The sequence below is a fragment of the Anolis sagrei genome, chromosome 2 (assembly GCF_037176765.1).
Source record: "Anolis sagrei isolate rAnoSag1 chromosome 2, rAnoSag1.mat, whole genome shotgun sequence".
Lineage (NCBI taxonomy): Eukaryota > Metazoa > Chordata > Lepidosauria > Squamata > Dactyloidae > Anolis > Anolis sagrei.
The window spans coordinates 11,933,870-12,078,048 of NC_090022.1; the positions used below are offsets into that span (position 1 = coordinate 11,933,870).

Sequence of the window (144,179 nt, forward strand, 5' to 3'; positions counted from 1 at the left end):
GTGTCGTCCTGAGGAGAGTGAGTAGGCCGAAGCCTGTTAGAGTCAGTGGGCCAAAGCTAGTGTCGTCCTGATGAGAGTGAGTAGGCCGAAGCCTGTTAGAGTCAGTGGGCCAAAGCTAGTGTCGTCCTGAGGAGAGTGAGTAGGCCAAAGCCTGTTAGAGTCAGTGGGCCAAAGCTAGTGTCGTCCTGATGAGAGTGAGTAGGCCAAAGCCTGTTAGAGTCAGTGGGCCAAAGCTAGTGTCGTCCTGAGGAGAGTGAGTAGGCCGAAGCCTGTTAGAGTCAGTGGGCCAAAGCTAGTGTCGTCCTGATGAGAGTGAGTAGGCCAAAGCCTGTTAGAGTCAGTGGGCCAAAGCTAGTGTCGTCCTGATGAGAGTGAGTAGGCCAAAGCCTGTTAGAGTCAGTGGGCCAAAGCTAGTGTCGTCCTGATGAGGGTGAGTAGGCCAAAGCCTGTTAAGAGTCACTGGGCCAAAGCTAGTGTCATCCTGAGGAGTGCAATTAGGCCGAAGCCTGTTAGAGTTAGTGGACCAAAGCTGTGGGGATTTGTAAAGTGACGCCATGATGTAATGGGTTGACTAGAAAGATATGTGTCAACAGCTGATTGGCTGGGCATGCCAGGAACCAGAGTTCTGATTAGCTGATGTCTTTGGCTTGCTGCTGAGACAAACTGTTTTAACTGCCATTTTCACTTTGGAAAGTGACGGGAGCGCTGACTGGAAACAGCCAGGAAGAAAATGGTTGCCAGCTCTCTGAAGCCTGATCATTTCTAAGGCATGAAACATATTTTAAAGACTTTTTAAAAGGACTGCTTATTCCCTCTGTTCTCTGTGTGAATTCAGAGAGACTGATGTATATATTGTTGCCCTGTTTGACCTTTTGAACTGAAGTAAAGTTACTATTAATTGTTACAAAAGCACGAGTGATACTTTATTATACTGGTATATCCTGATACAGAAACTGTGGTAATGCTTCTGTTTATTTACATTTACTAGCCCTCACAAAAACTAGTGTCGTCCTGAGAAGATTGAATAGGCCAAAGCCTGTTGGAGTTAGTGGGCCAAAGCTAGTCCTGAGGAGAGTGAGTAGACCGAAGCCTGTTAGTCAGTGGGCCAAAGCTAGTGTCATCCTGAAGAGAGTGAGTAGGCCGAAGCCTGTGAGAGTCAGTGGGCCAAAGTTAGTGTTGTCCTGAGGAGAGTGAGTAGGCTGAAGCCTGTTAGAGTTAGTGGGCCAACACTAGTGTCATCCTGAGGAGTATGAGTAGGCCGAAGCCTGTTAGAGTCAGTGGGCCAAAGCTAGTGCCGTCCTGAGGAGAGTGAGTAGGCTGAAGCCCGTTAGAATTAGTGGACCAAAGATGGTGTTGTCCTGAGAAGTGTGAGCAGGCCGAAGCCTGTTAGAATTAGTGAGCCAAAGCTAATGTCCTGAGGAATGTGAGTAGGCCGAAGCCTGTTAGAGTTAGTGGGCCAACACTAGCGTCATCAGGAGGAGTATGAGTAGGCCCAAGCCCAAGTCAGTGGGCCAAAGATGGTGTTGTCCTGAGGAATGTGAGTAGGCCGAAGCCTGTTAGAGTTAGTGGGCCAAAACTAGTGTCGTCCTGAGGAGAATGAGTAAGCCAAAGCCTGTTAGCCTCAGTGGGCCAAAGTTAGTGTAGTCCTGAGGAGAGTGAGTAGGCCGAAGCTTATTAGAGTCAGTGGGCCAAAGCTAGTGTTGTCCTGAAGAGTGTGAATAGGCCAAAGCCTGTTAGTGGGACAAAGCTAGTGTTCTCCTGAGGAGTGTGAGGTAAACCTCTGTCTATGAGAAAGCCGAGTATGAGAAAGCCCTGGTGTGAGAAAATTCGGTGAGAGAAGCTCCAGGTTGAAGGCCTTGTGTGTAAATCCTCAAGTGTGAAGCTCGTGTATAAAGGCTGCTGTGTATAAAAAGCTACTGTTTGAAGCTGCTGTGTAAGTTCAGTCTGAGAGAAACCTCTGTGAGAACGAAGCTAGATGCTCTTTATCTGCATGAGGAAGAAGCACAGCATGGAAGTAAAGAAGGAAGTATAAAGGATTTTGTTTGTGTTGTGGAAATTTTATTATTGTAAATAGTGCTACAAAAAAAAGCCTCCTATGGAAGAGATAATGTTGGTCTGTGTATTTTTGTGTTTTGTTTTGTTTTTTTTGTCACTCTGGGCTACTGGTGCTGGGTCACACTGCCACTAATAAGTTACTCTGCTGTACATTTATGGGGAGGGTCTTTTGTTATTAAGCCCACTCACCCAACACTTGCTACAAATATCTCGGCTCTATGGTTTGCCAATCCTAGAGGGAAATGGACAAGCTGGAACATGTCCTGAAGAGGAGGACGACTAAAATGATCAAGGACCTGGAAATAATTGACCCTATGAGAAACAGCTTAAAGAGCTTGGGATGTTTAGCCTGCAAAAGAGAAGGCTGAGAAGGGACACAATCGCCACATTTAAATATTTGAAGATCTATCATAGGGAAGAAGGAGTAGACTTGTTTTTTGTTTTTTTTGTTTTTTTTTTTGGAGCAATGGGTTGAAATGAGAGGAAAGGAGATTCCACTTGAACATTAGGAAGAATTTTCTGACTGAAAGAGCTGTTCAACAGTGGAACTCTCTGCTTCAGAGTGCGATGGAGGCTCCTTCTTTGGAAGCTTTTAAACAGAGCCTGGATGGCCATCTGACAGAAGTGCTTTGATGGTCCTTAGTTGGCCCACTACGTTGAAAGCCAAGAGAATTGGAAGGTGGGTTACTGGAGCCCTGTCTAAAGAAACTACAGGGAGAAATGCCAACAATTTCCTTACACAGAGAAAGTGCATGCCTTACTATACACACCTGGCTTCTACAATGAGAAAAGTGTTGATCAGGTAGCCTTGGGACTGTTGTTCAATTTAAAAGAATTTTTTTTTTGCAGACTTCACAAAAGAAAGAGAAGAATTTGCAACTTACTTTGTCTCCTCGATATCTGCTTGCAGCCTTGAATGTCAGGAATTCAGGAGTGGGGATCTGGCAGATCTTTCCCTTCCGCTCCAAAGATCAGAGGTTCCGGATTAGTCCTTTGATGTCATAGCAGAGTCTGGAGATTGGGTAAACATATCCCAAATGTTTTATTTATATACCTAAAATTCAAATAACAAATTTTGTTATTTTTGAGTTGTTTTATAAGTAAACCTCATTGTTTTTTATTTTATAGTCTACTAGCCTTCCCCTGCCACGCGTTGCTGTGGCCCAGTCTGTGTATATGTATTTTATGTGTGTACGTGTGTGTGTGTGTGTATGTGTGTGTGTGTGTGTGTGTGTGTGTGTGTGTGTATATATATATATATATATATATATATATATACGCTTGTATGTGTGTGGTTTTGCACATGCATTGTAATGTATTTCTTTTGTTTTTGGGCTTTTTAAGTCCCTTCCGCTGTGTTTTTCAGTGTTTTTATGTGTGATGGTCACTTGTTGGTCTATTATTGGTGTAGTGTCCAAATTTGGTGTCAGTTCGTCCAGTGGTTTTTGAGTTCTGTTAATCCCACAAACAAACATTACATTTTTATTTATATAGATCAGGGTTCCTCAAACTAAGGCCTGGGGGCCAGATACGGCCCTCCGAGGTGATTTACCCGGCCCTTGCTCAGGGTCAACCTAAGTCTGAAACGACTTGAAAGCACACAACAACCACAACAATCCCATCTCATCAGCCAAAAGCAAGTCCACCCTTCCCATTGAAATACTAATAAGTTTATATTTGTTAAAATTGTTCTTCATTTTAATTATTGTATTGCATTTAAGTGTTTTTTGCACTACAAGATATGATATGTGCAGTGTGGATAGGAATTCATTCATTTTTTTTTTCAAATTATAATCCGGCCCTCCAGAAGTTTGGGGGACAGTGACCTGGCCCTCGGTTTAAAAAGTTTGTGGACCCCTGATATAGATTATTTCATTGGATCCCCCGGAAGTGCAGCAGGTTCAACCACTGAGCTTCTGAACTTGCTGACCAAAGGGTCGGCAGTTCAAATCTGGAAAGTGGGATGAGTTCCCGCTGTTAGCCCCAGGTTCTGCCAACCTAGCAGTTTGAAAACATTCAAATGTGAGTAGATCATAGGTACCACTTCTGTGGGAAGATAATGGTGCTCCATGCAGTCATGCTGGCCACATGACCTTGGAGGCATCTATGGACAACGCTGGCTCTTTGGCTTAGAAATAAAGATGAGCACCACCCCACAGAGTCGGACACGATTAGACTTAACGTCAAGGGGAAACCTTTACCTTTTAGGGGGCTCCGACTGCCCTTTCCTGCAAAGGGAGGGGACTTTGGCCTTTCTCCTCATTTGGGTTTCATTTTTATCTATATAAGTATGTAGAGCACCACCCCGCAGAGTCGGACACGACTAGACTTAATGTCAAGGGGAAACCTTTACTTTTTAAGGGACTCTGCCCTTTACTGCAAAGGAAGGGGACTTTGGCCTTTCTCCTAATTTGAGTTTCATCTTTATCTATATAAGTATGTAGACCAGTTTGCCCGTTGGTACCACCAAGGCTCCTACAAGATTAATGGATCTGGACCAAGCTTGGCACACATACCCTTCATTATCTAGAGCTGGGGTCCTCAAACTAAGGGCCGAGGGGGCCCTCCAAGGTCATTTACCTGGCCTTTGCTCAGGGACAACCTAAGTCTGAAACGACTTGAAAGCACACAACAACAATCCTATGTCATCAGCCAAAAGCAGGTCCACACTTCCCATCGAAACACTAATAAATTTATATTTGTTAAAATTGTTCTCCATTTTAATTATTGTATTGTTTTCAAGTGTTTTTTGCACTACAAATAAGATATGCGCAGTGTACATAGGAATTCATTCTTCTTTTTTTTCAAATTATAATCCAGCCCTCCAACAGTTTCAGGGACTGTGACCTGGCCTTCTGTTTAAAACGTTTGAGGACCCCTGATCTATAGTTTGATGATAAGCTACAGATATCAGATTTTTAGAACCCTGACATTATTATTATTATTATTATTATTATTATTATTATTATTATTATCTTTATTTATACCCCGCAAAATCTCCCAAAAGGACTCAATGCGGCTTGCAAAGGCCATGGCCGCCATCAACAACATACAAATATAACAGTAAAACGCATAAGCAAATAATAATACATCAAGCAAAAACAATAAAACACCAAAAACAATGACACCATGACACATTTAAAACCTAAAGGACAAAATTTTTAAAAAGCTTCCTCTTTATAGACATCCAGAATGGAATCCTACAGGACAAATCTAGGAGATGTTGTAGGTTTTTTGGGCTATATGGCCATGTTCTAGAAGCAATCTCTCCTGGCGTTTTGCCTGCATCTATGGCAGGCATCCTCAGAGGTTGGGAAGTCAGACCTCACAACCTCTGAGGATGCCTACCATAGATGCAGGCGAAACATCAGGAGAGAATGCTTCCAGAACATGGCCATATAGCCCAAAAAACCTACAACAACCCAGTGATTCCAGCCATGGAAGCCTTCGACAATACAAATCTAGGAGACTCACTTATTTCTTCACAGTGGCATTTCTGCCTTTTTGAAGGGTCATAATATTAGTCCAGACATGGGCAAACTTGAGCCTTCCCTATAGTTCCCTACAAACTTCAGCCCTCGCTCCCTGTTTTGGAATCCAACTCCCAAAATTCCTTACAGCCAGTAAGCTGATAGGAATTGTGGGAGTTGAAGACCAAAAAACCTGGAGGGCTCAAGTTTGCCCATGCCTGGATGAGCCTGTCGTGACCTTGGGCCAGTTGGTCTCCCTCTTGTGCTTACCTGAGAAGAGGGTTGTTGTGAAGGGATCAGGGGCATCTGTGCCGATCAGAACTTCTTCCTAGAATTGAAAAAAAATGCATTAAAATTAGTTAGATTGCTTTTTCTTGTGTGTTTAGTTCCAACAAACTAGTTTTGAAATCTTTGTCACTCTAGCTATGGTTGAGATAGGCTTTCTGTCCTACTGGCTTGTTTAGGACCATCCCATTGATTTCCAGGAGTCTTTTAAAAAATATGAAACCCAAATATAACAAAGCTCTTCTTATGCTGCTCTAGAGACCAAGATACAGAGCAATGGATTCAAATTGCTGGGAAACAGATTCCTGGCAATGGAAAATTGTTTGCCAGTTTTCTGTTGTAAACTGCCCTGAGTCGTCTAAGGGAGATAGGGCGGTATAGAAATTAAGTTTATTGAGCCGTCCAGCAGTGGAACTCTCTGCCCTGGAGTGTGGTGGAGGCTCCTTCTTTGGAAGGTTTTAAACAGAGGCTGGATGGCCATCTGTCAGGGATGATTTGAATGCAATATTCCTGCTTCTTGGCAGGGGGTTGGACTGGATGGCCCATGAGGTCTCTTCCAACTCTTTGATTCTATGATTCTATAATGATGATGATGATTATTATTATTCCACTTAAACATTAGGAAGAACCTCTTGATAGAAAGAGCTGTTCAGCAGTGGCAGACCTCGAGTAAGTGATTTTAATTACTGTTTTATATTATGTTTTAATTAGATGGTTTTAATGTTTTTGTTTTTTCACTGATGTATGTATGTATACATGCGAGAGCCCCCAGTGGCACAGTGGGTTAAACCGCTGAGCTGCTGAACTTGTTGACCAAAAGGTCGCAGGTTCGAATTTGGGGAGCAGGGTGAGCTCCTGCTGTTAGCCCCAGCGTCTGCCAACCTAGCAGTTCAAAAACATGCAAATGTGAATAAATCAATAAGTACCGGCAGGAAGGTAAAGGCGCTCCATGCAGTCATGCCGGCCACATTACCTTGGAGGTGTCTACGGACAATGCTGGCTCTTCGGTTTAGAAATGGAGATGAGCACCAACCCCAGAAATGGAGAATAGCACCCCCCCCCCCCTGAGCTGGACACGAGTGGACATAATGTCAGGGGAAAACGTTTACCCTATGTATGCATGTGACATTGAATTGTTGCCTTTGTAAGGCTGCCTTGAGTCCCCTTTGGGGTTGAGAAATGTAGGATGCAAGTATGGTAAATAAATAAGTAAGTAAGTAAGTAAGTAAGTAAACAAGATGCTTCTGCCTGGGAGTATGGCAGAGTCTCCTTTGCTGGAGGTTTTCTAAACAGTTTCTATGAAAGCTGAAACAGAAAAAGGTATATGAGGAGAATGTGGTGGTGGGGGGACAGGGGTGATGATGGTGGTGTTGATGATGATATCATTTATTTATTTACGACATTTATATGCCACCCTTCTCACCTCAAAGGGGACTCAGAGCAGCTTATATTATATTATATTACAATATATATATATATATATATATATATATATATATACACACATACACACACACACACACACAAAATATTATATTATAACAACAACAATAACAATACTGTTCCGTTATCCCCACAGAGGCCAAAAGGAGGCACAACAAAGGATATTCCATTTTACAAAGGGGGGAGGGTAGAAGGAGGAAAACCAATTTCCCCCATTTTCGCTGGTTATTCTCCTTCTCCACTTCTTCATTTCATAGGCAAGAGTTGTTTCCATGATGGAGACATGGGTGGGAGGACTATTGGGAACACAAGCTCTGAAGCTGCAAGGCCATTAGATGCTAATCAAGGTTACCAATGAAAATGAACAATCAGTAATCAATATTTAAAAACTCTAAAATCGGGACAGTAAATAAAGAACAACACCCAGAAAACAGGGGAATTCCAGACAGGAAACCACCAGGGCCAGCTAATACCTCCCAACAAATGATTCTCCCCAGGCAGGAAGCAGCAAGGCTTTGAAGCTGCAAGGCTATTTTAGAGTTTAAAAACTCTAAAATCAGGACAGTAAATAAAGAACAACACCCAGAAAACAGGGGAATTCCAGACAGGAAACCATCAGGGCAAGCTAACACCTCCCAACAAAGGATTCTCCCAGGCAGGAAGCAGCAAGGCTTTGAAGCTGCAAGGCCATTCAATGCTAATCAAGCTGGCCAATGAAAATGAACAAAATCTGGCTACTAGTATTTAAAAACTCTAAAATCATCCAATAAAGAACAGGAGAATTCCAGACAGGAAACCATCAGGGCAAGTTAACACCTCCAAACAAAGGATTCCCCCAGGCAGGAAGTAGTCAGGCTTTGAAGCTGCAAGGCTATTCAATGCTAATCAAGCTGCCCAATGAAAATGAACAAAATCTGGCTGCCAGTATTTAAAAACTCTAAAATCAGGACAGCAAATAAAGAACAACACCCAGAAAACAGGAGAATTCCAGACAGGAAACCATCAGGGCCAGCTAACACTTCCCAACAAAGGGGTGTCAGGGTTTATTTGAATGCAATATTCCTGCTTCTTGGCAGGGGGTTGGACTGGATGGCCCATGAGGTCTCTTCCAACTCTGATAATATGAATCTATGATTCTCTCCAGACAGGAAGCAGCCAGGCTTTGAAGCTGCAAGGCCATTCAATGCTAATCAAGCTGGCCAATGGCAACATTCACACTTGCCTCAAACAGACAAAGATTTCTTTCTCCCACGCTGGACATCATCCCACAGTTACATAAACCCTACTTGCCTGGTTTCCAACAGACCTCACAACCTCTGAGGATGCCTGCCGTAGATGTGGGCGAAACGTCAGGAGAGAATGCTTCTGGAGCATGGCCAGACAGCCTGGAAAACTCACAGTGATAATACAATAGACCAGGCGTGGTTAAATTTGGGTCCTCTGGGTAGTTTGGACTTCCACAATTCCTAACAGCCTACCGGCTGTTAGGAATTGTGGGAGTTGGAGTCCAAAACACCCGGAGGGCCCAAGTTTAACCATGCCAAAAATAGACAATTTTGAATTTAGATCTCTGAACACACCCCCAAAGGAGACAACATATTTTTCATAGAATCCTAGAGTTGGAAGAAATCCCAATGGCCCCATCCTGCCAACAGAGGGCCGCCCAGCCTCACCTTTGCCCAGGTGTTGTTGTTTACAGTCTGGGAGTTCTTCCTAATGATTGGCAGCCTCTCTCTTCCTGCAGTTTGAATCCCCTTCTCCATTGAGAATGTGGGCAAACGGGGGGGGGGGGTGTCTTTCATTGCCCTCTATGCAAAGCCTGGGAGAAAGGGGGCTGCCTTTACCCCCCCCTCCCAAGACACCCCCTCCTCATCCCTTTGGGGCACCTTTCACCTCTTTCAGGAGCAAATCAGGGAAGGGTCTGTCGGAAGAAAGAAGGAGAGAAGAAAGGAGAGCCTCCTCTTGTCCTCCCAGAAGCAGCGAGCCTTGCTTCCTAGATAGGCAGAGGAGAAGGAGACAGCCTCATCTGCATTGTTAAGACAAAGGAGGGGGAATCCTCCTGGTTAATTATTTTGAAGGGAGTGGGAGAAGGAAGGGGGGGGGGTTGGAAGGATAACAAAATTGCTTCCAAAGAGAGGATTTGGGGGGAGGAGTCTTCTGGAGGTAGAAGCAAAAAAGCCCCCTTCTTCTCTCCCCCCCCCAGCTGCATTGAGTAGAGTTTGAGGGTACCCCAAAGGCCATCTAGTCCCACCCCCATTTCTGCCCTGCAGGAATCCAGAGCCCAAAGACTTGCCTGTTCAGAGTGCAGAAATGGAGAGTACGACACTCTCTGATCAGCTCTTTCTTACAGCCAAGACATTTTCCCCATGTTTAATAATAATAATAATAATAATAATGTATTGTCGAAGGCTTTCATGGCTGGAATCACTCAGTTCTTGTGGGTTTTTTCGGGCTATATGGCCATGAGAAATGCCTCTAGAACATGGCCATAGGAGAAATGCCCCTAGAACATGGCCATATAGCCCGAAAAAACCCACAAGAACTGAATAATAATAATAATTTATTTATTTATTTATTACTTCGCTTATATACCGCAATTCTCAGCCTAATGGCGACTCATTGCGGTGTACAACATGGAAAAACAGGTGCAAAAATACAACATACAAAAAATAATACCCAGTACATCATTATCAAAACATCTCATCAAAAACATCAATATAACTACAAGCCATTCCGAGTCGTCTCATCGTCAAGTTCACAATCCAATATCATTTCCGTTGTTCCATTCCTATGGTCGAGTTACCCGTCATTGCACTACTATTCAAATGCCTTCTCAAACAACCAGGTTTTTAACTTCCTGTGGAATATCAACAGGGAGGGGGCTAGCCTGATGTCTACGGGAAGGGTGTTCCACAGCCGAGGAGCCACCACCGATAATAATAATAATCTGCCTTGGTCCTTTCACTATTGGCTGCTACTTCCCGGCAGACGTCAGGTGGTGCAATACCGGCCAAGCACTGGAGAAATTACACTGCTTAGCCGGTATTGCACCACCTGACATCCGCTGGGAAGTAGCAGCCAATAGTGAAAGGACCAAGGCAGAGACATCTCCAGCTCATCCCCTGTTTGGGTATCAGCCAGCACGTCAACGACTTAAATCTAGAAATAGTTTTCTAAGATCTACAGAGACACTGGCTGGAACACCTCAGCAAGCGAGAGTCCAAAAGTGGCAGGCCCAAACCCAGCACCTCAACCAATGGCTGATACCAAATGAGAGACTCCCTCCTGGGCACACAGAGGACTGGGTAACCTGGAAGGCGCTGAACAGACTGCGCTCTGGCACCACGAGATGCAGAGCCAACCTTCAGAAATGGGGCTACAATGTGGAATCCTCGACATGCGAGTGTGGAGAGGAGCAAACCACTGACCAACTGCTGCAATGCAACCTGAGCCCTGCCATATGCACAAGGGAGGACCTTCTTGCAGCGACACCAGAAGCACTCCAAGTGGCCAGATACTGGTCAAAGGACATTTAACCAACTACCAAACTCACACGTTTTGTATTTTGTCTGTTTGTTTGCTTTGTTCTGTCAAAAATGTAATATAATGGACTGGTTGCTCTGACACGACAAATAAATAAATCATAATAATATTATTAATCTTTATTTATACCCCACCACCATCTCCCCAGTGGGGACTCGGAGCGGCTTACATGGGGCCGAGCCTGAACAACATATTACAGCAAAATAAAATCAAAAACATAAAAACAAACATCATGTATTGTCGAAGGCCGGAATCACTGGGTTTTTTCGGGCTATATGGCCATGGTCTAGAGGCATTCTCTCCTGACGTTTCGCCTGCATCTGTGGCAAGCATCCTCAGAGGTAGTGAGGTCTGTTGGAATTAGGAAAAAGGGATAATATATCTTATTTGAGAACACAGAAATGCTGGACCACTCTCACAACCACCATGTCAGACTACACAGAGAAGCCATTGAAATACACAAGAAGCATGTGGACAATTTCAACAGAAAGGAGGAAACCATGAAAATGAACAAAATCTGGCTACCAGTATTAAAAAAACTCTAAAATTACAACAGCACAACAACAGAGAGGAAACAAACAAGGACATCTAATCACCTTTCAATAAAAGTTTGCTCCAGGCACCGCCAGGCAATCAAATGCTAATCAAGGTGGTCAGTTGAAACATTCACACTTAGCTCCAGCAGACAAGAGTCCTTTGTCTCACCCTGGTCATTCCACAGATATATAAACCCTTTTTCCTAGTTCCAACAGACCTCACTACTTCTGAGGATGCTTGCCATAGATGCAGGCGAAATGTCAGGAGAGAATGCCTCTAGACCATGGCCATATAGCCCGAAAAAAACTACAACAACCCAACAAACATAATCAAAATTACATAGGAAAAAAAAATCTTCCGAACACAATAAACATGTTTATGACTTTCACAGGCCACTGCGACCTGCACGGATGACTTGGACCAAGCCTGGCACACATAACCCCCATGATCCCCTTTATGTCCTGGTGCAGTTTGGAGGAGGGTGGACCACGGATGATGGGATTTGCAGTACTTTCAACCGCTCTACCTCCCAAAGAGCACAGCTATGGCCACCAATGATAGAACTGGGCCAAATTTGGCACACAGAACCCTCATGACCCACTTGACATCGTGGTGTGTTTTGGGGGAGGACACGCTATGGATGATGTGACTTGCAATACCTCCACACACTTCGTGAGACCATTAGGACTAGGATGAATGATGGACCTGAACAAAACTTAACACACATAACCCCCATGAACCTCCTCACGCCCTGGTGAAGTTTGGGGGAGGATGGACCATGGATGATGGGATTTGCAGTACCTTCACCCAACTCACTTCCCACGGATTACTGCAGCCCCCACAAATCACAGACCAGGACCAAACTTGGCACGCAGAGCCCCCATGACCCATTCTACATCCTTGTGCAGTTTGGAGGAGGATGAACCATGGATGATGGGACTTGCAGTACATTCCCCCAACTCCTGAGACCACTGCGACCCTCATCCAATGACTGATCAGGACCAAACTTGGCACGCAGAGCCCCCATGACCCACTGGTGTGCTTTGGAGGAGGGTGGACCATGGAGGATGGGATATGCAGTACCGCCACTCACTTCCAGAGACCACGGCAACACTCACCAATGACTGATCACGACCAAACTTAGCACACAGAGCCCCCATGACCCACTCTACATCCTGCATCACCCTTATCAACTTCCCACTGAAACAGTACCTATTGATCTACTCACATTTCCACAGAAGTGGTACCTATGATTTACTCACATGTCCATGTTTTCGAACTGCTAGGTTGGCAGGAGCTAGGGCTAACAGCAGGAGCTCACCCCGACCCGCAGCTTCGAACTGCCGACGTGGGGATGTCTGACTATGCAGAGAAGCCACTGAAATCCACAAACATGTGCACAAGTTCAACAGATAGGAAACAATAAAATATTTAAATTTGCATATTTAACAAAAAGAACATAAATGTGTGTGAGTTCTTTTTATTAAATGTGCAAATTTAAAATTTTAAAAACAACAGAACCATAGAGTTGGAAGAGACCTCATGGGCCATCCAGTCCAACCCCATTCTACCAAGAAGCAGGGCAATCGCGTTCAAAGCACCCCCGACAGATGGCCATCCACCCTCTGCTTAAAAGTCTCCAAAGAAGGAGCCTCCAACACACTTCGGGGCAGAGAGTTCCACTGCTGAACAGCTCTCATAGTCAGGAAGTTCTTCCTGATGTTCAGGTGGAATCTCCTTTCCTGTAGTTTGAAGCCATTGTTCCATTGCGTCCTAGTCTCCAGGGCAGCAGAAAACAAGCTTCCTCTCACATACTTATAAATGGCTATCATGCCTCCTCTCAGCCTTCTCTTCTTCAGGCTAAACATGCCAGCTCTTTAAGCCGCTCCTCATAGGGCTTGTTCTCCAGACCCTTGATCATTTTACTCGCCCTCCTCTGGACACATTCCAGCTTGTCAATTATCTTCAGCTCCCAGAAGCCTGGGCAGGGATTCTGACACCTGGAGTCCAAAGAAGCCGGATGACCAGAGCTCGGGAAACAGCGTGGACGCTGATCTGAAGCGCTCTCTCTATCTAACTAACATGTTGGATTGCTGCGCTCCATTTCCTAGCTCTACGTGCCACTCATTCCCACACTCTGGTGTCATTTCAAGCGTTGAGGACTTCAGCTCCCAGGATTCCCGATCACGGGCCCAAATGGAGGAGGCTTCTGGGAGTTGAAGTCCAGCGTATGGGGAATCCCTTCTGTGCGTTGAGCCAGGCGGTGGCCGCCATGTTTGAGGCGGGAGGAAGTCGAGCGTCAGGTTGACGTCACGGCGGAGTTGGCCCCGCCCCCTTACCCACTTTCTGCGCGCTCTCATCTCCGCCTCCTCCTTTATGGAACGCTCGGTTACCGTGGCAACGGACCGTTGCCGGTCTCGCGCTCGGTTACCGTGGCAACGGAGTCCACTGGCGGAAGTGGAGCCTTCTTCAGGCCCAGAGAGAGAGAGCCTGTGTGAGTGGAGGGGCGCTTTCTCGTCAAATTGAGTGTGTTATTCCCATATTGATTAACAGGCTTAGGTACCCAGCGATACCCTGGTTAGGAATTTAGTAAAGATTCGGGTTAAAATTCAGGTAAAATTGCTGGAAGAAACATTAACAACTTCAGATATGCAGATGACACCACTTTGATGGCCGAAAGCGAGGAGGAGCCGAGGAGCCTTCTAATCAAGGTGAAAGAAGAAAGCGCAAAAGCTGGGTTGCAGCTAAACATCAAAAAAACCAAGATTATGGCAACAAGAATGATTGACAACTGGGAAATAGAGGGAGAAATCGTGGAGGCCGTGACAGACTTTGTATTTCTAGGTGCAAAGATTACTGCAGATGCAGACTGTGGCCAGGAAATCAGAAGACGCTTACTTCTTGGGAGGAGAACAATGACCCATCTCGATAAAGCAGGTGGTGCAATGCAACCTGAGCCCTGCCACATGCACAATGGAGGACCTTCTTGCGGCAACACCAGAAGCACTCGAAGTGGCCAGATACTGGTCAAAGGACATGATAGTGCTCTGGCACCACGAGATGCAGAGCCAACCTCAAGAAATGGGGCTACAAAGTGGAATCCTCAACATGCGAGTGTGGAGAAGAGCAAACCACTGACCACCTGCTGCAATGCACCCTGAGCCCTGCCACATGCACAATGGAGGACCTTCTTGCAGCAACACCAGAAGCACTCCAAGTGGCCAGCTACTAGTCAAAGGACATTTAGTCAACTACCAAACTCACAAATTTTGTATTTTGTCTGTTTGTTTGCTTTGTTCTGTTAGAAATGTAATATAATTCACTGGTTGCCCTGACACGACAAATAAATCTCGATAAAAAAGTGAAGTGTAGAGACATCACACTGGCAACAAAGATCCACATAGTCAAAGCAATGGTATTCCCCGTAGTCACCTGTGGATGTGAGAGCTGAACCATAGGGACGGCTGAGCGAAGGAAAAGGGGCACTTTTGAACTGTAATGTTGGAGGAAAGTTCTGAGAGTGCCTTGGACTGCGAGAAGATCCAACTAGTCCATACTTTAGGAAATAAAGCCCGGCTGCTCATTGGAGGGAAGGATAGTAGAGGCCAAGATGAAGTACTTTGGCCACATCATGAGAAGACAGGAAAGTTTAGAGAAGGCAATTATGCTGGGGAAAATGGAAGAAAAAAGGAAGAGGGGCCGACCAAGGGCAAGATGGATGGATGGCATCCTTGAAGTGACTGGCTTGACTCTGAAGGAGCTGGGGATGGTGACGGCCGACAGGGAGCTCTGGCGTGGGCTGGTCCATGAGGTCACGAAGAGTCAGAAACGACTGAATGAATAAACAACAACAAAAAACTGCAATTCCCATAATGGTCTGCCATTCTTCCAGCTCCACCAATATTCAGTGCATGCCAAGTCTGGTCCAGATTAACCATTCCTCCAAAGCCCATTGGTATTTAAAGCTGGCCATGTTGGGTATGCATGCCAAGTGTGGTCCAGAATAACCATGGGTTGTGTTCCCAGTGCTTTCTGGGTGCAGGTGAACTATAACTCCTAAAGTGCAAAGTCAATTCCTCCAAAGCCCACCAGTATTCAAAGCTGGCCATGTTGGGTATGCATGCCAAGTGTGGCCCAGATTAACCATTGGTTGGGTTCCCAGTGGTCTCTGGGTATAAGTGAACTATAACTCCCAAAGTGCAATGTCAATTCCTCCAAAGCCCACCAGTATTCAGAGCTGGCCATGTTCGGTATGCATGCCAAGTGTGTTCCAAATTAACCATTGGTAGTTGCAGATGAACTGTAACTCCCAAAGTGCAAAGTCAATTCCTCCAAAGCCCACCAGTATTCAGAGCTGGCCATGTTCGGTATGCATGCCAAGTGTGTTCCAAATTAACCATTGGTAGTTGCAGATGAACTGTAACTCCCAAAGTGCAAAGTCAATTCCTCCAAAGCCCACCAGTATTCAAAGCTGACCATGTTTGGTATGCATTTCAAAGTGTGGTCCAGATTAACCATTGGTAGGTGCAGGTGAACTATAACTCCCAAAGTGCAAAGTCAATACCTCCAAAACCCATCAGTATTCAGAGCCAGCCATGTTGGGTATGCATGCCAAGTGTGACCCAAATTAACCATTGGTTGGGTTCCCAGTGCTCTCTGGGTGCAAGTGAACTGTAACTCCCAAAGTAAAAAGTCAATTCCTCCAAAGCCCACTAGTATTTAAAGCTAGCCATATTGGGTATGTATGCCAAGTGTGGCCCAAATTAACCATTGGTTTGGTTCCAGTAGTCTCTGGGTGCAAGTGAACTATAACTCCCAAAGTGCAAAGTTGATTCCTCCAAAGTCCACCAGTATTTAAAGCTGGCAATGTGGGGTATGCATGCCAAGTGTGGCCCAGATTAACCATTGGTTGGGTTTCCAGTGCTCTCTGGGTGCAACTGAACTATAACTCCCAAAGTGCAAAGTCAATTCCTCCAAAGCCCATCAGTATTTAAATCTGACCATGTTGGGTATGCATGCCAAGTGTGGTCCAGATCAACCATTAGTAGGTGCAGGTGAACTATAACTCCCAAAGTGCAAAGTCATTTCCTCCAAAAAAGTTATTTTGATGATGTATGGAGAAAGTTTATTGAAAAAAGATTCAAAAAGAAAGATGGAAAGTTACCTCCACAAGAGGAAATGAAATTTTGGACAGTGGCTTGCAGGGAGGGGAACACGGTAGTGCAGGGTAGAAAATATGTATAAATGTGGAAATAACGGTAGATGTGAAAAATTAATGTGTGGTAGATTGTATTCAGTCTTATGTGTCTGCTGTAAAACAAACAATATATAACAAATGTATCAATATTATATATATATATATATATATATATATATATATATATATGATAGGTTACAGGTTGAGCATTTTTTATTTATTCAGAAATCCAAAGTAATATATTCAAAACTCAACATTTTGCTACCATGTTTCCCCGAAAAAAAGATGCTGTCTTATATTTATTTTTTCTCAAGAAGACACACTATGGCTTATTTTCAGGGGATGTCTTATTTTAGTATAGTATAACAATCTGCATTTATGGGATGTTCTCTGGGCTCAGTAGCAGACTACTTACTGAATTTTTCTCCTTTTATTACTTTATTATATAGATCTTTTAATTTAGGTATCAATAATGTGAGAGGAAGCCACAGGGAGGAGGGAGCAAGCTTGTTTTCTGCTTCCTTGGAGACTAGGACGCGGAACAATGGCTTCAAACTACAAGAGAGGAGATTCCATCTGAACATTAGGAAGAACTTCCTGACTGTGAGAGCCGTTCAGCAGTGGAACTCTCTGCCCCGGAGTGTGGTGGAGGCTCCTTCTTTGGAAGCTTTTAAGCAGAGGCTGGATGGCCATTTGTCAGGGGTGATTTGAATGCAATATTCCTGCTTCTTGGCAGGGGGTTGGACTGGATGGCCCTTGAGGTCTCTTCCAACTCTTTGATTCTATGATTCTATGAATGTTGAAGTGACTGGATTGACCTTGAAGGAGCTGGGGGTGGTGATGGCCAACAGGGAGCTCTGGCGTGGGCTGGTCCATGAATCATAGAATCTCTTCCAACTCTTTGGTTGGAAGAGACCTCATGGGCCATCCAGTCCAACCCCCTGCCAAGAAGCAGGAATATTGCATTCAAATCACCCCTGACAGATGGCCATCCAGCCTCTGTTTAAAAGCTTCCAAAGAAGGAGCCTCCACCACACTCCGGGGCAGAGAGTTCCACTGCTGAACGGCTCTCACAGTCAGGAAGTTCTTCCTCGTATTCAGATGGAATCTCCTCTCTTGTAGTTTGAAGCCATTGTTCCGCGTCCTAGTCTCCAAGGAAGCAGAAAACAAGCTTGCTCCCTCCTCCCTGTGGCTTCCTCTCACATATTTATACATGGCTATCATATCTCCTCTCAGCCTTCTCTTTTTCAGGCTAAACATGCCCAGCTCCTTAAGCCGCTCCTCATAGGGCTTGTTCTCCAGACCTTTTATCATTTTAGTCGCTCTCCTCTGGACACATTCCAGCTTGTCAATATCTCTCTTGAATTGTGGTGCCCAGAATTGGACACAATATTCCAGATGTGGTCTAACTAAAGTGGAATAGAGCATGGGTAGCATGACTGCCCTAGATCTAGACACTATGCTCCTATTGATGCAGGCCAAAATCCCATTGGCTTTTTGTGCCACCACATCACATTGTTGGCTCATGTTTAACTTGTTGTCCACAAGGACTCCAATATCTTTTTCACATGTACTGCTCTCGAGCCAGACATCCACCATTCTGTATCTTTGCATTGCGTTTTTCCTGCCAAAGTGGAGTATCTTGCATTTGTCACTGTTGAACTTCATTTTGTTAGTTTTGGCCAATCTCTCTAATCTGTCAAGATCGTTTTGAATTCTGCTCCTGTCCTCTGGACTATTGGCTATCCCTCCCAATTTGGTGTCGTCTGCAAACTTGATGATCATGCCTTCTAACCCTTCATCTAAGTCATTAATAAAGATGTTGAACAGGACCAGGCCCAGGACAGAACCCTGCGGCACTCCACTCGTCACTTCTTTCCAAGATGAAGAGGAAGCATTAGTGAGCACTCTCTGTGTTCGTCCACTTAACCAATTACAGATCCACCTCACCGTAGTTTTGCCTAGCCCACATTGGACTAGTTTCCTTGCCAGAAGGTCATGGGGGACCTTGTCGAAGGCCTTCCTGAAATCCAGGTACGCTACATCCACGGCATTCCCCGCATCTACCCAGCTTGTAACTCTATCGAAGAAAGAGATCAGATTAGTCTGGCATGACTTGTTTTTGATAAATCCATGTTGACTATTAGCAATGACCGCATTTGTTTCTAAGTGTTTACAGACCACTTCCTTAACAATCTTTTCCAGAATCTTGCCCGGTATCGACGTGAGGCTGACCGGACGGTAGTTGTTTGGGTCGTCCTTTTTTCCCTTCTTGAAGATTGGGACCACATTGGCCCTCCTCCAATCTGCTGGAACTTCTCCCGTTCTCCAAGAACTCTCAAAGATGGTTGCCAATGGTTCCGAAATGACTTCCGCTAGTTCCTTCAATACTCTGGGGTGTAGTTGATCTGGCCCTGGGGACTTGAACTCGTTAAGAGCGGCCAGGTATTCCTGGACGACTTCTTTCCCAATTTGGAGTTGGATGTCCTCCAATCCCTCATCCACTCCATCTTGCTGAGGTTGAAGATGTCTTTCTTTTTGTGAGAAGACCAAGGCAAAGAAGGTATTAAGTAGTTCTGCCTTTTCCCTATCCCGTCAGCATTGCCCCATCTTCTCCTCGAAGAGGCCCTATCACCTCCTGGTTTTTCCTTTTTCTACTGACATAAGAAAGACTGCCAGAGTTGGGGCATGTCTGATGTCCTTGGAAAGTGAGTTCCAGAGTCGAGGGGCCACCACCAAGAAGGCCCTCTCGTCCCCACCAATCGCACCTGCGAAGGAGGTGGGAGCGTGAGCAGGGCCTCTCCAGATGATCAAAGAGATCGTGTGAGTTCGTACACAGAAATGTGGTCACACAGATAGGTGGGTCCCAAACCATTGTAGGTAAGAACCTGCACCTTGAATTGGGACTGGAAAATGAACGGCAGCCAGTGGAGCTCCTTAAACAGGAGGGCTGATAACACACCCTTCCTTTCTCTGAAACCATTTCTCTTTAGCAGCCTCACTAAAGCAGGGTGTGTAGGATGGATGGAATCGTCCATTGGGTTGCTGTGGGTTTTCCGGGCTGTCTAGCCATGTTATAGAAGCACTCTCTCCTGACCTTTCACCCACATCTATGGCAAGCATCCTCAGAAGTTGTGAGGTCTGTTTGAAACTAGGCAGGTGGGGTTTATATATCTGTGGAATGATGTCCAGGGTGGGAGAAAGAACTCTTTGTCTGTTGGAGGCAAGCGTGAATGTTGCAATTGGCCACCTTGATTAGCACTAAATAGCCTTGCAGCTTCGAAGCTTGGCTGCTTCCTGCCTGCGGGAATCCCACCTCTATGGCAGAGGTTGTGAAGTCTGTTGAAAACTAGGCAAGTGGGGTTTATATATCTGTGGAAGGATGTCCAGGGTGGGAGAAAGAACTCTTTTGTCTGCTTGAGGCAAGTGGGAATGTTGCAACTGGCCACTCTGATTAGCATTTAATAGCCTTGCAACTTCAAAGCCTGGCTGCTTCCTGCCTAGTTTCCAACAGTCTTCAAAACACCTGGGGAAGCCTGCCATAGATGTGGGCAAAATGTCAGTTGAGAATGCTTCTGGAACATGGCCAGACAGCCTGGAATACTCACAGCAACGCAGTGATTCAAGCCATGAAAGTCTTCGACAACATTGTGTGTGATTAGTACTTCGTAAAACTACAACCCCAATCATTCAATGGCATTGGCCTGTGAATATTATTTCTGTCAGAAGATTGACTCGAGAGCAGTCTTTCCCCAACACTGGCCCTCCAGGGTTTTGGACTTCAGTTCCCAGAATCTATGACCATTTCCCAATGTGGCTGAGACTGCTGGGAATTGCGGTCCATAATTCCTGGAGGAAAAGTTGAAGATGTGGCTATGGGACCAGGCATTTGGATAGCAGTCTGACAATAAAAATGACAATGCTATAGAAAATGGACTACGGACAGGCTTCGGATTAAGTTGTTGACCGTAGAACTTGGACTTGACATGCCAACTAATTTAATTTGCACTATTTTAAATGGTTTTTAATCTAATTTTTAATGTTTTACTTATTATGTAATTGTTGTTTTATCGGCTGTATATGTGGGGTATCACATTGTTGCCGGCTGTAAGCCGCCTGAGTCCCCCTTCGGGGGTAGAGAAGGGCGAGGCACAAAATTTTTTAAAAAATAAATAAATGGCGAGTATATCCCTAACGCTGTATTTTATCTTTAAAAGTTGGGGGTTGTCTTATACCCCCATCACCTTGTATGCTGGAAAATACGGTATATAGATTTTTTTAAAAAACAAATCCCGTTATATGCATCAGCACACATCAGGACTCTGATTTATTCTGTACTAGCCGTCCACTGCCATGCATTGCTGTGGCCCAGTCCGGTGATCTGGAAAATAAAGTAATTAGAAAGTGTTGGTTTATAATATATGCAATGCCTTTATGCTTGTGGGCAAACACTATGTCTTGCTATTTCTTTGTGAGTGTTAATGTGGTGATTGTCTGGTTTGCACACTCTGGAACATGCAACATATCATGGTCCTTCTCTAGGGGTCTCTTTCAAATCTATTATACTATATACCTCTCTCTGTGAGTGAATCATATATATCTATATCTATGTCTGGATGGCTCTTTGTCAGGAGGGCTTTGATTACATTTTCTTGCTCTTGTGAAAGGAGTTGGACTGGATGGCCTTAAGTATTTTCTATTGGTCATTGGGGTTCTGTGTGGGAAGTTTGCCCCAATTCTGTTGTTGGTGGGGTTCAGAATGCTCTTTGATTGTAAGTGAACTATAAATCCCAGTAACTACAACTCCCAAATGTCAATGTCTATTTCCCCCAAGCTCCACCAGTGTTCACATTTGGACATATTGAGTATTCGTGTAGAGTTTGGTTCAAATCCATCATTGTTTGAGTCCACAGTGATCACTGGATGTAGGTGAACTACAACTCCAAAATCAAAGGACACTGCCCACCAAAACGTTCCAGTATTTTCTGTTGGTTGTGGGAGAATTGTGTGCCAAGTTTGGTTCAATTCCATCATTGGGGGAGTTCAGAATGCTCTTTGATTGTAGGTGAACTATAAATCCCAGCAACTACAACTCCCAAATGACAAATTCAGTTTCTTTGAGTGAAGGACATACATTGTATTGTTAGGTGTCTTGTGTCCAAATTTGGTGTCAATTCATCCCGTGGTTTTTGAGTTATGTTAATCCCACAAACTAACATTACATTTTTATTTATATAGACTAGCTGTCCCCTAGCAGTTCTGATTGATCTATCTACCTATCTATCTCTATCTATCTGGAGGATTGCTGGAAGTTGCAGTCCAGGATATATTCGCTGAGGCATTCTGGGAGTCATTGTTCCCTGACTCCTACTGCTCCCAGAATGCCTCAGCAAGCACATCCAAGGTATGCCACCATCCAGGGCTGCTGGGAGTCGTCACCTGGAGGTGCAAGTGCTTCTGGATGACACCCAGCAGCCCCGGGTGACGGCCTGCCTTGGATGTGCTTGCTAAGGCATTCTGGGAGCAGTAGGAGTCAAGGAACTACGGATCCCAGAATGCCTCAGCGAACATATCCAAGGCATACCACCGCCCGGGGCTGCTGGAAGTCATCTCCTGGAGGCAATTCCCAAATGACAAAATCAATTTTTTGAGTGAAGGACATACATTGGGTTGTTAGGTGTCTTGTGTCCAAATTTGGTGTCAATTCCCCCAGTGGTTTTCGAGTTCTGTTAATCCCACAAACAAACACTACATTTTTATTTATATAGATAGATGTATTCTTACATAGGAGGCATTCTGTGAGAGTCATTAGTAAAACACTTTTCAGACTCTAAACCTATCAATGGTTTTTCATTGCTATGGATTTTGAATGTCATGTAAGACCGTCATCTGCTTCTGCTTTGAGTGAGTTGCGTAGTGACGAACAAGACATGTCTTCCGATTGAAGCCTTTCCCACACTCCAGGCATTTAAACGGCTTCTCCACGCTGTGGGTGGCTTGGTGACAGGTGAGTGATGCCTTCCGAAGGAAACTCTGTCCGCACTCCAGGCATTGGAAGGGTTTCTCCCCAGTGTGAACTGCTTGATGATGAGTGAGGTGTCTCCTCTGAGGGAAACTTTTCCCACACTCCAGGCATTGGAAGGGTTTCTCCCCAGTGTGAACTGCTTCATGGTGAGTCAGGTCTATCTTCCGAATAAAGCTTTTCCCACACTCCAGACACTGAAATGGCTTCTCCCCACTGTGAGCGGCTTGATGATAGGTGAGGGATGTCTTCCGAGTGAAACTTTGCCCACACTCCAGACACTGAAATGGCTTCTCCAAACTGTGGGTTCTTTGATGCTGAGTGAGGTCGTGCTTCCGGAAAAATCCTTTCCCACACTCCAAGCATGTGAACAGTCTCTCTGCTGTGTGTATTGTTTGATGACGGGCAAGGTATACCTGGTGACTGAAACTTTTCCCACACTCTGGACATTGGAAGGGTTTCTCTCCAGAGTGAGATGCTTGATGCCGAAATAGGTGCGCCTTCTGAGTGAAACCTTTCCCGCACTCCAGGCACTGAAATGGCTTCTCCCCATTGTGAATTGTTTCATGGCGAGTCAGATCTATCCTCCGAGTGAAGCTTTTCCCACATTCGAGACACTGAAATGGCTTCTCCCCGCTGTGAATTGTTTCATGACGAGTCAAATCTATCTTCTGGATAAAACCTTTCCCGCACACCAGGCACTGAAATGGTTTCTTCCCACTGTGAGTCGTTTCATGAAGAGTCAGATCTGCCTTCCGAATAAAGCTTTTCCCACACTCCAGGCATTTAAAGAGCTTCTCCCCATTGTGAGTGGCTTGATGATAGGTGAGGGAGGTCTTCTGAGTGAAACTTTTTCCACACTCCAGGCATTTGAATGGTTTCTCCCCAGTGTGAGATGCTGGATACCGAGTGAGGTCTGCCTTCGGAATAAAGCCTTTTCCAACCTCCAGGCATTGAAACGGCATCTCCCTTGTGTGAGCTACATGATGATGACTGAAGTATAACTCCCAGCTGAAACTTTCCCCACAGATGGCACATATAAACGATTTCTCTCCAGTGTGAGTGGCTTGGTGACAAAGGAGGTCATTTTTCAAAAGGAAACCCTCTCTGCACACCCAACAATGAAATAGTTCCTCCTCTGTGTGATCTGATTGGTAACAGGAGAGGAAGGCCTCTTGGTCCTTCAAATGCTCTGAGGTTTCTTCAGCTGTTTTGGGACTTTGTTCTGTCAGAAGTTGTAATTTTGACAAGGAACTGTCTCCACAAGTGCTTCCTGGAAAGAGACACCAGAAGTCAACAGGATCAGAAGAATTACGCCTGCTTTAATATCTCAAGAGTGACAAAGAATTTTTATATTCTCGAAAGCTTTCATGGCCTGAATCACTGGGTTGTTGTTCTAGGAGCATTTCCTCCTGACGTTTCACCTGCATCTATGACAAGCATCCTTAGAGGTTGTGAGGTCCCACAACCTCTGAGGATGCCTGCCATAGATGCAGATGAAACGTCAGGAGAGAATCCTTCTGGAACATGACCATACAGCCCGAAAAACTTACAACAACCCTATTATTATTATTATTATTATTATTATTATTGGGTTGTTATAGGTTTTTCGAACTGTATGGCCATGTTCTAGGAGCGTTCTTTCCTGATGTTTCTCTTGCATCTATGGCAAGCATCCTCAGAGGTTGTGGGACCTCACAACCTCTAAGGATGCTTGTCATAGATGCAGGAGAAATGCCATGAGAGAATGCTCCTAGAACATGGCCATACAGTTCGAAAAACCTATAACAACCCAATAATAATAATAATAATAATAATAATAATAATAATAATAATAATAATGTATTGTCAAAGGCTTTCATGGCTGGAATCACTGGGTTGTTGTTCTTGGAGCATTCTCTCCTGACATTTCACCTGCATCTATGGCAGGAATCCTCAGAGGTTGTGGGACCTTACAACCTCTAGGATGCTTGCCATAGACGCAGGAGAAACGTCAGGAGATAATGCTTCTAGAACATGGTCATATAGCCCAAAAAACCCTACAACAACCCAATTCTGTTTTTATGTGAGCTACTAAGCACAAGACAGGGGGAGCCTTACCCAGAGAGGACAGGATTTCCAAATTCTCCTCCATCACCTTCTGATGAAGGGCCCTTTGGCCTGCGTCCAACAGAACCCACTCTTCTTCTGTGAAATCCACAGCCACCTCCTCAAAAGTCACCTGGAGAACAACAAAAATGATCATTAATAACTTTTCAATAACTTTAAAGCAGCGGTTCTTTTTATTGAAATTTCCAGGGGGAGAAGGTAGATTAGAACTTTGAGAGAACTTTTACACAAAGAATGACACTGGACATACAGATTCTATGCAACTAGCTTGAATTTACAATTACATGAACCAGGAGTCAGCTGCATTAGATCACTACTGACTGAAAGGTCATGAGTTCAAAGCTAGCCCGGGTCGGAGTCAGCTTCCGACCAATGTGTAGCTCGCTGTCGAACTTTGCAGCCCGAAAGGCAGTTGCATCGGTCAAGTAGGAAATTTAGGTACCGCTTATGCGGGGAGGCTAATTTAACTAATTTACGACACCATAAAATCTCCAGCAAGCAAGCAAAAGAATGAGGAAGTACTCCATCAGTGTCACAAATGGGCGATGAAGTGACAGAACTCCTGGTGGCCAGAAGACCCTCATGAAGCTGGAATGTTAAATGGCTTCTGTGTGTCTGTCTATATATGTTGCGTGTCTATGGCATTGAATGTTTGCCATGTACATTGTAATCTGCCCTGAGTTACCTGCGGGGTAAGAAGGGCAGAATATAAATACTGCAAATAAATAAATTGCTAACAAACAAAGGAGAATTACATTTTCAATCACCATTCACACACAAGTACATGCAATTCATCCTCATGCATCCAAATATTACCATATCCTATTCTCCCCCTCCCCCCCCCTTCTTGGAAAAGCACCTGTTAGGCCAGGCCCTGCTTTCCTGCAGCCTGCCAATGCATAGTTTCAAAACTTCCATAATGCCAAAACTTAAAAAGGCCAAAAGGCATCCTTTCCCTAAGCACAATGCCAAGGACCAGATATCTGTTTCCCATACAGCAGAACCTGACTCCCTGCATAAGATCTAAGACTCCAAGAGCGCACTTCTTCCTCTTCCCTTGAGAAAGAAGCCCCAAAGTGACCAGACTGCTCCCTTGCAAATCTGCCACTTTCCATAGGTACACTATCTCTCTCCTTCCCACGGAGCAGAGCAGAGCAGATGAACCAGACTCCTCAGGTCTGCCACAATTTGAGAATTATTAGATTGAGACTTTTATAGGAGTATTCTGCTGATTTAAAGACTTTCTTTATATATTTCAGATTTCAATATTAATGTCAAAAATATGTAGTATGATTTTACATAGGATTTGTGCTACATTAGAACAGTTAAGACAAATATCACTTAAGTAAAATAAGCATTAAATATTAAATAACCAGAAAAATAAAATAAGGTGTAAATTAATGATAGACGTCTTCCGTCCTAGAATATATTTGGAGTCAATATATTCTAGGACGGAAGACGTCTATCATTAATTTACACCTTATTTTATTTTTCTGGTTATTTAATATTTAATGCTTATTTTACTCAGTTGCCTGGCCAGAAATTGATTTTTCTTGATTGGTGTTAGCCGTGTGTTGACTTCCTTCTTAACACTGTAAGACATTTCTCTTATCACTGTCCCAGTTCTTATCAGAATTTACTTTTCAGTACTTATTAGCAACTTTTAATTACAGTCCAGCAAGCAGGTAATTAGTCATTGCAGGCCTTAATATTATACTGGTGTTTCCAAAATTATTAACTCCATTCATTCATCCTTCAATTCATATCCACATATATCATATCAAATCCACAGCAGTACACAGCCTGACCCTTTCTTTGCTTCCCGGAGGGCCTGCCCCCTACCTGATGTACTCCTGTAGATTCTGTTCTGAGTTCATCTTGAGGAAGAGATGCACTTATGCTTATAGACCCAGTCCTTGTTCCCTCTCCTGGAAGGAACAGAAAAGAGAAGGGAAAGAGAACATTATTACCCATTCTTTCATTTCTCCCTCCAATTCCTTCTACACGTTCAAATACCACAAACATCATAACGTATACACAGAAAAAATGGGAGGTCTTGGAAGAATGCAATCCTGCAGTTGTGAGGTGCACATCATCTTTCTCCTTTATAATCATGCACACGTTAATCAAGCAAATCTGCTCCTGAGCATGGCTTCTTGAAAGGAAAAAGGGTACCTGAGGCAGGAATAACATGAAGAAAAGAAGGATAGGCTCCTCCTCCACCAAAAAGAAGCGCACTTCAGCCACTTTTTTATTAAAAATCAGCAAAATGCCCACATCAAATGCAAGAATGGCGTCAAGGTCAGCCTTGCGTTAGTTAAAAAAAAACCCAAACCCAACATTTAAAACCTACAGGCAACGTAAAGCCTTCTTTCAAGACGACGCTGTGGCAACCTTCTTCCACTACTCTCCATTTTCTTATGATTTCAATTTTTGGTGGTCAAAAATGTAAACCCCTCCATTTTTCACATCTGCAATGGGAGCTGATGAGATTAGCCTTTCTGTTTCCTGACTTTCTCTTAGTTTTTTGCTGGTCATACATGCTCAGAAGTGGGCGCTAGTGGCAGCTGAATTTATATTGCCTTGTTGTAAGCAAGCACACATCATGGCAATAGGATGGACTAGGAAAGAATCCTCCTCATTCCCACATGAATCTTTATTGAATTGCTTTCTGCCAGTATACTATTATACCCTGATACTAAGAGTTGTATTCCTCCCATCCTTTTTTTATCAGTGAAAATGTTACAAGGGAAGAATCCAGCTACACAGAAGCTAAGAAAGAAAAAGCAGATTTTCTGTTAGGAGACTTTCTTAGCTGAAGTATGCCTACACCATCCCAGTACTGTTTAGGCAGCATGATCTTGTTAACGTGCCATGAGTCATACAACCCAGATATATTCAGGCAGACTTGAATGGAGAAGGCCAAGGGGAAAACTTAGGACGGCACTTACTCATTGAGGGAGACTTTCCTTCGCTGTCCTCCATCATCCACCTTGGCTGCTGCTCTTGACGGGATTCAGAAAAACACTGACCTGCCTCAGGGATCCGTTCCAGACACAAATCCTGCAGCAGAAGCAGAAACAAGGGAAGGAAATGAAAGGAAGACAAGAAGGCTTCAGTAGTGGTTGGGGAGTAGGAAGTGGGATATGTTGAACATTTACATCTTCTGAATGAAGAGGATTGTATTCATTTGCTTCTCATGTTTTTAATAGCTTTCTACAGACTTAAAACAATTACAACACAGAGATAACAGTACAGAATAAGATGACAGGTAAGCAGATCACTGCCCATGCTTAACTGGAAGCTGTTTAGAAAACACTTTTTGGAAAAGCTGGGACCCAAGCCGTATGAAGTTGTACAGGAAATGACCAGTGCTATTAATTGTGCCTAGGACTGTATCAATAATTACCCAATCTCTTTAAAATGTACCGTGTTCTCTGTAACAGAACCCCCATTAGCAACCTAGCTGCAAACTCTGTCTTTTGGGAAGCAGGATCCCATTATATAGGTCCAGGCTATCCTTGACCTGCCTTTTGACATTTATTTTGCATCAAAAGCATTGCATAAATTAGGATAAAACTGATAAAAATTAGAAGGACCTAAATATCTTTTGACCAAAAATGGGCAACAGCAACGGCATTGTCTGTAGCCTCCAACATTCTTCCTCTGTACATGAGGCAGGGCACAGTGGACAAGCATACAGATGCAGAGTTGTCTGTTCTGCTCCACAGTCGCACAAGGAATGGGATTCTTTTAGGTAGTGCCATTTTGCCAGGTTGCCTTTTGATCTGCCCACTCCACTTCTGAGTCTGTTTAGTTGCCCACTCTTGGTTTGGTTTCCCCTGGAGGAAGACGCTCGGGGGGGGGGGGGGGCATCCAATTAGGATTTCCTGATCTAGCTGCCCAGAGGGATACCCTTGCTGTTGCTGGGAGGATGCCAAGAGGAGGAATAGTTCTCATAAAGCTTTTCCTTGATTTGAGTCTGCTGGAAGGAGGCTGGCAGCCATGCAGTGGGTGGCTTTCAAAGTGTTCAACCTTATTTCCCTCACATTTAGCAGCAACTTCCCATCTCACATCGGGGGGCGGGGGGGGGGGCAATGCCAGCTAGCTTGCAGAGTTTATCAACAGGTGTAGGTTTAAGACATCCTGTGATTATTCTGTATGTTTAGTTCAATGCTACATACACCTGCTTTGCATGGGCAGACTTATTTATTTATTTATTTATTATTCCAACTTATATGCCGCCACTCCCCTGGGCTAAAATCTAACACAATTTAAAACAATTTAAAAACAGCAATATCAAAAATCAATCAATCAAAAATCAAAGGCCAGACAGGGCAGGCATACTCAGCAGTTGAGTAAGACAAGGCCAGGGCTTTTAAACATTTTGACTGATGAGACGTAATTATCTCTGGCCTCAGATTGTTCCAGAATTTCCATAAAATGTGCCAAGACATATGGATGGCCCGCAAAATGACCAGAATGAATTGAGCTCACCGTCTCCTCTTCCTGCTTCTTCTCTGCCTGACTCAGGAGGAAGCCTTCTGCCAGGGCCACCGCCTGGGAACTGGTCTCTGCCCCACATTCTCTCACCCAGGACGACATCTCAGAGGGAAGGAGTGCCAGGAACTGCTCAAAGACCACCAAGTCCAACATCTCCGCCTTGGTGTGTCTTTCTGGCTGGAGCCACTGGAGGCAGAGAAGATGCAGCTGGCTGCAAACCTCCCGAGGTCCCAGTCCAGACATCTCCCTGTAGCCAAAGTCCCTGAATTGCTGGCGGTGTAAATCTGAAGTGAGTACTTCCTCCGGCAGGCTCTTCTGGGTGGCTCTCTCCTCGAATGCTCCTCTAGGCTTGGCCTGAATGAGGGAAGGGCCATTTCCCAGGCTGGGCTCAGAAGAGTCTTCCCCTCCCATCTTTTCAGTTAAACCTTTCACTGTTGCCAGGTTCTCCTGCAAGGCAAAAACATTGGGAAAATTACTGAGAGTAGAAAGAAAGGGACATGAAAAGCAAGCAAGATGTTTGATGGGGATCGAAAGAAAATGGGGAAAACAACCCCAGTCCCATTTCAGCATATCTCTGTGGGCACAGATGCTGCTGCTTTTCAGTCCTTATATACCGCCTACAAGATATTTTGGTGTCCAGAGCAAACCTACTTATGCTTGGGTTAAACTGTAATTTACACCAGCAGTTCCCAAACGTTTTTGGTCCAGGAAACCGTCAGAAGATTTTCCCTCTCCCCCACAGAACCCTAACTCTGTCCCTAAGCACTATGAACCCACAAAGTTATTCCTTTTTTAAACAAGTTCCTGGACCACCTGAACAACATCCAATTCACGATGGAAAATGAAGGAAAATTGCCTTTTCTAGATATCCTAGTCATCTGCAAATCAGATCAACAATTGGGTCACATAGTTTACAGGAAACCCACACACAGAGATAGATATCTACATAAGAACTCCAACAATCACCCAAGTCTAAAAAAGAAGCACCATTAAAGCCTTGGCAGACCGTGCAAAAAGAATCTGCGAACCCCACCTCCTCCAAGGTGAACTGAACCACCTCAACTGGGCTCTCCAGGCCAATGAAGACTCCACCTCAGACATCAGAAGAGCTGCAAGACCAAGAACAAGCCACAAGAGTAAAGATAAAGACCCACCCAGAGGAAAAGTGTTCTTGCCATACATCAAGGGAACCTTTGACTGCATAGGGAAGCTGATAAGAAAACCCAACCTACAAACTATCTACAGACTCACTAAGAAAACCCAACAAATGCTACATTCAGCAAAGGACAAGAAGGATCCTCTCAACTCTGCCTGCCATAAATGTGGGCGAAACGTTAGGAAGGAATGCTTCAATCTAGAACATGACTATATAGTCCAAAAATCCTACAACAACCCAGTAATTCTGGCCATGAAAGCCTTTGACAATACACTGAAATTTATTTATTTATTATTTATTTGCTTCACTTGTATACCGCTCTTCTCAGCCATCAGGCGACTCAGAGCGGTTAACAACCAGTATCAACAATGCAATACAAAATCATTAATCATTTAAAAACAGTAATATCCATTAATTAACATCAAAACATCAATACAACAATACAGAAAAACAACAATCCATCACGTCTCATCAATAGAATCAGCATCCAATCTCGTCCATTAGTCCATATTCTAATAATCAATCAATTGTACTGCTTAGTTGAACGCCTGATCAAAGAGCCAGGTCTTCACTCTCTTCCTGAATGCCAATAAGGAGGGGGCCGATCTAATTTCTGTAGAAATGGATACACTTCTTAAGTTCTTCCTAATGTTCAGATGCAATCTCCTTTCTTGTAGTTTGAAGCTATTGTTCCATTGCATCCTACTCTCCGGGGCAGCAGAAAACAAACTCCTCCCTATGATTTCCTCTCACATCTTTATACATGGCTATGTCTCCTCTCAGCCTTCTCTTCTTCAGGCTACACATGCCCAGCTCTTTAAGCCACTCCTCATAGGGCTTGTTCCAGCTTGTCAATATCTCCCTTCAATTGCGGTACCCAGAAGTAGACACAGTGTTATTCCAGGTGTGGTCTAACCAAGGCGGAATAGAGGAGTAGCATTACTTCTCCAGATCTAGACAGTAGACTCCTACTGATGCAGCCCAAAACCCCGTTGGCTTTTTTTCTGCCGCATCATATTGTTGGCTCATGTTTAACTTATTATTCACGAGGATTCCAAGATCTTTTTCACACATCCTGTTGTCAAGCTAGGCATCGTCCCCCTTTCTGTATCTTTGGATTTCATTTTTTTTCTGCCAAAGTGGAGTATCTTGCATTTGTCCCTGTTGAACTTCATTTTGTTAGTTTTGGCCCATCTCTGTAATCTCTTAAGATCATTTTGAATTCTGTTCCTGTCCTCTGGAGTATTGGCTCTCCCTCCCAATTTGGTCTCATCTGCAAACTTGATGATCCTGCCTTCTAACACTTCAATGGGCCAGAGTGAAGGGGGGGGGGGCAGGGGACAGTTCCACCTTGTCTCCTGTGCTATGCTAATAATATAATATATTTTATATACATATAATATTTATACTATTATAATGTAAGGCAATATAATACTAATAATAACATATTATAATTTTATATTTATATTACATATAACATGACAAATAATATTACAACATAACATTATAGTACAATATAGTAATATTTAATACTGATATTGTACTATGCTAATAACATAATATACTGTATGTATATATATCTTGTAAGCTGCTCTGTGCCCCATTCAGGGTGAGAAGGGTGGCATATAAATATTGCAAATAAATAAATAAATAAACCCTTCATCTAAGTCAGTGTTTCTCACCCTTCCTAATGCCGCGACCCCTTAATACAGTTCCTCATGTTGTGGTGCCCACAATCATAAAATTATTTTTGTTGCTACTTCATAACTATAATTTTGATACTGTTATGAATTGCCATGTAAATATCTGATAGGAAGGATGTATTTTAATTTGCTGGGCCAAATTTGGCACAAATACCTGATACGCTCACATTTGAATACTGGTGGGGTTTTGGGGGGGTTGATTTTGTCATTTAGGAGTTGTAGTTGCTGGGATTTATAGTTCATCTACAATCAAAGAGCATTCTGAACTCCACCAACGATGGAATTGAACCAAACTTGGCACACAGAACTGGGGGCCCTCGCTCTGGGTCAACCTAAGTTTGACACTACTTGAAAGCACACAATAACAACAATCCTATCTCATCAGCCAAAAGCAGGTCCACAGTTTCCATTGAAATACTAAAAAGTTTATATTTGTTAAAATTGTTAATTTTAATTATTGTAGTGTTTTTAAATGTTTTTTGCACTACAAAGAAGGTATGTGCAGTGTGCATAGGAATTCATTCATGTTTTTTGCAAATTATAATCCGGCCCGCCAACAGTTTGAGGGTCTGTGACCCAGCCCTCTGTTTAAAATGTTTGTGGACCCCTGCTCTACAGAGACACTCGCTGGAACACCTTAGCAAGCGAGAGCCCAAAAGTGGCAGGCTCAAACCCAGAACCTCAATCAATGGCTGATACCAAATGAGAGACTCCCACAGAAAACTGGGCGACTTGGAAGGCGCTGAACAGACTGCGCTCTGGCCCCACGAGATGCAGAGCCAACCTTCAGAAATGGGACTACAAAGTGGAATCCTCGAGATGCGAGTGTGGAGAGGAGCAAACAACTGACCACCTGCTGCAATGCAACCTGAGCCCTGCTACATGCACAAGGGAGGACCTCTTTGCAGCAACACCAGAGGAACTCCAAGTGGCCAGATACTGGTCAAAGGACATTTAATCAACTACCAAACTCACAAATGTTGTATTTTGTCTGTTTGTTTGCTTTGTTCTGTTAGAAATGTAATATAATTGACTGGTTGCCCTGACACGACAAATAAATCCTTTTTGGGTGGAGGGGTCATAGGGAAGGGCGGAACTACGGGTCCTCCTCCTCCTTCCCTGCAAGGAACATGGAAGGGAGCCCCCAATGACGCCCTCTTGGCCTGAAAATGGCCCCCTCCCCTGCCTCCCTCCCCACCCCATAATATTTCCCCAGAAATACAAGTCCCTCCTTCCCCCATGAGCTGCAAAAGGGGAAACTCTTCCCCCTGAGAAAAAGGGGGTTTGGGGTCCCAACACTCCCCCCCCCCCTTTCACCTTCTTCCTCTTCCTCGTTGTCTCCCAAACGCTTTCTGCTTCCTGGTATGAAAGAACTTCGCCTCCGGAAATGACATCAGGGTAGTCCCAAACATCCTCCTCCCTTCCCCCAATAGCATCCGTCTTGCCTCTCTAGGAAGCAGCAGAGCTCGCTGGTCCTCCCTTCCCCCAATAGCATTCGTCTTGCCCCTCTAGGAAGCAGCAGAGCTCGCTGGTCCTTCCTTCTCCCAATAGCATTCGTCTTGCCTCTCTAGGAAGCAGCAGAGCTCGCTGGTCCTTCCTTCTCCCAATAGCATTCGTCTTGCCTCTCTAGGAAGCAGCAGAGCTCGCTGGTCCTTCCTTCCCCCAATAGCATTCGTCTTGCCCCTCTAGGAAGCAGCAGAGCTCGCTGGTCCTTCCTTCCCCCAATAGCATCCGTCTTGCCTCTCTAGGAAGCAGCAGAGCTCGCTGGTGCTTCCTTCCCCCAATAGCATTCGTCTTGCCTCTCTAGGAAGCAGCAGAGCTCGCTGGTCCTTCCTTCCCCCAATAGCATTCGTCTTGCCCCTCTAGGAAGCAGCAGAGCTCGCTGGTCCTTCCTTCCCCCAATAGCATTCGTCTTGCCCCTCTAGGAAGCAGCAGAGCTCGCTGGTCCTTCCTTCCCCCAATAGCATCCGTCTTGCCTATCTAGGAAGCAGCAGAGCTCGCTGGTCCTCCCTTCCCCCAATAGCATTCGTCTTGCCTCTCTAGGAAGCAGCAGAGCTCGCTGGTCCTTGGAGGACCCAGGGGCACAACAAAGTGGTCTCCCCCCCCCCTTCTTCCTGCAAAACCTTAAAAGACAAGCATCCCAGGGAAGAAAACCTCGTTTAGGAAGTTTAGCTAAAGGTTTCCCCCCGTTGACATGAAGTCCAGTCGTGTCCGACTCTGGGGGTTGGTGGTGCTCATCTCCGTTTCCAAGCCGAAGAGCCGGCGTTGTCCGTAGACGCCTCCAAAGGACATGTGGCCGGCATGATCTAGGGCAGTCATGCGACCCATGCTCTATTCCGCTTTGGTTAGACCACACCTGGAATATTGTGTCCAATTCTGGGCACCACAATTCAAGAGAGATATTGACAAGCTGGAATGTGTCCAGAGGAGGGCGATTCAAATGATCAAGGGTCTGGAGAACAAGCCCTATGAGGAGCGGCTTAAGGAGCTGGGCATGTTTAGTCTGAAGAAGAGAAGGCTGAGAGGAGACATGATAGCCATGTATAAATATGTGAGAGGAAGCCACAGGGAGGAGGGAGCAAGCTTGTTTTCTGCTTCCTTGGAGATTAGGATGCGGAACAATGGCTTCAAACGACAAGAGAGGAGATTCCATCTGAACACGAGGAAGAACTTCCTGACTGTGAGAGCCGTTCAGCAGTGGAACTCTCTGCCCCGGAGTGTGGTGGAGGCACCTTCTTTGGAAGCTTTTAAACAGAGGCTGGATGGCCATCTGTCAGGGGTGATTTGAATGCAATATTCCTGCTTCTTGGCAGAATGGGGTTGGACTGGATGGCCCATGAGGACTCTTCCAACTCTGATTCTATGATTCTATGACTTCATGGATCTCTATTACCTTCCTGCCGGAGCGGTACCTATTTGATCTACTCACATTTGCATGTTTTCAAACTGTTTGATTGGCAGAAGCTGGGGCTGACAGCGGGAGCTCACCCCCTGCTCCTGGGATTCGAACTGCCGACCTTTTGGTCAGCAAGATCAGCAGCTCAGCTGTTTAACCCACTGCGCTCTTAAGATACTTACTTACTTAGGCGATCCCTCGTTGGACAAGTAAGATGGTCTTCCATCATGCGTTTCCTTGTGGGTCCGCATGTGGCTGTGGAGCCCTATTCTTGCTCTGCATCTTCTTCCGCAGTGAGGACATCGGTTTCCAGGTGGAAGGCGGTCCCGGTCGGGGTTGGTTTGACGCGCCTTCCTCCTGGCACGTTTCTCTCTTTCATCCTCCACTCGTGCCTCCTCGAATTCTGCAGCACTGCTGGTCACAGCTGACCTCCAGCTGGAGCACTCAAGGGCCAGGGCTTCCCAGATCTCAGTGTCTATGCCAGAGTTTTTAAGGTTGGCTTTGAGCCCATCTTTAAATCTCTTTTGTTGTCCTCCAACATTCCGTTTTCCATTCTTGAGTTCGGAGTAGAGCCACTGTTTTGGGAGACGGTGGTCGGGCATCCGGACAACATGGCCGGTCCAGCGGAGTTGGTGGCGGAGGACCATCGCTTCAGTGCTGGTGGTCTTTGCTTCTTCCAGTATGCTGACGTTTGTCCGCTTATCTTCCCAAGAGATTTGCAGGATTTTCTGGAGGCAGCGCTGATGGAATCGTTCCAGGAGTTGCATGTGACGTCTGTAGACAGTCCACGTCTCACAGGCATATAGCAGGGTTGGGAGGACAATAGCTCTATAAACAAGCACCTTGGTATCCCTACGGATGTCCCAGTCCTCAAACACTCTCTGCTTCATTCGGAAAAATGTTGCGCTCGCAGAGCTCAGGCAGTGTTGTATTCCTCCATTATCCAGCATCCAGATATTGGCAATATGGTCTCTCATTCCTCTGCCTTTTCTAAACCCAGCTTGTCCATCTGGCAACTCTTTCTCCATGTCTTGCTGGAGTCTTCCTTGCACGATCTTGAGCATTCCCTTTACTGGCATGAGAAATAAGGGCCGCTGTTCAGAAGTTTGAGCAGTCTTTAGCATTTTTTGGTATGGGGATATAAGTTGATTATTTTCCAGTCTGATGGCCATTCTTGTGTTTTCCATATTTGCTGGCATATGGCATGCATCACCTTGACAGCATCCTCTTTCCAAGATTTTAAAGCATGTATAACATCTAAAAACAAGGATACTAATTTCATAGAACCATGGCATCTACAATAAAATAGTGGAGAGAGAGTGCTGTAGTTCCATGCGTCAGATCTCCTTTTCTTCCTTTTCTTCAGCCGCATGTATTTCAAGACGCAGCGGGTCCAGGAGGCAAAGAGCCAGGTGAGACCCTCGAGGCCATCTAAGCTGACCCTCGCCCTTGGAAACAAAAAAAGTGATTTGCATTGGGCCTTATTGTTATGATATTAGGATATAGTAATATATTATTTAATAATATTATTACATAATAATGGCAAGATCAAAATTATTATTATTGTTGTATTGCAAGTATTATATGTTAATGATGTTGATGGGATAGGATATCAATACAAATAAAAATGTAATGTTCGTTTGTGGAATTAACTCAAAAACCACTGGACAAATTGACACTAAATTTGGACACAAGACACCTAACAACCCAATGTATGTCATTCACTCAAAATAATTGATTTTGTCATTAGGGAGTTGTAGTTACTGGGATTTATAGTTCACCTACAATCAAAGAGCATTCTGAACTCCACCAATGATGGAATTGAACCAAACGTGGCATACAAGACTCCCAAGACCAACAGAAAACACTAGAAGGGTTTGGTGGGCATTGACATTGAGTTTGGGAATTGTAATTCACCTACATCCAGAGAGCACTGTGGACTCAAACAATGATGGATCTCGACCAAATTTGGCATGAATATTCCATATGCCCAAATATGAACACAGATGGAGTTTGGGGGAAATAGACCTTGACATTTGGGAGTTGTAATTACTGGGATTTATAGTTCACCTACAATCAAAGAGCATTCTGAACCCCACCAATGACAGAATCGGGGCAAACTTCCCACACAGAACCCCCATGACCAACAAAAAATACTTAAGGCCATCCAGTCCAACTCCCTTCAGCAGGGCAAGAAAATCTAATCAAAGCCCTCCTGACAAAGAGCCATCTAGTCATAAATATAGGTAGATAGATATGATTCACACAGACACACAGATATGGTATTATAGATTTGAAAGGGACCCCTAAAGAAGGACAATGATACGTCGCATATTCCAGAGCAGGCAAACCAGACAATCTCTACATTAACACTGACAAAGAAACAACAAGAAATACTGTTTACCCACAAGCATAAAGAAATTATATATATTAGAAACCAACACTTTCTCATTATTTATAATAACAACAACAACAACTTTATTCTTATACCCCGTCACCATTTCCCTGGGTGGCTTACATATTTATTTATTTATTTATTTATTTATTTAAAAGTTTTGTATACCGACCTTCTCACCTCTCTTGAGGGACTCAGACCGGTTTCCAACCATAATATCACATACAGTCAATAAAACATCATAATTCATATTATAGTAAAACACTAAAACATTAAAACAGCAGTTACATTCAATAAATACAATGATCAGTCGTCCCACTAAAATCGGTGTTCATCATCCTCCATCCATATCTCAGGGAGTTGGCTCACTCGTCGAATGCCTGTCTCCATAGCCACGTCTTCACCTGCTTCCTGAATGTCAGGATAGAAGGGTCGGTTCTGATCTCCAGTGGGAGAGAGTTCCAGAGTCGAGGGGCCACCACCGAGAAGGCCCTGTCCCTCGTCCCCACCAGACGCGCTTGCGAGGCCGGTGAGACCGAGAGCAGGGCCTCTCGAGACGATCTTAATAATCTTGATGGTTCATAGGGGAGAATACGTTCGGAGAGGTAAACAGGGCCGGAGTCGTTTAGGGCTTTATAGGTTAACACCAGCATGGGACAAAATGCCCACAAGACATAAAATACGAAACAATAAATTAAAACAACCAATTAAAATAAAAGCATAGTAAAATATAACAATAAAAGCAGATTTAAATAAAACATAACACAAAACAACAGCATAGAAACTCAATCAAAACAATACTCCACAAAACCAATAGCCAGTATATATACATTATATATCATAGAATCATAGAGTTGGAAGAGACCTCATGGGCCATCCAGTCCAACCCCCTGCCAAGAAGCAGGAATATTGCATTCAAAGCACCCCTGACAGATGACCACCCTGTCATATATCAACCTTTCTTGGGTCTCCACAATAAACTTTTGCTTCAAAAAGTGTTGTGTGGCTCTACAGTTTAAAAACAAATGGAACTGTTTGTTGAACGCTGGATCATCTCTCCTTCTCCGATTTCAACGGTAAGGAATTTATTTATTTATTTGGTATTTTTTTATTTATTTTTGATGAAAGAAAGGGGGGAAGTGTGATTATTTTGCAATGAAATATGCTGCATTCGTTTTATAATCCATGAACATTTTTGTAGTTTCTTGGTGTGGCTAGAGACAAGGTGCTTTTGTATCCTAATGGTCTTGTTGCTACAAGGAGCGATGAAACATGATCAATGGTTGCAAAGGGGGAAAAGTGGCTCAATCTCTCCCTCTGTCCTCCCCTTCTTTGTCTGCCTGGAAAGGGAGAGACACTTCTCTGAGGAAATGTACAGCTTCATTTTGGGACAATTTGGAGAGTCACAGGAAACACACCTCTGCTAGACTTGTGTGAGTTCGCTGATGCCCAACGCCTGCTCTGCCATACCTGAAGCTCTTTCCAAATTCCATGCCTTTATGTGTTTTCTCCTCTGTGTGGGGCACAGAATCGCAGACCCGGAACAGACCACAAGGACCATCCAGTCCAATACAGGAATACACAATGAAAACAATTCATTTGACAGCCATGCTCTCAGAGCAGCTCTTCTTACAATCCAAGCTATTCTATGGCTTCTCCCTAGTATGGGTCCTTTGATGGCGTTGCAGAGTTCCACTCTGATTGAAGTTCTTTCCACATTCAATGCATTTATATGGCTTCACCCCTGTGTGGGTCCTTTCATGGGTACGCAGGTTGTTGTATCTCAGGCTAAGATTCACCTTGCTATCTTTAACAAACCAGCCAAAGTTGTGAGGTAGAAAGTTTATTGTGAGGTTTTCAAACAAAGCAGTTCATAAGCAGTGAGGAGATCAGTAGTACAAGGTAAAAATCCAGTATAATCCCTCTTTGTCAAAGCAGGAGACTTGAAGCATAGAATCAGAGTAAAGTCCAGGAAATAGCATGAGGTAACATGGAGCAGCCTTTTTCCAAGCCCCAGAGCCGAAGCCAAAGCAAGCCATTAGCAATGTTGGAACTAACACAGAGCCAGCTCCAAGGCAGGTTACTTACACGTTAAACAAAAACATTGAACATCAAACAAGCAGCTAACGAGCAGTTTTCCCACCAACAGATGAGCTCAAGACTTGGACGCAATCTGTGAGCTCCGTCTCAACACCTGGGCAGCTTGACCTTGATTCCCACCGACTGCCTTATCAGCTACATTCCGTTCTTGTGAGAACAGCGGCTTGTCTCTAGCTACAGGCTGTGGCTGAGAAAACTGAAAGCCCACATCTGCACCCTCATCCCCATCATGCTGTCCTGCACTCTCATTCCCATCATGCTGTTGCTGTTGAACCACAACACAGGTCTCCACTCTGAGAGAAGCTCTTTCCACATTCCATGCATTTATATGGCTTCTCCCCTGTGGGTCCTTTCATGGCAATGCAGATGTACCCTCTGAGAGAAGCTCTTTCCACATTCCATGCATCCAAATGGCTTCTCCCCAGAGTGGGTCCTTTGATGGGAGCACAGAGCTGCACTCTGACTAAAGCTCTTTCCGCATTCCATGCATTTATATGGCTTCACCCCTGTGTGGGTCCTTTCATGGCAAAGCAGATGTACACTCTGAGAGAAGCTCTTTCCACATTCCATGCATTTATATGGCTTCTCCCCTGTGTGAGTCCTTTCATGGCGATGCAGATGTGCACTTCTACTGAAACTTTTCCCACATTCCATGCATTCATAAGGTTTCTCCCCTGTATGGGTCCTTTGATGGCAACGCAGATCTTTACTCCAACTGAAGCTCTTTCCACATTCCATGCATTTATATGGCTTCTCCTCATTGTGGATCCTTTCATGGGCGTGCAGCACTTCACTCTGAGAGAAGCTCTTTCCACATTCCATGCATTCATATGGTTTCTCCCCTGTGTGGATCTTTTGATGGGTACACAGACAGTGACTCCGACCAAACCTCTTTCCACATTCCATGCATTCATATGGTTTCTCTCCTGTGTGGGCCCTTTGATGGGTACGCAACGTTCCACTCTCAGAGAAGGTCTTTCCACATTCCATGCACTTATATGGCTTCTCCCCCGTATGGATCCTTTGATGGCAATGCAGATGTGCACTTCTACTGAAACTTTTCCCACATTCCATGCATTCATAAGGTTTCTCCCCTGTATGGGTCCTTTGATGGCAACGCAGATCTTTACTCCAACTGAAGCTCTTTCCACATTCCATGCATTCATAAGGTTTCTCCCCTGTATGGGTCCTTTGATGGCAATGCAGATCTTTACTCCAACTGAAGCTCTTTCCACATTCCATGCATTCATAAGGTTTCTCCCCTGTATGGGTCCTTTGATGGCAACGCAGATTTTTACTCCAACTGAAGCTCTTTCCACATTCCATGCATTCATAAGGTTTCTCCCCTGTATGGGTCCTTTGATGGCAATGTAGATTTTTACTCCAACTGAAGCTCTTTCCACATTCCATGCATTCATAAGGTTTCTCCCCTGTATGGGTCCTTTGATGGCAACGCAGATCTTTACTCCAACTGAAGCTCTTTCCACATTCCATGCATTCATAAGGTTTCTCCCCTGTATGGGTCCTTTGATGGGAACGCAGATTTTTACTCCAACTGAAGCTCTTTCCACATTCCATGCATTCATAAGGTTTCTCCCCTGTATGGGTCCTTTGATGGCAACGCAGATTTTTACTCCAACTGAAGCTCTTTCTACATTCCATACATTTATTTGGCTTCTCCCCTGTATGGGTCCTTTGATGGCAACGAAGATCTTTACTCCAACTGAAGCTCTTTCCACATTCCATGCATTTGTATGGCTTCTCCCCTGTATGGGTCCTTTGATGGCAACGCAGACCTTCACTCCGACTGAAGCTCTTTCCACATTGCACACATTCATATGGCTTCTTCCCTTTATGGGCGCTGGGATGGGAATGTAGAGGATATTCCATTGTTTGTAATTTATGATTCCCATGCAATGCCGGAATTTCACAAAATAAATTCTTTCAACAGAACAGGAATTCTTTTCAGTCTCAGGTTTTCTGTAGCCTCTCTAGTTCCTTTTCGAAACCTCTCTTTTTACGTCACAACCTTGCTTTTCCCATTCATGTTAGACTTTGGGCCTCCCTGCGACAAAGCTGTCACAAGATTGTCTTCACACGGTTTGTTCAGGATGTATCTGCGTGATGAAAAAGAGGAAAGTCTCATCAGGAGTTGAGCACACAAAGACCTCATTGTACATCAAGACTGGGAACCAAGAGAACAGGTGAGGGGTCTGGCCCAACGGGGAAGAACTTGCTGTGAAACTGACCACCATAAGCAACAGCTGCCAATTCGGGTGGTTCACTCCTGATACAATAAATAAATAAACCCACATCTATGGTAGGTATCCTCAGGACTAATTCAACCTGAGAAGTCAGCCATAGCAGAGCATCTGATGAACCTGGACACAACATATTATTTGAAAACACGGAATTGTTGAACCACTCTAATAACCACCACGTCAGACTACACAGAGAAGCCATTGAAATCCACAAGCATGTGGACAATTTCAACAGAAAGGAGGAAACCATGAAAATGAACAAAATCTGGCTACCAGTATTTCAAAATAGCTAAAATCAGGACAGTTAATAAAGAGCAACACTCAGAAGACACAGGAATTCCAGACAAGAATCAAACTGGGCCAGCTAACACCTCCCAACAAAACATTCCTCCAGGCAGCAACCAGCTAGGCCTTGAATTGCAAGGCTATTCAATGCTAATCAAGGTGGCAAATTGCAACATTCACATGTACCTCTAGCAGACAAGAGTGCTTTCTCCCACCCTGGACATGCCACAGATAAATAAACTCTAGACCAGTGTTTCTCAACCTGTGGGTCCCCAGATGTTTTGGCCTTCAACTCCCAGAAATCCTAACAGCTGGTAAATGGCTGGGATTTCTGGGAGTTGTAGGCCAAAACACCTGGGGACCCACAGGTTGAGAACCACTGCTCTAGACAAGAAACAATCAGAGACAGCTAATCACCTCTCAACAAAGAATTCCCCCATGCAGTAAGACGCCACACCTGAAACTGCCAGGCCATTAAATGGAAATCAAGGTGGCCAATGGAAACATTAACACCTACTTCAAACAGACAGGAGTTCTTTCTCCCACCTTGGACATCTTCCCATAGATATATGTAATCCCCATTTTCCTAGTTTCCAACAGCTCCTTCAACCTCTGAGGATGCCTGTCATAGATGTGGGTGAAACACCAGGAGAGAATGCTTCTGGAACATGGCCATACAGCCCAACAAACACAGGAATCAATTTATCTACTGTTGCTTTTAAAATTGTTTATTTTGATTTTATGCTTTATGTGTTGAAAGGGGGTGGTTGTTATACTTTTATGTGACTTGTTTTATACTTATGTGCCGTTTTGACCTGCCTTATGTTAAATGTGCACCCTGGAAATATCCCTCCCACCAAATTGGGAGGGATAGCCAATACTCCAGAGGACAGGAGCAGGATTCAAAACGATCTTGACAGATTAGAGAGATGGGCCAAAACTAACAAAATGAAGTTCAACAGTGACAAATGCAAGATACTCCACTTTGGCAGGAAAAACGAAATGCAAAGATACAGAATGGGGGACGATGCCTGGCTCGAGAGCAGTACGTGTGAAAAAGATCTTGGAGTCCTCGTGGACAGCAAGTTAAACATGAGCCAACAATGTGATGTGGCGGCAAAAAAAGCCAATGGGATTTTGGCCTGCATCAGTAGGAGCATAGTGTCTAGATCTAAGGAAGTAATGCTACCCCTCTATTCTGCTTTGGTTAGACCACACCTGGAATATTGTGTCCAATTCTGGGCACCACAATTCAAGAGAGATATTGACAAGCTGGAATGTGTCCAGAGGAGAGCGATTAAAATGATAAAAGGTCTGGAGAACAAGCCCTATGAGGAACAGCTTAAGGAGCTGAGCATGTTTAGCCTGAAGAAGAGAAGGCTGAGAGGGGATATGATAGCCATGTATAAATATGTGAAAGGAAGCCACAGGGAGGAGGGAGCAAGCTTGTTTTCTACTTCCCTGGAGACTAGGATGTGAAACAATGGCTTCAAACTACAAGAGAGGAGATTCCATCTGAACATGAGGAAGAACTTCCTGACTGTGAGAGCCGTTCAGCAGTGGAACTCTCTGCCCCGGAGTGTGGTGGAGGCTCCTTCTTTGGAAGCTTTTAAACAGAGGCTGGATGGCCATCTGTCGGGGGTTATTTGAATGCGATGTTCCTGCTTCTTGGCAGAATGGGGTTGGACTGGATGGCCCATGAGGTCTCTTCCAACTCTTTGATTCTATGATTCTGGAGTGCCTTTGTAAGCCACCCTGAATTCCTCCGGGGAGATGGTGGCAAGATATAAATAAAGTTAATTTATTATTCCACCTGAACATTCGGAAAAACTTTCTCCCATCTGTTGCACAGCAGCGAAGAGAAGGGTGAAGGGGAGCAGTAGCTAGGCCACCAACACACCATCCTGTGGGACCTGCCTTCCCTGGGAAAGGAAGGTCCACCCTTGTTGACATTCTGCGGGCCCTACCTTGCTACTCAGCTCCAGGGATTATGGGATGATACAGATTATCTGGACCCATCTCCGTCAGGCTTTAGGCCTGGTCACGGTACAGACACAGCTCTGGTTGCCTTGGTGGATGATCTCCGCCGAGAACTAGACAGGGGGAGTGTATCCTTGTTGATTCTCTTGGATATCTCAGCAGCTTTCAATACCATTGACCATTATATCCTTCTGGGTCGACTTTCGGGAAAGGGTCTCAGGGTCACTGCTTTGCAATGGCTCTAATCCAGTGGTTCTCAACCTTCCTAATGCCGTGACTCCTTAATAAAGTCCTTCATGTTGTGGTGACCCCCAACCATAACATTGTTTTTGTTGCTACTTCATAACAGCCATTTTACTACTGCTATAAATCATAATGTAAATATCAGATATGCAAGATGTATTTTCATTCACTGGACCAAACTGGGCACAAATACCCAATGCACCCACATGTAAATGCTAGTGGGGTTGGGGAGGACTGATTTTGTAATTTGGGAGTTGTAGTTGCTGGGATTTATAGTTCACCTACAATCAAAGAACATCCTGAGCTCCATCAATGATGGAATTGAACCAAATTTGGCACACAGAACTCCCATGACCAACAGAAAATACTGGAAGGGTTTGGTGGGCATTGCCCTTGAGTTTGGGAGTTGTAGTTAACCTACATCCAGAGATCACTGTGGACCCAAACAATGGAGGATCTGGACCAAACTTGTGGAGTTTGGGGAAAATAGACCTTGACCTTTGGGAGTTGTAGTTACTGGGATTTATAGTTCACCTACAATCAAAGAGTATTTTGAACTCCATCAATGATAGAATTGGGCCAAACTTCCCACACAGAGCTTCCATGTCCAACAGAAAATACTGTGTTTTCTGATGGTCTTTGGTGACCCCTCTGACACCCCCTTGCGACCCCCCCCCCCGGGGTCCCGACCCCCAGGTTGAGAAACACTGATCTACATGAAACCACTGGATGAGGTAATCCGGAGTTTTGGAGTTCAGTGCCATCTCTATGTAGATGACACACAACTCTACTACTCTTTTCCACCAGATTCCAACGAAGCCCCCCGGATCCTTGACCAGTGTCTGGCTGTCGTGATGGGCTGAATGAGGGCTAATAAACAGAAGCTTAATCCTGACAAAACAGAGGTCTTCTAGATCACTCATGTGGCCGATCGGATACTAGGGTGGCAACCTGTGCTCGATTGGGTTACACTCCCCCTAAGGACACAGATCCACAGTCTGGGTGTCCTTCTGGACTCCGCCTTGATGCTCAGGTGTTGGCAGTGGCAGGGAGGGTCTTTGTGCAATTAAAGCTTGTGTGCCAACTGTACCCTTACCTTGTGAAGTCTGACTTGGCCACAGTTGAACATGCCCTAGTTACCTCCAGATTGGATTACTGCAATGCACTCTATGTGGGGCTGCCTTTGAAGACGACCTGGAAACTGCAGTTGGTTCAAAGATCGGCAGCCAGATTACTAACAGGAGCTAGTTACAGGGAGCAGTCAACCCCCCTGTTCAAACAGCTCCACTGGCTGCCAATAAGTTTCCAGTCCCAACTCAAGGTGCAGGTGATTACCTAAGGTAAAGGTAAAGGTAGTCCCCTGACATTAAGTCCAGTCATGTCTGACTCTGGGGTGTGGTGCTCATCTCCATTTCTAAGCCGAAGAGCCAGCGTTGTCCGTAGACACCTCCAAGGTCATGTGGCAGGCATGACTGCATGGAGCTCCGTTACCTTCCCGCCGGAGCGGTACCTATTGATCTACTCACATTTTGCATGTTTTCAAACTGCTAGGTTGGCAGAAGCTAGGGCTGACAGCGGAAGCTCACGCCGCTCCCCGGTATCGAACCTGCGACCTTTCGATCAACAAGCTCAGCAGCTCAGTGCTTTAACCCACTGCACCATCGGGGGCTCCTACAAAGCCCTAAAATTACCTACAAAGCCCTAAATGGTTCAGGACCTGTCTATCTTTGCAATTGCATCTTCCCCTATGAACCAGCACATACTATAAGATCATCCAGGGAGGCTCTTCCCTTGCTTCCACCGCCACTTACAGCACCCCACCCAAGGGAGAGGGCCTTCTTGGTGGTGGCCCCTTAGCTCTGGGACTCTCTACTTAGGGAGATCAGACAGGCACCTACTCTATCCAATTCCCGTAAGGATTTAAAAACCTGGATGTTCTGTTGTGCATTTGACTAAGCACTTCACCAGAGAATTGGTTCAATCTCCTTCCTGTAATCCTGACATTTTAAATGGCTAAGGACATTACCCAACAAAACAACAATGTATGTGCGTGACTCGCAAAACTCTGCCTCAGAGTAGGTGACTTCATACTGTATTACTATGTCAATAAGACTTCAAAATCCACAGTAGAAAAAGTACAATTCTCATATTATAACTCAACTAAAACAAGGTTGTTCCCCTTGTTTTGTTCTACCTTCTTTGGGTGTTATGCCAGTCTTATCTATAATGCTTGAGTACACCAAATAAGACAACAGATATACTAAAAACCCCAAATTAGCATTGCTTTGAAAAAAGTTTTGGATACACACGCTTCTCTACTTATATTCCCGATAGTAGCTTTGGCTCTGTTGTGAATGCCTGTCTTTATCAATAATGCTTGGGTACACTAGATAAGAAATAAAGCAACATCTGTGAAGTGAATTTGAGCGACAATTATGTGTTAATGCGGACCACTTAATCGGTGAAATAAACGAGCCTTTATTGAAAACCACTGCCAGGGGTCATCCGGAGTTTTGGAGCACGTTGTCACCTTTATGGTGAAGGAAAGGGAGGAAGGAGGGAAGAATGGAAGGAGGAAAGGTAAGAGGGATGGAAAAATGGAAGGAAGAAAAGAAGGGAAGGAAAAATGGAAGGAGGGAAGGAAAATGGAAGTCAGAAAAGAAGGGAAGGAAGGAGGGAAGGAAAAGAAGGAAAAGTGGAAGGATGGAAGGAAGGAGGGAAGGAAAAATGGAAGAAGGGAAGGAAGGAAAAGTAGAAGGAGGAAAGGAAGGAGGGAAGGAAGAAAAGAAGGAAAATGGAAGGAGGAAAGGAAGAAGGGATGGAAAATGGAAGGAAGAAAAGAAGGGAAGGGAGGAAGGAACAATGGAAGGAGGAAAGGAAGGAAAAATAGAAGGAGGGATAGAAATATAGAAGGAAGAAATAAGGTTAGGAAGGAAGGAATGGAAAACGGAAGGAAGGAAAATGGAAGGAGGGAAGGAAGGAAAAATGGAAGAAGGGATGGAAAATTGAAGGAAGAAAAGAAGGTTAGGAAGGAAGGAAAAACAGGAGGAGGAAAGGAAAGAAGGAAAAATGGAAGGAGGAAAGGAAAGAAAAATGGAAGGAGGAAAAGGAGGGAAGGAAGAAAAGAAGGAAAAATGGAAGAAGAGAAGGAAGGAGGGATGGAAAAATGGAAGGAAGAAAAGGAGGTTAGGAAGGAAGGAAAAACAGGAGGAGGAAAGGAAGGAACAAAGAAAGAAAGAAAGAAAGAAAGAAAGAAAGAAAGAAAGAAAGGAAAAGTGGAAGGAGGAAAGGAAGGTAAAATGGAAGTAGGGAAGGAAGGAAGGAGGGGGTTGGGAAGGAAGAGAGGAAGGAAAGGAGGAAGAGAGAAGGAAGGAAGGCACAGGGACACCCAAGGGTCCTTTTCCCCAGAGAAAAGAGGGGCTGGGCCCCAACTCTTCCTCCTCACCTCATTCCTCCTCCTCGTCATCGTCAGAGTCTTGCAGGTGACTGTCCTTGGTATATGGAATTTGTAGTTCACCCTTATCCAGAGAACACTGAACCCAGCCAATGACAGAGCTGGACCAAACTTGGTACACACGCCCAATGAAATCACATTCTGACTTTTTCCTAATAGTGTTATGTGTTACTAATTGATTAAATTATATTACCTAAAACCACAAAACAAACAATGTTTTTTTTCAAATAATCTGGGCACCACCGGGTACCCAAGTTATTATTCAATGTAAAAAAGGGAACTTATGTATGTATGTATGCATTGAATGTTTGCCATATATGTGTACATTGTAATCCGTCCTGAGTCCCTTGCGGGGTGAGAAGGGTGGAATCTAAATACTATAAATAAATAATAAACAAAACATGGGCGATAATATTTGTGGCCCATTTCCTATTGGCTCCCACTTCCAGAGACCACTGTGACCCCCACAGATGATGGATCAGGAGCATTGGGTTGTTGTAGGTTTTCCGGGCTATATGGCCATGTTCTAGAGGCATTTTCTCCTGACGTTTCGCCTGCATCTATGGCAAGCATCCTCAGAGGTAGTGAGATCAGGAGCATGTTTGGCACACAGAAAACCCAGAGGGATTTGGGAGGGGGAAAACTGTCCTTGATTTTGCAGAGTTGTAGTTCCCTACATCTAGAGTGCATGGTGAACCCAGACAATGATGGATCTGGACCGAACATGGCACAATAACCCGATATGCCCAAATTTGAATACGGGCAGGGTTAGGGGAAATTGATCTTGTATTCTGAAGAGTTGTAGTTCACCCACATTCTGAGAGCACTGAACCCAGATTATTTGAATACTGGGGGGTTTGGAGGCAGTTCACCTTGAAATTTGGGGAAGTAGTGATGAAACATTAATGGTTGCAATAGGGAAAGGGCTCTATCCCTCCCTTTCTCCTCCCCTTCTTTTGTCTTCCTAGAAAAACAGAAGACACTTCTCTGGGAAAATATATAGTTTCATTTTGGGACAACTTGGAAAGTCACATTGAGCACTCCTCTGCTAGACTTGTGTAAATTCACTGATGCCTAATGCCTACTCTGCCATATCTGAAGCTCTTTCTGTGGTTTCTCCTCTGTGAGGGCAGAGAATTCTAGACCTGGAACAGACCACAAGGACCATCCAGTCAAAGCCCCTGCCATACAGGAACACATAATGAAAACAATTCATTTGACAGTGAAGTCCACTCTGAGTGTGGCTCTTCACACAATCCAAGCTATTCTATGGCTTCTCCCCAGTGTGAGTCCTCTGATGGGAATGCAGAGTTACATTCTGACGAAAGCTCTTTCCACATTCTATGCATTTACTTGGCTTCTCACCTGTGTGGGTCCTTTGATGGCAATGCAGATGTACATTTTTTATGGAAACTTTTCCCATTTTTCACATTTTTTATGGAAACATTCCGTACATTCATATGGCTTCTCTCCTGTGTGGGTCCTTTGATGGGATTTCAGATTTCCATTGTGACTGGAGCACTTTCCACATTCCACGCATGTATATGGCTTCTCCCTCATGTGGGTCCTTTCACGGGAATGCAGTATGCCATTGTGAGTGAAGCTCTGTCCATATCCCATGCATTTAGATTGCTTCTCCCCTGTGTGGATCTTTTGATGGATCTTCATATATCCTTTGGTAGAGAAGCTCTTTCCACATTTCATGCAGTTATATGTCTTCTCCCCTGTGTGGGTCTTTTGATGGGAATGCAGACAGTCATTCCAACTAAAGTTCATTCCACATAGAATCATAGAATCCTAGAGTTGGAAGAGACCTCCTGGGCCATCCAGTCCAACCCCCTGCCAAGAAGCAGGAATATTGCATTCAAATCACCCCTGACAGATGGCCATCCAGACTCTGTTTAAAAGCTTCCAAAGAAGGAGCCTCCACCACACTCCAGGGCAGAGAGTTCCACTGCTGAACAGATCTCACAGTCAGGAAGTTCTTCCTCGTGTTCAGATGGAATCTCCTCTCTTGTAGTTTGAAGCCATTGTTCCGCATCCTAGTCTCCAAGGAAGCAGAAAACAAGCTTGCTCCCTCCTCCCTGTGGCTTCCTCTCACATATTTATACATGGTTATCATATCTCCTCTCAGCCTTCTCTTCTTCAGGCTAAACATGCCCAGCTCCTTAAGCCACTCTTCATAGGGCTTGTTCTCCAGACCTTTGATCATTTTAGTCGCCCTCCTCTGGACACATTCCAGCTTGTCAATATCTCTCTTGAATTGTGGTGCCCAGGATTGGACACAATATTCCAGGTGTGGTCTAACCAAAGCGGAATAGAGGGGTAGCATTACTTCCCTAGATCTAGACACTATGCTCCTATTGATGCAGGCCAAAATCCCATTGGCTTTTTTTGCCGCCACATCACATTGTTGGCTCATGTTTAACTTGTTGTCCACGAGGACTCCAAGATCTTTTTCACACGTACTGCTCTCAAGCCAGGTGTCCCCCATTCCATGCATTTATATGGCTTCTCTCCTGCGTGGGTTCTTTGATGGGATTTCAGACTTCCACTGATATAGAAGCACTTCCCACATTCCATGCATTTATATGGTTTCTCCACTGAGTGGCTCTTTCGATGGTAACACAGCTGTCCACCATGACTAAAGCTCTCTCCACATTCAATGCACTTATATGGCTTCTCCCCTGTGTGGGTCCTTTGATGGGCATGCAAAAAGCCACTCTGGCTAAAGCTCTTTCCACATTCCATGCATTTATACAGCCTTTCCTCTTATGTGGGTCCTTTTGATGGCAATGCAGGTATTCATTTTGACAGAAACTTTTCCCACGTTCCATGCATTCGTATGGTTTCTCCCCTGTGTGGGTCCTTTGATGAGTTCACAGTGACTGTGACTAAACCTCTTTCCACATTCCATGCATTTATATGGTTTCTCTCCTGTGTGGACCCTTTCATGGGTATGCAGGTCTCCACTATTACCAGAGCTGTGAAGGAAACAAATAGGGAGGGAGGGAAGGAAGGAAGGAGAGAAGGGAAGGAGAGAAAGGGGGGGGGGGAGGAAGGAAGGATGGAAGGAAGGAAGGAGAGAAGGATGGAACCAAAGAGTGAAGGAAGCAATGAAAGAAAGAGGTAGAGAAGGTAGAAAGGAGAAAAAGGAGAAGGGAAAGAAAAAGGGGGCATGGAACAGGTAGGTACCTCTCTTTCATAATAGTCCAGACAGCTATGTCTACTTCAAAATAATTGCTATAGCTTACTTTAAGCCATAGCAATGCATGGCAGGGCACAGCTAGTAAATAAAATAATAAATTAATCAGTGGTGATATCTGCATTGAGGTATTTTATTTTTATTTATCATGTCAGGCAACTGAACAGTTATATTACATTTTTGACAGCACAAACAAACAAACATACAAAAGAGAGTTTGCAAGCTTGGTAGTTGATTAGATGCCCTTTGACCCGTATCTGGCCACTTGGAGTGCTTCTGTTGTTGCCGCAAGGAGGTCCTCCATTGTGCATGTGGCATGGCTCAGGGTGCATTGCAGCAGGTGGTCAGTGGTTTGCTCTTCACACTCGCATGTTGAGGATTCTATTTTGTAGCCCCATTTCTTAAGATTGGCTTCTGCATCTCGTGGTGCCAGAGCGCAGTCTGTTCAGCGCCTTCCAAGTCGTCCAGTCCTCTGTGTGCCCAGGGGGGGGGGGGTGTCTCTAATTTGGTATCAGCCATTGGTTGAGGTTCTGGGTTTGAGCCTGCCACTTTTGGACTCTCACTTGCTGAAATGTTCCGGCGAGTGTCTCTGTAGATCTTAGAAAACTATTTCTAGATTTAAGTCGTTGACGTGCTGGCTGATACCCAAACGGGATGAGCTGGAGATGTCTCTGCCTTGGTCCTTTCACTATTGGCTGCTATTTCCCGGCGGATGTCAGGTGGTGCAATACTGGCCAAGCAGTGTAATTTCTCCAGTGGTGTAGGGCGCAGACACCCCGTGATAATGCGCCATGTCTCATTAAGAGCCACACCCACTGTTTTAGTGTGGTGAGATGTGTTCCACACTGGGCATGCATACTCAGCAGCAGAGTAGGAAAGCGCAAGGGCAGATGTCTTCACTGTGTCTGATTGTGATCCCCAGGTTGTGCCAGTCAGCTTTTGTATGATGTTGTTTCGAGCGCCCACTTTTTGCTTGATGTTCAGGCAGTGCTTCTTGTAGGTAAGAGCACGGTCCAGAGTGACTCCCAGGTATTTGGGTGTGCTGCAATGCTCCAGTGTGATTCCTTCCCAGGTGATCCTCAGAGCTCGGGATGCTTCTCTGTTCTTGAGATGAAAGGTACATGTCTGTGTTTTAGATGGGTTGGGGATCAGCTGGTTTTCCCTGTAATAGGCAGTAAGAGCACCTAGAGCTTCGGAAAGCTTCTGTTCTACCATCTCATAACTCCCTGCTTGAGCGGTGATGGCACGATCATCAGCATAGATGAAGCTCCTGGAGGCATCCTTTGTTTACCTTTCCAAGCCACGGCCTCTGTGTGTATGTGTGTGTCTGGCCCCACAAAGGACCAGGAAGGGGAATCCTTTTTCCCCCCATCCCATAATATCCCCAAAGGACACACAAACAGACCCCCCCCCCCTCCAAAAGGAGGGATTGGACCCCAACACTCTCTTCCTCTGCCTTACCTCAGTTTTCATCCTCTTCTCAAATGGTTTCCTGTTCCTGTTCTAAAAAGTCCTTCTTTGCCCCGCCTCCGGAAATGACATATGATTGAAGTACCAATTCTCCAGTGGGCGTGGCCACTCATCAAGGGGGCGTGGCCTCCCATCCTCCCCTGATCCATTCGAGTCTATTTTATTGTGGCTTCCTTGTTTTGTTTTGTTTGTTTTCCTGCCGGCCTCTTTCGATTGGTCACGGTTCCCAAGAGCCCGGACACCGCCAGGACCGCGATTGGCTGGCTTGGCCCGAGGGGGCGTGGCTTGGGGGTTTATATACCCCGTCCCAGCGCGCGCCGCTTCACTCGCCCTCAGACCGGCCATGGCGCAGCTTTGGGGACAGAGCCTTGCTTTCCTCTCCTGGGCGCTGCTTCTGTTGGGAGCAGTGGCGGTTTCCCAGCCGGGCTTCGTCGGAGGATGGCGGGACCGCTCCGTCTCCGATCCCGATGTGCTGAAAGCGGCAGCCTTCGCCGCCCAAGCCTACAACAAGGCCAGCAACAGCCGCGTGTATTTCAAGGCGGAGCGCATCCTGGAGGCCAAGAGCCAGGTGGGGCCCTCGAGGGCATCTAGGCTGACCCCCCAAAAAGTGGTGGAATTGCTTTGGGTCTTATCATTGTTATGATCTTAGCATATAAAAATGCAATATTATTTAATAATGCCATGATTATAGCATAGTGACGAGATCTAAAGCATTTGTTATTGTTGTTGGGGTGGTCTCTCCTGCCCTTTTCTTCCTTTTTGGTGTTGGTGAACTACAACTCCCAAAACTCAAAAGCAGTCCCCCAACCCCACCAGTATTCAGTGTTGGCCATGTAGGTAGCGTGCCAAGTTTGGCCCAATTCCATCGTTGGTGGGGTTCAGAGTGCTCTTTGATTGTAGGTGAACTATAAATCCCAGCAACTACGACTCCCAAAGGTCAAGGTCTATTTTCCCCAAACGTCACCAATGTTCACATTTGGGGTTCAGAGTGCTCTTTGGTTGTAGGTGAACTATAAATCCCGGCAACTACGACTCCCAAAGGTCAAGGTCTATTTTCCCAAAACTCCACCAGTGTTCACATTTGGATATATTGAGTATCCGTGCCAAGATTGGTCCAGATCCATCATTGTTGGGGTCCACAGTGCTCTCTGGATATAGGTGGACTACAACTCCAAAATTCAAGGTCAGTGCTGACCAAACCCTTTCCATTATTTTCTGTTGGTCATGGGATTTTTTTGTGTCAAGATGGTTCAATTCCATCATCAGTGGAGTTCAAAGTGCTCTTTGATTGTAGGTGAACTATACATCCCAGCAATTACAACTCCCAAATATCAAGGTCTATTTTCCCCAAACACCACCAGTGTTCACATCTGGGCATATTGAGTATTTGTGCCAAGTTTGGTCTAGACCCATCATTGTTTGAGTCCACAGTGCTCTCTGGATATAGATGAACTACAACTCCAAAACTCAAGATCAGTGCCCACTAAACTCTTCCAGTATTTTTTGTTGGTTATGGGAGTTCTGTGGGTTGAATTTGGTTCAATTCCATGGTCAGAATGCTCTTTGAGTGTATTTGAACTATAAATCCCAGCAACTACAACTTCCAAATGACAAAATCAACCCCCCCCCCCCAATACCACCTCCCCAATACCACAAAAGTGTTCAAATTTGGTTGTATTTTGTTTATTTATTTACCGTCATTCTCAACCCAAGGGTGACTCAGGGCGGTTTGGGTATGTGTGCCAAATTTGGTCCAGTGAATGAAAATACACCCTGCATATCAGATATTTACATTACGATTCACAACAGTCGCAAAGTTACAGTTGTGAAGTAGCAATGAAAATAATTAGATGGTTGGGGGTCATCACAACAGGAGGAACTGTATTAAGGGGTCAAGGCGTTAGATTGAAAAACGCTGGTTTAGTGTCTAGATCCAGGGAAGCCATGCTCTATTGTGTCTTGGTCAGACCACACCTGGAATCACACTGTGTCCCATTCTGGGTACCACAATTGAAGGGAGATGTTGACAAGCTGGAATGTGTCCAGAGGAGAACAACACAAATCTGGAGAACAAGCCCTATGAGGAGTGGCTTAAAGATCTGGGCATGTTTAGCCTGAAGAAGAGAAGGCTGAGAGGAGACATGATAGCCATGTATGAGAGGAAGTCATAGGGAGGAGGGAGCAAGCTTGTTTTCTGCTGCCCTGGAGACTTGGATGTGGAACAATAGCTTCAAACTACAAGAAAGGCGATTCCACCTGAAGATGAGGAAGAACTTCCTGACTGTGAGAGCTGTTCAGCTGTGGAACTCTCTGCCCTGGGGAGTAGTGGAGGCTTTTCAACAGAGGCTGGGTAGTCATCTGTCGGGAGTGCTTTGAATGCAATTTTCCTCCTTATTGACAGAATGGGGTTGGACTAGATGGCCCACGAGGTCTCTTCCAAGTCTATGATTCTATGGAATCAGCCTCAGTGGAGACCCCTTTCTGCCCTGATAATAACTCTTCCAGGAGTGAATTTCCCTTCTAGGGCTAGGTTTCCTCTCCCTTCCTGTTGTCTCTCCCCCCCCCCCCCCCCTGTTCTTAACTATGAGTCATTTTGTAAATCAGATGTTTGTTGGGGACCGGATGTCACTCATCCATATCCTGTAGTCCTTCCTTCAATCTAGAGACATTGTATTCCCATTGATGCATAATCGCATTGGCCTTTTAAGCTGCTGCATCACACTGTTGACTCACGTTCCGCTTGTAATCCCTTTCATTATGTTGGCTCATATTCAGTTTGCGGACACGTTCCAACTAGTCAATCTTGAACTGGACACAGGATCATTCCAGGTGAGCCCTGACATATAAGAGTCCAACGATGACTTCTTTCCGTTGCATCACACTCTTGACACCTCTTGACCTCGTGGTCCATTTCATGCTTCTCTGTTGAAGTTTGGGGTTGTAGGCACCTTGAGGCAGGGAAGTAGTTCTGCCCTTCGTTTTGCAAAACGTTAAGCGAAGTAACGGCATTAATATCCTTTTGTCTCTCTTTTTTTCTTCTCCAAGGTTGTGGCAGGAACGAAATACTCCCTGACCGTGGAAATGGTGAGCACAGCGTGTGAAAAGAAAGGCGGGTCCGATCTGGAGAACGTTGACCTGGATCACTGCAAGATGGCTCCCGAGGGAGAGCAGCAGGTGAGAGAGAAGAGTCTCTGGACATTTCTAGTCCTTGCAAATCCGCTCTGGGTTTTAGCCCGAACTCTAGGGATCCCAGTAAACTCATATTTCAGAGGCAAGAACTAGAAAAAACACTTCTGAATATTCTATCCAAAGAGAACTCCAATCTAAAGACCCAAAGGGCATCAGATCCAATCTAATTGTAGATGCTAAGCAGGGTCAGCCCTGGTTAGGACTTGGATGGGAGACTGTATTCTGGAGGAAGTTACTGACCAGACCATTTAGGAGTATTCTTGGCCTAAGAAAAAACATGAAATTATTCTCTTTAGAACCAATCTAGTATTGGAAGCTAAGCAGGCTCAGCTTATGGTCGGCTTTTAGATGGGAGACTGGCAACAAATAATAATAATAATAATAATAATAATAATAATAATAATAATCTTATTATTTATATGCTGGTCGCTTCTGTATATAAATAAGCGACCAGCATATACATAATAAGATTATTATTATTATTATTATTATTATTTGTTGCCAGTCTCCCATCTAAAAGCCGACCATAGCTGAGCCTGCTTAGCTTCCAATACTAGATTGGTTCTAAAGAGAATAATTTCATAATAATTTAATAATAATAATAATTTAATAATAATAATAATAATAATAATAATAATAAGTTAATAATAATTTTATGGTTGCCCTGACATGACAAATAAAATCTTATTATTTATTATTATTAGGGGACTCGGGGCAGCAAACATGAGGCCAAGCTCAAAGATACAATACAGCAAATTAAAGTGCAAAATACAACAACAAAATTTACATCACAATAAAGTACATACAGTGGCAAAATAAAGTAAACAAAGCAAACTAGCATTATAGAAACAAATATACGGTAGGCTTTATTCTAAAAGAAGGACATGGCAAAACCACCTCTGAGTATTTCTAGCCTAAGTAAACACTGGGGCAGTGTGTTAAAACGCTGAGCTGTTAAACTTGCCAACCCGAAAGGTTGAAGGTTCGAATCCAGGGAGCGGTGTGAGCTCCCGCTGTCAGCCCCAGCTTCTGCCAACCTAGCAATTCGAAAACATACGAATGTGAGTAGATCAATTGCTCTGGTGGGAAGGTAACAGCGCTCCATGCAGTCATGCTGGCCACATGACCTTGGAGGTGTCTATGGACAACACCAGCTCTTCATCTTAGAAATGGAGATGAGAACCACAGCCCAGAGTCAGACACGACTAGACTTAATGTCAAGGGGAAAATCTTTACCTAAGTAAAATCCTGGTCAGTACCCTAAAGGCACCAACCAGATCTTACCTGATCTTGGAAGCTAAGCAGAATTGGCCTTGGATAGCACTTGCACGAGAGATTGTCAAGGGGATGTTTTGAAATAAGAAACTGGCAAAGTCATCTCTGAGTATCCTTTACCTAAAAAAAATCCTATACAATTGATGGGAGGGGGGAATCCATAGGCAACTTGCAAGGAAAATTAAGATTATTTTAAGGGGAATTTGGTTTAGCAACTTCTTCACAGTTTGCGATAAAATCCGTATTATGATCCAACATGGAACCCAGGAGGTTGCTATTGGATGTGGTGCAGCAGGCTAAACCGCTCAGCTGCTGAACTTGCTGACCGAAAGGTCGGCTGTTTGAATCCGGCGAGCAGGGTGAGCTTCTGCTGTTAGGCCCAGTTTCTGCCAACCTAGCAGTTCAGAAACATGCAAATGTGAGTAGATCAATAGGTATGGCTTCAGCGGGAAGGTAACGGCACTCCATGCAGTCATGCCGGCCACATGACCTTGGAGGTGTCTACAGACAACTCTGGCTCTTCGGCTTAGTAATGGAGATCAACACTACCCCCAGAGTCAGACACAACTGGACTTAATGTCAAGGGTAAACCTTTACCTTTACTTCAAAATATTATTTATTTATTTACGATATTTATATCCTGCCCTCTCTCACCCCGAAGGGGACTCAGAGCGGCTTACAATTATATGTACATACAATATATTGTATTATTAGCATAGCACAATATTCGTATTATATATCACTATATTGTACTGTACCACTATACTGCAATATTATTAGTAATATGGCATGTAATATAAAATATATAATTATTATATTGTATTATTATTAGTATTATATTGCATTACAGTATAATATTATGATCAATATTATATGTACATATACAATATATTATAATTTAATTTATTATTTATTTATTTACTTTATTTGTATACCGCTCTTCTCAGCCCTCAGGCAACTCAGAGCGGTTTACAACAATTTAGGTAATTATTAGAATAGCACAATATTAGTATTATATATTACTGTATTGTACTATACCACTATACTGCAATATTATTAGAAATATTACATGTAATATAAAATATGTAATAATTATTATATTGTATTATTATTAGTATTATATTGGATTACATTATATTATTATCAATATTATATGTGTATACAATATATTATATTATTAGCACAGCACAATATTCTTATTGTATCTTACTATATTGTACTATACCACTATATTGCAATATTATATAATAATTATATTATATTATTATATATTGTATTACAATATTATGACCAATATTATGTTGTTGCTCATTCGTTCAGTCGTCTCCGACTCTTTGTGACCTCATGGACCAGTCCATGCCAGAGCTCCCTGTCGGCTGTTACCACCCCCAGCTCCCTCAAGGTCAGTCCAGTCACTTCAAGGATGCCATCCATCCATCTTGCCCTTGGTCGGCCCCTCTTCCTTTTGCCTTCCACTTTCCCCAGCATAATTGTCTTCTCTAGGCTTTCCTGTCTCCTCATGATGTGGCCAAAGTACTTCAACTTTGTCTCTAGTATCTTTCCCTCCAGTGAGCAGCCGGGCTTTATTTCCTGGAGGATGGACTGGTTGGATCTTCTTGCAGTCCAAGGCACTCTCAGCACTTTCCTCCAACACCAGAGCTCAAAAGCATCTATCTTCCTTCGCTCAGCCTTCCCTAAGGTCCAGCTCTCACATCCGTAGGTTACTACAGGGAATACCATGGCTTTGACTAGGCGGATCTTTGTTGCCAGTCTGATGTCTCTACTCTTTATTATTTTATCGAGACTGGACATTGCTCTCCTCCCAAGAAGTAAGCGTCTTCTGATTTCCTGGCCACAGTCTGCATCTGCAGTAATCTTTGCACCTAGAAATACAAAGTCTGTCACAGCCTCCACGGTTTCTCCCTCTATTTTCCAGTTGTCAATCATTCTTGTTGCCATAATCTTGGTTTTTTTGACGTTTAGCTGCAACCCGGCTTTTGCGCTTTCTTCTTTCACCTTGATTAGAAGGCTCCTCAGCTCCTCCTCGCTTTTGGCCATCAGAGTGGTGTCATCTGCATATCTGAGGTTGTTAATGTTTCTTACAGCCATTTTCACCCCAGCTTTGCATTCATCAAGCCCCGCACATCCTCGCATGGTGTGTTCTGCATACAAGTTAAAAAGGTTGGGTGAGAGGATGCAGCCTTGCCGTACGCCTTTCCCAATCTTGAACCAGTCTGTTGTTCCGTGGTCAGTTCTGACTGTGGCTACTTGGTCCTTATACAGATTCCTCAGGAGAGAGACAAGGTGGCTTGGGATGCCCATCCCACTAAGAACTTGCCACAATTTATTATGATCCACACAGTCAAAGGCTTTAGAATAGTCAATGAAGCAGAAGTAGATGTTTTTCTGAAACTCCCTGCCTTTCTCCATTATCCAGCGGATATTGGCAATCTGGTCTCTCGTTCCTCTGCCTTTTCTAAACCCAGCTTGAACATCTGGCAACTCTCGCTCCATGTGTTGCTGGAGTCTTCCTTGCAGGATCTTGAGCATTACCTTACTGGCATGAGACAATATTATATGTGCATACAATATATTATAATTATCTGCATAGCATAATATAATAGCATAGTATAATAGCATAATATTAGTATTACAGATTACTGTATTCTACTGTACCATTATACTGAAATATTATTACACGTAATATATAATATACAATTATAAAATACATTTTATTCTCTGGCTGAGGCCATTTTCTGGGCTTTTGTGGCTAGGATCCAAAGGAGATCAGTCTTCGAACTCAACTCCCATAAAAAAGCCCTAAGTTTTGGCCACTCTATCTGTTTACAAGACGTGGCGTTCCCTTTTGCCCACTATATACATGGAGAAGGAAGTTGACCTTACTAAATTAAATGTATTCAGGATTTACCAATGAATCGGCCCACCCAGTTCGGTTCTGCCTTTGCACACAACTTGGAGTCTACCTGTGTTTGTTTTGGATTGCGAATCCCATCATCTTTGACCTTGCTGGGTGGGGTTCGTGGGAGACACAGCACCTGATGGAGACTTCCATTGTAGTGGAGTGCTGAATCTCGTTGGGTTTATTGTCCAAGCCAGTGAGATCACAAAGGACCAATCCGTCACCTGGCAACAGCCTCTGTGATACAGATTGACTTAGAGATAAATATACATAGCAAAGGTAAAGGTTTCCCCTTGACATTAAGTCCAGTCATGTCCGACTCTGGGGGTGGTGGTGCTCATTATTTCCAAGCCGAAGAGACGGTGTTATCCGTAGACACCTCCAAGATAATATGGCCAGCATGACTGCATGGAGCACAGTTACCTTCCTGCAGAAATGGTACCTATTGATCTACTCACATTTGAATCATAGAGTTGGAAGAGACCTCATGGGCCATCCAGTCCAACCCCCTGCCTAGAAGCTTGAATATTGCATTCAAAGCACCCTGACAGATGACCATCCAGCCTCTGTTTAAAAGTTTCCAAAGAAGGAGCCTCCACCACACTCCGGGGCAGAGAGTTCCACTGCTGAACAGCTCTCACAGTCAGGAAGTTCTTCCTAATGTTCAGATGGAATCTCCTTTCTTGTAGTTTGAATGTTTTTGAACTGCTAGATTGGCAGGAGCTGGGGCTAACAGCAGGAGCTCACCCTGCTCCCTGGATTCGAACCACCAACCTTTCAGTCAGCAAGTTCAGCATCTCAGCACTTTAACCTGCTGTTAAAGTGCTGAGGCGGGGCCTCCTATTAGATATACACACACGCATATAATATTTGCATGTTCTCCAAGAGGAGAATATAGACGTGATCTCTGACTAATACACCTCTGTGACTCTGAGGTACGTGGCTGGTGGGCGTTGTTCCAAAATGTGGCATGCCAAGGGCACACCTGTTTATTTTATTTTACAAAGGACCTGTCTTTAACAGTCCCGGCCGTTTCCTCCTGTAAACCTTTTAACATTTACACTGGATCACATAAAATAACAAGACTTATCAGAGTTGATGAGGCGTAAAATAGGCCCTTGATTTTATTTTATTTTTATTTTATTTTTGGTTTACGTGGCACGAACTTGCAACTTAGAAATGCCAAGTTGGCACGTGTTAGGCAGGTGTTTTGCAGGTGAGTCCTCCTTTATAGGCCAGAAAAAATTATTTGTTGCATAATACCTAAATTAGTCTTGGCAAGGATATATTGAGATGCTCCTTCCCACCTTGAAAGGCGAGTCATGATAGAGCAGGCCTGGGCCAACTCAAGAGTCTAAGAGGGAAAAGGAAAGGGCCTGAAGCTGTTAGGAATTGTGGGAGTTGAAGTCCAAAACACCCGGAGGGCCCAAGTTGGCCCATGCCTGTGATAGAGGCAGTTCAGGAACACCTGGCTAATGAATTCATTGAGGACCCAAACAACTGACACCCAGTCAGCCTGACATAAATAGCAGGAAAGATTCTGGAGCAGATCATTAAGGAGGCGGGCTGCAATTACTTAGGAGGGAATGCCATACTATGAAAGCAAGTCATGCCAGATGAACCTTAGAGTGTTCCCTCGCTACTTCGTGGTTCGCTTTTAGCGGACTCGCTGTTTCGCGGGTTTTTGCTTCCCACTTTGTTATTATTTATTCGTTCAGTCACTTCCGACTCTTTGTGACCTCCTAGACCAGTCCACGCTAGAGCTCCCTGTTGGCCTTGGTCACCCCCAGCTCCAGGCCTGTAGCGAGGGGGTGGTTTTAGGGGTTCAACCCCCCCCCCCCGAAATGTTTCAGATTTTTTTTTAAAAAACTGGTTTACCCATGAATTTTAACTGGTTAATCAAATCCCCATGCTAAGTCTATGAGATGCAAAAAAATTAAGAGTCTCTCCAGAACTGTAAGCATTATCTCAAGCAAATATTGACAATTTATTCACACTGTCATTACTTGCAGAAATAGCCGATGTAGTGAAGCAACCAAGTTGGGTGTGTGTGTGTTGAATGCTCTCATTAAGGAGGCCAGACTTGGTGGAGGTGGTTGACAGGGGTGGAGCTGCAGGCTGTTGAAGGTTGCTCTGCCCCCTGCTGTGCTCTTTGCTTCAGCGTGAGCTAGGAGGCAGGTTTCAACCCCACCCCCAAAATATTCAACAACCCTCCCCCCCCAAAAAAATGTCAACCCTCTCCGAAATTTTTTTCTGGCTCTGCCCAGCTCCTTCAAGGTCAAGCCAGTCACTTCAAGGATGCCATCCATTCATCTTGCCCTTGGTCGGCCCCTCTTCCATTTTCCTTCCATTTTCGCCAGCATCACTGTCTTCTCTAAGCTTTCCTGTCTTCTCATGATGTGGCCAAAGTACTTCAACTTTGTCTCTAGTATCCTTCCCTCCAATGAGCAGTCGGGCTTTATTTCTTGAAGGATGGACTGGTTGGATCTTCTCGCTGTCCAAGGCACTCTCAGAACTTTCCTCCAGCACCACAGCTCAAAAACGTCTCTCTTCCTTTGCTCAGCCTTTCCTATAGTCCTCCTCTCACATCCGTAGGTGACCACAGGGAATACCATTGCTTTGACTATGCGGACTTTCGTTGCCAGTGTGATGTCTCTACTCTTCACTATTTTATCAAGATTGGTCATTGCTCTCCTCCCAAGAAGTAAGCGTCTTCTGATTTCCTGGCTGCAGTCTGTGTCTGCAGTAATCTTTGTGCCTAGAAATACAAAGTCTGTCACGGCCTCCACGTTTTCTCCCTTTATTTCCCAGTTGCCAATCATTCTTGTTGCCATAATCTTGGTTTTTTATGTTTATCTGCAATCCAGCTTTTGCGCTTTCTTCTTTCATCTTGGTTAGAAGGCTCCTCAGCTCCTCCTCACTTTTGGCCATCAGAGTGGTGTCATCTGCATATCTGAGGTTGTGAATGTTTCTTCCAGCAATTTTCACCCCAGTTTTGCATTCATCAAGCCCCGCACATCGCATACAAGTTGAATAGATTGGGGGAGAGTACAACCCTGCCGTACGCCTTTCCCAATCTTGAACCAGTCTGTTGTTCCAGTGTCAGTTCTGACTGTTGCTACGTGGTCTTTATACAGATTCCTCAGGAGAGAGACAAGGTGGCTTGGGATGCCCATCCCACCAAGAACTTGCCACAATTTATTATGATCCACACAGTCAATGGCTTTAGAATAGTCAATGAAACAGAAATAGATGTTTTTCTGAAACTCCCTGCCTTTCTCCATTATCCAGCGGATATTGGCAATCTGATCTCTCGTTCCTCTGCCTTTTCTAAACCCAGCTGGAACGTCTAGCAACTCTCGCTCCATGTGTTTCTGGAGTCTTCCTTGCAGGATCTTGAGCATTACCTTACTGGCATGAGAAATAAGGGCCACTGTACGGAAGTTTGAGAAGTCTTTAGCATTTCCCTTTTTTGGTATGGGGATATAAGTTGATTATTTTCCAGTCTGATGGCCATTCTTGTGTTTTCCATATTTGCTGGCATATGGCATGCATCACCTTGACAGCATCCTCTTTCAAGATTTTAAACAGTTCAGCTGGGATCCCATCGTCTCCTGATGCCTTGTTGTTAGCAATGCTTCTTAAGGCCCATTCAACCTCACTCCTCAGGATGTCTGTTTCTAATTCACTCACGACACCGTCAAAACTATCCTCAATATTATTATCCTTATTCATATCTTCTGTATGGTCTCGCACCTTTTCTTGATATCTTCAGCTTCTGTTAGGTCCTTGCCATCTTTGCTCAACCTGGATTACCCAAAAACAAGTCATGCCAGATGAACCTTACTGTTTTTTGTGATAGCGTTACAGGATTGGTAGATAACAGGAATGCTATACATGCATGCAGCATATCTCAATCTCAGTAAAACCTTTGATATGAAGTTCATGGTTTCAAGCATGTGGACAATTTCAACAGAAAGGAAGAAACCATGAAAATGAACAAAAATATCTGGCTACCGGTATTTAAAAAATCTAAAATTATAACAGTAAATAAAGAACAACATTAAAACACAGGGGAACTGCAGACAAGAAACAATCAGGGACAGCTAATCACCTCTCAACAAAGGATTCTCCAGGCAGTAACAAGCCACACCTTGAAACTGTCAGGCTATCAAATGCTAATCAAGGTGGCCAAGTGAAACATTCACACCTACCTCCAACAGTTAAGAGTTTTTTCTCCCACCCTGGACAGATATATAAATCCCATTTACCTAATTTCCAACAGACCTAACAAACTCTTGAAGATGGCTGCCATAGATGCAGGTGAAACGTCAGGAGAGAATGCTTCTAGAACATGGCCATACAGCCCAAAAAACCTACAACAACTCAGTGATTCCGACCATGAAACCCTTCAACAATACAAAAATGTATTTATTTTCTCCATTAAAAGCAATCACAGGAGCTGAGGATGTCAAGGAGCTCATTGTCAGCCAGCTATCCAATGCTACAGCAAACAAGGCAAACACAATCTTAGCCTGCATTGATGGAAACAGTTTCAAATTGAGGGAAGTAATAGTCTCAGTATATTCTGAGCTGTTCAAGCCTCGGTATTGAATAGCCCGGGCATGGGTAAACTTTGGCCCTCTAGGTGTTTTGGACTCTAACTCCCACAATTCCAAACAGCTGGTAGTTTGCCCATGCCTGGAATATCCCCATCCAATTTTCATGTTGGAAATTTAGTGGGATACAGCCATCCGGAGGAGAATGTCCAACCAGTCAAAGTCATGGTACATTGGAAAATATTTAACTTTGCTTTGCATTCCAATTAGCCTACGCAGATGTAACTTCCCTGCCTTGTTTTTCTAGTGATCTAAATATTTGGAGCAAGGTGTGACGTGTCTTGAGATGACTTATGTGTTGACGCAAGAACCCCAAAACTGGTTTCGCATGCTTGAGGAACTTAAACCCAGTTTTCCAACCAAGCAGTACATACACACACATACACATATAAGGCAACACTTCTTCCCGAAGTTGTGGCTTAAGCAGGTGTTCCTTTTGTGCTCCAGCTTGTGAACAGCACACAAGTTTTGTATTTTTTTTCCTCCTTATAAAGTGTTAAACTCTTGTGTGCTATTATCTATATTTGAGTTACATTAATTGCATTGTTTATTTTGCCTATTGCTTGTTGTTTTTATTGATGTGTTGTTGGGCTTGGCCTCATGTAAACCGCTCCGAGTCCCTTGGGGAGATGGTGGCGGGGTATAAATAAAGTTGTTGTTATTATTATTATTATTATTATTATTATTATTCCCAAGATTCAAAGTTTTTGGGAAACCAGATCCTTATCACTAACTACCAGGGTTGAATGAAAAGTAATGCCTCCGCCTTCGTAACTCCTCAATAGATAACAGTACTGGTATGCAGCAGGTACTGGCTTGTTCAGTAGACTCTCCTCTACAGTTCCATTTTGGCAGGAAACCTTAGCATTGAACGGTTGTGTTGTTAAAGTGCGAAGTATGGAACCCTGCGCGGACAGTCAGTCAATGCGACTTAAGCAATGTGCAGTCATTGAATTCTTGACAGCAGAAGGTGTCACCCCGAAGGAGATTCATCAGAGAATGCAAGCTGTTTATGGTGATTGTGTTGATGTGAGTACTGTGCGTCATTGGGCGAGTAAGTTTAAAGATGTTGAGGTGGGAACATCTGACTTGAGTGACAAACAAAGAGTTGGACATGCTGTGACAGCGACCACAGAGTTTCACAAGCAAAAGGTTGACAGATTGATTCAGGATGATCATCGTATCACTCAGAGAGAAATTTCAAGCATAATCGGCATTTCACAAGAACGTGTGGGTCACATTATTGCTTTGCTTGGCTATTGGAAGATCTGTGCACGATGGGTACCCAGGATGTGGATGCCTGAAATGAACTTCAGAGACTGGATCTCATCACTGTACGGCATCCTCCATACAGTCCATATTTAGCACCGTCTGACTTCCATCTGTTCCCAAAAATGAAAGAAGATCTGCGGGGACATCATTATGCTTCTAATGAAGACGTTGAGAAAACTGTGAAATGCTGGTTGCGGAAAAAGAGTGTCAACTTCTTCCGTGACAGCTTCAGAAAACTTGTATTTATTATTATTTATTTACAGTATTTATATACCGCCTTTCTCACCCCTGTGGGGACTCAAATCGCTTCTTGGCCTTTTGGCTAAGATCAAGTATAGTGTAGAAATGTATCCAATTGTCTGGTGATTATGTGGTAAAGTGAATAGTGGTCGTTAAAGAGCACAGTCTAAGGATTATTTCTGCGTTTGATTTATTAAAGTATTCCCATCCAAACCCAAGTAACGAAGGTGGAGGCATTACTTTTCATTCAACCCTCGTAGAACACAATTTTCATATTTTTCCCCTTTATAAAGTGTTCTCAAGATTCAAAGTTTTTGAGAAGCCAGATTCCTATTATTAACTATTTCTAAACCAAAGATTGCTCCCCTGTTTTATGATAATAACTAGCATGTATACCATGCATGGGCAAAGTTTGGCCCTTGAGGTGTTTTGGACTCCAACTCCCACAATTCCTAACAGCTTAAGCGGCTGAGGGGGGAAAGGAAGGGGCCCGAGGCTGTTAGGAATTGTGGGAGTTGGAGTCCAAAACACCTCGAGGGCCAAACTTTGCCTATGCTTGGTATACACCAACTTTAAGTAGTCACCAAGGTGTTTTGACTCCAAAAGCCACTTTGACCTCCATTAACTGGGAATTTTGAGCAAAGCAAATACAAGTAATTGATTTATTGGCTATATTCTAAGCATCCGGGCTGTGTTTCCTCTTGTCTCCCTTTTCACAGAAGCAAGTCTGCATCTTCCAGGTCTGGAGCCGTTCTTGGCTGAAGGATACGCAGTTGCTGCACATGAGTTGCTCAGAGATGACTTCCTAAGGGAATGCCCAAGACGGATGGACGGACCGGCTCCAACCCGCTACAACAATCACTGCTTAGTGTAGTTTAGGAGGAGAGGTTGCCTTCTGCAGACAAGCAAACGCGCTCTTGCACTCCTTTGTGCAGAACAGAATCAGGGGAAGGAATCCTGCTTTACCTCATTGGTTTAAATACTCGGCTGTGCCACTAAATTGTATCCCATTCATCTGTGCTTAAAATTGCAATTTCCCAGGAATTTCCCATTATGCACCGGCACAGATATTACAAGTGGAACGGAATGCTTCTCCATAAAATTATGGAAGTAGTCCTGAAGTTATCCAATATTGGGCTATGCCATTGAATTGCATCCAATTCATTCAATGTTTACATTGCATTTTTCCCAGAATCTTCAAATTATGCCTAATGGTTCCATGCTTCTCCATAAATTTCCATGTCATACTCCCACCCCAGGAGGAAATGCATAACGGTAGGGAGAAAATAAGTAATTCAAATTCATATATATATATATAGAGAGAGAGAGAGAGAGAGAGCTCAATCAGGTAGCTCAGAGGAGAAGGTAAGTCCTTATATGGCTGGCAATTCTCCCTTCTCTTCCCCACAAAGCCAAGGATAGTTGCATTTGCATCCTCTGAATTGGAAAACTTTGGGGGAGCAAGTGGGATGGGTGCAAAACCTATAAAATAGCCCTCTGTGACCCATCCTTAAAAAAAAAAGGAAATATTGGCTGCTCTTAAATGTATACATGTATGTCAGACACTAGAGTTAAAATCGAGCTCGCAACAACGAAACACTGGAGACAAGTGTTTTAATCCTTTTTTCCACAATCCTAAAAAGACAGTTCTAAAGTTTTCCCGCTCCAGCATCCTGTGTATAACATCTCAACTCCCATCCGCCCCCTAGTGGCCAGGCACAATGCCCACAGTCTGTGAACTACAGTTTCAATTTCCCTCACAAAACAATGTCTTAGCTAATCTTCCTTCCCCGACTGTACCCAGCCTCCCTCCTACCTCCCTTCTATATGGCACAGAACGAAAGCTGCCAGACCCAGGCGTATATGGTGATCATGACACATGTCCCTAGTACGATCATGCTGTAAAATTTGCATGGGAGTGGAGGGGATCTGCAACCAAGATCCCCCATTTTGATTTTTTTTTCTTTCACGCGACTCCTCCGTATCTTCTTTGATTTGTCTGTCTTTTCTTGCAAATAAAGGGATTTTTTGTTCCTCCTTTTGGTGTGCTGGCTCTTTGAAAAGTCTTAAGGGAACCAGTATGGCTTCAAAAGTATGATTATTGGCGGAATCACTGGGTTATTGTAGGTTTTTTGGGGGCTATATGGCCATGTTCTAGAGGCATTCTCTCCTGACGTTTCGCCTGCATCTATGGCAAGCATCCTCAGAGGAAGTGAGGTCACTACCTCACTACCTCTGAGTATGCTTGCCATAGATGCAGGTGAAACGTCATAAGAGAATGCTTCTAGAACATGGCCGTATAGCCTGAAAAAACCTACAACAACCCATTATTATTATTATTTGATTGTTGCCTCGTAGTAGCTCACTTTGCCAGTAGTTAACGCTATGTATGAAGATGTTTGTTCCTGGGTTATAAATGTCATTTCCTCATTGGTTTTGTCATAAAAGCATAGGGAAACTGTATTAAACTGCAAAGAAACCCATTGTTTTTGTGGGAGGGACATCCAGCAGCACCTTTTGCTCTATAGTTTTTCAATTAATATCTCATTTTTGTTTATTCATTCAGTCTGTTGCTTCTGACTCTTCATGGCCTCCTGGACCAGCCCACACCAGAGCTCCCTGTCAGCCATCACCTCCCTCAGCTCCTTCAGATTCAAGCCAGTCCGTTCAAGGATACCATCCATCCATCTTGCCCTTGGTCGGCCCTCTTCCTCCTTTTTCCTTCCATTTTCCACAACATTATTGTCTTCTCCAAGATTTCCTGTCTTCTCATTATGTGGCCAAAGTACTTAATCTTTGCTCTAATATCCAGCTCTGTTTGACACAAGTCTGCCCATGTAAAGCAGGTGAGCCTAGCACTGAATGAAACATGCAGAATAATCACAGGATGTCTTAAACCTACACCTGTTGATAAACTACAAGTTGAATGGCATGCCCCCCCCCCCCGATGTGTGACAGGAAGTTGCTGCCAACTGTGAGAGAAATAAGTTTGAACACTGAAAGCCGCCCACTACATTGCTACCAGCCTCCTCCCAGTAGACTCAAATCCAGGAAAAGCTTTATGAGAACTACCACTCCTCTTGGCGTCCCTCCAGCAAGGGTCTCCCTCTGGGCAGCTAGACCAGGAAATCCCAACTGGATGCCCCCCCCCCCCACACACACACACAAAGGTCTTCCTCCAGGGGCAAACCAAGAATGGGCAACTTGGAAGTCCCTGAACAGACTCAGAGGTGGAGGGGGCAGATCAAAAGACAACCTGGCAAAATGGCACTCCCTAGAACAATCCCACACCTTATGTGATTGTGGAGCAGAACAGACAACTCTGCTTCTGTATGCTTGTCCACTATGCCCTGCCTCATGTACAGAGGAAGAATTCTTGGAGGCTACAGACAGTACTGTCGCTGTTGCCTGTTTTTGGTCAAAAGAGATTGAGCCGCTTGTGCTCCTTCTATTTTTATCAGTTTTTAAACTAATTTTTGCAATGCTTTTGATATTAAATAAATAAATAAACTGCTGGCTATGCTGGAGGCAAAAGCAACAAGTGCCACTCCTGCATTGAGCTAGACTTACATGTTTGAGGTTTAAACTGCATTATTTGATAATGTGTCCGCTTCTGAGTCTTGTTTAAGAGAGGAACACAGGGTAAAAATCAGGCATGTGCAAACTTGGGCCTTCCAGGTGTTGTGGACTTCAACTCCCACAATTCCTAACAGCCTCAGGCCCTTCCTTTTCCGCTTGAGTAGCTGAGGGGAAAAAGGAAAAGGGCCAGGAATTGTGGGAGTTGAAGTCCACAACAACAGAAGGGCCCAAGTTTGCCCATGCCTGGGATAAACCATAACAATCTCTGACAGTCAATAGTATCCACATGTGTAATTTTGGGTCTGCACCCCATGTGCTGCCAGTAAATTTCCGCAGGATGTTATTGCGTGCAGCAACTTTGTGCTTGGTGTTCATACAGTGTTTCCTAAATGTTAGTGTTCAATCTAAGGTGACACCAAGATATTTGGGATGGAAACAACGTTCAAGCTCTTGACCTTCCCAGGTGACTTTCAGTAGCCGGTGGTGAGAGGTGATGGGAATTGTAGTATAGAAATGAAGAGAACAGCTGATCCCATTCAGATTGTAACACTCACTTTTGCAAAGTTGTCACGGGTCTGTTATTTTGGGATCCCATGCCCAGAGTTGAGGTGGGGATTGTGTATGTTTTCTAAAATCTTCTTTTTGGAAAGGAACTTTTCCCGCATCTTTCAAGTTCTTCATAATGTTTTGGTTGGCATCATGATGCAAACAAGCACAAGGAATGAGTGCCAAGCGGAACAGGGAAGAGGCTGGTATTTCAATCATGAGAGATTAGTTTTCTCGGATATAAAAAAGTGCCAAAGTCCATATTTGCTAAAGGAAGAAGTGTTAACAAGGAAAATATTTCATTAGTAGCATTTTGAAATCAGTTTCAAACTACAAGAGAGGAGATTCCATCTGAACATTAGGAAGAACTTCCTGACTGAGAGCCGTTCAGCAGTGGAACTCTCTGCCCCGGAGTGTGGTGGAGGCTCCTTCTTTGGAAGCTTTTAAGCAGAGGCTGGATGGCCATCTGTCAGGGGTGATTTGAATGCAATATTCCTGCTTCTTGGCAGGGGGTTGGACTGGATGGCCCATGAGGTCTCTTCCAACTCTTTGATTCTATGATTCAATGCAAAAATGCTGGAGATTGGGTGCAAACATATGTGACGGGAATGCAGCATTGCCCAGTAATTTTGGGAAAAGATTTTTAAAAGCTGTCACAGAATTAACTACAACTTTTTAAATTATATTTTATATTAATATTTTATCACTTCGATTGTATATGTTTCTATCTTTTAGTTGTATTATGCTTTATTATTGACTAACTTGGGGACCCGGTGGTTCCCGGGTTATTGAAAAGGTGGGCAAGTTTGTAGTATTTATTTATCATGTCAGCATCAACCAGACAATTGTATTACATTTTGAACAATTTTTTAACAAACAGACAAAACAGAGTTTGCAAGCTTGATAGTTGATTAAATGTCCTTTGACCAGTATCTGGCCACTTTGAGTGCCTCTGGTGTTGCCGCAAGAAGGTCCTCCATGGTGCATGTGGCAGGGCTCAGGGTGCATTGCAGCAGGTGGTCAGTGGCTTGCTCTTCTCCACACTGGCATGTTGTGGATTCCACTTTGTGGCCCCATTTCCTAAGGTTGGCTCTGCATCTCGTGGTGCCAGAGCGCAGTCTGTTCAGTGCTTTCCAAGTCACCCAGTTTTCTGTGTGCCCAGGGGGGAGTCTCCCATTTGGTATCAGCCATGGATTAAGGTTCTGGGTTTGAGCCTGAAGTTTGTAGTGACATAGGAAAGGGAGAGGAACATGCAGATTCCACACTATTGGGGAGAGTCAGAAACACTGAGATGTCTCTGGTGGAGGAGACACGTACAATCTAGGATGAAATTGTTCCCAAATGATAGCCTTCCCATGGGTGGTGGGCAGTATGGTGTTTGTGAAGGACACAGGCAGGGCTCTTGTGTATGTTCATGGTGCTCATTATAACCTGCAATGTAATTGGAGGAAGGGCCTCTGGTGTCTCCTGAGTGGTTGCGGCTATAGCTGTTTGTGGAGGCAGGAGCCTATCTTTGTATGTGGGACACTCCAGCCACATACATATTTTCACTTTTATTATGTGTCTGTATTTGTATTACGTTGTGAGCTGCTTTTGAGTCTTGTTTAAGAGAGGAACACAGGGTATAAATCATAATAATCTCTACGACAGTCAAAGTATGCACATGCATATCTTTATAGGGAAAAGATTCCTACATTATTCCCTCCCGAAATAATAAATATGTATGTAGCACCCAGATATAACCACTAGAGTGCAGTGTATACATAAAAATAGTTTGTACCAGTTAGTAGTAAAGGTAAAGGTAGTCCCCTGACATTAAATCCAGTCATGTCTGACTCTGGGGTGTGGTGCTCATCTCCATTTCTAAGCCGAAGAGCCGGCGTTGTCCGTAGACACCTCCAAGGTCATGTGGCCGGCATGATGGCATGGAGCGCCGTTACCTTCCCGCTGGAGCGGTACCTATTGATCTACTCCCATTTGCATGTTTTCGAACTGCTAGGTTGGCAGAAGCTAGGGCTGACAGTGGAAGCTCACGTCACTCCCCGGAATCAAACCTGTGACCTTTCGATCAACAAGCTCAGCAGCTCAGTGCTTTAACCCACTGCGCCACCGGGGTCCCTTGTACCAGTTACTACTGCCCTTATTATAGGAATGTTAGCACACTCAGATGCAACCACAAGAGGAAGATCGGGAGAAATGCGGGATATAAAAAAAAGATTTATTATTGTTGTTTTACTGACACAAAAGCACAGTATGTCACAGCAAACGAGATCTCTATGCTGGATTTCGTATTACAAAATCACAAGTCGAACACTTCCCAAGCGTCTAGGACTGTGTGATGTATTTTCAAACAGCTTAAAACGTACAAAGTGCAGAGTCTTGGTTTTCCATGCTCCTTAACTATCCCATAGTCTTTATTCAAGCTGAATGAGATCAGATTCCAGATTACACTACTCTCTGTGCAAAGCCAGGCCTTTAACTTTTTCCTGAAGACCAAGAGGGATGGAGCCAATATAATTCCACTAAGGAGGCATTTCCACGGCCGAGGGGCCACCACCGAAAAGGCCCTGTCTCTCGTCCCCACCAGTTGTGCTTGCGAAGGGGTGGGACTGAGAGCAGGGCCTCCCCAGCAGATCTTAAAGCTCTAGTTGGCTCATAAAGGGAGAGGTAAGGTGGACCAGAACTGTTCAGGGCTTTAAAGACTGAATTGAGCCCAGTAGCAAACTGCTTGCCAGTGGAGCTGATGCAACAGGAGGGTTTGTATGCTCCCTGTACGCTGTTCCAGAAATCTGGCTGCCACCCATTGGACTACTTGGAGCTTCCGGACAGTCTTCAGAAGTAGCCCCACGTAGACCACGTTGCATTGACCACCATGGCCAAACCTGACTTCCTAAGGTAAGAGTACAGCTAGTGCACAAGTTTTAATAGTGCAAATGTTCTCCTGCTCACCGCAGAGACCTGGGGTTCCAGGCTCAGCAATGAGTCCAGGAGAACTCCCAAGCTGCGAACCTGTGTCTTCAGGGGGAGTGTAACCCCGTCCAGCACAGCCTGTAACCCTATACCGGGCTGTGGCACAGCTAGTTAGTAGCCAGCTGCATTAAATCACTACTGAGAAGTCATGAGTTCAAAGCCAGCCCGGGTTGGAGTGAGCTCCTGACCATTAATAGTCTATCTTGCTGTTGACCTATGCAGCCCGAAATATAGTTGCATCTGTCAAGTAGGAAATTTAGGCACCACTTTATGCGGGGAGGCTAATTTAACTAATTCACGACGCCATAAAAACTTCCAGCAGCATGCAGAAGAATGAGGAAGTACTCCATTAAAGGACTCGGTGTCACAAGTGGACAGTGAAGCAGCACCTCCCCCTGTGGCCGGAATTGAGCATACCCTCATGAAGCCGGAAAAGCTGGAATGTTAAATTGCCTCTGTGTCTGTCTATAGATGTGCTATGTCTAAACGGTATTGAATTTTTGCCATGTATATGTGCATTGTAATCCACACTGAGTCCCCTGCGGGGTGAGAAGGGTGGAATATAAATACAATGAATAAATAAATAGTACAAAGTTTGTATGCATTGAACTATCAGAAAAGGAGGGGTGGCACTCTTTCAGCCACCGATAAGGACAATTTTGGAATTATCGAAGGCACTACCTCTGAGGATGCTTGCCATAGATGTAGGCGAAATGTCAGGAGAAAATGCCTCTAGAACATGGCCATATAGCCCGGAAAAACCTACAACAACCCAATTTTGGAATTTTTTGGATTGCTCAGCTTGAATCACAATAACTTCTGCACTACACCGAGTTATCCACAAGATGGTGCAGAATCCATTGAGAAAAATTTTCATTGCAGAGGAAAAGTGTTTTTCATTGCTCCTTCATAACTGCAATTTTGCTACAGTTATGAAACGTAATGTCATATGCAGGATGTATTTTGATTCACTGGACCAAATTGGACACAAATACACAATATGCCCAAATCTGGATACGGGTGAGGTTGGGGGGAGGATTGATTTTGTCATTTGGGAGTTGTAGTTGCTGGGATTTATAGTTCACCTACAATCAAAGAGTATTCCAAACTCCACCAGTGATGGAATTGAACCAATCTTGGCACAAAAAAACTCCCATGTCTGGAAATACTGGAATGGTTTGGTGGGCATTGACCCTGAGTTTTGGAGTTGTAGTTTACCTACACCCAGAGAGCACTGTGGGCTCAAACAATGATGGATCTGGACCAAACCTGGCACAAATACTTCATATGCCCAAATGTGAACACTGCTGGAGTTTGGGGGAGCTAGACCTTGACATGTGGGAGTTGTAGTTGCTGGGATTTATAGTTCACCTACAATCAAAGAGCATTCTGAACTCTACCAAGGAGAATTGGGCCAAACTTTCCACACAGAACGCCCCATGACCAACAGAAAATAGTATGTTTTCTGATGGTCTTTGACACCCCACTCACAACCCCCCCCCCCCCCAGGGATCCCGAACCTCCAGGTTGAGCAACACTGCTCAGTAAGGAGATGCTAAGGATTTATGTTTTTATTGACTTTTTATTAACTCCTATTTTTATTTATTTATTTATTTATGACATTTATATGCCGCCCTTCTCACCTTGAAGGGGACTCAGAGTGGCTTACAAGATATATATAGATAGATAGATAGATAGATAGATAGATAGATAGATATAGATATATATAGATATATATAGATATATACACACTCACACACACACACACACATATACACACATACAATATATTATATTATTAGCATAGTTTGTTGTTGTTCATTTGTTCAGTCGTTTCCAACTGAACAGCCCATGCCAGAGCTCCCTGTTGGCCATCACCACCCCCAGCTCCTTCAAAGTCAATCCAGTCACTTCAAGGATGCCATCCATCCATCCATCCATTAGCATAGCACAATATCAGTATTAAATATTACTATATTGTATTATACCATTATCTTGCAATATTATTAGTAATATTACATGTAATATAAAATATATAATTATATCATATTATTATTAGTAGTAGCATATTGCATTACATTATAATATAACTATTATATGTATATTCAATATATTGTATTATATTACATTATTTTATATTACATTATTAGCATAGCACAGGAGACAAGGTGGAACTGTCCTCTGCCCCCCCCCCCCCCACATAATTGTATTTTATATGTTGGGGGGGGGCATCGAATTGTGCCGAATATAAACCGCCTTGAGTTGCTGAGAAAGGCGATATATAAATACGGTAAATAAGTAAATAAATAAAAGGACATTGGGTGAGTCAATGGAGTTGTTCACATGGTTGTACATATGTTGTTCTGCATTGCAAAGAGTAAACTTCTTGTTCTTTGTTGATTATCTTTTCTCTGGCAAGACAGTGTGTGGACTGGTCAAACGTGAACTACGCATGATTGGACTGAATATTCATGAGTATATTAATCTATGATTGACAGGCAGCAGTTCTTAGTGGAACGGGATATGATTGTAGTGCAAGGGTTAATGGATGCTCTGAAAAATGGACTTTGCAATGCCAGAAATAGTCCTCAATGGTCACAAACTGCAAATGTAATGACATTAAAAACCCACTTTCTCCAATAATAATTGGAAGGAGCTAATTTCAACAAGTAGTCCAACCTGATCCAGAATTTATGGGGCGAACTTGTAACTATCCAATCAGCCATGCGTCAAAAACAAGTTCAACCACAAATGTTTTTAGAAAATAAAAAAAAATTATTTAAAATACAACAAGATCAGTACCGAATAAATAAGATCACTCTGCTGGCTGTTGTAATGGATCACACATCGGATACTTCCCAAGTGTCTAGGACTGTGTGATGTATTGACGAATGATGCGTGCAGATCCAAGTAGGGTGGCCTTTTGCACCTGACAGGTGGTAATTTTGTCAGCGCCAATTGTTTTTAAGTGCAGGCCAAGGCACTGCACCCAGTGTGCCGATCACCACTGGGACCACCTGCACTGGCTTGTGCCAAAGTCTTTGCAGTTCTGTTTTTAAATCCTTGTATCGTGTAAGCTTTTGCACTTGCATAATAATAATAATATTTTTTTTGTCATGTCAGGAGCAACTTGAGAAACTGCAAGTTGCTTCTGGTGTGAGAGAATTGGCCGTCTGCAAGGACGTTGCCCAGGGGACGCCCGGATGCTTTGATGTTTTTGTCATCCTTGTGGGAGGCTTCTCTCATGTCCCCGCATGGGGAGCTGGAGCTGATAGAGGGAGCTCATCCGCCTCTCCCCGGATTCGAACCCTGCCAGCACAGGGGTTTAACCCACTGCACCACTGGGGGCTCCAATAATAATAATAATAATAATAATAATAATAATAATTTATTTTATTATTATTAGTTTTTCTGTGCATGAATGCCAATGAGAGTTGAGGATGTGGCTATGCTGCAGAACAAATGTGCTTTGACATTGCATTAATAGCTATGGCTCAGTACCTGAACCCTGGGAGTTGTCGTTTCCAAAAAGATGTTTGGCAAAGTTAGCAATTAGTTTTTGCAACTACTTCCTCCAACAACAACTCGGATGAATTGGTAACTGCATTCATCCGACTGCTGTGACTGAATGTTATGGAATCCCTCCACGGATAGAGAGACCATACTGTACTTTTGATTCCCAGCTGTGGCTCAATCAATGCTATGGGAAACTTGGAGCTGTAGTTTCACAAGGCCTGGAGCCTTCTTTCCCAAAGATTGCAAAACTACAGTTCCCATAATGAGTCATAGGAGTGAAAATGAGATGAGAGGTCGAATTGCATTCATTCGGCTGCCCTGGCTTAATGTGATGGGATCCTGGGAGGTGTAGTTTTACAAGGCCTTGAGTCGACGCTGGCAAAGATTGCAAACTACAACTCCCAGGATCCCATAGCATTGGTTCAATTCATTCTAGGTAGGCTTGTTTGGAATTTTGGGAGCTGAAGTCCAAAACATCTGGACGGCCGAAGTTTGCCCATGCTTGATCCCCAGGTGGGCATTCTTCATTTAGTGGGCGTGGCCTTCCCATCAGTGGGCGTGGCCTCATCAGCATTCTCTGCTGAGTCATCCTTTAGCTGCCCATTTCTTGGCTGGCTCAATGGATGGGCTCCAGCCTCTTGCCTCATTCATCTTCTTGCTGCCCATTCATTGGTTGGCTCAACCAGTGGGTGTGGCCTCTCCATCTTCCTCTGCCCATTCATTGGCTGGCCTGGCAAGGTGGGCGTGGTCACTCCCTCTTTATAAACAAAGCTGGTCCACCTCTCTGCCCATTCTGCTACAGCCCAGCCATGGCACAGGTGAGCTTCCTGGCCTGTGCCCTCTCCTTCCTGCTCCTGGTGGTGCCCCCAGTGGGCACTGCAGAGGAGGTCCCCCGAGTGAAAATGCCCACCTCCAACCCCGAGGTCCAGAAGGCCGTGGCCTTGGTCGTCAAGTCCTACAACAGGCACACTGGCAGCGAGTATTATTTCAAGCCACAGAACATCCTGAACTCAGAGAGCCAGGTAAGGACACCAGAAGCACACCGGAAGACCAGGAATGGGAGACGTTTGGGTCCATTTGGAGGATTTTCCACCCTTTCACTCTCCAAAGGAACCCATTTTCCCAGTTAATCAATGGACATCGGAATATGGAGCCCAGACTCATAGCATCATAAAGTTGAAAGAGACCACATGGGCCATCTAGTCCATCCCCCTGCCATGCAGGAAAAGCACAATCAAAGCATCCCTGACAGATGACCATCCAGCCTCTGTTTAAAAGCCTCCAAGGAAGGAGCTTCCACTGGACTCCGAGGCAGAGAGTTCCACTGCTGGACAGCTCTTCTTAAAGTCATTGTATTGTCAAAGGCTTTCATGGCCGAAATCACTGGGTTGTTTTAGGTTTTTCAGGCTGTATGGCCATGTTCTAGAAGCATTCTCTCCTGACGTTTTGCCTGCATCTGTGGCAAGCATCCTCAGAGGTTGTGAAGCCCAAAACTCCTGGCACAATTTGAGAAACACTGATATAGATTTATATTATTTTTCTTCCATTCTAAGACATTCTAATTCCATTCTAATTTCAGTACTACCAACAGAAACACACACAGGATTGTTGTGGGTTTTCTCAGGCTATATGGCCATGGTCGAGAGGCATTCTCTTCTGACGTTTTGCTTGCATCTGTGGCAAGCATCCTCAGAGGTAGTGAGGTCTGTTGGAACTAGGAAAAAGGGTTTATATATCTGTGGAAGGACCAGGGTGAGACAAAGGACTCTTGTCTGCTGGAGTAGGTGTGAATGTTTCAACTGACCACCTTGATTAGCATATAATGGCCTGACAGTGCCTAGAGCAAACTTTTGTTGAGAGGTGATTAGGCTCTAGGCACTGTCAGACCATTATATGCTAATCAAGGTGGTCAGTTGAAACATTCACAGCTAGCTCCAGCAGACAAGAGTCCTTTGTCCCACCCTGGTCATTCCACAGATATATAAACCCATTTTTCCTACTTCCAACAGACCTCACTACCTCTGAGGATGCTTGCCATAGATGCAGGCGAAATGTCAGGAGAGAATGCCTCTAGACCGTGGCCATACAGCCCAAAAAAACTTACAACAACCCAGTGATTCCAGCCATGAAAGCCTTCGACAATACATTGAAACACACACACACATATGCTATATATATATAGCACTTGTGATTCTCACAACCTCCGAGGATGATCAGCAAGTTTAGCAGCTCACCGATATAACCCACTGCGCCACCAGTGGTTCCAATTATAAAATAATATAGTATAATATAGTATAATACAGTAATACTAATAATTATAATATAGTAATACTAATATATTATTTTTTGTGTGTGTCAGGAGCAACTTGAGAAACTGCAAGTCGCTTTCGGTGTAACAGAATTGGCTGTCTGCAAGGACGTTGCCCAGGGCACGCCCGGATGTTTTTGATGTTTTACCATCCTTCTGGGAGGCTTCTCTCATGTCCTTGCATGGGGAGCTGGAGCTGAGAGAGGGAGCTCATCCACGCTCTCCCCAGATTCGAACCTCCAACCTGTCGGTCTTCAGTCCTGCCAGCACAAGGGTTTAACCCATTGCGCCACCAGGGGATCCTGTCAGACTGGATGACCTTTGGGGATCCCTTCCAACTCTATTATTCTGTTTATTGTTGCCTTATTTACAGGGCGAATCAGGACGATGCACGACAGTCCCGCAAAGCATTCCAACAATATGGATTAACAATCCGATTTCCAAACCGTTCCATGTAAAGCCAAGAAAGAAATGGCCCATGCTTGAATGTTATTTTATTTTCCTTCCCCAGGCGGTGGAGGGCATCAAATACTTCCTGACCATCGTACTGGCACAAACAAAATGCAAAAAGAGGAAGATGTATGAACTGCAAGAAGCGCAACTGAAAAAGTGTAAATTTTTCCCTGAAGCCAAACAGAAGGTGAGTGGACTTAGGTATGGGCCAACTTCGGCCCTCCAGGTGTTTTGGACTCCAACTCCCACAATTCCTAACAGCCGATAGGCTGTTAGGAATTGTGTGGAGTTGAAGTCCAAAACACCTGGAGAACCAATGTTTTCATGAGCCAGATTTGGAAGAAATCTTTGGACTTGACGTCACACTGGGTTGTGCTATTTTCTCCCTTTATCATTTACACTGTAAGCGAATGCAGTTTGACACTTTAACTACTATGGCTCAATGGTGTGTAACCCTGGAAGTTGTAGTTTCACAAAAATTTTGGGCTTCACTGACAAAGGGTCTTCTTCTGGACCAATAGTTTGGCACCCCTATTCAGCATACTGTGTGAAAAAGATCTTGGCGTCCTCGTGGACAACAAGTTAAACATGAGCCAACAATGTCATGCGGCGGCTGAAAAAGCCAATGGGATTTTGGCCTGCATACATAGGAGTCTAGTGTCTAGATCTAGGGAAGTCATGCTACCCATGCTGTATTCTGCCTTGGTTGGACCACACATGGAATATTGTATCCAATTCTGGGCACCACAATTGAAGAGAGATATTGACAAGCTGGAACGTATCCAGAGGAAGGGCACATAAAATGAGCAAGGGTCTGGAGAACAACCCTATGAAGAGCGGCTTAAAGAGCTGGGCATGTTTAGCCTGCAGAAGAGAAGACTAAAGGAGACTAAAAGGAGACATGATGAGGGCCGAGTATAAATATGTGAGGGGAAGTCATAAAGAGGAGGGAGGCTTGTTTTCTGCTGCCCTGGAGACTTGCAATGGCTTCAAACTACAGGAAAGGAGATTCCACCTGAACACGAGGAAGAACTTCCTGACAGTGAGAGCTGTTCAGCAGTGGAACTCTCTGCCCTGAAGTGTGGTGGAGGCTCCTTCTTTGGAGGCAGTTTATTGAAGAATATATATAGGAAAAGGAGTAAGAATGGTAAAAAAAACAATATAGTCCCAAGATAAAGGATAGACCATGAGTTTCAAGACACAATGCAAAACATAAGATTCAAAGGGACAAAATCCATAGAACAAGGCAGCATAAAAATCCAATACACAGATCTGGAACCTGGCAAAACTTGGTACATGAAGCTAAGAAGACTTGGAAACAAGGTCGTCATGAAATTCCAATGTTGACCTGACTGAGGCAATTGTTTCCTGTGTATCAATATAAAGCTTTTCCTGACCCCAGAACTGAAAGGAAAGCATTTCTTTTGCCCTTACAACCAGATTAGTGTTGGGTTGTTGTTGGTTTTTCGGGTTATGTGGCCATGTTCTAGGAGGGACTGCTTCTAGAACATGGCCGTATAGCCCGGAAAACCTACAACAACCCAGTGATTCCAGCCATGAAAGTTTCGACAATACACAGGTAAGTGTTTCTTATCTCTCTTTTCCTGCAAACGAATTGACCTTCATTGTGCCTGAGAACTTTGCCTCTGTTTACAAAAGTCTTGCTTTCTGTCTTCACTCTTCTGCACCTGACAAATCATCTTCAGAAGACAGTTTCTCAGATAAAACCTGTTGAGGGCCTCTCCCAGGAATGTGACCTTGTGAATCTTCATGAGACACCTCGGGCCTCTCGTCTGGGCTTAACTCAGGCCCAGGCAAACCCTCATCCCCATTGCCAGCAGACCTAGGGCCAGAAAACCCTTCATCCCCATTCCCATCATGAACATCAGACACAATCAGAGGCTGAACTACAACACAGGTGCAGAAGTTGAAAAATGCCAAAATACCTCTATGTGTCTGTATGTCTGTCTTGTAGATCTAAAAACAACATTGAATGTTTGCCATGTATGTGTACATTGTAATCTGCCCTGAGTCCTCTACGGAGTGAGAAGAGTAGAATAGAAATACTGTAAATAAATAAAAAAAATATATAGTGCCTTCCCAAACTACAAATTCCAGGATTTTTAGAAAGATAAGGCCCTAAAACGCTATCATAATCTATAAATTTTGCAGTGTGAGTGGTCCTTTCTCCTCTCCCTGGGGGAAAGGAGAAATCTAGGGTGAGAGTGCAGCCTTGAAAGAGGTATGTGTGTGTATTCTTCACTTGTTAGACCAGACTTCTTAAAATTATTTTAATATTCTGCGCAATATTTCTCTTTCGCCTTCAGAAACACACCTGCGAATTCGAGGTCTGGATGAACGAGAAGCAAACCAGCGCAGGAATTCAACCGTGGACGCGTCAGAGTTGGCGGTGCCCCTAGAAGCTTCTGTGGGGGTTGGTAAATGTAAATAAACAGAAGCTTTGCCATAGTTCCTGAACCAAAATATACCCTGCAGTATAAATAAAGTGTCACTTGGGCTTGTGTAAAAAGTAACAGTAACTTTACTTCAATTCAAAAGGTCAAACAGGGCGACAATACATACAGCCGTTTCTCTGAATTCACACAGCAAACAGAGGGAATAAGCTGTCCTTTTAAACAGTCTTTAAAATATGCTTAATGCCTTAGAAATGATCGGGCTTCAGAGAGTTGGCAGCCATTTCCTTCCTGGCTGTTTCCAGTCAGCGCTCTCTTCACTCTCCGAGGTAAAAGTGACAGTTAAAACCGTTTGTCTCAGCAGCAAGCCAGAGACAGCAGCCAATTGGAATTCTGGCTCCTGACTGGCTCCTGACTGGCTCAATATGGGGATTTGTGGCTCCTGACTGGCTCAATATGGGGATTTGTAAAAAAAAGCACCATGATGTAAATGGGTTGTCTTTCCAGTCAACCCATTTACATCATGGTGCCTTTTTACAAATCCCCACAGCTTCCTTATTCTGGTTTCCTTCTTTTGCTAGATATCCCTCTGAATTCAGTCTATTAGATATACCCTAAGTTCAAAAGGTCACAAATCATGGCATTGGAGAGTCAAGTTTTTGGATGTCTCTGGTGGGATCCAAATCTGATCTTTCCAACCATACCCCAAAGCAAAGGGTGCATCTACACCAGGCATTGACAAACTTTGGTCCTCCAGGTGTTTTGGACTCCAACTCCCACAATTCCTAACAGCCTCCCGGCTGTTAGGAATTGTGGGAGTTGGAGTCCAAAACACCTGGAGGACCAAAGTTTGTCAGTGCCTGATCTACATTGTAAAACGAATGCAGTTTGACACCACTTTAACTCTGTGATATGGAATCCTACAATGTATAGTTTACTAATCTTCAGGTAAATCTACACCATAGAATTAATCCAGTTAGACACCATTTTAGCTGCCATGGGAACCAACTGAGTTGTAGTTTTACAAGGTTTTTAGCTTGTTCTGCTCAAGAGTGCTGGGGCCGCACCAAACTACAACTCCCAGGATTCCACAGCATTGAACTATGACACATCAAGCGGTGTCAAATTGCATTCACTCCACTGTGTGGACGGACCCAAGGTCCGGTTTACCCAGCTGATCCAATATTGCTGATCCTTAATTGGTTTGATTTCTCTGTTTGCAAATATTGGGCTGGAAATCAGAATGACATTTATGTTGGCGTGTAGCAGAGTATCGCAGAAGCTCAGAATAATGGACTCTGGAGTCTCCGGTAAAAGCAGGTTTTTCAGCTTTACTTAAGCAGCTCAAAATAAACAACACACACCATCAGCAGACAGACGTGAAGAACACAAACCGAAAGAGATAGGAACTAATACAAACTGCAGCTGGAAGGAAATTTATCTCTGGCACTCCCTAATCTTCCACAGAGCAAGAACTCAGGGTCACATTCTCACAGCTTGTTACTTTGCTGTTTAACCCTTCTGTGTCAAACTACATCCTGGCAATACAACTCTATTACAATCACAATCCTATCACATAACATTACATTTAAACACACATCATACATGAATTAAACACTGTCAATTTATAATATTGTGTTATTGCCTCCCTTTTTAACATATAAAGATCCCTAAAATTTTATTGATTTTTATTTATTTCCAGCATTTCTACCCTGTCCTTCTCAACCCCCGAAGGGAGACTCGGCATGGCTTACATTTGGCACAGTTTGATGCCATTAAATATAACAAAGCAATATAAAAACAATAAATAGAACATTAATTAAAACAATACAAACAGTATTAACTGCTGTATCACCATTCCAGTCTAATTCCATATCCAAAGCGCTATTTATGCCTGCTGTCCAAAAGTCTGGTCCCAGAACCATGACTTCAATTCTTCCTAAATGACAGGAAGGACGGAGCTGATCTTGCCTCATTGGGAAGCGAGTTCCATAGGCGGGGGGCTACAGCCGAGAAGGCCCTGTCTCTTGTCCACGGCATACGTATTTGCAACGCTGTCGGGAGCGAGAGCTGGGTCTTAAACTGCAAGGCGAGATGTAGAGGGAGATGCCTTCAGACAAGTAAGCTGGGCCAGAATCGTATAGAGCTTTATAGGTTGAAACCAGCACCTTGAATTGAGTTTGGAAGTGGATTGGCAGCCACTTTTTGTCCTGTGTGCAGGGGCGGCTCAACCCATTACGCAAAGTAAGCATTTGCAGTATAGTTGATTTTGCCCAGGGGCGCTCTTGAGGCGTTCTTAGGGGGAAATAGACCTTGATATATGTGAGTTGTAGTTACTGATGTATAGTTCACCTACAATCAAAGAGCATTCTGAACTCCACCAATGATGGAATATGGCACACAGAACTCCCACGATGAACAGAAAATGTATATCAGTGATTGGGGGGAGGGGGGCAAAATACTGTTTGCTTACCGTTGAAAATTACCTAGGGCCGTCTCTGTCTGTGTGTCAAGTTATTTCCAAGTCCATCATTGGTGGAGTTCAGAGTGCTCTTAGATTGCAGGAGAACTATACATCCCAGTAGCTACAACTCTTTTAAATCATGGTGAATTATCTCCAAACTTCTCCAGTGTGTTCAGTTGCTGATCAATTCCTCTGTTTGCTGTGTGCCATAGAAATGAATGGGAAAGGGTTAAGGGAGAGGCAGTGGGCGGGGTTATGCAAATTTCACACCAATGGAGAGAGTAAGAACTCAGGGATGTCTGTGGTGGAGGAAACACTTAAAATCTAGGATGAAATAGTCCCCGTATGGAAGTCTTTACTTGGGTGATGGGCAGTATGGTGTTTGTGGAGTACATTGGCAGGGTTCATGGCACTCGCTATAACCTGCAATGTCACTGGAGGGAGGGTCTTTGGTGTCTCCTGAGTAGTGGGAGCAATAGCTATTTGTGCAAGTGGAAGCTTGTCTGTGTAAGTGGATACTCCAGTTTATATGCATTGAACTATCAGAAAAGCGAGGGTGCCACTCTCTCAGCCACCGATAGGGACAATTTTGGAATATTTTGCATTGCAGAGGCTCAGCTTGAATCACATGACTTCTGCACTACACCAAGCCATCCACAAGATGGTGCAGAGTCCATTAAGAAAAAGTATCATTACCTCAATTTCTCTTAAGGAATAATGTATAATGACCAAGTTGCAACAGTAAGAACAGACCATGGAACAACCGACTGGTTCAAGATTGGGAAAGGCGTACGGCAGGACTGTAGACTCTCACCCCACCTATTCAACTTGTATGCAGAACACATCATGCGATGTGCGGGGCTTGATGAATGCAAAGCTGGGGTGAAAATTGCTGGAAGAAACAATAATAACCTTAGATATGCAGATGATACCACTTTGATGGCCGAAAGTGAGGAGGAGCTGAGGAACCTTCTAACCAAGGTGAAAGAAGAAAGTGCAAAAAGCTGGGTTGCAGTTAAACATCCACGGCCATGACCCTACACTTGGAAGGCCATCTTACTCAGACAACAAGGGGTCATCTAAGTAAGTAAGCATCTAGCAGTAGTATTTTAAGATGGACCATGAAGGGCATGTGTCCAGATCAATCAAACCTTTGTGGATCAAACAAACATACACACACACTGTGTGTGTATATAATATATACATCTCTCTTACTTACTCAGGTGATCCTTTGTTGTCTGAGTAGGATAATCCTCCAGGGTGAGTCTGTAGGTGACTATGGAGCCCTATTCTTGATCTGCAGAATCTCTCGCTGATATCAAGATAGAATTTAGAGCAGCGTTTCTCAACCTGGGGGTTGGGACCCCTGGGGAGGGGTCACAAAGGGGCATCAGAGGAGTCACCAAAGACCATCAGAAAACACATTATTTTGTTAGTATGGGGGTTCTGTGTGCTAAGTTTGGCCCAATTCTATAGTTGGTGGAGTTCAGAATACTCTTTGATTGTAGGTGAACTATAAATCCCAGTAACTACAACTCTCAAAGGTCAAGGTCTATTTTCCCCAAACTCCACCAGTGTTCATATTTGGGCATATTGAGCATTCGTGCCAAGTTTGGTCCAGATCCACCATAGTTTGAGTCCACAGTGATCTCTGGATGTAGGTGAACTACAACTCCCAAACTCAAGGTCAATGCCCACCAAACCCTTCCAGTATTTTCTGTTGCTCATGGGAATTCTGTGTGGGAAGTTTGGTCCAATTCCATCATTGGTGGAGTTCAGGATGCTCTTTGATTATAGCTGAACTATAAATCCCAGCAATTACAACTCCCAAATGACAAAATCAACCCCCCCCCCCATCCCACCAGTATTCAAATTTGGGTGTATTAGGTATTTGTACCCAGTTTGGTCCTGTGAATGAAAATACATCCTGCATATTAGATATTTACATGATGATTCAGAAAAGAAGCAAAATGACAGTTATGAAGTAGCAACAAAAGTAATGTTATGGTTGGGGGTCACCACAACATGAGGAACTGGATTAAGGGGTCACGGCATTCGGAAGGTTGACAACCACTGATTTAGAGGCTCCCGCCCAGGAGAGAGAAGCCCTTAGACCCACCAACGAGAGTGGGCTTCAAACTACAAGAAAGGAGATTCCATCTGAACATTAGGAAGAACTTCCTGACTGTGAGAGCCGTTCAGCAGTGGAACTCTCTGCCCCGGAGTGTGGTGGAGGCTCCTTCTTTGGAAGCTTTTAAGCAGAGGCTGGATGGCCATTTGTCAGGGGTGATTTGAATGCAATATTCCTGCTTCTTGGCAGAATGGGGTTGAACTGGATGGCCCATGAGGTCTCTTCCAACTCTTTGATTCTATGATTCTATGAGTCCAGTATCCTGGTGAGCGAAGAGAAAAGAGCCAAGAATTTCCCTTGTATTTTCCCAAATAAATCTCAGCAAGGTTGAAGAAAAGCCACCAAGTTGTATTTATTTCGTCCAGCTGGAACGGATGTCAAACCGCGATAGTTCATCAGGAGAGACATACATGCAGTGAATTTTAATACATTTTTATAGAAAACAGAGCTGTCAAAGTTCAAATTTCCCGCCCTCCGCCCCTTAGCCGGCATCTCTCTGATTGGCAGTTGTCATCAGCTGGAGGGGAGGAATGGCCGGCGAGGCCGCACCTCAGCCAATCAGAGAGCCAGCGCCGCTTCCAGCTTTCAGCCAATGAGGGTGGAGAAGGCGGTCCTTGGGAAGAACAATGAAGCCAATGTCCAGATGATTGAATTAAAATGACTTAATGTGTCCAAATGGCCGCCGATAGATCTATGAAAAGATCCCTCAAGATGGGCACGTTTCTTGAAAGGTTGAGATATGCAGATGTGGCTGGCATGATCGCCCAGCCCTGGTATTTACTGGTCACAGATATGAGTTCATTGTGTTGTCCTATGTTTCTCTCGGTCAGTGGGAAAATGACAAAAGGAAAGCAAGCTGGAACATCCTGCCTTCTTTTGAAAGCAAGATGCCTTTTGTTGGGAAATAACTGGTTTTCTAAGACTGGTTTTCCAACCCCCAAGCGGTTCTGCTCCAAGACTTGGGAGGGCCAGGTTATTATCATGCAATCAGTCTTTTGTGCAAAACCTTGAATCAATAGGGAAATGCCTTGGGAAATTGGCTCCCCAAGGCTGAAGTCATGCTAGAGGTCACGAAAAGGTGGCTTCTTCATCTATATATATAAAAATGCTCTGGGTGTAATGAGTACCTTAAAAACAAAAGAACTAATGAACGAAATCACACCAAGTTTGGCAACAAAATGACTCAAAAATTGTGATTTTGTCATTTGGGAGTTGTAGTTGCTGGGATTTATAGTTCACCTACAATCAAAGAGCATTCTGAACTCCATCAATTATGGAATTGAACCAAACTTGGCACACAGAACTCCCATGACCAACGGAAAATACTGGAAGGGTTTGGTGGGCATTGACCTTGAGTTTTGGAGTTGTAGTTCACCTACATCCAGAGAGCACTGTGGACTCGAACAATGATGGATCTGGACCAAACTTGGCACTCAATACACCCAAATATGAACACAGATGGAGTTTGGGGGAAATAGACCTTGACATTTGGGAGTTGTAGTCACTGGGATTCACAGTTCGCCTACAATCAAAGAGCGCTCTGAACCCCACGAATGACAGAATCAGGGCAAACTTCCCACACTGAACCACCATGACCAACAGAAAATACTTCAGGCCATCCAATCCAACTCCCGTCAGCAGTGCAAGAAAATCTAATCAAAGCCCTCCTGACAAATAGCCACCCAGCCATAGATATAGATAGATAGATAGATAGATAGATAGATAGATAGATAGATAGATAGATAGATAGATATAATTAATACACACACAGATATAGTATCATAGACTTGAAAGGGACCCTTAAAGAAGGACAATGATATTTTGCATGTTCCAGGGTTGGCAAACCAGACACTCTCCACATCAACACTGACAAAGAAACAGCAAGAAAGAGTGTTTAGCCACAAGCATAAAGACATTACACATAATAGAAACCAACACTTTCTCATTACTTTATTTTCCAGATCACCAGACTGGGCCACAGCAACGCCTGGCAGGGGGGCAGCTAGTATTTCATATACACACAGGGGTTAGGGGAGATACATAAGGAATAATAAGGCATTGGGAGTTTCATATACCCATCCCACCCACCAGAGTCCAAAAGAGTAAGTCCATAAGCATAAAATCATAACATCCCTTGATCATGAGAAGGGAGTCCATAGGGCTTGGGAAAAGTTCCATAAAGTTTGCAAAGTCCTTGAAAGTTTGAGAAAGTTGTCCAAAGTTGTAAAATCCGAAAAAGGCAAGTGGGGAAAGATGTCCCAGTATCCATAGAGTCCCTGTGAGTCGGCTACTGACGTTGAGGATTGAGATCCGCCATGAGAACTACAGATCCTTCCATGCCAAGGACCCAGGCAGCCGGCTGACATCTTGGGTTCCCTCTGGGTAGCCGTGACAGTTGCCTAAGACCGGCAGGCTCCCTGCACATCCACAAAGTGGTGGCAACGAGGCAACATCCTTGGAAGAACAGCTGGGCTCCTGGTTGAAGTTTTTGGAACAAAAAAGATTATTCCCGGGGCGGAAAGAGTAGTGGAGTGAAACCGAGATAGCCATTAGTCTTAGAATTCTCCCAGGAGAAGATTGGCACCACTTTCAAAGCGATCCGTTAACTCGTGGATACGGGGGCCCGAGAGGTCTCAGTATCCGCGGTTTAAGGGAATGCAGTTTTGACCTCTCCGGGATGCATTCCAGGAGGGCCGGCAGCCATCTGCAGCCCAGGAGAAGAAAGGTTTATTAAAAAAGAAGTCTGAGGCAGTCAAAGGACACAAAGTAACACTATGGAGAGGGGAAAAGTTACAACTAATTGATACTCTTTATGGGGGGGGGGGGGATTAGTTACAATTCCACACCTGGAATATTGTGTCCAATTCTGGGCACCACAATTCAAGAGAGATATTGACAAGCTGGAATGTGTCCAGAGGAGGGCGACTAAAATGATCAAGGGTCTGGAGAACAAGCCCTATGAGGAGCGGCTCAAGGAGCTGGGCAGGTTTAGCCTGAAGAAGAGAAGGCTGAGAGGAGATATGATATCCATGTATAAATATGTGAGAGGAAGCCACAGGGAGGAGGGAGCAAGCTTGTTTTCTGCTTCCCTGGAGACTAGGACGCAATGGAACAATGGCTTCAAACTACAGGAAAGGAGATTCCATCTGAACATGAGGAAGAACTTCCTGACTGTGAGAGCCGTTCAGCAGTGGAACTCTCTGCCCCAGAGTGTGGTGGAGGCTCCTTCTTTGGAAGCTTTTAAACAGAGGCTGGATGGCCATCTGTCAGGGGTGATTTGAATGCAATATTCCTACTTCTTGGCAGAATGGGGTTGGACTGGATGGCCCATGAGGTCTCTTCCAACTCTTTGATTCTATGAATGTTAAGAAGGGGAAAAAGCAAAGAAACGAGAAGGCATCTGAGTTGCAGCTGCTGCTGTGGCCATGTTCATGCGGTTGGCCCAAGCAGGGCATTGGAGAACTATGGAACTCCCTGCTGCAGGTCAGATCGGCTTGAAGGCAGGGAGCTCTGCATTCGGCCTCACCGCAGTGAGGGCATTGGTTTCCAGGTGGAAGGCGGTTGGCTTGACGCGCCTTACTCTTGGCACATTTATTTCTTTCGCCCTCCATTCGTGCTTCTTCAAATTCTGCAGCACTACTTGTCACAGCTGACCTCCAGCTGGAGTGCTCACAGGCCAGGGCTTTCCAGTTCTCAGTGTCTATGCCAGAGTTTTAAAGTTTGGCTTTGAGAGTGTGTGTACACACACACACACACACACACACTTATATATGTGTGTGTGTGTGTAGAGTAAAATATCCAATGTATAGTGAGACCAAGTGATGGCAGCCCTCCTTGGCTCCCTGGCACCCTTTCTTTACAGGAGGACTTGGCAACTCTTTGTTTTCCTTTATTCATTTTGACATCACCATCTATATCTATATCTATATCTATCTATACATATAATAAAAGTCAAAACTTGTATGTGGCGGATGTGTGGCGGTGCGACAGGAGGAGTATGTGCCAGCATTTTGATTGGCCAGCCTGAAAGTTCCAACATTCGGATTGGCTGCCGCAGTGGTGCTATTTGCATATGGTCTCTGATTGGCCAGCTTCAAGAGGAACCCCTGGTGGAGAAAAGAGTTCATGGAAGAAACGGGGACATGAGAAGGAAATTTGCATATGGTCTCTGATTGGCCAGCCTCAAACCCAACATTCCGAGATGACAAAGAGAGGAAAGGAAAGGCCGGGGGCTGGGTCAGAACACTCCCAATACAGACCGAAATAGGCACACAGAGCCCCCATGACCCACTCTACATCCTACTGCAGTTTGGAGGAGGATGAACTATGGATGATGGGACTTGCGGTACCATCACTCACATTCTGAGACCGCTGTTAACCTCATCCAATGACTGATCAGGACCAAACTTGGCACATAGACCTCTCATGCCCCACTTTACATCCTGGTGTGGTTTGGTCGGGGATAGACCTTGGATTATGGGACTCGCAGTACCTTTGCTCAATTCTTGAGACCACTGCAACCCTCATGCAATTACCGATAAAGACCAAACTTTGCACACTGAGTCTCCATGACACACTCTACATCCTGGTGCGGTTTGGGGGAGGATGCACCATGGACGATGGGACTTGCAATACCTGCACTCCCTTCCTGAGACCATTACAACTGCCAACAGTGATGGATCAGGATCACAATTCGCACAGAGAGCCCACATGACCCACTCTCCATCCTGGTGCAGTTTGGAAAAATATGGAAATGGATGATGGGACTTGAAGTCACATCACTCACTTCCTGAGACCACTGAGACCCTCGCCAATGACGGATCAAGACCAAACTTGGCACACAGAGTCCCCATGACCCACTCTACATCCTGGTGCACATTTGAGGAGGACAGACCATGGATGATGGGACTTGAAGTACCTCCACTCCCTTCCCAAGACTGCTGCAACCCTCATCTAATGTCCGAACAAAACCAAACTTGGCACACAGAGCCCCCATGACCCACTCTACATCCTACTGCGGTTTGGAGTAGGGCATACCATGGATGATGGGACTTGCAGTACCTTTACTCACTTACTGAAACCACTGCGACCCTAATCCAATGACCGATAAAGACCAAACTTAGCACACAGAGCCCCCATGACCCACTCTACATCCTGCTGCAGTTTGAAGGAGGATGGACTTTGGATGATGGGACTTGCAGTACCTTCACTCACTTACTGAAACCACTGCCACCCTCACCCAATGACTGATAAAGACCAAAGTTGGCACAGAGAGCCCCCATGACCCACTCTATATCCTGCTGCTGTTTGGAGGAGGGTGGACCATGGATGATGGGACTTCAAGTACCTTCACTCACTTCCTGAAAACAATGCAACCGTCATCCAATGACCAATAAAGACCAAACTTGGCATACAGAACCACCATTACCCACTTTCTCTAATAACCCGGGCAGCGCCGGGTCCCCAAGCTAGTATATAATAAAAGTCAAAACTTGTATGCGGAGGACAAAAGTGTGGCGGTGTATGTGCTCGCTTTCTGATTGGCTGCCACTGTGGTCTCTGATTGGCCAGCCTGAAATTTCCAAGATTCCGATTGGCTGGGCAGCGATGCTATTTGCATATGGTCTCTGATTGGCCAGCTTCAAGAGGAGCCCCTGGTGGAGAAGAGGGTTCATGGCAGAAACGGGGCATGACAGAAGGAAATTTGCATATGGTCTCTGATTGGCCAGCCTCAAATCCAACATTCCGAGATGACAAAGAGAGGAAAGGAAAGGCTGGGGGCTGGGTCAGAACACTCCCAATACAGACCGAAATAGGCACACAGAGCCCCCATCACCCACTCTACATCCTACTGCAGTTTGGAGGACTATGAACCATGGATGATGGGACTTGCAGTACCACCACTCACATTCTGAGACCGCTGTTAACCTTATCCAATGACTGATCAGGGCCAAACTTCGCACATAGACCACTCATGACCCACTTTATGTCCTGGTGTGGTTTGGCAGGGGATGGACCGTGGATTATGGGATTTGCAGTACCATTGCTCAATTCTTCATACCACTGCAACCCTCATCCAATTACCAATAAATACCAAACTTGGCACACTGAGTCTCCATGACGCATTCTACATCCAAGTGCAGTTTGAAGGAGGATGCACCATGGACGATGGGACTTCCAATACCTGCACTCCTAAGACCATTACAACTGCCAACGATGATGGATCAGGACCACAATTTACACAGAGAGCCTGCATAACTCACTCTACATCCTGGTGCGGTTTGGAAGAATTTGACAGTGGATGATGGGACTTGCAGTCACTTCACTCACTTCCTGAGACCCTCGCCAATGACTCATCAAGATTAAACTTGGCACATGGAGCTTCAATGACCCACTCTACATCCTGGAGCAGTTTGGAGGACGACAGACCATGGATGATGGGACTTCAAGTACCTCCACTCCCTTCCCAAGATTGCTGCAACCCTCATCTAATGACCGATCAAGACCAAACTTGGCACACACAGCCCCCATGACCCACCCTACATCCCGGTGTTGTTTGAAGGATAGACAATGGATGATGGGACTTGCAGTACATTCACTCACTTCCTGAAACCATAGCGACACTCATTCAAAAACCAATAAAGACCAAACTTGGAACATAGAGCCCCCATGGCCAACTCAACATTCTGGTGAGGTTTGGGGAGTACAGACTATGGATGATGGGACTTCAAGTACCTCCACTCACTTCCCAAGACCTCTGCAACACTCATCTAATGACCGATCAAGTCCAAACTTGGCACACAAAACCCCCATGACCAACTCTCCATCCTGGAGCAGTTTGGAGGGGGATGGGCCACAGATAATGGGACTCACAGTAACTTCACTAACTTCCTGAGACAACTGCGAGTCATATAAATAACTGATAAAGACCAACCTTGATACAGAATTCCTTTCTCAAATAACCCGGGCAGTGCCGGGTCCCCAAGCTAGTAATAAATAAAGGACAAAACCGAAAGGGAAAATGTCAATACATACTATATCTACATTACTGTCCACCCACAGCAAATAACCAAACGAAGGACACAGAATCATAGGGTTGGAAGTCACCACAAGGGCCATCTGTTCAACCCCCCTCCCCTTTCAGCCATACAGGAAAAGCACAATCAAAACACTCCCGACAGATGGCCACCTAGCCTCTGCTGTAAAACCTGCAGAGGAGGAGACTCCAGGGGGCCTCAAACTCCAGCTCGTACAATTCCAAAGCATTGAGACACAGCCGTCAAAGTGGGGCCACATTGCATTCATTTTACAATGTAGATGCACCCTTTGATAGTAAAAGCTAAAGGTTTGGGAAAACGACAACTCCTAAGATTCCAAAGAACTGAGGCATACATAGTAGTCAAAGTGCTGCCAGATGGTATTCAATATGCATTTCTACATGCCCCCCGGTGGCGCTAAGCTGCTGAACTTGCTGATTGAAAGGTTGCAGGTTTGAATCTGGGTTGCGGAGTGAGCTCCCGCTGTCAGCCCCAGCTTCTGCCAACCTAGCAGTTCGAAAACATGCAAAATGTGAGTAGATCAATAGGTACCACTCTGGCTGGAAGGTAACGGCGCTCCATGCAGTCATGCTGGCCATATGACCATGTATTTGTCTTATTTATGTTTTTAATGCATATGTGTTATGTGTTGTCAAAGGCTTTCATGGCCAGAATCACTGCGTTGTTCTGAGTTTTCTGGGCCATCTGCTCCAGAAGCATTTTCTCCTGATGTTTTGCCCACATCTATGGCAGTCATCCTCAGGAGCCCCCGGTGGTGCAGTGGGTTAAAGCGCTGAGCTGCTGAACTTGCTGATCGAAAGGTAGCAGGTTTGAATCTGGGGTGCCGGGTGAGCTCCCGCTGTTAGCCCCAGCTTCTGCCAACCTAGCAGTTCGAAAACATGCAAATGTGAGTAGATCAATAGGTACCACTCCAGCGGGAAGGTAACGGTGCTCCATGCAGTCATGCTGGCCACATGACCTTGGAGATGTCTATGGACAACGCCAGCTCTACAGCTTAGAAATGGAGATGAGCACCACACCCCAGAGTCGGACACAACTGGACTTCATGTCATGGGAAACCCCATCCTCAGAGGTTGCAAGGTCTGTTGGAAATTGGGCAAGTGAGACTCCTCCAGGCAGGAAGCAGCCAGACTTTTGAAGCTGCAAAGCCATTAAGTGCTAATCAAGGTGGCCAACTGCAACATTCAGACTTGCCTCCAACAGACAAGAGTTCTTTCTCCCATCCTGGACATTCCACAGGTATATGAACCCTACTTGCTTAGTTTCCAACAGACTTCACATCCTCTGAGGATGCTTGTCATAGATGTGGGCGAAACGTCAGGAGAAAATGCTTCTGGAGCATGTCCAGACAGCCCGGAATACTCCATAAGCAATCCATAAGTGTTATCCTTCCTTTGCTTCTTGCAATTTAATTTTTGCAGGACTAAAACGCCTCAGTGCAACTGCTGAAAGATTAAAAACTAGACAAATATTTAAAGACAAAACTTGCACAAATAGTGTAAGAATAAACTACGCAAATATTTAAAGATACTCTGAGCTCCAGCCGATAAGGAGATGGGAATATGCTCCTTCCTGAGAGTGAGGAGGAGTCTCCTTCCTTCTCTGGAGGTATTTAAACAGAGGCTGGATGGCCATCTGTCAGGAGGGCTTTGATGGTATCTTCTTGCAAACCAGTGGACTGGACTGGATATTGGGCTTGTAGCCTTTTCTACTAGCCGTTCCCTGCCACACGTTGCTGTGGCCCAGTCTGGTGATCTGGAAAATAAAGTAATGAGAAAGCTTGTGGATAAACAGTATTTCTTTTTGTTTCTTTGTCGGTGTTGATGTAGCAATTGTCTGGTTTGCCTACTCTGGAACATGCAACATATCATTGTTCTTCTTTAGGGGTCCCTTTCAAATCTATGATAGTATATCTGTCATATAAATATCTATATGTGTGTGTGTGAATCATATCTATCTCTCTATATCTATGGCTGTATGGCTCTTTGTTAGGTGGGAGGGCTTTGGTTATGTTTTCTTGCCCTGGTGAAGGGAGTTGGACTGGATGGCCTGAAGGCAGCATTTCTCAACCTGGGGGTCGGAACCCCTGGGGGGTCGCAAGGGGGGTCAGAAGGGTTGCTAAAGACCACCAGAAAAAAACAGTATTTTCTGTTGGTCCTAGGGGTTCTGTGTGGGAAGTCTGACCCAATTCTATTGATGGGGTTCAGAATGCTCTTTGATTGTAGGTGAACTATAAATCCCATCAACTACAACTCCCAAATGTCAAGGCCTATTTTCCCCAAACTCCATCTGTGTCCATATTTGGGCATATTGAGTATTCATGCCAAGTTTGGTCCAGATCCTTAATTCTTTGAGTCCACAGTGATCTCTGGATGTAGGCGAACTACAACTCCAAAACTCAAGGTCAATGCCCACCAAACCCTTCCAGTGTTTTCTGTTGGACATGGGAGAACTGTGTGCCAAGTTTGGTTCAATTCCATCATTGGCGGAGTTCAGAATGCTCTTTGATTGTAGGTGAATCCCAGCAACTACAACTCCCAAATGTCAAGATTCTATTTTCCCCAAACTCCACCAGTGTTCACCTTTTGGCAGACTGGGTCTTTGTGTAGAGTTTGGTCCAGACCCATCATTGTTTGAGTCCACAGTGATCTCTGGATGTAGGTGAACTACAACTCCAAAACCAAAGGACACTGCCCACCAAACCCTTCCAGTATTTTCTGTTGGTCATGGGAGAACTGTGTGCCAAGTTGGATTCAATTCCATTGTTGTGGGGGTTCAGAATGCCCTTTGATTGTAGGTGAACTATAAATCCCAGCAATTACAACTCCCAAATGACAAAATCATTTTTTTAGTGAAGGACATACATTGCGTTGTTAGGTGTCTTGTGTCCAAATTTGGTGTCAATTCGTCCAGTGGTTTTTGAGTTAACGGATGCTCTGAAAAATGGACTTTGCCATACCAGAAATAGTTCCCAGTGTTTATGAATTGCAAATTTAATGGCACAACCACCCCCCCCCCCCCACTAAGAGTCTCCTATAATAACTGGGAAGAGCTGGTTTCAAGAACTAGTCCAACCCAATTGAGAATTTACGGGACAAACTTGGACCCATCACATCATCCGTGCGTCAGGAACAAGTTTGACCAGATTTTTTTTAGAAAACAGTGATAAGGAATAGCGCAGACGCATCTTGATTTTTAAAAAAATTGAATATGTAGTTTTCATCAGGGGAGTTGTAATCTGTCAAGAGTTTTTCTGGTTTCAGGCCTGGCAATGGGATAGAGACAGTGTTGGTTGCCTTGGTGGATGATCCACAAACAGAGCTAGATAGCAGGAGTGTCTCCTTGCTCATACTCCTGGACCTCTCGGCGGCGTTCAATACCATTGACCATGGTGTCCCCCTGGATCATCTCTCCGGGATGGGTCTTGGGGGCACTGCTCTGCAGTGGCTCTTCTCCTTCCTGTGGAGTGGAATTCCAGACAAGAAACAATCGGGGCCAGCTAATCACCTCCCAACAAAGGCTTCTCCCAGGCAGGAGGCAGCCAAGCCTTGAAGCTGCAAGGCTTTTCAGTGTTAATAAATTGCAGCATTCACACTTGCATCAAACACGCAAAAGTTCTTTCTCCCACCCTGGACTTCATTCCACAGATATATAAACTGCTTTGAGTCCCGCTCGGGGTGAGAAAAGCAGTATATAAATGCTGTAAATAAATAAATAAATAATAATAGTCCTCACTTGGCTTGTTTCCAACAGAGCTCACAACCTCTGAGGATGCCTGCCACAGGTGTAAAGAAATGTCAGGAAAAAATGCTTCTGGAACATGGACATACAGCCTGGAAAACTCACAGCAACCCAATGATTCTAGCCATGAAAGCCTTCGACAACACATTAACATTATTGCCATTAGAATATTATTACTAGTGCTATTACATTATTATTATTATTATTATTATTATTATTATTATTTATTACACTATTAGTATTACAATAATAGCATAACATTTTTAAATAGTATAACATTACTGTTACTGTAATATTATATTATGCTTATTGCATTTCAAGAGTATATTACATTATTTTTATTATATTACTTATCATTATATTATTATGTTATATTACTATATTTTATTATGCTAAATTATTTTATTACATTATTTTTCTTCTTATATTACATTATTTTACATTATTTTTATTATATTACATCATTCTATTACATTATTTATATTATTCGATTCCATTATTTTTATTATTACGGTATTCTTATTATTATCATCATCATCATCTTATCATTATTATTATTATTATTACACTATTAGTATTACAATAATAGCCTAGCATTATTTGTAATAGTATAACATTACTATTACTGGAATATATAATGCATATTGCATTTCATTAGTATATTACATTATTTTTATTATATTACTTATCATTATATTATGATGTTTTATTATTATATTTTATTATTATACTATATTATTTTATTACATTATTTTTGTTCTTCTTATATTACATTATTTTACATTATTTTTATTATATTACATTATCCTATTACATTACTTATATTATTCGATTCCATTATTTTTATTATTATGGTATTCTTATTTTTATCATCATCATCATCATCATATTATTATTATTATTATATATTATATATTATATATTATTAGTACACTGTTAGTATTACAATAATAGCAAAACATTATTTGTAATAGTATAACATTACTGTAATATTATATTATGCTCATTGCATTTAATTAGTATATTACATTATTTTTATAATTATATTACTTATCTTTTCATTATATTATTATCTTACATTATTATTATATTTTATTGTTAAACTACATTATTTTATTACATTATTTTTCTTCTTATATTACATTATTATATTACTTATATTATTCAATTCTATTATTTTTATTATTATGGTATTCTTATTTTTATCATCATCATCTCATTATTATTTGAAACACAACAAGATGAGTCCACAGCAGACAAGATCACTCTGCTGGCTGTTGTATTGGATCATACGTTGGACACTTCCCAAGCGTCTAGGACTGTGTGATGTATTGGCGAATAATGTGTGCAGATCCCAGTAAGGTGGCCTTCTGCAGCTGGCAGATGGTCATTTTGTCAGCGCCAATTGTGTTTAAGTGCAGGCCAAGGTCTTAAGGCACTGCACCCAGTGTGCCTATCCCCACTGGGACCACCTTGGCTGGCTTGTGCCAGAGTCTTTGCAGTTCGATTTTTAAATCCTCATATCTTGTCAGCTTTTCCAGTTGTTTCTCTGCAATCCTGCTGTCACCTGGGATTGCGACATTGATGATCCATACTTTAGGTTCTTGTGGGTTTTTTCGGGCTATAGGGCCATGTTCTAGAGGCATTTCTCCTGACGTTTCGCCTGCATCTATGGCAAGCATCCTCAGAGGTAGTGAGGTCTGTTGGAATTAGGACAATGGGTTTATATATCTGTGGAATGGCTGGGGTGGGGCAAAGAGCTCTTCTCTGCTGGAGCTAGGTGTGAATGTTTCAACTGACCACCTTCATTAGCATTTGAAGGCCTGGCTGAGCCTGGGAAAATCTTTTGCTGGACCAACAAATGCTACGTTCAGCAAAGGACAAGAGGGATCCTCTCACCTCTGCAGGAGTCTACCATGTACCATGAAGCTGTGGACAAGTCTACAGAGGGACCACCAAACGCAGCGCCCAGACACGCATCAAGGAACACGAAAGGCACTGCAGACTACTCCAACCAGAGAAATCAGCCATAGCAGAGCACCTGATGAACCAACCTGGACACAGCATATTATTTGAGAACACAGAAATGCTGGGACACACCAACAACCACCATGTCAGACTACACCGAGAAGCCATTGAAATCCACAAACATGTGGACAATTTCAACAGAAAGGAAGAGACCATGAAAATGAACAAAATCTGGCTACCAGTATTAAAAAAAACTCTAAAATTACAACAGCACAACAGCAGAGAGGAAACAACCAGGCACATCTTAACACCTCTCAACAGAACATTTTCCCAGGCTCAGCCAGGCCTTCAAATGCTAATGAAGGTGGTCAGTTGAAACATTCACACCTAGCTCCAGCAGAGAAGAACTCTTTGCCCCACTCCAGCCATTCCACAGATATATAAACCCATTGTCCTAATTCCAACAGACCTCACTACCTCTGAGGATGCTTGACATAGATGCAGGCGAAACGTCAGGAGAAATGCCTCTAGAACATGGCTCTATAGCCCGAAAAAACCCACAAGAACCTAGTGATTCCAGCCATGAAAGCCTTCGACAATACATTGATCCATACTTTGTTTTTTAACACGATTGTGAGGTCAGGAGTATTATTATTATTATTATTATTATTATTATGTTTATTATTATTCCTGCCCACTCCTCCGGTCAAGCCCACAATGTTTCAAAGTGGCTGCTTACTAGGTTCTTGTGGGTTTTTTCGGGCTATAGAGCCATGTTGTAGAGGCATTTCTCCTGACGTTTCGCCTGCATCTATGGCAAGCATCCTCAGAGGTAGTGAGGTCTGTTGGAAGTAGGAAAAATGGGTTTATATATCTGTGGAATGACCAGGGTGGGACGAAGGACTCTTGTCTGCTGGAGTAGGTGTGAATGTTTCAACTGACCACCTTGATTAGCATATAATGGCCTGACAGTGCCTAGAGCAAACTTTTGTTGAGAGGTGGGTTTTTTCGGGCTATAGAGCCATGTTGTAGAGGCATTTCTCCTGACGTTTCGCCTGCATCTATGGCAAGCATCCTCAGAGGTTGAGAAGGTCTGTTGGAAGTAGGATGCTTGCCATAGATGCAGGCGAAACGTCAGGAGAAATGCCTCTAGAACATGGCTCTATAGCCCGAAAAAACCCACAAGAACCTAGTGATTCCAGCCATGAAAGCCTTCGACAATACATGGCTGCTTACTCTTCAACTCTTGCAAGGCCTGATCTTGGGAGCTAAGCGGGGTCAGCCATGGATAGCATTGGGATGAGTGCCAGGAATTGTGGCAAAGCCTTTCCCTTGGATTGCAGAGGCTGCCCAGAGTCCTTGCATTCATTCGACTGCCTGGGCTTAAAGTGATGGGATCCTGGGAGGTGTAGTTTTACGAGGCCTTGAGCCTACTCTGCCAAAGACTGCAAAAAACAACTCCCAGATCCCATAGCATTGATCTATGGCTGTGAAAGGGCCATTGATGCATCCCCAGGTGGGCATTCTTCCTTTGGTGGGTGTGGCCTCATCATCCTTCTCTGCTCATTCATCTTTTAGCTTCCCATCCATTGGCTGGCTCAACTCTCTATCCTCCTCTGTCCATTCATTGGCTGGCCTGGCAGGGTGGGCGTGGCCTCTGCCTCTTTATAAGCCCAGCTGTTCATGCCTCTGCCCATTCTGCTACAGCCCAGCCATGGCACAGGTGAGCTTCCTGGCAGGTGCCCTCGCCTTCCTGCTCCTGGTGGTGCCCCCAGTGGTGCCCGATGAGGACACCGCAGCAGAGGTCCCCCGAGTGGAAATGCCCATCTCCAACCCTGAGGTCCAGAAGGCCGTGGCCTTAGCTGTGAAGTCCTTCAACACGCAGAGCGCCAACAAGTATTATTTCAAGCGACTCGACGTCCTGAGTGCAGAGAGCCAGGTAAGGGCATTTGGGTCCATTTATCGGATTTTCCACCCTTTCACTCTCCAAAAGAACTCATTTTCCCAGTTAATCAATAGACATTGGAATCAATAGGGAGTCCAGACTCATAGCATCATAAAGTTGGAAGAGACCACATGGGTCATCTAAACATAATAATGGATAAAACATGTAAACAGCAATTATAACAATTAAGACCACATCTGGAATATTGTGTCCAATTCTGGGCACCACAATTCAAGAGAGATATTGACAAGCTGGAATGTGTCCAGAGGAGGGCGACTAAAATGATCAAGGGTCTGAGGAACAAGCCCTATGAGGAGCGGCTTAGGGAACTGGGCATGTTTAGCCTGAAGAAGAGAAGGCTGAGAGGGGATATGATAGCCATGTATAAATATGTGAGAGGAAGCCACAGGGAGGAGGGAGCAAGCTTGTTTTCTGCTTCCCTGGAGACTAGGACGCAAGGGAACAATGGCTTCAAACTACAAGAGAGGAGATTCCATCTGAACATTAGGAAGAACTTCCTGACTGTGAGAGCCGTTCAGCAGTGGAACTCTCTGCCCCGGAGTGTGGTGGAGGCTCCTTCTTTGGAAGCTTTTAATCAGAGGCTGGATGGCCATTTGTCAGGGGTGATTTGAATGTAATATTCCTGCTTCTTGGCAGGGGGTTGGACTAGATGGCCCATGAGGTCTCTTCCAACTCTTTGATTCTATGATTCTATGATTCTAAGATAGTCAGTTTATACATCAATAAAAACAATCTAATACTCAGCCTTCGCCATCTCAGAGTCCGTAATTAATTCCACATTGTCAGATACTATCAATCCTGGTCATAATTGTCCTTATCTAACCGCCAGATTGCCCGAAAGCCTGGTCCCACAACCATGTTTTTAATTTCCTTCTGAAAGAGAGGAGGGATGTCGATGACCTAATTTCCCCAGGGAGTGAATTCCACAGGTGAGGGGCCACCACCGAGAAGGCCCTGCTCCTTGTCCCCACCAACCTCATTCGTGATAGAGGTGGGGTTGAGAGCAGGGCCTCCCCAGAAGATCTCAAACTCCGGGGTGGGACGTAGAGGGAGATGCGTTCGGACAGATACGCTGGGCCGGACCCGTATAGGGTTTTGTAGGTCAAGACCAGCACTTTGAATTGTGCTCGGAACTGGATCGGCAACCAGTGGAGCTGACACAACAGAGGGGTGGTATGCTCCCTGTATGACACTCTCCCAGATCCCAGATTCCATTGGACTCCGAGGCAGAGAGTTCCCCTGCTGGACAGCTCTTCTTGAAGTCAGAAGTTTTTCCTCATGTTCAGATGGAGCCTCCTTTCCTAGTTTCCTAGTCCTAGTTTCCAGGGCAGTAGAAAACAAGCCTGCTCCCTCTTCCTTATGATGTCCTTTCCAATATGAATAGACTCAGAAGCGGAGTGGGCAGATCAAAAGACATCCTGGCAAAATGGCACTACCTAAAAGAATCCCATTCCTTGTGCGACTGTGGAGCAGAACAGACAACTCAGCATCTGTATGCTTGTCCACTATGCCCTGCCTCATGTACAGAGGAGGAATTGTTGGAGGCTACAGACAATTTAATATGTAATTATAATTTAAAGCAATTTAATATGCAATTATGGAGATCTGCCCACTTGCTTATCAGAAATGTCCTTACAGGATTGAGTGCACAATAGATCTAGATCAGTGTTTCTCAGTGGAGCCCCCGGTGGCACAATGGGTTAAACCCCTGTGCCGATAGGACTGCTGACCAACAGGTCAACGGTTTGAATCTGGGGAGAACATTGATGACCTCCCATCTGTCAGCTCTAGCTCCCCATGTGGAGACATGAGATAAGCTTGCCACAAGGATGGTGAAACATGAAAACATCCGAGTGTCCCCTGGGCAACGTCCTTGTGGACGGCCAGTTCTCTCACACCAAAAGCGACTTGCAGTTTCTCAAGTCGCTCCTGACACGAAAAACCAAAGAAGTGTTTCTCAAACTGTGCATCTTCAGATGTTTTGGACTTCAGCTCCCACAATTCCTAACAGCAGAGATTCCTGGGATCTGAAGTCTAAAACACCTGGAGGAGCACAATTTGAGAAACACTGATATAGATAGATACAATTTTTTTCCATTTTAAGACACTATCGATTGTAAGATGGCACACTAATTTCAGTACCACCAACAGAAACACACACACACACACACAACACACACACACATATTATATAGCACTTGTGATTCTAAGATGCACCCCATTTTGTATGGGGGGAGAGTGTGTCTCAGGCCCCTTCTTCTGTTAAATAACCCAGTTCAAAGCAGATAATGTGGATTTCATGTGACAGTGTAGAAGGTGCCTTAGAATCAAAGAAATACAGTATATACTGTGGATAGATATGGATGGGTGACTAACTATAGATCTAGATCAGGCATGGGCAAACTTTGGCCCGTCCTCCAGGAGATTTGGACTTCAACTCCCACAATTTCTTACAGTCTATCAGCTGTTAGGAATTGTCGATGTTGAAGTCCAAAACATCTGAAGGGCCAAAGTTTTCCCCGGCCTAATCTAAATACATAGATATAGACAGATAGGATAGGATAGATATATAGCAGTGGTTCCCAATTGTGGTCTGAGGACCACCAGTGGTCTGCAAGAACGAAAATAAGGTCCGAGGCCTCACCATTACTACACCGTTGCCTCAAAACCATGCGGCAACGAGAACAACTGGTCTCGCGAAACCCTCTTACAGAGCTGAGGCAACAGAAATGTCAGGAGGGGAGAGGCTAACCACCCATGAAAGATTACTACTACCACATCAGCTCTAGATTATTAAATATGGTTTTCTGTGGGCGAGCAGATGGTGACTACTGGATGGCATATGTTCTCTATCAGAAATGAGAGCTGATGTGGTCTAACCAATGCAATTTTCTGAATCAGCACCCCAAAGTTGACCAAAATCTAAAGTTGACCAAAAACTGATTTGTAACCCTTTTGGTACTAATGTTGGAGAGTGGTCCCTGGTCAAGGTAGTCCCTGGTCAAGGTGGTCCCTGGTCAAGGTGTTCCTGGTCAAAGTGGTCCCTGGTCCCTAGTCAAGGTGGTCTGCGGTCAAGGTGGTCCCTGGTCCCTGCTCAAAGTAGTCCCTGGTCAAGGTGGTCCCTGGTCAAGGTGGTCCCTGGTCCCTGGTCCTTGCTCAAAGTGGTCCCTGCTCAAGGTGGTCCCTGGTCACTGGTCAAGGTGGTCCCTGGTCAAGGTGGTCTCTGCTCAAAGTAGTCCCTGGTCAAGGTGGTCCCTGGTCCCTGCTCAAAGTGGTCCCTGGTCAAGGTGGTCTCTGGTCAAGGTGGTCCCTGGTCCCTGCTCAAAGCGGTCCTTGGTCAAGGTGGTCTCTGGTCAAGGTGGTCCCTGGTCAAGGTGGTCCCTGGTCCCTGGTCAAAGTGGTCTCTGGTCAAGGTGGTCCCTGGTCCCTGCTCTGGTCAAGGTAGTCTCTGGTCAAGGTGGTCCCTGGTCAAGGTGGTCCAGGGTCCCTGGTCAAAGTGGTCCCTGGTCAAGGTGGTCTCTGGTCAAGGTGGTCCAGGGTCCCTGCTCAAAGTGGTCCCTGGTCCCCGGTCAAAGCGGTCCCTGGTCAAAGTAGTCCAAAGTGCAGAAAACATACAAAACATGAATGAATTCCTATGCACAAAAAGCATGAAAAAACAATCAAACAAAGCATGAAAGAACAATAAAACATTTAAAACGAAGACCAATTTTAACCAACCTAAACTGACCAGTATTTCAGTGGGAAGTGTGGGCCTGCTTTTGCCTGATGAGAGAGTAAGTTGAATAGGATTGTTGTGTACCTTCAAGTCATTTCAGACTGAAGGCAACTCGAAGTCCAAAGTTTTGTATAGAGCTAGATAGATAACGAGATGTTATTTTATTAATTTTAATACAAACTGCCTAGCAAAGAAGGAACCTAACCATATATGTAATTTGCACCAGGAGGTGCCTTGAGACACATCTTTGCAATTTGTCCACTCATGCAATTAAGGTTTGGATGTTGAATCTTAACCAAGCTTTTTAGCAATGGCTGGTTTTCCTTTTCTTTTTGCGGATGTGCAGAAATGAAAAATCCCTTTGCACGATGTCCAGAAGCTCTTTTTCTCTCATTAAAAAATGAGAAAATCTGCAAATCATCTTTATAACCCTAATTAAAAATGAATCATGTTGGCAAAAGGGGAGTGCCTGCGACAGCTGGTAAACGCGCTGAAGTGATTCAAAATCCGGTTTCTCTATTTTTAAATATTTGCAGTTAACGTGCACACGTAACTCTCTCCAAATAAAGACACACTTGAGCTCATAAAGTGGTATACCCAACCAGTCTCTCCCGGCTTCCCATTGCAGTCTGGAAGCTGCTCAGGGCGGAAACCTGTGTTTATTTATATCTTTTTATTAGGCACAGTGATGGCATCTATCGAGGAGGGCAAACACACCATCGTCTGTGGATCTACAGATCCCAATCCTGTTCATGCTAACGTGGCCATGTGGATATCTGGGTCCATTTCGATCCAATTGTGCCTTCTTGCATGGCAGAACAGGGTCAGACTGGATTACCTTTGGGGATCCCTTTCAACTCTGATTCTGTTTCTTCTTACCTTATTTGCAGGGTGCAAAGAGACCCTGTTAATGAATTGGGATGATGCACAACAGTCCCCGAAAGGGTTCCAACTATATGAATTAACAATCTGGTTTCCAAACTGTTCCAAACAAAGCCAAGCTTAGATTTTATTTCATTTTCCTTCCCCAGGCAGTGGAAGGCATCAAATACTTCCTGACCATCGTACTGGCGCAAACAAATTGCGAAAAGAAGACGGCATATGACCTGCCAGCAGCAGAATTAGAAAAATGTGAAGTTTCCCCAAAGGCCGAAAAGGAGGTGAGTGGAATTAAGATGCAACTACACTGTAGAATTAATGCAGTTTGATGTCACTTTAACTGCATGGCTCAATGCTATAGAATCTTGGGAGCTATAGTTTGGTAAAGCACCTGCGCTCTTTGCCTGAGAAGGATAAGGACTTTGTAAAACTACAACTCCCATGACCCCAGGACTCCCAGGACTACCACTTTAGGGAGCCCCCAGTGTCACAGCAGGTTAAACCGCTGAGTTGCTGAACTTGCTGACCGAAAGGTCAGCTGTTCGAATGGGGAGTGGGGTGAGCTCCCATTGTTAGCCCCAGCTTCTGCCAACCTAGCAGTTTGAAAACATGCAAATATGAGTAGATCAATAGGTACCGCTCCGGTGGGAAGGTAATGGTGCACCTTGCAGACATGCTGGCCACATGACCTTGGAGGTGTCTATGGACAACGCCGGCTCTTCGGCTTAGAAATGGAGATGAGCACCACACCCCAGAGTCAGACACAACTAGACTTAATGTCAGGGGAAAACCTTTACCTAGCCAGGACTCTGTAGCCATGGCAGCTTAAGAGGCACGAAACCGCATTAATTCTACAGTGTAAATGCACCCAAGGACAAGAATTAATTCAAAAGGATTGATTTGATAGTCACAATAAATGTAATTATGGGCAAATCTCTCCATGAGCTGGGTTTAAGCTGGCATTGGAATTTGACGTTACACTGGGTTGTTTTGGTTTCTTCGTTTACACTGTAAACAAATGCAGTTCAACACTCCTTTAACTGCCATGGCTCAATGGTGTAGAACCCTGGAAGTTGTAGTTTCAAAAGATCTTTGGGCCTCACAAAGAAAGGGTGCTCCTCCTGGACCGTAGACTGTATGCAGTTTGGCACCATTTGAACTGGCATGGCTTAATGTGATCAAACCCTGGGATGTATAGTTTGGCGAGGCTTTCTTTGGCAGAGAAAGCCAAGGACCTTGTAAACCTACAAGTCCCAGGATCCATGACCGCTGAAGTGATCTCAAACTGCTATAATTCTGCTATGAGTGCATCTACGTTTTAGAATTGGTGCAATTCGATACCACTTTTAATTGCCATGACTCAGTGCTATGGAATCGTGGGGGCTCAGTTTGATAAGGCACCAGTTAGAACTTTTTTAAAAAGTACTACATGCAAGGATTTTTAGTTTAGGAAAACTCTTGCAAAGAGCTGTAGTGCCCTCCCAAACTACAAATTTCAGTTTTTAGGAAGATAAGGGACCCCTGGTGGTGCAGTGGGTTAAACCCCTGAGCTGCTGAACTTGCTGACTGAAAGGTTGGCGGTTTGAATCCGAGGAGCGGAGTGAGCTCCCACTGTTAGCCCCAGCTTCTGCCAACCTAGCAGTTTGAAAACATGCAAATGTGAGTAGATCAATAGGTACCACTCCAGCGGGAAGGTAGCCACATGACCTTGGAGGTGTCTATGGACAACGCCAGCTATTTGGCTTAGAAATGGAGATAAGCACCAATTCCTAGAGTCAGACACGACTAGACTTAATGTCAGAGGAAAACCTTTACCTTAAGGCCCGAAAACGCTATCATAATCTATAGTTTTGCAGTGTGAGTGGTCCTTGCTCCTCTCTCTGGGGAGGAACTGAGAAATCTCAGGGTGAGAGTGCAGCCTTGAAAGAGGTACATATGTGTGTGTATATTCTTCATTTGTTAAACTTGACTTCTTACAATTATTTCAATATTCTGTGCAATATTTCTCTTTCGCCTTCAGAAACACACCTGCGAATTCGAGGTCTGGATGAACGAGAAGAAAACCAGCGCAGGAATTCAAACGTGGAAGCGCCTGAGTTGGCGGTGCACCTGGAATATTCCTTACTCTAATTCTTAATGCTCAGCCATTTTTTTCTGATCTTTCCTTCTTTTGCTAGATATCCCTCTAAATTCAGTCTGTCCAAGTTCACAACCTCACAAATCATGACCTTGGAGGGCCACGTTTTTTGGTGTCTCTGGTGGGATCCAAATCTGATCATTCCAACCATTCCCCAAAGCAAGGGGTGCATCTCCACTGTAGAACAGGCATGGGCAAACTTTGGCCCTCCAGGTGTTTTGGACTTCAACTCCCACCATTCCTCACAGCCTCAGGCCCTTTCCTTTTCCCCCTCAGCCGCTTAAGCGGCTGAGGGGGAAAAGGAAGGGGCTTGAGGCTGTGAGGAATGGTGGGAGTTGAAATCCAAAACACCTGGAGGGCCAAAGTTTGCTCATCCCTGTTGTAGAATGAATGCAGTCTCTCTGAATTCACACAGAGAACAGAGAAAATAAGTCTTTAAAATATGCTTCATGCCTTAGAAATAACCAGGCTTCAGAGAGTTGGCAGCCATTTCCTTCCTGGCTGTTTCCAGTCAGCGCTCTCTTCACTCTCCGGGGTGAAAGTGGCAGTTAAAACCATTTGTCTCGGCAGCATGCCAGAGACAGCAGCCAATCGGAATTCTGGCTCAGCCAATCAGTTGCCAACACATGTCTTTCCAGCCAACCCATTTAGGCGGTTAAGAATTGTGAGAATTGGAGTCCAAAACCCCTGGAGGACCAAAGTTTGCCAGTGCCTGATCTACATTGTAGAATGAATGCAGTTTGACACCACATTAACTCTGCAATATGGAATCCTAGAATTTATAGTTTCTACTCTTCAGGTGTATCTACACTGTGGAATTAACCCAGTTTGACACCACTTTAACTGCTATGGGAGCCATCCGAGTTGTAGTTTTACAAGTTTTTTAGCCTGCTCTACTCAAGAGTGCTGGGGCCCCAGCACTAGAACTCCCAGGGTTCCACAGCATTGAACTATGACAGATGAAGCAGTGTCAAATAGCATTAACTCTGCTGTGTGGATGCACCTAAGGTCTAGTTTGCCCATTTGATACACTATTGCTAATTCTTCCGTGATTTATGACTAAGTCTTAATAAAAAAATATTATTCGCCTGTTAATGGTTTGATTCCTCTGGTTGCAAATATTGGGCTGGAAATCAGTATGGAATGTATACCCATGGAAGCATTGGACTAAAGGCCTATGGATCTGGGTTTGAATCCCTGCTCAGCCATGCAAACCCACTGGATCATCTTACATGAATCACAATCTCTCATTCCCGGAAAACCCTGAAACATCACCTAAAGATTGCATTTGTGCCTCAATAGATTCCAGTCTGCATTTGCGGATACCCTGAGAGGCATCTATGCAATTCACCAGGATGGCTCTGTAGTGCATTTACTCTGTACAGTTGGCCCTCCACATCAACGGGTTTAACTGTTGCTAATTGCCTATTTGATTAATATAAAGTTGACCATAGAGGTGGATTAGAGATTCCTAATTTTTCTCTACTTTCTTGCGCATCTTAGAATCATAGAATCATAGAATCAAAGAGTTGGAAGAGACCTCAAGGGCCATCCAGTCCAACCCCCTGCCAAGAAGCAGGAATATGCCCCTAATCCCCTAATCTTATGCCCCTAATCCCAGCAAATGTAAAGAACTAACTATATCTATAAATGTGAAAATAAATATATGTTTATGGTTTATGATTTTCTGAATAATCCCATTAGAAAATGGATTTGTGGCCAACGCTAGTTACATAAGCTAGTGTTTTATTAAACTTTCAATGAGAAGCTTCTTGGCATAGTTTACCTCAGGTGTTTTCTTTTCTCCATCTATATAAATAAAAATGTAATGTTCGTTTGTGGGATTAACAGAACTCAAAAACCATTGGACAAATTGACACCAAATTTGGACACAACCCAATGTATGTCCTTCACTAAAAAAAAAAATATTTCGTCTTTTGGGAGTTGTAGTTGCTGGGATTTATAGTTCACCTACAATCAAAGAGCATTCTGAACCCCACCAACAATGGAATTGAACCAAACTTGGCACACAGTTCCCCCATGACCAAGAGAAAATACTGGAAGGGTTTGGTGGGCAGTGTCCTTTGGTTTTGGAGTTGTAGTTCACCTACATCCAGAGATCACTGTGGACTCAAACAATGATGAATCTGGACCAAACTCTATATGAATACTCAATATGCCCAAATGTGAACACTGGTGGAGATTGGGGAAAATATAATCTTGACATTTGGGAGTTGTAGTTGCTGGGATTTGTACTTCACCTATAATCACAGAGCATTCTGAACCCCACCAACGATAGAATTGGGCCAAACCTCCCACACAGAACCCCCATGACCACCAGAGTGGGCCACAGAAACACGTGGCAGGGGACGGCTAGTGCATAATAAATGCAGTGCTCGGAATATAGGATTCTGTTAAGAACTGAATTGTTACCCAAGTTTTGTCATCTTGAGGACTCCTTTCTCTCCTTTCTCACTTCCTGCCTCTCTGAGGCTGATCTACGCTGCCACATAATCCAGTATCTGATCCCAGATTATTTATTTACAGTATTTATATTCCGCCCCTCTCACCCCGCAGGGGACTCAGGGCGGATCACAATGCACATATACATGGCAAACATCCAATGCCACAGACACACAACATATAGATAGACAGACACACAGGCACTATTTAACTTTCCAACTTCATGAGGGTATACTTTGAATTCTGGCCAACAGGGAAGCGGTCGCTTCACCATCCACTCGTCACACCAATGGAGTACTTCCTCATTCTTTTGTATGCTGTTGGGGAGTTTTATGGCGTCGTAAAATAGTTAAATTAGCCTCCCCGAGTAAGTGGTACCTAAATTTCCTACTTGACAGAAGCAACTGTCTTTCAGGCTACAAAGGTCGACAGCAAGCTAGACAAATGGTTGGGAGATAACTCTCACCCAGGCTGGCTTCGAACTCGGTCAGTAGTGATTTTAATGCAGCTGACTCCCACCATCCAGCAGCACCACCATCCGGTCTACACTGCCATATAATCCAGTTCAAAGCAGATAATCTGGGATCAGAAACTGGATTATATGGCAGTGTAAATGGGGCCTGAGATCGATTCCCTTAAAATATTGCTGTTCTTGTGAAGAGTTTCTCAAATCCGATCAGGAAGGCTTTAAATCGAATTATTTGGTAGAAGGAGTCAGCATTTGGATAGTCAGGGATTTTTCAGGAGGGAACATCCCAAATGTCATAGAGAACTTTGTAAGAAGTTCAAGAACACAACAAAGAGAAGGGAAAGCTCTTAAATAGGGAGTTGCGAAGGATGCCCCATGATCTTTAGTGTCTCTACACTAATGCACAAAGCATGGGAAATAAACAAGATGAGCTTGAACTCTTAATACAAAAGAGCAAATACTATGTAATTGGTATTTCTGAACCCTGGTGGGACATGGTCTTTTGTCTGAAATGTAGTAAGAAAGGAATAAAACCTATTTTGGAAAAATAGACCAACAGAAAAGGTGGAGTAGCATTGTATATCAAGTATGTTTACACCTGTAAAGAGGTTCATGACATAAAGAAAGGCCATAACCACAGAAAGTCAACATGGATTTCTGAGAAGCAAAGTCTTGTCAGACGAACTTATCTCTCTCTCTTTTTAATAGCGTCACAAGGTTCTCTAGCTAAAGGGAATGCTGTGGGTGTAGCATATATATTTATTTTAGTAATGGCTTTGACAAGGTTCCCCATAAACAAAGAAGCTAATAAAATGTGGGCTATGCAATGCTACTGTTAGATGGATCTGTAGTTGGTTAAGCGACAGAACCCAAAGAGTGCTTACCAATGGTTCTTCATCCTGGAAAGAAGTGACAAGTTGAATGCCACAGGGATTGGTCCTGGGCCCAATTATGTTCAACACCTTTATTAATGACTGGCCGTCCCCTGCCACGCGTTGCTGTGGCCCACAAGGTGGTTCTGTATGGGAGGTTTGGCCCAATTCTATCATTGGTGGGATTCAGAATGCTCTGTTATTGTAGGTGAACTATAAATCCCAGCAACTACAACTCCCAAATGTCAAGATTCTATTTTCCCCACACTCTACCAGTGTTCACATATTGAGTATTCGTGTAGAGTTTGGTCCAGATCCATAATTGTTTGAGTCCACAGTGATCTCTGGATGTAGGTGTACTACAACTCCCAAACTCAAGGTCAATGCCCACCAAACCTTTCCAGTATTTTCTGTTGGTCATGGGAGAACTGTGTGCCCAGTTTGGTTCAAATCCATCGTTGGTGAGGTTCAGAATGCTCTTTGATTGTAGGTGAACTATAAATCTCAGCAACTACATCTCCCAAATGACAAAATCAATTTTTTTTGAGTGAAGGACATACATTGGGTTGTTAGGCATATTGTGTCCAAATTTGGTGTCAATTCGTCCAGTGGTTTTTGAGTTCTGTTAATCCCACAAACGAACATTAAATGTTTATTTATATATACTTGGATGAAGGTTTAGAGTACGAGCTTATCAAGTTTGAGGATGGCACCAAATTAGGACAGAGAGCTAATACCCCAGAGGAGAGAATCAGAATCCAAAATGACTTTAACAGGTTAGACCGCTTGGCCAAAACAAACAAAATGGATTACAATAAAAATAAATGTATGGACCCTATGCTGGCAAAAAAAAAAAAAAACCCTTGAAGTGCACAGATATAGAAAGAGTGACACCTGGCCTGAAAAGAGTCTGTATGAAAGGGATCTCGCAGCCTTAGTAGTCTACAAGCTGAACATGAGTCAAGAGTAATATGGCAGCAAAAAAACCCTAAGAAATCGTAATACCAAGAGTCCTTTTTCTTTGTGTTTATGTTGATTTATGTATACAGTGTGGTGTGGCAGTGAAAAGGTCCAATGCAATTCTAGATTACATCAGTAGTAGCCAAGTGTTTGGAGATCGAGGGAAGCCAATTCTATTGTTTTGGTCAAACCTCACCTGGAATAAACCCATGCCCAGCTCTGGGCAACACAATTCAAACAGGATGTTAACAGGATATCTAGAGAAGGGTGAGCAAAATGATCAAAGGTTTGGAAATCAAACCCAGGGACAAACAGCCGAGGGGGCTGGATATGTTTAGCTTGCAGAAAAGACAGCTGAGAGAAGATATCACAGCCATGTTTAAATATCAAATGGACAAATCATACTTATTAATTTTTCCTGCCATGCAGAAGATGCTGTCCATCTCTGAACTCAGTAGGATTCCCTAGCTAACAAGAACCCAGAGCAAACTTCGTGCCCCTTCAACTTCTACAACACTGCTGGTCACAGCTGACCTCCAATTAGAGCGCTCAAAGGCCAGGGCTTCCCAGTTCTCAGTGTCTATGCCAGAGTTTTTAAGGTTGGCTTTGAGCCCATCTTTAAATCTCTTTTCCTGCCCACCAACATTCCCTTTTCCGTTCTTGAGTTCGGAGTAGAGCAACTGCTTTGGGAGATGGTGGTTGGACATCCGGACAACGTGGCCGGTCCAGCGGAGTTGATGGCGGAGGACCATCGCTTCAATGCTGGTGGTCTTTGCTTCTTCCAGCACACTGACGTTTGTCCGCCTGTCTTCCCAGGAGATTTGCAGGATTTTCCGGAGGCAGCGCTGATGGAAACGTTCCAGGAATTGCATGTGACGTCTGCAGATAGTCCACGTTTCACAGGCATATAGCAGGGTTGGGAGGACAATAGCTTTATAAACAAGCACCTTGGTATCCCTACGGATGTCCCGGTCCTCAAACACTCTGTGTTTCAATCTGAAAAATGCTGCACTCGCAGAGCTCAGGCGGTGTTGTATTTCGGTGTCAATGTTGACTTTTGTTATCTTTCACTCTCTCTCTGAGGTGAGCCCCCGATGGCGCAGTGGGTTAAACGCCTGTGCCGGCAGAACTCAAGACCGACAGATCACAGGTTCGAATCCGAGGAGAGGCGGATGAGCTCCCTCTATCAGCTCCAGCTCCTCATACAGGGACATGAGAGAAGCCTCCCACAAGGATGATAAAAAAAAATCAAATAATCCAGGTGTCCCCTGGGCAACGTCCTTGCAGACGGCCAATTCTCTCATACCAGAAGTGACTTGCAGTTTCTCAAGTCACTCCTGACATGACAAAAAAAATCTTTCACTCTCTCTGAGATAGCCTTGCCATCTATATACTGCCCTCTGATGGTTGAATCTGAGCGCTGCATATATACACACATATTTATTTGCTTTGGGGGCCCTAGCCCCAAAAGAGGTGGATTTATTAGTTGACACCCCACCAGTATTTTCAGTTGGATCATGAAGAATATGTGTACCACATTTAGTCCAGATCCATCAAACTATGTAGGAGCCTTTGTGGAACATACATATATACATATTTTAGTTTTATATCTAAAGGAAAGATTTAAATACTTCACTACCTCTGAGGATGCTTGCCATAGATGCAGGCAAAACATCAGGAGAAAATGCCTCTAGACCATGGCCATATAGCCTGAAAAAAACTACAATAATCCAGTGATTCCGGCCATGAAAGCCTTCGATAATACAAAGATTTAAATACTTTCCACTTTGACCCAAAAGGAATAACATTTCGCAAGACAGGTATTTCTTGCTCCCAACAATTTCTAACCTTTCCCTATAAAGAAAAAAAAACAAGCCTGTAAAAATGGACTAGAGAGGTCACGGGCCACAAGTGTGGAAATACAGAACAATTTCCTGTACATGTTACTTTTTCTTTTCCTCGTTCAAAACAAGAGATAAGAGGCATCTACAAAAGTTGGAACAGTAGAACAGAACAGATCCTGAATCCACAGTTCCATGCAACAGAATCCAGAGATTTGTAGTTTGCCATGGTCCCAGAGCTCTCTGACAGTGAAAGGTAAATACGTAGTTCACATAATTACAACTCTCATGGCAGTTGAGGTGGTGTCAAATTGCTATACTTTTGGAGTCCAGTAGGGAGACTGAAGGCTTGGCATCTAAAGATGCATCTACACTGCTGAACCAATACAGTTTGACACCACTTTAATAGCCATGGCTTCATGCTATGGAATCCTGGGGGTTTCGTTTTGCAAGGTCATCTGCCTTCTTTGATAAACATTGCCATATTAGTTCCAGACCATACCAAATGATGTGGATTCTCAAATATCATCATATACAATGGAGTAATATTTTTACAATGACAACCAGGATTTGTACCCTTATTTTCTCTCTGGACACAAATAAGTCCATAATCTTAAAACTACTATTTTTATCCCACAGCCTTAAGAAAGCTCAGAACATTCTTAAGGATCCATCTCACCCAGAATGTTTGTTTTTTTAATTATTGCGATCTGGCAGACGGTACAGGGTGACAAAGACAAGGACAAACAGACTGAGATACATGTTTTTTCAAAGGCTTTCATGGCTGGAATCACTGGGTTGCTGTGAGTTTTCTTGGTTGTATGGCCATGTGGTCTGTTGGAACTAGGAAAAAGGGTTCATATATATCTGTGGAATGACATCTAATCACCTCTCAACAAAAGTTTGCTCCAGGCACTGCCAGGCAGTCAAATACCAATTGAGGTGATCAGTTGAAACATTTACACCTAGCTCCAACCGACAAGAGTCCTTTGTCCCACTCTGGTCATTCCACAGATATATGAACCCTTTTTCCTAGTTCCAACAGACCTCACTACCTCTGAGGATGCTTGCCATAGATGCAGGCGAAACGTCAGGAGAGAATGCCTCTAGAACATGGACATATAGCCTGAAAAAACCTACAACGACCCAATAATAATAATAATCTTTGTATTGTCGAAGGCTTTCATGGCTGGAATCACTAGGTTCTTGTAGGTTTTTTCGGGCTATAGGGCCATGTTCTAGAGGCATTCTCTCCTGATGTTTCACCTGCATCTATGGCAAGCATCCTCAGAGGTAGTGAGGTCTGTTGGAACTAGGAAAAAGGGTTCATATATCTGTGGAATGACTAGGGTGGGACAAAGGACTCTTGTCTGCTGGAGCTAGGTACGATCTTTTTCAGACCTCACTACTTCTAAGGATGCTTGCCATAGATGCAGGCAAAATGTCAGGAGAAAATGCCTTTAGAACATGGCCATATAGCCCGAAGAAACCTACAACAACCCAATAATAATAATAATCTTTATTTATATCCCGCTATCATCTCCCCAATGGGGACTCGGAGCGGCTTACATGAGGCCAAGCCCAAACAACAATTTACAATGAATTAAAACTTAAAACACAAACTGAAAACGCAAACAATAAACAACAACAGAATTACATAATTATAGTTCATCTTGGAGGAGATGGGCTTCGTAGATTCTTTTTACAGTCTCCCAGGGATTTAATTTTGCTTCTTTTTTGACTTGGGATGCCTGCCATAGGTGTGGGCAAAATATCAGAAGAGAATGTAGATCGAGCCTATATTGAACAGCCTATCGACTGTTAAGCATTGTGGGAGTTGAAGTCCAAAACTCCTGGAGGGCTGGCTCAAGTTGGCCCAGGCCTGGACTGGTGCTTTTATTTATTTCGTGTCATAAGAATTGCATGAACAAAAGAAGTACAAAACTGGGTTGTTGTAGGTTTTTTCGGGCCATATGGCCATGGTCTAGAGGCATTCTCTCCTGATGTTTCACCTGCATCTATGGCAAGCATCCTCAGAGGTAGTGAGGTCTGTTGGAACTAGGAAAAAGGGTTTATATATCTGTGGAATAACCGGGATGGGGCAAAGAACTCTTGTCTGCTGGAGCTAGGTGTGAATGTTTCAACTGAACACCTTGATTAGCATATAATGGCCTGACAGTGTCTGGAGCAAACTTTTGTTGAGAGGTGATTAGATGTCCTTGTTTGTTTCCTCTCTGTTGTTGTGCTGTTGCCATTTTTAATACTGGTAGCCAGATCTTGTTCATTTTCATGGTCTCTTCCTTTCTGTTGAAATTGTCCACATGCTTGTGTATTTCAATGGCTTCTCTGTGTAGTCTGACATGGTGGTTGTGAGAGTGGTCCAGCATTTCTGTGTTCTCAAATAATATGCTGTGTCCAGGTTGGTTCATCAGGTGCTCTGCTATGGCTGATTTCTCTGGTTGGAGTAGTCTGCAGTGCCTTTCCTGTTCCTGGATTCGTGTTTGGGCAATGCTGCGTTTGGTGGTCCCTATGTAGACTTGTCCACAGCTGCATGGTACACGGTAGACTCCTGCAGAGGTGAGAGGATCCCTCTTGTCCTTTGCTGAATGTAGCATTTGTTGGATTTTCTCGGTTGGTCTGTAGATAGTTTGTATGTTGTGTTTCCTCATCAGCTTCCCTATGCGGTCAGTGATTGAAATGAACAAAATCTGGCTACCAGTATTAAAAAACTCTAGCTCCAGCAGACAAGAGTCCTTTGTCCCACCCTGGTCATTCCACAAATATGTTTTCCTAGTTCCAACAGACCTCATTACCTCTGAGGATGCTTGCCATAGATGCAGGTGAAACGTCAGGAGAGAATGCCTCTCTAGACCATAACCATATAGCCCGAAAAAACCAACAATCCAGTGATTCTGGCCATGAAAGCCACAGATATATAAACCCTTTTTCCTAGTTCCAACAGACCTCATTACCTCTGAGGATGCTTGCCATAGATGCAGGTGAAACGTCAGGAGAGAATGCCTTTCTAGACCATAGCCATATAGCCCGAAAAAACGTACAACAACCCAGTGATTCCGGCCATGAAAGCCTTCGACAATACAAAGTACAAAACTGATCAAACAGAGGGAGCACAAGCGGTTAAATAATTGTAGATCCAATTTTAGACTCGAAAACAGGCAACAGAGACTGCATTGTCTGTAGCTTTAAACAATTCCTCCTCTGTCCATGAGGCAGGGCATTGTGGGCATGCATACAGATGCAGCCTTGTTTGTCCTGCTCTGCTGAAGTGGGCTGGAGCCTGAAAGGACTGCTTCAGTCGCAGGGAAGGAGAGAAAGGGGAGAGACTCTTCTTCACGCTCTCCTCCCCAAAAACATTCCCTCTTTGGGGTGCTGAAAGGCCTGGAGGCCGGGGATGGCTGCGGATGGGAACTAGGCCCATTGCCATGGAGACCGAGCAGTTGCCATGGAGACCGAGCAATGCTGCAAGAGGAGAAGGAAGGCCCAGCAGGGCCTCAGGAGGAAGTCTGGGTGGGTCATGCCTGCTCTTTATTATTACTGTGTGTTCCAAGCCTAGCAACAGTGCTAAAGATATGGAAGGAAGGGGGAGACGAACAGGAAAGCGATTTCTATTTTGAAAAATCCTCCCCGCGCTTGGCACTACGGACAGCTTTGCTTTACGGCAGAAATGAGAAGCTCCAGCTCTTCTTGGACATGAAATCCAATTTTTTAACGAATTCTAAAGAATAATATCTTTGAATATGTTCAAATGGTTTTTAACTGTGATTTTTTAAAAAATACTGTTTATATAGATTTGTGTGTGTGTGTGTGTACAACATTTTTAAAGTTTTCTACTATTAGAGTGGGGAGAAAAACCAAAGAAAGTATAATAAGTTGAATGTATTGTCGAAGGCTTTAATGGCTGGAATCACTAAGTTCTTGTGGGTTTTTTCGGGCTATATGGCCATGTTCTAGAGGCATTTCTCCTGACGTTTCGCCTGCATCTATGGCAAGCATCCTCAGAGCATCCTCACTTCTGAGGATGCTAGCCATAGTTGCAGGCGAAACGTCAGGAGAAATGCCTCTAGAACATGGCCATATAGCCCGAAAAAACCCACAAGAACTTATAATAAGTTAGGTTGTTGTAGGTTTTTTCGGGCTATATTGCCATGTTCTAGAGGCATTCTTTCCTGACGTTTCGTCTGCATCTATGGCAAGCATCCTCAGAGGTGCCTAGTTTCCAACAGACCTTACTACCTCTGAGGATGCTTTCCATAGATGCAGGCGAAACGTCAGGAGAGAATTCCTCTAGAACATGGCCATAATCCCCGAAACAACCTACAACAACCCAGTGATTCCGGTCATGAAAGCCTTCAACAATATAATAAGTTGTATTGTCAAAGGCTTTCATGACCAGAATCACTGGGTTGTTAGTGAGTTTTCCAGGCTGTATGGCCTTGTTCCAGAAGCATTTTCTCCTGACGTTTCGCGTGCATCTATGGCAAGCATCCTCAGAGGTAGTGAGTGCCTAGTTTCCAACAGACCTCACTACCTCTGAGGATGCTTGCCATAGATGCAGGCGAAACGTCAGGAGAGAATGCCTCTAGAACATAGCCATATAGCCCGAAAAAACCTACAACAACCCAGTGATTCCGGCCATGAAAGCCTTCAACAATATAATAAGTTGTATTGTCAAAGGCTTTCATGACCAGAATCACTGGGTTGTTGTGAATTTTATGGGCTGTATGGCCTTGTTCCAGAAGCATTCTCTCCTGATGTTTCACCTCCAACTATGGCAGGCATCCTCAGAGGTTGTGAGGTCTGTTGGAAACTAGGTAAGTGGGGTATGTATATACATACACACACACACACACACATATATATTGTTTTATGGTTTTAACTAATGCTGCATCTTTCTCTCACCGTGGACATTCCACAGATATATCCACAGGCCCGGAAGAGATGAAAATTAAAAGATGGGACAACAGAAGAAGAAGGGAGATCAATGAGAAAGGGAAAAGGAATTGAAAAGAGAGAGAGAAAAAAATCCAATTATTTTTGTTTTTCCTAAACAAAGGACATTGTGAATGGAACTGCTTTAGAAATAGAAATATGTAGCAATACCCTCCCCGTCCTCATTCACAGATAGATAGATAGATAGATAGATAGATAGATAGATAGATAGATAGATAGATCAATCTGTGGAATGTCCAGGGTGAGAGAAAGATGCAGCATTAGTTAAAACCATAAAACAATATCACAATATCCTCAGCTGTAACGTTAATCCAATCCATATCCAACTACAGTGCTCCTTATGCCGGTTGTCCGAAAGCCTGGTCCCAAAACCAGGATTTTAGTTTCTTCCTGAAGGCCAGGAGAGATGGGGTCAACCTTATCTCATTTGGGAGAGCATACCAAAGGCGGGGGGCCACGGATGAGAAGGCCCTGTCCCTCGTCTCCACCAGATACATTTGCAGTGTTGACGGAAGCGAGAGCAGTGCCTCCCCAGATGATCTTAGTTTACGAGGTGGGCAAAATTTAATGGCCTAGTAGTTTCAAGGTGTGGCTTCTTACTGCCTGCGGAAACCTTTGTTGGGAGGTGATTAGCTCACCTTGGTTGTTTCTTATCTGGAATTCCTGTGTTTTTGAGTGTTGTTCTTTATTTTATTATTTTAGAGGGTTTTTTAAAATACTGGTAGCCAGATTTTGTTCATCTTCATGTTTTAATAATAAGTTGATTATGGAGTTTTGTTAATAAGCTAGGTCTATCCATAAGTCTTAACGTACAGCCAAGAATGAGGACGGGGAGGGTTTTGCCACATATTTCTATCTCTAAAGCAGTTTCATTCACAATGTCTTTTTCTTAGGAAAAACAAAAATAATTGGTTCTCTCTATCTTTTCAATTCCTTTTCTCTTTCTCATTGATCTCCTTTCTTCTTCTGTTGTCCCATCTTCTTCTTCTCATCTCCTCTGGGCCTATACCTAGAAATGTTAAATGCTTTAAACATTTTCAATGCTTTTTTTCCAGCAAGAACAGCTATTTTTGATGTTGATGTTATGTTCTGACATGCTTTCAGTAATTGCAATGGTGCTATGTTAAGTTATGTTAATTTGACCTATGTACTATTTTTTGTATTGTTTCAACTATTTCTTGCTGTAAGCCGCAAACCCAAACTTATGATGAGTGGATGTGAGTTTTCTAGGCTGTCTGGCCATGTTCCAGAAGCAGAAAGACCAATGTGGATGTGTTGCTTCCCAGCTTTTCCCGTTATTTCTCTTCAATCCTGCTGTCACCTGGGATTGCAACATCGACAATCCATACTTCGTTTTTTAACATGATCACGAGGTCATGATATTATTATTATTATTATTATTATTATTATTTTAAGAGCTCCAGACCTAATGTAAGTAAGCAAAGCTAAAAAAATCTCAGAGATTTGAGATTAAAATAATCCTGTTCTGGACTACATCCCGCAAAATCCACCTTCCAACCAGCATGGCCACTCTTAATGAAAAATAAAAGCATTTTAGCTGGACCTAGGAAGGACCAATGTGGATGTATTGCTTCCACTGAGGATCCTTTCCAATTAAGGTCTTATGTACCTATGTCTTTGATCCCTGAAATTTCTTTTTGCTGAAACTTAGGGATGTATTTTCATTTTCTGATTTTCTTCTAGCAGGTAACTGGCAAGGGAAAAATGCCTTTGCCAACCACAGAAATTCTCTGATTCAGAACTTCCCCAAAGACGAACAAGCCTGTATGGAAGAAAAATGTCCTGAAGAGATGTCCTGCATATGCACCAGCTGTGGGAGATGTTTTGCCCCAAACATGACACATGTATGTCATGAGAGAATGCAGCAGGAAGAGACCTTTGGATGTGAACGTTCGGTGGAAGGTGTTGATCACAAATTGCAACATATAGCAGAGAAAGCACACAAATGCCAGGAATGTGGAAAATGTTTTGATTCCAAGTCACATCTCCGGCAACACCAGGTAATCCACACAGGAGAGAAACCATACAGCTGCCAAGAATGTGGGAAATGTTTTAATACTACATCGGGACTTCTGAGACACCTGAGAACCCACACGGGAGAGAAACCCTACAGATGCCAAATGTGTGGGAAATGTTTTGTTTCTAATTCAGTACTTGTGATCCACCAAAGAATCCACACAGGCGAAAAACCATACAAATGCGAGGAATGTGGGAAATGTTACGCCCACCACTCAGGGCTTGTTATCCACCAAGGAATCCACACAGGAGAGAAACTGTACAACTGCCAAGAATGTGGAAAGGGTTTTCATTCCAGGTCAGGACTTCTCAAACACCAGAGAATCCACACAGGGGAGAAGCCATACAAATGCCAAGAGTGTGAGAAACGTTTTGTTTCCAAATCATCTTTTGTGGATCACAAAAGGATCCACACAGGAGAAAAACCATACAAATGCCCAGAGTGTGGGAAATGTTATGCCCGAAATTCAGTGCTTGTCATCCACCGGAGAACCCACACAGGAGAGAAACCATACAAGTGCCAGGAGTGTGGGAAATGCTTTAATTCCAAGCCAGAACTTTGGAATCACCAGAGAATCCACACGGGAGAGAAACCGTATAAGTGCCAGGAGTGTGGGAAATGCTATGCCCGAAAACCAGATCTTGCCATCCACCAGAGAACCCACACAGGAGAGAAACCATACACGTGTCAGGAATGTGGAAAACATTTTTCATCTAAATCATGTCTTGTCATCCATCAGAAAACCCACAGAGGAGAGGAAGAATACAAATGTGAGGATTGTGAAAAATGCTATGCTTCCAAGTCAGGACTTGTGAAACACAAGACAGTCATGCATAAAGAGAAAAAAGCATAGAAAAACCAAGAGTTCTGCCCACAGTTGAGACTTTGTCACCCACCAGAGTCCACACAGACAAGAATGCTACAATTGCTAGGAGTGTGGGAAATGTTTTTTTCAGAATTCAGCTCTTAGGCAGCATAAGCGGTGCTCAGGGAGCATACAACCCCTCTGTTGTGCCAATTCCACTGGCTGCCAGTTTGATAGCGAGCACAATCTAAAGTGCTGGCTTTAGCCTTTAAAGCCCTAAATAGTTCCAGACCAGTTTACCTGTCCCAACGCATTTCTCCCTGTGAACCATCTAGGTCTTTAAGATCGTCTGTAGAGGCCCTGCTCTCGGTCCCGCCTCCTTTGCAGATGCAACCGGTGGGAACGAAAGACAGGGCCTTCTCAGCAGTGGCCCCTCAGCTATGGAACGCCCTCTCTAGGGATATTAGATCGGCCCCCTCCCTCTTAACATTTCGAAAGAGAGTCAAAACCTGGCTTTTTGAGCAAGCATATACAGATGCAGTGTAATTAGATCCATGGAATGATTAGATGATGTGACTGGGAAATGGTTTTAGTAATGAGACGTTGAGGACTTGTGTTTTATTGTTTTATATTGTATGTTAATGTTTTAATTATATTTTATATTATTGAGGGCATTTAATTTTGCCATTTCTAAACCACCCTGTTGCCTCCGGGCTGAGAAAGGCGGTATAAAAATATGGCAAATAAATAAATAAATAAGACAGTTCACACTCAAGAGAGCACTGAGGACTTTTTTTTTGCCTTGACAGCAGAGCGGTTATTATATCAGAATCCACAGAATCATACACTGCTTTAGACCTCAAGTGCCAGCAAGTCAGCCAGTCCCTTGCTGCACTTGCCTTGGATGTGTATCTTGTAGCTCAAATTAATGCATTGTCACTTACTTTCAAGAGTTGTGTGTCCTACCATGTTTATTTTGCTCTTGCCATGTTCATTCTTCCTCTGTTGTATGCAGTGTGCTTGTAATAGCTGTGCATCCTAGATGATGGGCATTGTCTTGCTTTGTCTGTGTTGTTATTTCTTGTTTTGAAGGGGCCTGCTGGAGAAAGCTCATTAGCTAAGTGTTTTCTAAGCCTGCCAGATTTATTGTAATCAGGAGTAGTCATTGAAGAATGCCGTTCTCATGAATGGAATTATGGGGTGTTTGGAGGGTTTGGGTTTAAAAGCCAGTGGGGAGAAACCAGGCAAAAGGGACCGATGTGTAATGTTGAAGTGCTTTCTCTGTATACATGTATTTTCTTAAATGAATTTGAATGCTTTGAGAACTGTTTTTCCAGAACGTGAACCTGCCTATTCTTACCCTCATTGAAGATTAACCTTTGACAAAAATGGCATTTGTCAGACCTGGGAAAAGTGTGTTTTAAGGGGTGGATGTGAGTTTAATAAAGAGAAGATCTACAGGTTTGCAGGAAAAGTTAACAAGTTCTGAAATGACATTCTATACCAGTGGTTCCCAACCTTTTTGTTTTGACCAGGGATCACTTTGATTTTTTTGTTGTTAGCAGGAACCACAAGGCTCAACAACAACACTTTATTTACATCTCGCCACCATCTCCCAAAAAGGGACTCAGGGTGGCTTACAAAATTGCACATATTGTGCCATAACACATAAATACATCAATATCCATAATAATGACAATTATAGTTGCAATTACAAAGTCAATGAATATAAACAGCCCTTACAAAAATTACAACGAGAATAGTAAACTGTGTTAATCTAAAAATAAACTTTAATCAAAACTTTTAATATTTGTTCAATTTAATAGTAACATGAATTAAGAGTACTATAATAATATAAAAAGAACATTTTTAATAGAAAATTAAATTAGGTTTCCATCAATGTGATTTGTGAGCTTGCATCTTTTTTACAAGTTGGGTAATTCTGGGGCTAATATTATTACATCTTGAACTCGAACTCTGCAGCCATCCCATCCTGTTCATGATTTCAAAGTCCGCTTACCTTCAGGGCTGGATTAACCTGTGTCTCAATCTAGGGATTAAAATGGGATAGAAATACTATAAATATGTTTATCCTGGAGAAGAGATGGTTGACAGGGGACTTGATTGCCATGTATAAATATTTGAAAGGATGCCATGAGGAGGAGGGAGCAGGCTTGTTTTCTGCTGCCCTGGAAACTAGGTCTCAGGGGAGCCATGAGTTCCAATGACAGGAAAGGAGATTCCACCTGAACATTAGGAAGAACTTCCTGAACATAAGAAGAGCTGTTCAACATACGTTTTATAGATTTAATCTGAATTGTTTTTAATACTAATAATGTTTAATGCTGTTTTAATATTTGTATATTTTAAATTGCATGCTGATGTTTTTATGTTAAGCTGTTTTGAGTCTCCTGCGGGAGCGATAGTGGGATATTAATATATATAACCCCACTCTGCTGGTCATGGACCATAATAAAGTCTTGATTGATTGAAATAATAATAATAACAACAACAGCAACAACTCTCTGCCTTGGAGTGTGGTCAAAGCTCCTTTCTTGGCGGCTTTTCAACAGAGGTTGGGTGGCCATCTGTCAGGTGTGCTTCGATTATGCTTTTACTGCATGACCCGTGGGGTCTCTTTCAACTCTATTCTTCTGTTACATACATATATTTAATATATATTTGTCAAAATATAAATGTATGTTTATATGTGTGTTTGAACCACAAAAATCACCCACATAGATGGACATACCTTTCATGATCTAATTTTCAAATACTGGTGGGGTTTTTTGGGTGATAGAAGATGATGGGAGTTAAAGTCCAGCCACATCCAAAGAGCCATGTGATTCCCATCCACAACCGAAGGCATGGTTCACCTCCTAACTGGACAGACGGCTCAGCCTACTCGTCAGGTACTGCATCTCCCAACATCCTTACCCCTTCACTAGGCCAGTTAGAGATTATAGGAATGAGTTACAGCCTCACAAGAACTGTGGATGTTGATATTAGAAGACTTAAACAACTTTGGGTTACACTAACTGAAAGACTGTATGTACTCACACAAGCTTTTGCTCATTCCCACCACCTTCGAAGGGCTTTTCCCTGTCCTCCCTGCGCTCTTCCTGCCAGCAACTGAAGATGAAGCCAACTGAAATGTACAAATGGTTTATCAGGCCAAAAGCAAGAGAAGAAGAAGGGGACCACTCTGCTTTTCATATCTGAAGATCACATAAAATGAAGAAAAGGTCTGTCTGAAAGATAAAACATATCTAGGTTCATTTGAAATATGACATATGATTCACTATTAAATGCTCATCTTCTAAATCCAAAACACGTGAAAGGGAAAATATCATTAACTGTGTTCTTATTCAGCAGTACAAAACATTGAGAGCCAATTGTTTTAATTGTTATTGTTTATTTGATATATGTATGTATGACATCGAATTGCTGCCTGTTGTAAGGCTGTCTTGAGTTACCTCTGGGGTGAGAAAGGCGGGATATAAATATGGTAAATAACAACAACAACAACAACAACAACAACTTTATTTTTGTAACTCCCTGTGAAGGTGCGTGTTGTAAATCACCCACTGCCACCTAATCTATGAGGGAAGCCGGGAAACGATCAATATCAACCTAGGAGCTATTTTATAACGGGACTGTTAATTACAGAAGGCTTTATTCATTTGATAGCGTAGCGTTTACTTTCCTGGCTTGACTTTACTATTGCAGGCTGTTCAACTTAGAAGACACTGTATCAGGCAAGGCTTGGGGAAAACAGTAACAACTTTAATTTAACAGGAGTATAACATGTTTAACTGTTTCTTCACAAGAGGCACAAATCTTGATGGTTACATTGGAAAGGTTTCATGAGTAATCTCAGGCACAGACTTTAAAACGTTTCACAGCAGGCACAACAGGCTTAAACCCAGCCAAACCTTGATTCTTAATTCAGAATCAACAACCCCCTGTAGCTCTCTCACTACTGGGTCCTTCTCTGCAACCACTTTGGTCACCAATTAATTCCCTGAATCTCCACTCTGAGATTCAGTCTTTCCTATAGCACACCGGCTACAGACACATTCCCTGAATCTCCACCTGGAGACTCAGTCCTCTCAGTAGCTCACCGGCTTACTGACTGACTTTTTAAAACAGCTGCCTCGTGAAGAGCCAGTTGGCTCCGCCCCTGTTGCTATGGCAACTCAGCTAACGCCAAGACACCATCTCCAACAAAACATAATCTCCCATACTTACCATCCCTAAACTACTGTCCAAACTACACATAACCAAAGGAATAAAATTTACACATCGTCACACCCCCCTCCATCTTCTGAAAGGACTCGGGGCAGCTTACATGGGGACAGATCTGATCAACGTAGTTAAAATATCAACATAGTTAAAACAGACTACATCATAAAACAACAACATAACAGAGTATAAAAACAACCATCGAGCAACAACCAATGGCCTGAACGAGTAAGTAGTTTCTGGGCTCAGGCGGCGGGCTAGTGCAAATGTGTTGTGAGGACTAGGCTGGAAGATAAAAGTGCAAAAGAATTAGATATAGGGCAATATGACATAGAACATTATATCTCTGGGTAGGGAACAGCAGTAAAGTGCAAGGACTTGATTTTGAATCGTAGCTGGGGCCAAAATTAGCACAGGCGAACATCCATGTCTTTAGAACTTTACGGAAGGTAATTTATATACGGAAGGTAAATACTACATAATAATAAAATTAAAAGGAGCCATAGCCAGAAAATGGTCTACAGACCTGTGAAATTTGCATTTTCTCTTCTACGGTAATAGGTGAGGAATACTTTATTCCAAACCTTTTTGGCTAAAAATTTTTTTTGTAGTGGATTGCTCTATTCAGTTCCTGCCTTGAAACAACCTCCCCCTCTTCTGGTCCATGAGGAAACAAGTACCCAGGGAACTCCCTACCACTCTTGAAAGATATCAAGGAGCAGACTGGTAGAATGTGTTTGTGCCTGCTTTCATCTGGTCAGAAACTGTTGGCTGTATTGTACTTATGTGAGTTGGGATTTCAGCAATACTCTGTCCAAGCAATAGTACCTCCTAGTGGTGATGGGGAAAATAATAAGGATGAAAGAAGTTAAGGACAACCTGCCCCCTCTCTTTCTTTCTTTCTATAGTTACCTGTAGAGTGTCAAACTCAATTTAATTGAGGCCACCTCAGCCTTATGGTTGCCTTTCAAGTGCCGTTGAATCTACAGATGGAGAATCCATGGATACAGAGGGCCAACTGAATTTTTTTACATATAGTGGTCAGTGCTATTATGTTTCTAATCTACCCAGTTTGGGTCCCCAGATGTTATTGAACAACAATTCCCATCACTTTTGAGTTTGACACATGTGCTCTGGAGTATGTAGTTAGGCTAGTGAGGATCAGCACCCCCTTTACTTGATCAGTAATCGGGGGCTTTTCATAAAGGTTGCATTTTTGCCACTGGTGTACTTTGCTCCTTGAGTGGCATCTGCTGTGGGTTTCCTCTGCTAACAATGTGAAGGGGAAAAAACGGTTGCCCCACAGAGATATTGGTTTCTTCCTAAGTCCCTTCTACACAGCTGTAGAAAGCTAGATTATCTGCTTTGAACTGGATTATATGGCAGTTCAAAGCATATAATCCAGTTCAGACTCAGGTAATCCAGATCCCTTTCACACAGCAAAATAAAATCCCACATTTATTTATTTGTTTATTATTTATTTACTATATTTCTACCCTGCTCTTCTCACCCCACAGCGGACTCAATGGAGCTTACAGCTGGACCACTTCAGTGCCACATTGCAAATACACAGAGTGTGTGTATGTGTGTGTGTGTGTGTATATATATATATATATATGTCGTGTCGGGAGTGACTTGAGAAATTCAAGTCGCTTCTGGTGTGAGAGAATTGTCCGTCTGCAAGGACGTTGCCCAGGGGACACCCGGATGATTTGATGTTTTTATCATTCTTGTGGGAGGCTTCTCTCAAGTCCCCGCATGAGGAGCTGGAGTTGATAGAGGGAGCTCATCCGCCTCTCCCCAGATTTGAACCTGCGACCTGTCAGTCTTCAGTCATGCTGACACAGGGGGTTAATCCACTGCGCCACCGGGGACTCCTAGTATATAAATATAATACAATACAAATCAAAGCACGTTTAACATAAAATGCAAGACAAAAATCACGCAAAACATAATAAGGTCCAGAAATAAGATATACATATTAAGCATTAAAAACATTTAAAATCAATTGCAATTCTTGTGGAGATTCATCAATTAAATAGTATATTTCGCTAAGATCAATCATCAGTGATAAACATGAGCCAGCAAGAAAATTAAGAAAAGTCTCCAGAAAACAAATAAATAAAAATAAAATAAAATCTGAAAACAAAAACAAAAAAGTCCCGACTAAAGCCAAAGAGGGATAGTGGCAAAAGCTGAGAGTCGGCAGAGAAGTCAACAGCCCCAAGCCAAGCAAAACCTGGTTTCAGTACTAAGTTGATGGTCAAAGGGGGGAGACCATAGGCATTCAATAGAATGCTAATCATTTATTTATTTATTTATTTGCTATACTTGTATACCGCCGTTTCTCAGCCTAGCCGGCGACTCAACGCGGTTTACAACAACTTATAACAACCAACAGTATACAGTTTATATTTTTTTTAATTATTTTTATTGCATTTATTCAATTTAACATAAACATTAAGTAAACATACCTTTATCACTAATTTATTCCTATACTCTATAACTACTACAAATTCTTAACTAACTATAAGTCAATTCAGACTTTTCTCAATTTACAAAACAAAATAATAATAATTAGAATCTGACCAATCCTTATAATCAAGTCACTCATTCACTCTCCAAATACAATATGATAGTAACATATATGCAACATGCACATTCTAGACATGTCCCATCATTCAATCTTATTTTGTTCTGGAAACATAATGATGAGCGCTCTTTGGATATTGACCATGGTCCACTCCTGTTATTTCTCTTTAATACTTTCCCCTCCCCCTCTTCCCCTTACCCTTAGTTTGTGCCCCCTCCACCAGGACCAACCAACTCATGTTGTTTCACAATTCCAGAATATCATTGTTTCTCTTGCTGGCTTATACCCCTTTCCCTCATTAAACACATACTCAATAAATTTTCCCCATATTTTCCAAAAGTCTGTTTGTTTACATATACCCCTTTTGATTTTAATATTGCAAGTTAGCTTATCATTAATCGCTATATTCCAAATTTCCCTATACCATTCTTCTAATTGAATTTCTTTTTTTTCCTTCCAATTTTTTGCTATTAACAATTTAGCTGCTGTTATCAAATTAGAAACCAATTCCTTTTCTTCTTGTACGGGAATTATATTATCATGTATAAGTAATAAAGCTAATTTTGGTGTAATCTCAGTCTCTATTTTTATTATTGCTCTTATTTCTTTAAATATGCTTTTCCAAAATTTTTGTACAATATAACATGACCACCACATATGTAGATACGTCCCTATTTCCTGACAACCTCTCCAACACTGATTCGAATATTTTTTATCAATCTGATTTAATCTAATAGGGGTTAGATACCACCTCCATATCATTTTGTAGTAATTTTCTTTAATTCTGATAGACATATTTTTTAGTATCCTCATATTCCATATGTTTGCCCATTCTTGATTATTCATTTCCCCCCCCCCCCAAGTCTGTTTCCCATACTTCCTTCAAATAATCTTGTTCCTGTTCATTCATTAATAACAGTTTATAGATCTGACTTACTGTGCCTTTTAATGTTATGTTCTCTTCTTTAGTCTCCCTTTGAGTTATCATCTTTTCTATTTTTGTGTATTCCCTACCTCCATTATACTTTTTCCTTATATCACTTGACCATTTACCCAATTGTAAATACTTATACCAATCTAAGTCTCCTAATTCCTCTTTTATTCTTTCCATATTTACCATTTTCAGATCCCAGTCTTTTATTTTCATTAAACCTCTTCCATTAAGTTCTACTTCAAGTTCTTTTTTTAAATTTTCTGGGAAGTTTTCTGTCATTAAAACTGGCATGATAGGAGAAATACCTGGCATTAGGGTTTTTTTATATCTTCCCCAAATCTCTAAAATATTTTTTAGAAAGGGATTGCTTAAATTGTTATACCATTTCTTTTTACCCTTTTCTCTATTACCCCTATAAAAATGTATTCTAATTTCAGTTCTAATTTTTTATCATCTTCTTCTAACCACTCCAAGCTCTTTTGTTTTGCTAAACTTTCCACTATATATCTAATTTGATTTGATTGATAATATAACTTGAGGTTTGGTAATCCAAGACCTCCCTCCTTCTGTGACTTATACCATAAACTTTTATTTATTCTAGCTTTTTTGTTCCCATTACAGTACAGATTTAACATGTTTTGCCAGATTTTTATTTCTTGATCTGAAATTTTTACAGGTAGCATTCTAAATAGAAAATTTAGTTTGGGTAATATCTTCATTTTAATTAATGCTATCCTACCGAACCATGATAATTTGAGCTTATTGTATTCCAGCAATTTCTTATCGATTTCCTTTCTTAATTTGGTTAGATTATTTATTTCTAATTTTTTTAAATCTTTAGTTATATTTATTCCTAAATATTTAATTGTTTCTTTGATTTTAATTTTAATGTTCCCTTCCTGTTTTATATTTTTTATCTCTTCTTCTCGATAATTAAATATCATCATTTCTGATTTGTTCCAATTAGTTTGTAACCCTGTCATTAATCCAAATTCTGTTAAATGAGCCTCAATTTTCTCCCATTGTTTTATTGGATGTTCCATTGATAAAAGGGTGTCATCTGCAAACAAATTTATTTTATATTTCTGTTTTATTCCTATTCCTTTTATACTACTATCATCTCTAATTACATTAGCTAATAGTTCCATTACAATGGCAAATAAAATTGGGGAAAGAGGACATCCCTGTCGCGTGCCTCGTGTTATATCTATTTTCCCTGTTAATCCATCATTCACCATTACTTGGGCACAATTTTTGGAATATAATTTATCAATTAGGTTTCTAAATTTTTCTCCAAATCCAAATTTAGCTAATATTAATTTCATTGTCTGCCAGGATACACTATCAAATGCCTTATAAATATCCAGAGCTAATACTCCTGCCACTAAATTTCTTTTTTTAATACTATGAATTACGTTTAATACCCTACCCATTAAATTGGACATTTGCCTTCCTCCTATAAATCCACACTGATCTTCTTTGATATATTTATATATAAATTTATTCATCCTTTTAGCCAGTATGGCAGTTAATATTTTTGCGTCTTGGTTTATTAATGAGATAGGTCTGTACGATCCTGGGTCTGTAGGGTCTTTATTGGGTTTTAATATCAAAGTGATCAATGACTGTTCCCATGATGGCGGAATTTTTTCTCCTTTTATTATTTTATTATATAGATCTTTTAATTTAGGTATCAATAATGTTTTGAATTTTTTGTAATATTCTGGTCCCAACCCATCCAGCCCTGCAGTCTTTCCAGGTTTTAAGTTGTCTATAATTTCCTCAATCTCTTTCTCTGATATTGCTTGTTCCATAATTAATTTATCTCTTTCTTGGATCTTTATTTTACAATGTTTATCTATATACTCTTCAACTTTCTTTCTAGGGACTTCATTTGCTGTATATAACTCCTGATAGAATTCCTGAAAAATTAGTATTTTATCCTCCATTCTCATGCACTGTTTTCCATCTTTATCTTTAATCACAGTTATCAATTTCTTTTGTTTCCTAATTTGTGCTGCATTAGCTAATAACTTAGAGTTTTTATTACTATACTCAAAATACTCTCTGTTTAAATAAATCAAATCTCTCTGTGCTTTTTCAATCCCTCTTTTTTCAAGTTCTTGCCTCTTTGCTATTAATTTTGCATAACTCATTCTATTTTGTTCTGTCATATATCTTCTCTCTAATTCCTTGATTTCTGCCTCTAGTTTTTTTTCTTCTGCCTCCTGTTGTTTTTTTAAACTATTATATTCTTTAATAAAGAGTCCTCTGGCCACTGCCTTCATTGTATCCCATACTATTGCGTCAGAACATTGATTATTGTCGTTTATCTCCCAAATTTCCTCTAGTTCTTTTGCTATTTTTCCTGATATTTTGTTATCTTCTAGTACTCTATTATCAATTCTCCATCTTTTAGCTAGCCTATAATTTTTTTTAATTTGTATTATGATACTAATGGGTGCATGATCTGAAATTTTTATAATCTCTATTTCAGCATCTTGAGTTTTGGAAATTAAGTCCTTTGAAACAAAGAAATAATCTATTCTCGAATAATTTTTATGCACTGAGGAATGGAAAGTAAATCTTTTTTCATTACCCTTTATCGTTCTCCAAACATCTATCAATCCCTCTCTAGTTATTACTTTATTAAGTTCTGTTATATTCCTTTCCCCCTTTTCTTTTTTTGTGGGGTGAGATTTATCCAGTTTTCTATCCATAACTCCATTGAAGTCCCCTCCTAAAATTACATACCCCTTTTTAATTTCTTCTAACTCTTTAAAAATCAATTCATAAAATTCCTTCTGTTTTGTATTTGGTGCATAAATATTAACCAAAGTATAATCCTCCCCTCCCATAGACCCCTGAATCATCACATATCTTCCCATTTCATCTTTTTTTTGTTTGTACCATGCTAAATCCACTACTATTCTTAATTATAATTGCTACTCCTTTTGCTTTCGAAGTGCCCATAGCTTTTTCATATATTATAGTCCCCTTTAATTTCAGTTGATTTAAACCTTCTCGTGATTGATGCGTTTCTTGCAAGAAAAATATGTCCCCCTTAGCTTTAAGAATCTGATTTGTAATCCTCCTCCTTTTTTGACATGATCCAAGCCCGCGACAGTTCCATGAAATCAGTTTAACTCGATCCAGCATTTGTTCTCATTTTTCTATTTCTTGGTTGGTCCTTGTTAAGAGAATCACCCCAATGTGCTAATCCCCTCCCCTCCCGCCCTTTCTCTCCCCTCCATCCCAAATATCCCTCCCCCTCCTTTCTTCCCCAAACTTCCCCTCTCCCACCGAGCCTTGGAACTTTTTGTCCAAGGTGTGGCTTAATCATAGCCTTTCGGTGGGGGGAGGGGTGGATCCACCCACTCCCGACCAGCAGCCAAACCATAACCTCCTAAGGATTCTATATTTAAATTTTATTCTTCTCTCCAATATATTTATTTTTGTTTCAAAAATATACCTTATTCAGTATAAAGGGTGAAAAAAAATATCTATCTCCATAACTATATTTATATCCCCATCCATATATGCATTCACACACATACATATATATGTGTATATATACATACAAGCATACACACCCATATGCAAAAACATACACAGCTACTTTTATACATATTCCCAATTATCTTCCTTATCATTTTTACATCTCAAATTCCCTTCCTTTTTATCACATTAATTCAATTATCCCTTTATAATGCTTATTGTTATTATTACAATTTCTTCGTATTTATTAATTAGGATCACTGTCCATACAGTACTTATTTCTTATTGTCTTGTTATTTCTTCTTTCTTCTTTTCTTCTTAACTTCATATTTCTTTACTTTGTCCTTTTAGTTCTCACTCTTCTTTCCCTCTGCATCTCCTGCTTCTCTTTCTTTCACGTTGCTCGGTTTTGCATCCAGAGCGCCTCGTGGTAATTCAAATAGTTCTTCCAATAGTCTCATTCCTTGATCCACCGATGTTATATTGTAGTTTTTCCCCGCGTATCTGAATTTCAGGTAAATAGGGTACCCCCATTTATACAATATACCCTTATTGCGGAGTATTGTGGTACAAGGGCGCATTGTCCTTCTCCAGCTCACTGTCTCTGGGCATAAGTCCTGAAAAATTTGGATTTTACTTTCTTGAATTGTTTGTGTGGTGGATTGCTTTCTGATGGCTTGCATGAATTGATCTTTATAGTAATAACTTGAAAATCTTATTATAATATCCCTGGGTTTGGATATTGTTTTCCTGGCTCCAACTCGATGAATGCGATCAAACTGTGACTGCTGCCAATCCTCCTTCGTTATTTCCTGGATCCAATTTATTATTGTTTCTCTTAAATTTTTGAAAGTCTCTGTTTGAGTTTCTGTAAAGTTCCTGATCCTAATATTCACTCTTCTATCTCTGTCTGCCATTGAGATAAAGTTCAAATCATGTCTGTGAGAGACAATTTGTAGCTGATGCAAATCTTTGGTGTTGGTTACCAACTTCTGTTCCACTATTTCCATCTTTGTCCCCAATGAGTTAGTCTTTCTTTCTAAAGAAGTTGTTTTTTCAGCCTGCTCTGCAACTTGTAGTTCCAAATTCTTAATACTGGATGTGATCTTTAAGGTACTTTCCAAAATCATATTTTTTAATTCTTCAATTTGTGTCTTAAATTGTCCTGAAAGTTCTAAATTTGTTGGTTCATGGGGTTCCTGAGGTTGTTTGGGAGTTGCTCCTTGCTTTTCCCCCAGTGGTCCTTTGTCATGCTTTGACGCCATTAGAGCTTCTCCTCCTTCTCCTTCTTGTCTCTCTGCCTCTGAAGCTGTTCGCATAGACAGTCTCTCTAAACTTCTATCTGAAGGTTTTTTAGACCTTAAGAAGTATTCTGTACCTTTTGCACCAATTAGTTTAGATTTACGGTCTTTATCTCTCCTGTGAGACATTAATTCATGAGTTATTTTCTTGCCGGGAGCGTCCTGAGCGGAGCGGTTTGAAAGTGAAAGTAACTATTTTTAGCTTTTTAACTCTCACTTTTTAATCAATTCATAATGCTCACTTGTGCTGCATTTCTTAGTCCATCTGAAGAAGTTGATTACTCACTGTGACCCTGTTGTATTTTGGAGTTTTAGCTCATTATATTTTCCTCCTTCAGGAGCTCGGGATTCTAGCTGCCGTTCATCAAGACGTGGCTCCGCCCCCCCCAGTATACAGTTTAAAAGCATAAAAACACAATCCACAGTACATATATCAATAAACAATCCAATTCATCTCTTGACTAAAATCGCGATCCAGTGTCGTCGTCCAAATTGCCAGTCCTTCAATCATTACACTTATTGCACTGAGTTAACCGAACGCCTGCTCGAACATCCAGATTTTTAGTCTTTTCCGGAATACCATCAATGAGGGGGCTGATCTTACCTCCATGGGGAGGGCGTTCCATAGCTGCGGGGCCACCACAGAAAAGGCCCTGTGTCTCGTCCCCGCCAGCCGCACCTGTGAAGCAGGCGGGATAGAGAGCAGCCCCCCCCCCAGAAGATCTTAGGGTCCTGGTGGGCTGATAGGCCGAGATACGTTCGGATAGGTAAGTTGGGCCAGAACCGTTTAGGGCTTTAAAGGCCAACGCCAGCACTTTGAATTGAGCCCGGTAGCAGATCGGCAGCCAGTGGAGCTGGTGCAGCAGAGGAGTTGTATGCTCCCTGCGCTCCGCTCCTGTTAGTATCATGGCTGCCGAGCGTTGGACTAATTGGAGCTTCCGGGCCGTCTTCAAAGGCAACCCCACGTATTTTTAATCCCACGCGATTTTAATCAGACGAGCAGCCGATGGAAAAGGCCGTTCTGGAGCAGTTAAAGATGGCAGAAGGGTCTCTCGCTGCTGTTGGAGGAGGGTACCTGGTAGGGAGGCAGGCTCCCACACAGAGGCTGGTAGAATGGCAGTTAACGGCGGGTGAGTCTCTCAGTGACTGTTAAGAGAATACCTGGTTAGTAGACTGGCTCCCTCCTGCCTAGTGACCTTTGGAATGGGAGTTAAAGATGGCAATCTGGGTTAGTAGAGGCCTAGGACACAACGGAGCCATGGCTGCAAGGTCTATCCAACAGTGGAGTTCTCTGCTTGTATTTTCTATTTGAAACACAACAAGATGAGTCCACAGCAGACAAGATCACTTTGCTGGCTGTTGTATTGGATCACAGAATCATAGAATCAAAGAGTTGGAAGAGACCTCATGGGCCATCCAGTCCAACCCCATTCTGCCAAGAAGCAGGAATATTGCATTCAAATCACCCCTGACAGATGGCCATCCAGCCTCTGCTTAAAAGCTTCCAAAGAAGGAGCCTCCACCACACTCCGGGGCAGAGAGTTCCACTGCTGAACGTCTCTCACAGTCAGGAAGTTCTTCCTCATGTTCAGATGGAATCTCCTCTCTTGTAGTTTGAAGCCATTGTTCCATTGCGTCCTAGTCTCCAAGGAAGCAGAAAACAAGCTTGCTCCCTCCTCCCTGTGGCTTCCTCTCACATATTTATACATGGCTATCATATCTCCTCTCAGCCTTCTCTTCTTCAGGCTAAACATGCCCAGTTCCCTAAGCCGCTCCTCATAGGGCTTGTTCTCCAGACCCTTGATCATTTTAGTCGCCCTCCTCTGGACACATTCCAGCTTGTCAATATCTCTCTTGAATTGTGGTGCCCAGAATTGGACACAATATTCCAGATGTGGTCTAACCAAAGCAGAATAGAGCGGTAGCATTACTTCCTTAGATCTAGACACTATGCTCCTATTGATGCAGGCCAAAATCCCATTGGCCTCGGACACTTCCCAAGTGTCTAGGACTGTGTGATGTATTGGTGAATAATGCGTGCAGGTTCCCGTAAGGTGGCTTTCTACAACTGGCAGATGGTAATTTTTTCAGTGCCAATTGTGTTTAAGTGCAGGCCAAGGTCTTTAGGCACTGCACACAGTGTGCCGATCACCACTGGGACTACCTTTACTGGCTGGTGCCACAGTCTTTGCAGTTCGATCTTTAGATCCTCATATTGTGTCAGCGTTTCCAGTTGTTTCTCTTCAATCCTGCTGCCACCTGGGATTGCAATTATTAGGTTCTTGTGGGGTTTTTTGGGCTATAGGGCCATGTTCTAGAGGCATTTCTCCTGACGTTTCGCCTGCATCTATGGCAAGCATCCTGAGGTACTGAGGTCTGTTCCAAAAAACCCCACAAGAACAGGGGTCCTCAAACTAAGGCCCAGGGGCCGAATGTGGCCCTCCAAGGTCATTTACCTGGCCCTCGCTCAGGGTCAAACTAAGTCTGAAACGACTTGAAAGCACACAATAACAACAACAACAACCCTATGTCATCAGCCAAAAGTAGACCCATACTTTCCATTGAAATACTAATAATTTCATATTTGTTGAAATTGTTCTTCATTTTAATTATTGTATTGTTTTAAGTGTTTTTTGCACTACAGATATGATATGTACAGTGTGCATAGGAATTCTTTCATATATTTTTTCAAATTATAATCCGGCCCTCCAACAGTTTGAGGGTCTGTGACCTGGCCCTCTGTTTGAAACGTTTGAGGACCCCTGCACAAGAACCTAGTGATTCCAGCCATGAAAGCCTTCGACAATACATTGTAATTATCATCATCATCATCATTATATTTATACGTTACTGTATTTCTCCGTAAGAAATTGAGACTCTGAAGCAGGCTTGGGCCAAATTGGGCCCGCCCTTCAGGAGTTTGGGACGTTAATTCCCACAATAGACCTGGAATATTGTGTCCAATTCTGGGCACCACAATTCAAGAGAGATACTGACAAGCTGGAATGTGTCCAGAGGAGGGCGACTAAAATGATCAAGGGTCTGGAGAACAAGCCCTATGAGGAGCGGCTTAAGGAGCTGGGCATGTTTAGCCTGAAGAAGAGAAGGCTGAGAGGAGATATGATAGCCATGTATAAATATGTGAGAGGAAGCCACAGAGAGGAGGGAGCAAGCTTGTTTTCTGCTTCCCTGGAGACTAGGACGCAATGGAACAATGGCTTCAAACTACAAGAGAGGAGATTCCATCTGAACAGGAGGAAGAACTTCCCGACTGTGAGAGCCCTTCAGCAGTGGAACTCTCTGCCCCGGAGTGTGGTGGAGGCTCCTTCTTTGGAAGCTTTTAAACAGAGGCTGGATGGCCATCTGTCAGGGGTGATTTGAATGCAATATTCCTGCTTCTTGGCAGAATGGGGTTGGACTGGATGGCCCAGGAGGTCTCTTCCAACTCTAGGATTCTATGAATTCCTAACAGCCAGTAGTTGAAGTCGAAAACTCCTGGAGGGCGGGCCCAAGTTGGCCCAGGCCTGCTGGAGCTTGCTGGGCCTGAACTGGAGCCTGAAAGGAGGGCTGCTTCAGTCACAGGGAGGGAGAGAAAGGGGAGGGCCCAGCAGCGAGCGCCTTCGTCGTACTCTCCTCCTCCCCAAAAACATTCCCTCTTCGGGCTCTGGAAAGGCGTGGATGGCGGCGGATGGAAGCTAGGCCCGTTGCCATGGAGACTGAGCAGTACTGCAAGGCCCAAGCGAGGCCTTCACTGGCTTGAAAGGAGAGGAGCAGGGAAGGAAGGAAGGAAAGAAGGCCCAGCGTGGGCTCAGGAGGAAGGCTGGGTGGGTTGTAGACATTACTGTGATTTATTATTATTATCTTGTGTTTCAGGCCTAGTAGCCGTGTTAAAGATGTGGAAGGAAGGGGGAATGAGCAGGAAAGGGAAGGATTTCTGTTTTGAAAAATCCTCCCCACGCCTGGCACTACACACAGCTTGTATTGACAGAAGAAATGAGAAACTCTTAACTCTTCTTTGGACATTAAATTGATTTTTTAAAAATTCAAGAGCATAATATCTTTGAATAGTTTTCCACTGTGAATATATTAAATACTGTTTATATGTGTTTGTTTATTTATTTCATTTTTGCATTTTATTTCATTTTCACACTTTTCTACCATAACCATAGGACAAAAGGCCAAGGAAAATATAATAAACTAGCTGTCCCCTGCCACGCGTTGCTGTGGCCCAGTCTGTCCATATTCGTTCTTGCCTACAGAGTGCAACAATTGTTAATGCGATCTCTTTACTTTTCAGAGTTTTGGCACAAAGACTGATGAGGGATCCTTGGTTCCAGAGGAGCCATAACTAGGAGCTCCATTGGACATTGATTGAAAGATGGACAGACCAGACTCAGCTGGATCTGAAGCAGGAAAAGTCTTTGAGGGCTCAAGTGCTGGAAGCAATGGAAGATTCTGGGAAAGAATGATGCTAAAATTCCTGGGTGATAACCTTGCCAACTCAGACATACAGCCTCAACATTTTAGGCAGTTCTCCTGTGAGGAGGTGGAGTGGCCCCGAGAGGTTTGCAGCCGACTCCACCACCTCTGCCGCCAGTGGCTGAAGCCAGAAAAACACACCAAAAACCAGATGCTGGACCTGGTGGTGCTGGAGCAGTTTCTGAAACTCCTGCCACCAAAGATGTCAAGCTGGGTCAGGGAATGTGGAGCGGAGACATGTTCCCAGGCAGTGGCCCTGGCAGAAGGGTTCCTCCTGAGTAAGAAAGCAGAGGAGCAGGAGGAAGAGCAGCAGGTGAGTGCATTTCATCTGCAAGATTCAGGACATCTTCCCCTGTTTGCTTGTTCTTCAACCTTTTCTGTTCCTACTGCTGCTCCTCCAAGAACCACTGAGATATTTGTTACTTCTCTGTTGTAATGTATACTCTTCCCTTAATTTGAAGCGGCTTCCCTTAATTTGAAGCGGCTTCCCTTAATTTCCCCTTAACAAGGCTTCCCTTAATTTGAAGCGGATTCAGAAGCTTCAAGTAAGATGGTCCTTAGACCTTAGACCAAAAGATCCCAGATCTTTTGGTTGCCATTAAAGCAGAGGCAGATTTGCTAGTGTGGTTGTGGTTCAGGCGTAGAATGTGCCTTGATGCATCCAAGTCTCCCCACCATCTCCCCAAAGGGACTCAGGCAGCTAACATGAGGCCAAGTCCAATTAATAACAATAAGGGAAAATAAAATGCATTAAAGCAAGATACCCTTTTTTCTAGAGGTAAGTGAAGGTGAAATGATGCATGGATTCACACTCTACACAAGGCATGGGGAAACTTCTGCCCTCAGGGTGTTTTGGACTTCAACTCCCACAATTCATAACAGCCTAAGAATTGTGGGAGTTGAAGTCCAAACCACCTGTAGGGTCACAGTTTGTTCATGCCTGCTACACTATCAACTTCATACACATACCTTGCCATTTGGAAGTACATCACTTTCTAATCCTGTCTTGTATCTCGACAACTGTTTCAGGTGAAGAAGCTCTCTGTGAACATGCAACCTGCTTTTCCTGCTGTAGGGGAGACTTCATCAGATGCCATGCAGAGCCCCCAGCAAAGGGACATCACTTTGCAAGGTAAGTATACTCCCTGTTAAAGTGAGGTTTTGTGCAGAATTATATTTAAATCCCTCCTCTTGTCCAATATACTGAGTTTTTACTATTATGAAAAAATAATGTTGTGACACATCCTAGTATGCCTAGGCCAAGTTTCTTGGTTAGTGGGGATTAGAATGTGGTGTTCTAAATTTCCAGATAGTTACCTTAACCATTATCATGTTGCTGCTAATTTATTTATTTATTTACTGTTTTAATATCCTGCCCTCTCTCACCCCGAAGGGGACGCAGAGTGGCTTACAAGTTATATGTATATACAATATATTATATTATTAGCATAGCACAGTATTAATATTATATTTTTACTATATTGTACTATACCACTATAATTCAATATTATTAGTAATATTACATGTAATATATTATATATAATTATTGTGTTATTAATATTAGATTGTATTACATTATAATATTATGATCTATATTATACGTACATGCAATATATTATATTAGCATAGCACAATATTAGTACTGTATATTACTATATTATGTCCTTTATATCTAATTTTTCTTCTGTTTAAGGAGTTTTGCTCTGATAAGGGTTTGGGGGATTATGGTCTTTTCTCTGAGGCCAATGTGGGCAACTTACTTCCCACTGCCTTGATATCTCACACAGGGGCTGAAGCAACACAGGGAACAATGACTCTTGGTCACAATGGAGGAGGACTATTGCAGGTAAGGAGAAGGATCCCTGGAAACCTGAGTGAGATATCCTCTAGCTCCAGTTTTAGTGCCCAGTAATGAAAGGAATAATAAAAGCTGGGAGTTTCCAAAATATTTTGGGTGTAAAATTGTAGAGATTTAAACAATTTGCTCCTGTAGTTTGCAAGTATGCTTTGAATAGATTTCCCTGTTTTTTGGCAGGGGGTTGGACTGAGGTCTCTTCCAATTTTATGATTCTATGATAAGTAGTACCCAGACTGAGAGCCAAAGTGTCAGGGAGCTTCCAAAGTAAGAAGTAGGCAATTGGCTCTTTCTTGATGCTGGTCTGGTGTTGAACTTCCCACTTCTTATTTCTAAGTGGAAAAAAATAACTGCTGGGTCAGACATAAGGTCCACCTGGTCCACTGTCCTGATTCCCAAAGTGTGCAAGCCGATGCATCTAGGCAGTCCTGATGCCAAGTCATGATGGCCATAGTAATTTCTGAGTGTTGTGATATTCAAAGCAGTATCTCTTCTACTCCTGGAAATGGCCAGCGGCACATGGACCTAACAGGCAAATAATTTGTCCTGCTAGGAAGGCTGTGAATGCCACTTGAAGTTTTAAGCCTGCAATATTATTTACTTACTTACTTACTTACTTACTTATTTACAGTATCTATATTCCACCTTCTCACCCCGCAGAGGACTCAGGGCGGATTGCAATGTACATATACATGGCAAACATTCAATGCCATAGACACACAATATATATAGACAGACACTCAGATGCTATTTAACATTCCAGCTTTTCTTGAGGGTATTCTGGCCATCAAGGGAGCTGTCTCTTCACCGACCATTTGTGATACTGATGAAGTACTTCCTCATTCTTCGCATGCTTGCTGGAGATTTTTATGCCCTCAGAAATTAGTTAAATTAGCCTCCCCGCATAAACGGTACCTAAATTTCCTACTTGACAGGTACAAAGGTCAACAGCAAGCTACACAAATTGGTTGGAAGCTCACTCCGACCCGGGCTGGTTTCGAACTCATGACCTTTCAGGCAGTAGTGATCTTAATGCAGCTGACTCCCAGTCACCTCACATTAACTTAGATTTGTATTTTGTTTGGCCCTATCTACACTGCCATATAATGCAGTTTCATAATGTAGTCTATTAACCCTGTCTATTGCTTTGACACTGGGTTTGAGCAGGAATTTTTCCCACTTTTTATTGAGGTTCCAGTGACCTTTGAAGAGATGGCTGTGTCTTTCCTCCCAGAGGAGTGGGCCTTACTAAATGAGGATCAGAGAGCCCTGTACAAGGAGGTCATGGAGGAAACCTGTAGGATCATGTCCGCTCTTGGTATGGCCTTTTCTTTCTTTTGCTTGTAATAATGCCTATTTTCAAAAGCCAGACTACTCAGAACAAGAACAGCAACCAAGTATTGGGAGTTTTCTCAAGGTAGGGCTGGGACTTCTCTCCTTCCAGACCAGGCCCTTCCTTGCATCTGTTTCCAGTGTCAATTGTATGGCCTTCAGCTTGGCCAGTGATGATGCATGATTAGATCAGTTGTACATCTCCACTTGTCTTTATGGGTTTCTGGGTTGCCACTGTTTTCTCATCTTTGATCCTCTCTGAGCTCCAGGGACTTGAACAGCTTCCAGTTTTGGAGATACCACAATATAACTATTCTGATCCGATGTTCAAGCTTATGTTTCCATTCCACTGCAGAATGGAACTATCTCAAAGCTTATTTTATTATGCTTTGTGTGATTGTTGTCTTGTATTTTATGTTAAATGTGCTTTGATTTGTATTGTATAATGTTGTAAATCGCTTTAGGTCCTGTTAGGGAGAAAAGCGGGATATAAATAAAGAATTATTATTATTATTACAAATGATTTTTATTTATTTTCTTGATGACATATCTTAAAAGGAAATAGAAGAAAAAGACAGAATAGAAATTAGGGATAGTGTCGGAGTCTAACCAAAAGGGTCAAAGTGATAAAAATAATAGAAAAAAACCCGCCCAAGTTGCTAGGGATCTGGGGGAAGGACTTAGAATGTGAGAAAAAGAGTAAATAAAAAGTAGAAAAATAAAACATTTCTAATCTTCTCCACTATGTTTTATATTTTCTTTTCTTAATTATTGCTGTCCCCCATCTTTTCCTTCTGGGGACAAATTCTGTCATTTTCTTCAATGTAATTCTATTATCAGTTTTATCTTTTCTTTTGTGATATAGTCTCGTATTAAAGTCCAATCCATTGCTTTTTTTTATAACCTTCCGTATGTTTATTCAGGAATAAGGTTAATTTGTCCATAGACATTATATCTATTATTTTAGTTATCCATTGTTCTTTTGAAAGTACAGTAGAATCTCACTTATCCAATCTTGGCTCATCCAACGTTCTGTATTATCCAACACAGTCTGTCTCCTGCCTGGATCCACAGCTGTTTAAATACATTGCAATGTTTTGCTGCAAAATTCATAAATACTCTAATTACCACATAACATTATTGTTATGTATTGAACTGCTTATTCTATCAATTTGTTGTAAAACCTCCCTAGCAGGTGCTTGATTTGTAAAATCATAATGCAATTTGACGTTTAATAGGCTTTGCCTTGATCCCTCCTTATTATCCAACATTTTTGCTTATCCAATATTCTGCTGGCCCTTTTATGTTAGGGATAAGCGAGATTCTACTGTATTTCTTTTGTTCTCTAATAGCTTGCATAATTTATTCTGGCAGACATCATCAAATAGTTCAATAATCTGTTTTTGTCCAATTCTATATCTATAATTTCCAATAAGTAGTATCCTGGTTTTAACCACCACCTCCTCCTCCTCCTCCTCCTCCTCCTCCTTATTATTATTATTATTATTCTGACACAAAAGCACAGTATGTCACAGCAAACAAGATCTATATTTTGGATTATTATTATTGTTATTATTATTTAAAGAGCTCCAGACCTAATGTAAGCAAAGCTCAAAAGATCTCAGAGCTTCTGAGATGAAAATAATCTTATTCTGCACTACATCGCTCAAAATCCACCTTCCAACCAGCATGGCCACTCTTAATAAAAAGCATTTTAGCTGGACCCAGGAAGGACCAAAGCGGATGTGTTGCTTCCAGTGAGGATCCTTTCCTATTAAGGTCTTGTGTACCTATGTCTTTGATCCCTCACCTTTCTTCCTCCTCCTCCTCCTCCTCCTCCTCTTCTTCTTT

General features: G+C 43.4%; 6 protein-coding genes and 2 pseudogenes across 7 annotated transcripts in view; 5 read left to right on the forward strand and 3 right to left on the reverse strand.

The window, feature by feature from the left end:
- LOC132766100 (zinc finger protein 436-like) overlaps window positions 1-9,283 on the reverse strand; it is an 18,375-nt pseudogene extending 9,092 nt beyond the window's left edge.
- A 12,987-nt stretch (window positions 9,284-22,270) lies between these two features.
- Window positions 22,271-33,431, reverse strand: LOC132765757 (oocyte zinc finger protein XlCOF6-like). The gene is made up of 6 exons (XM_067465328.1): window positions 33,341-33,431; window positions 29,159-29,611; window positions 27,613-27,724; window positions 26,504-26,589; window positions 24,653-24,773; window positions 22,271-23,825 (listed from the first exon to the last, which is right to left on the reverse strand). Exons 2-6 carry the CDS (start codon window positions 29,573-29,575, stop codon window positions 22,387-22,389), a joined length of 2,175 nt encoding a protein of 724 aa, XP_067321429.1. The 5' UTR covers window positions 29,576-29,611; window positions 33,341-33,431; the 3' UTR covers window positions 22,271-22,386.
- A 6,027-nt stretch (window positions 33,432-39,458) lies between these two features.
- LOC132766121 (zinc finger protein 658B-like) lies at window positions 39,459-52,339 on the reverse strand (annotated as a pseudogene).
- Window positions 52,340-52,441: 102 nt separating this feature from the next.
- On the forward strand, window positions 52,442-67,864 carry LOC132766159 (cystatin-like). The gene is made up of 3 exons (XM_060760532.2): window positions 52,442-52,880; window positions 55,358-55,486; window positions 66,547-67,864. The coding sequence occupies exons 1-3, from the start codon at window positions 52,656-52,658 to the stop codon at window positions 66,634-66,636; spliced, it is 444 nt and encodes a 147-aa protein (XP_060616515.2). The 5' UTR covers window positions 52,442-52,655; the 3' UTR covers window positions 66,637-67,864.
- A 9,381-nt stretch (window positions 67,865-77,245) lies between these two features.
- On the forward strand, window positions 77,246-81,733 carry LOC132766160 (cystatin-like). The gene is made up of 3 exons (XM_060760533.2): window positions 77,246-77,460; window positions 79,258-79,386; window positions 81,527-81,733. Exons 1-3 carry the CDS (start codon window positions 77,248-77,250, stop codon window positions 81,617-81,619), a joined length of 435 nt encoding a protein of 144 aa, XP_060616516.2. The 5' UTR covers window positions 77,246-77,247; the 3' UTR covers window positions 81,620-81,733.
- Window positions 81,734-100,584: 18,851 nt separating this feature from the next.
- On the forward strand, window positions 100,585-107,924 carry LOC132766157 (cystatin-like). The gene is made up of 3 exons (XM_060760530.2): window positions 100,585-100,914; window positions 105,688-105,816; window positions 107,556-107,924. Exons 1-3 carry the CDS (start codon window positions 100,690-100,692, stop codon window positions 107,670-107,672), a joined length of 471 nt encoding a protein of 156 aa, XP_060616513.2. The 5' UTR covers window positions 100,585-100,689; the 3' UTR covers window positions 107,673-107,924.
- A 9,589-nt stretch (window positions 107,925-117,513) lies between these two features.
- On the forward strand, window positions 117,514-124,788 carry LOC132766123 (zinc finger protein 300-like). Of its 2 annotated transcripts, none has more exons than XM_060760487.2 (2): window positions 117,514-117,805; window positions 120,953-124,788. In XM_060760487.2, exons 1-2 carry the CDS (start codon window positions 117,700-117,702, stop codon window positions 122,137-122,139), a joined length of 1,293 nt encoding a protein of 430 aa, XP_060616470.2. In that variant the 5' UTR covers window positions 117,514-117,699; the 3' UTR covers window positions 122,140-124,788. The 2 variants fall into 2 exon arrangements, with proteins under 2 accessions (XP_060616470.2, XP_060616471.2); XM_060760488.2 differs by having other exon boundaries at window positions 120,956-124,788.
- A 13,414-nt stretch (window positions 124,789-138,202) lies between these two features.
- The window catches only part of LOC132766057 (zinc finger protein 420-like), a 24,541-nt gene continuing 18,564 nt past the window's right edge, over window positions 138,203-144,179 (forward strand). The window contains exons 1-5 of the mRNA XM_067465512.1: window positions 138,203-138,486; window positions 138,960-139,454; window positions 140,171-140,273; window positions 140,929-140,987; window positions 142,188-142,314. Of these exons, the coding sequence (XP_067321613.1) occupies window positions 139,041-139,454; window positions 140,171-140,273; window positions 140,929-140,987; window positions 142,188-142,314 (703 nt within the window). The 5' untranslated portion in view covers window positions 138,203-138,486; window positions 138,960-139,040. The remainder of the gene's footprint in view (window positions 138,487-138,959; window positions 139,455-140,170; window positions 140,274-140,928; window positions 140,988-142,187; window positions 142,315-144,179) is intronic.

Bases quoted from the DNA above. Each gene is read 5' to 3' on its own strand.
- LOC132766157 (XM_060760530.2), top strand. From the start codon at position 100,690: ATGGCACAGGTGAGCTTCCTGGCAGGTGCCCTCGCCTTCCTGCTCCTG. The intron at 100,915-105,687 runs GTAAGGGCATTT...TTCCTTCCCCAG, and splicing joins TCCTGAGTGCAGAGAGCCAG to GCAGTGGAAGGCATCAAATA. The intron at 105,817-107,555 runs GTGAGTGGAATT...TTTCGCCTTCAG, and splicing joins CCCCAAAGGCCGAAAAGGAG to AAACACACCTGCGAATTCGA.
- LOC132765757 (XM_067465328.1), bottom strand. From the start codon at position 29,575: ATGGGAGGGGAAGACTCTTCTGAGCCCAGCCTGGGAAATGGCCCTTCC. The intron at 26,590-27,612 runs GTAAGTGCCGTC...TGTTCCTTCCAG, and splicing joins AGGAAAGTCTCCCTCAATGA to GAGAGGGAACAAGGACTGGG. The intron at 23,826-24,652 runs GTAAGGCTCCCC...GTCTCTTTCCAG, and splicing joins GGAAATCCTGTCCTCTCTGG to GAAGCACTTGTGGAGACAGT.
- LOC132766159 (XM_060760532.2), top strand. From the start codon at position 52,656: ATGGCGCAGCTTTGGGGACAGAGCCTTGCTTTCCTCTCCTGGGCGCTG. The intron at 52,881-55,357 runs GTGGGGCCCTCG...TTCTTCTCCAAG, and splicing joins TCCTGGAGGCCAAGAGCCAG to GTTGTGGCAGGAACGAAATA. The intron at 55,487-66,546 runs GTGAGAGAGAAG...CCCTTTTCACAG, and splicing joins CTCCCGAGGGAGAGCAGCAG to AAGCAAGTCTGCATCTTCCA.
- LOC132766160 (XM_060760533.2), top strand. From the start codon at position 77,248: ATGGCACAGGTGAGCTTCCTGGCCTGTGCCCTCTCCTTCCTGCTCCTG. The intron at 77,461-79,257 runs GTAAGGACACCA...TTCCTTCCCCAG, and splicing joins TCCTGAACTCAGAGAGCCAG to GCGGTGGAGGGCATCAAATA. The intron at 79,387-81,526 runs GTGAGTGGACTT...TTTCGCCTTCAG, and splicing joins TCCCTGAAGCCAAACAGAAG to AAACACACCTGCGAATTCGA.
- LOC132766123 (XM_060760487.2), top strand. From the start codon at position 117,700: ATGGGAACTAGGCCCATTGCCATGGAGACCGAGCAGTTGCCATGGAGA. The intron at 117,806-120,952 runs GTGGGTCATGCC...ATTTTCTTCTAG, and splicing joins GGCCTCAGGAGGAAGTCTGG to CAGGTAACTGGCAAGGGAAA.